The sequence below is a fragment of the Pseudochaenichthys georgianus genome, chromosome 14 (genome assembly GCF_902827115.2).
Source record: "Pseudochaenichthys georgianus chromosome 14, fPseGeo1.2, whole genome shotgun sequence".
Taxonomy (NCBI): domain Eukaryota; kingdom Metazoa; phylum Chordata; class Actinopteri; order Perciformes; family Channichthyidae; genus Pseudochaenichthys; species Pseudochaenichthys georgianus.
This window is the reverse complement of record NC_047516.1, coordinates 23,787,285-23,930,831: the sequence shown is the minus strand read 5'-3', so window position 1 is coordinate 23,930,831 and position 143,547 is coordinate 23,787,285. Positions and strand designations below refer to the sequence as shown.

The 143,547-nt window shown below is 41.0% G+C and overlaps 18 protein-coding genes, 1 long non-coding RNA gene and 1 pseudogene across 19 annotated transcripts in view; 16 read left to right on the top strand and 4 right to left on the bottom strand.

The window, feature by feature from the left end:
• ppm1e (protein phosphatase, Mg2+/Mn2+ dependent, 1E) overlaps positions 1-5,050 on the bottom strand; it is a 15,093-nt gene extending 10,043 nt beyond the window's left edge. The window contains 2 exon segments of the mRNA XM_034098278.2: positions 1,253-1,455; positions 4,900-5,050. Coding sequence (XP_033954169.1) covers positions 1,253-1,455; positions 4,900-5,050 — 354 coding nt within the window.
• A 28,010-nt stretch (positions 5,051-33,060) lies between these two features.
• LOC139435145 (uncharacterized) lies at positions 33,061-50,608 on the bottom strand. The gene is made up of 4 exons (XR_011644406.1): positions 49,968-50,608; positions 33,757-33,863; positions 33,307-33,367; positions 33,061-33,194 (listed from the first exon to the last, which is right to left on the bottom strand). It is a non-coding gene; the product is annotated as an uncharacterized lncRNA (long non-coding RNA).
• Positions 50,609-52,434: 1,826 nt separating this feature from the next.
• Positions 52,435-58,980, top strand: smg8 (SMG8 nonsense mediated mRNA decay factor). Its single transcript, XM_034098930.1, has 6 exons — positions 52,435-53,058; positions 53,941-54,844; positions 55,961-56,106; positions 56,279-56,443; positions 56,546-57,286; positions 57,542-58,980. The coding sequence occupies exons 1-6, from the start codon at positions 52,435-52,437 to the stop codon at positions 57,752-57,754; spliced, it is 2,793 nt and encodes a 930-aa protein (XP_033954821.1). The 3' UTR covers positions 57,755-58,980.
• Positions 58,981-61,497: 2,517 nt separating this feature from the next.
• kcnj15 (potassium inwardly rectifying channel subfamily J member 15) lies at positions 61,498-65,860 on the top strand. Its single transcript, XM_034098929.2, has 2 exons — positions 61,498-61,588; positions 63,538-65,860. Exon 2 carries the CDS (start codon positions 63,604-63,606, stop codon positions 64,624-64,626), a length of 1,023 nt encoding a protein of 340 aa, XP_033954820.1. The 5' UTR covers positions 61,498-61,588; positions 63,538-63,603; the 3' UTR covers positions 64,627-65,860.
• A 7,993-nt stretch (positions 65,861-73,853) lies between these two features.
• vps26c (VPS26 endosomal protein sorting factor C) lies at positions 73,854-84,289 on the top strand. Its single transcript, XM_034099966.2, has 8 exons — positions 73,854-74,098; positions 75,108-75,251; positions 76,118-76,267; positions 77,482-77,562; positions 80,242-80,316; positions 80,873-81,023; positions 82,327-82,479; positions 84,116-84,289. The coding sequence occupies exons 1-8, from the start codon at positions 74,042-74,044 to the stop codon at positions 84,196-84,198; spliced, it is 894 nt and encodes a 297-aa protein (XP_033955857.1). The 5' UTR covers positions 73,854-74,041; the 3' UTR covers positions 84,199-84,289.
• Positions 84,290-85,509: 1,220 nt separating this feature from the next.
• LOC117458945 (histone H4) lies at positions 85,510-86,466 on the top strand. The gene has a single exon (XM_034099694.2). It carries the CDS (start codon positions 85,529-85,531, stop codon positions 85,838-85,840), a length of 312 nt encoding a protein of 103 aa, XP_033955585.1. The 5' UTR covers positions 85,510-85,528; the 3' UTR covers positions 85,841-86,466.
• Positions 86,467-87,907: 1,441 nt separating this feature from the next.
• LOC117458739 (histone H1-like) lies at positions 87,908-89,685 on the top strand. The gene has a single exon (XM_034099375.2). The coding sequence runs from the start codon at positions 87,949-87,951 to the stop codon at positions 88,585-88,587; it is 639 nt and encodes a 212-aa protein (XP_033955266.1). The 5' UTR covers positions 87,908-87,948; the 3' UTR covers positions 88,588-89,685.
• Positions 89,686-90,046: 361 nt separating this feature from the next.
• Positions 90,047-90,478, top strand: LOC139435087 (histone H3). The gene has a single exon (XM_071205449.1). It carries the CDS (start codon positions 90,047-90,049, stop codon positions 90,455-90,457), a length of 411 nt encoding a protein of 136 aa, XP_071061550.1. The 3' UTR covers positions 90,458-90,478.
• Positions 90,479-93,586: 3,108 nt separating this feature from the next.
• On the bottom strand, positions 93,587-110,092 carry LOC117458732 (histone H2AX-like). The gene is made up of 3 exons (XM_034099369.2): positions 109,579-110,092; positions 107,740-107,756; positions 93,587-94,613 (listed from the first exon to the last, which is right to left on the bottom strand). The coding sequence occupies exons 1-3, from the start codon at positions 109,956-109,958 to the stop codon at positions 94,225-94,227; spliced, it is 786 nt and encodes a 261-aa protein (XP_033955260.2). The 5' UTR covers positions 109,959-110,092; the 3' UTR covers positions 93,587-94,224.
• LOC117458735 (histone H2B 1.2-like) lies at positions 98,137-99,007 on the top strand. The gene has a single exon (XM_034099371.2). The coding sequence runs from the start codon at positions 98,151-98,153 to the stop codon at positions 98,526-98,528; it is 378 nt and encodes a 125-aa protein (XP_033955262.1). The 5' UTR covers positions 98,137-98,150; the 3' UTR covers positions 98,529-99,007.
• LOC117458737 (histone H4-like) lies at positions 101,023-101,379 on the top strand (annotated as a pseudogene).
• Positions 105,150-106,723, top strand: LOC117458740 (histone H1-like). The gene has a single exon (XM_034099376.2). The coding sequence runs from the start codon at positions 105,191-105,193 to the stop codon at positions 105,806-105,808; it is 618 nt and encodes a 205-aa protein (XP_033955267.1). The 5' UTR covers positions 105,150-105,190; the 3' UTR covers positions 105,809-106,723.
• On the top strand, positions 107,005-107,875 carry LOC139435061 (histone H3). Its single transcript, XM_071205393.1, has one exon. The coding sequence runs from the start codon at positions 107,292-107,294 to the stop codon at positions 107,700-107,702; it is 411 nt and encodes a 136-aa protein (XP_071061494.1). The 5' UTR covers positions 107,005-107,291; the 3' UTR covers positions 107,703-107,875.
• A 3,397-nt stretch (positions 110,093-113,489) lies between the features above and the next one.
• On the top strand, positions 113,490-114,385 carry LOC117458738 (histone H2B 1/2). Its single transcript, XM_034099374.2, has one exon. The coding sequence runs from the start codon at positions 113,631-113,633 to the stop codon at positions 113,874-113,876; it is 246 nt and encodes an 81-aa protein (XP_033955265.1). The 5' UTR covers positions 113,490-113,630; the 3' UTR covers positions 113,877-114,385.
• A 1,985-nt stretch (positions 114,386-116,370) lies between these two features.
• On the top strand, positions 116,371-117,350 carry LOC139435075 (histone H4). Its single transcript, XM_071205429.1, has one exon. It carries the CDS (start codon positions 116,390-116,392, stop codon positions 116,699-116,701), a length of 312 nt encoding a protein of 103 aa, XP_071061530.1. The 5' UTR covers positions 116,371-116,389; the 3' UTR covers positions 116,702-117,350.
• A 3,153-nt stretch (positions 117,351-120,503) lies between these two features.
• Positions 120,504-122,077, top strand: LOC117458741 (histone H1-like). The gene has a single exon (XM_034099377.2). It carries the CDS (start codon positions 120,545-120,547, stop codon positions 121,160-121,162), a length of 618 nt encoding a protein of 205 aa, XP_033955268.1. The 5' UTR covers positions 120,504-120,544; the 3' UTR covers positions 121,163-122,077.
• A 281-nt stretch (positions 122,078-122,358) lies between these two features.
• Positions 122,359-123,686, top strand: LOC139435074 (histone H3). The gene has a single exon (XM_071205428.1). It carries the CDS (start codon positions 122,646-122,648, stop codon positions 123,054-123,056), a length of 411 nt encoding a protein of 136 aa, XP_071061529.1. The 5' UTR covers positions 122,359-122,645; the 3' UTR covers positions 123,057-123,686.
• A 533-nt stretch (positions 123,687-124,219) lies between these two features.
• LOC117458733 (histone H2A) lies at positions 124,220-125,403 on the bottom strand. The gene has a single exon (XM_034099370.2). The coding sequence runs from the start codon at positions 125,309-125,311 to the stop codon at positions 124,928-124,930; it is 384 nt and encodes a 127-aa protein (XP_033955261.1). The 5' UTR covers positions 125,312-125,403; the 3' UTR covers positions 124,220-124,927.
• Positions 125,404-129,406: 4,003 nt separating this feature from the next.
• LOC117458736 (histone H2B 1.2-like) lies at positions 129,407-130,379 on the top strand. Its single transcript, XM_034099372.1, has one exon. The coding sequence runs from the start codon at positions 129,420-129,422 to the stop codon at positions 129,795-129,797; it is 378 nt and encodes a 125-aa protein (XP_033955263.1). The 5' UTR covers positions 129,407-129,419; the 3' UTR covers positions 129,798-130,379.
• A 1,524-nt stretch (positions 130,380-131,903) lies between these two features.
• On the top strand, positions 131,904-138,268 carry LOC117458038 (uncharacterized). Its single transcript, XM_034098277.1, has 6 exons — positions 131,904-131,978; positions 133,975-134,059; positions 134,232-134,325; positions 134,456-134,550; positions 134,884-135,132; positions 138,111-138,268. The coding sequence occupies exons 1-6, from the start codon at positions 131,904-131,906 to the stop codon at positions 138,266-138,268; spliced, it is 756 nt and encodes a 251-aa protein (XP_033954168.1).
• The last annotated feature ends 5,279 nt before the right edge of the window (positions 138,269-143,547 follow it).

Sequence of the window (143,547 nt, the reverse complement as noted above, 5' to 3'; positions counted from 1 at the left end):
TGATACATAACGCATTGTTTAAATGGGTGTCTTGTGCAGGGCCACTGAATTGAATCAATATCCTATTGTGGTAGACTTTATGAGATAAAGAAATATCTTATTGTTCTCCAAATAATTGATATAATTTTGTTTTGTGATGAAACTTTCTTTTAATTTAATCCCATCTTATTTTTTTCTGAAGACATTTTACGTTGACTTCTTACATGTTGAACCCAAATACCTGTACTTTCTACTTCTTACACTTTGAACACAAATACCTGTACTTTCTACTTCTTACACTTCTTACACAAATACCTGTACTTTCTACTTCTTACACTTCTTACACAAATACCTGTACTTTCTACTTCTTACATGTTGAACCCAAATACCTTTACTTTCTACTTCTTACACTTCTTACACAAATACCTGTACTTTCTACTTCTTACATGTTGCACACAAATACCTGTACTTTCTACTTCTTACATGTTGAACCCAAATACCTGTACTTTCTACTTCTTACATGTTGAACTCAAATACCTGTACTTTCTACTTCTTACATGTTGAACACAAATACCTGTACTTTCTACTTCTTACATGTTGAACTCAAATACCTGTACTTTCTACTTCTCACATTTTGAACTCAAATACCTGTACTTTCTACTTCTCACATTTTGAACTCAAATACCTGTACTTTCTACTTATTACATGTTGAAACTCAAATACCTGTACTTTCTACTTCTTACATGTTGAACTCAAATACCTGTACTTTCTACTTCTTACATGTTGAACTCAAATACCTGTACTTTCTACTTCTTACATGTGAACTCAAATACCTGTACTTTCTACTTCTCTCATTTCCCAAACAGCTGGTTCCTTTAGTCTGAATGTGTGTTTGGTGCGTGATCATTATTCTTTAGAGTCACTGCGTGCCTATTGATTTGAACACGATCCGTGTATCCATCACTTCCTGGTCTTCTCTAAAGAAGAGGGACCAATGGAAACGTTGTCATGTTGCCGTTGTTCAGCATGGAAACATTCATTAGCTAACAATGACATTATTGTTCTATTAATATAAAGGGAGGTCAGGTACTCTTTAAAACAAGCTGCTAGTTATGGGTACTTTCTACTGAAGTACACTTCAAAGCCTCTTTACTTTGACTTGAATAAAGAAGTTTAGTGAGTACTTCTACTTTCACCAGAGTATTTTAAACACGAGTATCTGTACTTCTACTTGAGTAAAGGATGTGTGCACTGTTGCCATCTCGAGTCATACCTGAACATTGAAGAGCGAGTTGTGAAGTCGGGGATGATGACGTGTTTTGTCCTCCATCTTGCGCCTCATGTTCTTGATGGCGTGGATGGACGTCTCGTAGTACGGCTGCGGGCGGCGGCGGTACGGCAGGTCCTTCATCCAGAGGCAGCACACCTCGAAGAGCCGGTTGAACACCAACCAGGCCAACTTCACCGACTCCATCTCTAACACACACACACACACACACACACACACACACACACACACACCACACACACCACACACACACACACACCACACACACACACACACACCACACACACACACACACACACACACACACACACACACAACACACACACACACACACACACACAACACACACACCACACCACACCACACAAACACACACACACCAATCAGTCAAACAGCTGTCTTTGTTCAGGGACCGTAATTAGTAAAAGCAATGTGTAGCTAAAAAAAAAAAAACGAAACGAAAAACATCATAAAAACTTCCCCAACCTCTCTTCTTTGAATTTCTAAAAAATTTAAACTATTTCTCTTCGTGGTTTAGTGGTGTCGTACCATCAACTAACTCCTTATCTCTTGGCAATACCACAGCAATGTTTGGGGTATGCAACATATTAATTGTCAACATCTATTATAATCATTGATCAGTTACTTCTTTATTCCATTTGAGAAGTGTCGGATATATATTTTTTTCTGAGGGCTGCAAATAATGATTAGTTACGCTATTAAGTTAGTCTGACAATTACTTGTTTTAATAAATGTTAGTGGTTGGTGTGGGAAATGTTACAAGAAGGTGACGTGTTTGCCTGACCTACTTTAATTGATAATGTAGTGTCACATAACACCCTTATCTTTTATTCAACTTTAAATATGGCACGGTAAAAGTATATGATGTTATTAACTTGTAAAAAGCGTGACCCCTATGTTGTAGAAAATAAATAAAGAACACAATAAGATCCTTTTTGACAGATTGTAACGTTTAACTAAAAGCATTCAACTTGTTCTGCTGTCAAGAATCACATTTTGAAAAGTCCCCGTCCTCCGGGAGGGTCACGCCCCGCAGGGACCCGTTTTACTTTTTCTCAGAAGCTGTTATTGAGAAATTAGTGGAGCAGGACGAGGAACCAGGGCTCCATCGCCCTGGTAACAAAGACTGGGGCTGTGTGTGTGTTTGACCTACTAATGTTAGCTGCAGGTGGAAAAATAATCTCTCCTGTCATTTGCCAGCGTTCTCTCTCTCACGCTGCTCCACCCAAAAACTGGACCGGCCTACACTGTGTCCCATTTTCCTCCGTCCACCCCTCCAGCTTCTAAAACTACATGCAACTTACACAAAACAGCGCCTTCCTCATCTCCAGCTCCAAAATAAAGATGTCGCGTCTGGCAGCAGGATTTACCCATAACACCTTGCAAACAGCTACAGAGAGCAGGGAAGCGACTTCAAACAGGCAGGGATCATCTGTTATGCAACGCCAGAAGTATTACTTTGAAAATACACACACAGCGAGGTGAAGAACGACAACATTGAACACTTTTCATAACTTTTCTAACGTGTGACATTTGGGCTATAAATTCTGCATCTCTTTCACACTATTTATTATTAATAATGTTTAATTATAATCTCTTCATCTCTGTATTTGAGCTATTTAAACAGCAAGGACGTTTTGTTTATGTCAACAAATCCCATGAAAAGACCAAACATCTTTTCTCTCAATACTTTGTTACCCTAAGACAGTGTTTCTCAAACCTTTTCATACCAAGGACCACTAACCAATAAAAAAACACTCGCGGACCACCTAACTCCACAAATATCCAAAAACTCATAGTTTTTTACAAATCGCCTGAAATTGTACAAACAAGTGGCAACATGTGTGATGAAGGTGCTTATTCTGGGCTATATCATGCAATCGAAGTGAAACTTAAGCTCACTCCATTGCGGAGATATTCCCGCGAGAGTGCGGAAAACTTAAATAAATAAATGTATTTCAAATGTGAAATTTTACCGATATACTCACGGACCACTAGGGGGCGCTCACGGACCACCAGTAGTCCGCGGACCACACTTTGAGAAGCGCTGCTCTAAGATATAACAACTGAATAAATCACAAATATAGTTTCAGTTTTTAAAAAGGCTCCCAGTTTCTTTGGGAAAATGTTACTCGAAAAGGAGTCAGTAAATAAATAATACAATATATTCTAATAATATTCTTCGACACACCGGGGAAGATCATTGGTAAATATGTGGATGCTGTAAAATAATTCAACCCAACTAAACTTAATATTGAAATGTATAAAATAATTTTTCATTATAATCTCCTCCTCCTCCTCCTCCTCCTCCTCCTCCTCCTCCTCCTCCTCCTCCTCCTCCTCCTCCTCCTCGGTTCGTTGTAACTGTACGCTTTTTATTCTGTAATATCTATTTTCTATAGCACGTCTGTCCTAGGAGAGGTCCTTAGTTTCTTCTATTGAACCCATTAATAATGTTTTGTTGGGGGGAGTTTTTCCTTCTGAGCTGCTAGGGTCTGAGGAAAAAGGGTATGCTGTCTGTAAAGCCCCCTGAGACATGTGTACAAGCAGTGATCGATCAATCAATCAATCATGTTTATTTATATAGCCCAATATCACAAATGTTACACTTGTCTCAGTGGTCTTCACAGTGTGTACAGAATATCAGTATGACAATACGACCCCCTCTGTCCTTACACCCTCTGTCCTTAGACCCTCTGTCCTTAGACCCTCTGTCCTTAGACCCTCACATCGTACAAGGAAACACTTCCAGAGAAACCCCACAGTTTAAAGGGAACATGGGAGAAACCTCGGGGAGAGCAACAGAGGAGGGATCCCTCTCCCAGGACGGACAGACAGTAGATGCCGTGTGTAAATCGGCATTGATATTGGGCTTTATGAACAAAATGTGGTTTAGTGATTTGGACTGAGTGTTTTCTGGAGTTCTGGCCTCTGGTGGTGAAATACAGCGAGTCTGTGCAGCTTTGCAGGGGACAACTGGGAAAACACCCTGGAGGTTAGCGGAGGCTGCTGTGTACGTGAGTTGGAGACCTAAATTTGACGTTGTGGTTCAAGGCTTTAATTGTCATTCGTAGCTACAGTAGTTATGTTGATGAACATCTTAGCTCATAGGCTCCTGCAACAGTGCAACACATTAGCTAAAGTGTGTGTGTGTTAGGGCTGCTCAATTAATCATATTTTAATCGCAATTACGGTTATGGCTTGCAACGATTAGGAAAACAACGTAATCGGAATAAAACGATCATTTGTTATTATTATTTTTTTCAAATATTTTTTTTTTATTGGTTTTTCAGTTGAATTATATTTAAAGTTCAGGGTAATCGACTGTTAAAAACATACTGTTCACATTTTTTTCTCCAATAAATTGATGTTTTCAAAGTAAATGGATAATAGTTTTTAATAATCGTGATATCAATTATTGACCCAAATAATCGAGATCATGATTTTTGCCATAATCGAGGTGTGTGTGTGTGTGTGTGTGTGTGTGTGTGTGTGTGTGTGTGTGGACTCCCCTGCTGGATGTGATTAGGAAACCAAAGAGAGAAGAGGCGAGGGAAAACAGAGGCTGTCAATGATATCCATCTCCATGTAAACAGCTGGGTGTGTGTCACGTGTTACAGGGTCCTGTCCCTCCTCGGGGGTCTTGTTGAGGTGGTGTATGGAGAGGTCGCTCTGCAGCAGGCTGTCGGCCGTGGCTCGGGCGAGAGCTGCAGCCAGAGAGCCCTTGTTACTGAGGACAGAGAGATGGGTCATTCCAAACATGTTAAAGGTCACCTCTATTATGCAATCCACGTGTTTCTGTCTCTTCTACATCAACATGTGTCCCCTCTTCTTCCATGTCTCTTCTACATCAACACGTGTCCCCATCTTCTTCAGTGTCTCTTCTACATCAACACGTGTCCCCTCTTCTTCATGTCTCTTCTAGCATCAACATGTGTCCCATCTTCTTCCATGTCTCTTCTACATCAACATGTGTCCCCTCTTCTTCATGTTCTCTTCTGACATCAACATGTGTCCCCTCTTCTCCATGTCTCTTCTACATCAACATGTGTCCCCTCTTCTTCATGTCTCTTCTACATCAACATGTGTCCCCTCTTCTTCCATGTCTCTTCTACATCAACATGTGTCCCCTCTTCTTCATGTCTCTTCTACATCAACATGTGTCCCCTCTTCTTCATGTCTCTTCTACATCAACATGTGTCCCCCTCTTCTTCATGTCTCTTCTACATCAACATGTGTCCCCTCTTCTTCATGTCTCTTCTACATCAACCATGTGTCCCCTCTTCTTCATGTCTCTTTCTGCATCAAACATGTGTCCCCTCTTCTTCATGTCTCTTCTACATCAACATGTGTCCCCTCTTCTCATTCTCTTCTACATCAACATGTGTCCCCTCTTCTTCATGTCTCTTCTACATCAACATGTGTCCCTCTTCTTCATGTCTCTTCTACATCAACATGTGTCCCCTCTTCTCCATGTCTCTTCTACATCAACATGTGTCCCCTCTTCTTCATGTCTCTTCTACATCAACATGTGTCCCCTCTTCTCATGTCTCTTCTACATCAACATGTGTCCCCTCTTCTTCATGTCTCTTCTACATCAACATGTGTCCCCTCTTCTTCCATGTCTCTTCTACATCAACATGTGTCCCCTCTTCTTCCATGTCTCTTCTACATCAACATGTGTCCCCTCTTCTTCATGTCTCTTCTACATCAACATGTGTCCCCTCTTCTTCCATGTCTCTTCTACATCAACATGTGTCCCCTCTTCTTCATGTCTCTTCTACATCAACATGTGTCCCCTCTTCTTCATGTCTCTTCTACATCAACATGTGTCCCTCTTCTTCATGTCTCTTCTGCATCAACATGTGTCCCTTCTCATGTCTCTCATCAACATGTGTCCCTCTTCTTCATGTCTCTTCTACATCAACATGTGTCCCCTCGTCTCATATCTCTTCTACATCAACATGGTGTCCCCTCTTCTTCATGTCTCTTCTACATCAACATGTGTCCCCTCTTCTCCATGTCTCTTCTACATCAACATGTGTCCCCTCTTCTTTCAAAAAATGTCCTCTTCTACATCAAACATGTGTCCCCTCTTCTTCATGTCTCTTCTACATCAACATGTGTCCCCTCTTCTTCATGTCTCTTCTACATCAACATGTGTCCCCTCTTCTTCCATGTCTCTTCTACATCAGCATGTGTCCCCTCTTCTTCATGTCTCTTCTACATCAAGCATGTGTCCCCTCTTCTCCATGTCTCTTCTACATCAACATGTGTCCCCTCTTCTTCCATGTCTCTTCTACATCAACATGTGGTCCCCTCTTCTTCCATGTCTCTTCTACATCAACCATGTGTCCCCTCTTCTTCATGTCTCTTCTACATCAGCATGTGTCCCCTCTTCTTCATGTCTCTTCTACATCAGCATGTGTCCCTCTTCTTCATGTCTCTTCTACATCAGCATGTGTCCCCTCTTCTTCATGTCTCTTCTACATCAGCATGTGTCCCCTCCTTCTCCATGTCTCTTCTACATCAACATGTGTCCCCTCTTCTTCATGTCTCTTCTACATCAGCATGTGTCCCCTCTTCTTCATGTCCTCTTCTACATCAACATGTGTCCCCTCTTCTTCATGTCTCTTCTACATCAACATGTGTCCCCTCTTCTTCATGTCTCTTCTACATCAACATGTGTCCCCTCTTCTTCATGTCTCTTCTACATCAACATGTGTCCCCTCTTCTTCATGTCTCTTCTACATCAACATGTGTCCCTTTTCTTCATGTCTCTTCTACATCAACATGTGTCCCCTCTTCTTCATGTCTCTTCTACATCAACATGTGTCCCCTCTTCTCCATGTCTCTTCTACATCAGCATGTGTCCCCTCTTCTTCATGTCTCTTCTACATCAACATGTGTCCCCTCTTCTTCATGTCTCTTCTACATCAGCATGTGTCCCCTCTTCTTCATGTCTCTTCTACATCAACATGTGTCCCCTCTTCTTCATGTCTCTTCTACATCACCATGTGTCCCCTCTTCTTCATGTCTCTTCTACATCAACATGTGTCCCCTCTTCTTCATGTCTCTTCTACATCAACATGTGTCCCCTCTTCTTCATGTCTCTTCTACATCAACATGTGTCCCCTCTTCTTCATGTCTCTTCTACATCAGCATGTGTCCCCTCTTCTTCATGTCTCTTCTACATCAGCATGTGTCCCCTCTTCTTCATGTCTCTTCTACATCAGCATGTGTCCCCTCTTCTCCATGTCTCTTCTACATCAACATGTGTCCCCTCTTCTTCATGTCTCTTCTACATCAACATGTGTCCCCTCTTCTTCATGTCTCTTCTACATCAGCATGTGTCCCCTCTTCTTCATGTCTCTTCTACATCAACATGTGTCCCCTCTTCTTCATGTCTCTTCTACATCAACATGTGTCCCCTCTTCTTCATGTCTCTTCTACATCAACATGTGTCCCCTCTTCTTCATGTCTCTTCTACATCAACATGTGTCCCCTCTTCTTCATGTCTCTTCTACATCAACATGTGTCCCCTTTTCTTCATGTCTCTTCTACATCAACATGTGTCCCCTCTTCTTCATGTCTCTTCTACATCAACATGTGTCCCCTCTTCTCCATGTCTCTTCTACATCAGCATGTGTCCCCTCTTCTTCATGTCTCTTCTACATCAACATGTGTCCCCTCTTCTTCATGTTTCTTCTACATCAGCATGTGTCCCTCTTCTTCATGTCTCTTCTACATCAACATGTGTCCCCTCTTCTTCATGTCTCTTCTACATCACCATGTGTCCCCTCTTCTTCATGTCTCTTCTACATCAACATGTGTCCCCTCTGTGGAAAGAGACTCTGAGAGTTTCAGGAACAAATATTCTCTCTCTTTTTGATCCATTTCTATAAAAACCTGTCTGAAAATCAGCTGATCAGATTTTGGCCACTCTATGATGTCATAATGATGTGTAGCCATTAGCCAATCAGCAACCAAGGTAACCCCCCACCCCTTATCACCTGAATCTCCTCCTAGAGCACCATTGAGTTATTTTGAACCAAATCTCTCTCAGAGGGGCGTGGGGAGGGGCTCCTTATTTTCATCTAAAGTAACAGACAGAGAATCAGCACTTTGGAAACAGGGCTGAAACAGAGGGGATTATGGGTAATGCTGCAATGATCCGTTTGGTGTTTCAGCCAATCAGAGACAGGCTCTGTATATATCTGAGACCTGTGATATATTGATGAAACACAGTATAATAGGGGGACTTTAAGAGATCAACAACACGTAGTTTATTTGACTGCATAACGACGTGGTTTGCTGTCGTCAAAGCTATAACAGAAGAACATCTCTCTAACTAATATACTGAACACGGATAGGCAGATATCTTTGAAGTTGGGGATGATGACGCCTTCAGGCAATATGTTTTTTAATGCAATAATTGATGACGACTTTGAAACATCTGTCCTGGGACGACAGCCTCTTGGCTCACTTTGTCAAATTAACAGCATTTTGATTAATGTGTACTGCCCACGTTGAATGATAAACAATAAACGAATAAACTAATTAATTAATTAAATCAATTAGTTAACAGTTATAAGAAATTACAGAACAGAAATATTAATGATACATATGAAGTATTTTACAAACTGTCAGCGTTATGTAGTGTTTCATAATAAGGTATACGTTACTTTACAAGCATATAGCACTTATCATGAGGAAGAGGAGGAGGAGGAGGAGGAGGAGGAGGAGGAGGAGGAGGAGGAGGAGGAAGAAGAAGAAGAAGAAGAAGAGGAAGAGGAAGAGGAGGAAGAAAGATAGCGAGTCGTTTGAAGGACTCAAGGTTTGCTGTTAGATAACTAGGTCATCTCTAGATGTAGGTAACCATGGTAACCAACTTCAGGATGCTGCCCCTTTAAGTTAAATGAAGTTGAAAATAAACCTGAAGTGACGTCGACAGCTTTATGGTTAATGAGCGAGGGTCAAAGCTGTTCTTCAACGGTGTGTGATCATTCAAATAGAAATAGGTATTCATTGTTGCCCTGGACACAAATAATACAAATCTGATAAATCTGCTGCCAGTCAGACTGGGGGGGGGGGGTGCCTTTTTTTGGATCGTTTATGAAACAGTCGAATGAAAACAGGTCAGGTGAGCAGGTCGTAACCAATCAGGAGAGAGAACTGACCTCTTAATACATTAATCTGTGAGGTCTTGATTTCAGTGATTGTTCTAGATTCATTTTCCTGGGGGGGGGGGGCTGCGATGGGGACATTAATGTAATGAGAGGGACCCATTTAATGCAGGAAGGAAGAGATTTGAACATTTAGCGCATAAAATAACATTATTGGTGTTTGATGTAGAAACAGACTTTGTAATAAGATTATAAAGCGTCATATTCTTTCAGATTTCTGTACTTTGTTATCCCTGTATCATCTGTATACTGTCCTGTGTTTATTTACATGCCCATTCATTTGATTGTACACTGTATCTGCCACCTAGACTGACCGGGTTATGTATGTCTAATGTTCGTTATATTTGAAAACTTCAAAACAAATATTGTTAAAACATGTTTGAATCAGACTTTATGTCGATTACTTTAAGATTTGTATTTATTTTAGTTAGTTTGGCCGAAGATACAGAACATTAAAATACATTTTCGGGAAATAAATACCTTATTAATGCAACATAAACTTTGTTGTTATCTTATTTCTTAATATTTGTTTTAGTAACTTGGCCCCCCTCCCCCAGAACCGCCCATGCTTGATTGGTTAATTGGGACAACAGGTGGGAGATTCTGGGTGTTTCTCAATGTCGAGGACGCTTCCTTGGTAGGACATGTCCCTCCGAGTCAGGTCCTTCAGAAGCGAGGCAAGAATCCTTCCTAGCCTCGGAAAACGAAGAACGGTGGAACAGGCTAGCAGGTGTGCGTCATATGCGAGGCCCCGCCTTAAATGGAGCGCGATTTCCGCCAAAGATCTTGGAAATTGGTCCGTGCGCAAAGCATTGTGGGAATTTTAAGACCGCGGAGGATACACATGTGCAGCCTCGAAATGTCTCACAACGAAAGACGCCGGGCTCGGTAGAATTCCAAGGAGCCTGGACATTGGAACAGTCCTTCGGCGGGACTCGATGACGTAGCATCCTTGAAATAGTGGCTCTGGAGCATCCTTCCTTGACATTGAGAAACACCCAATGGGTCACATTTTCAGAAAGTACTTCCCGTTTCTAATAAACTGAACTAAGTGGGTTATAACCTTGAGTAAGTCCACAGCCAAGAGATTGCTTTTTATAAGGCTTAATGCTAAACGCTAAGGCTGTACTGGATGTATTAATACAAAAACTCCATTACAATATTAAATATTAAAGCATTGAATACAATCCTAAATTCAAAACAAAGAAAAATCACCTTACTGCATCTCGAGATGTACCCACACAACGCTACACTCGCTTCTTGGACTTCTTATTAAATACAATTTTAATTGATTTAACCGTAAATGTTTAATTTAGGTTTAATTAAAGGTGTGGCAGCTGAATCCTCACACATGTAATACTACGCTGGATGGCGTGATGTTGCACACGCAAATAGTCACTCCGGTGCTTTTAATTTACGCAAATGAATGAACTGGGGTCGGCTTAGTGTAACGCAGGGACTTATTCTTCAATTAAATGATGTGTATTTAGTGTTAAACGGCCTCTGTGTAATATTACATGGGTGTAATTAATGAAAACTGCTCCAACATTTAATGAATTCAGCTCTGCTCATTAGTGACTGAGACATATAAGGGCATATGTTTATCACAGGGTGTACGCAGGAATCCTGAATTCAGATGTAACACCTTTTTAACACCTTTTTAAGACCTTTTTTAAGACCCTTTCCATACATTTGAAGACCTCATCGCCACTTGGAGTTCTAACCGGTTACCTTGGCGACACACTTCACCTCACATTGACTATATACAGTATTGATTGTCCTTCCTCCTCATCTTCCAACCATTTGGACGCAGACTTGCATTTCCCCATAACGATGTTGCTTAGCAACCGGCGTAAACGGACCTTCGCGCTATCAAGCAGTGAGCGCGCGACGTCCTGTTCAGATGACGTCAAATCCAACGGGATGCCATCAATAAACTACACAGAATCACACTACACACCTACGCCATGATTACATTCAGGCAGACTGTAGAACACAACCTCTTTGGACCATTTATATACTTATTGAAAACAAGCTACAAAATGTAAGACCTTGGAAAATGCCGTTTGATACTTTTTAATAGCCTTCATTTTCGCTAAATTGATTTAACAACTTGTAATACTTTTTAAGACCCCGCGGACCCCCTGTATCAGTATTTTAGAGTTTATAACTGAATTCAGGTTATCAGACCTCTTATAGGTCATCTGTTAAACATGCAAATTGGTTGAAACTGTAGCAGGAAGAAAACACAAAGCGTGTCTTTCTTGCATAAATGCTCTCTGTGCTTCCTTTGAAAAGCCGCCATAGAAAACAGAGGAAGTAAAACAGCACACAGAGTAATGAGTAATAACACATGGTCCAAAAAGAGATCAAAAATCCTTCATTAAAACACATTGACTCCACTATTTAATTACTGAATTGGCTTTTATGGAGGCTGTGGCGCAGTGGGTTAGTGTGGTTCAAACCCCACTGCAGTCAGCATGTCGTTCACCCCAAATGGCTCCTGTGGGGATTGCCCACAGTGTTGAGTATGTAAGTAGCTTTGGAGAAAAGCGTCTAACAAGTGACATGTAATAATACAAATGTAATAATATAAGAATATAGGAGCTTTCTGAACATTAAAATATGGAGACATGTCGCAGTCGAGCCACTAAATACTAATATGAACCTGAAAGTGAGCATTATGTGTCCTCTCTGACGGTTAAAACTGACTGACAAAGGTCTCTACTTTTCTGTGAAGCACACTCTATGAAACATATAAACAGTCTTGCTTTGCATTTTCTTTTGTCCCTTTACTTTATTTCACTTTTCATATCTGCAGTTATCATCTCTTTTCCCCTTTGCTCGCTCAGTACAGTACGTTGTTGGAAAAAGTTCAAATATAAAGTCGAGCCACACTCGAGATGATTCCTCTCTCCATGGAAACCACAGACACTACAAATAACTCCACTGACTCATCTCCGTCCTGTCTCTGTGTCAGAATATAAACAGACCATATGTCACCTTTTTATATCCACAATAAAGTGTCAGGGACGTACAGTAAGACACAAACACATGCCGTGTAGTGTGATCTAGTGTTTGTCTACTTTGTACTTCTACTCCACTACAATTCAGAGGTACATGGTGTACTTTTCCAGAGTATTCCTACACTCTGGTACTTCTACTTTTACTCAAGTACAAGATCTGAGTCCTTCTCCCACCTCTGTGTGTTGCAATATATTGAGACTGTTCTTGTGAAAAGTGGCATTGTTAAATAAATGTGTGGCTGCAACTAAAATGTTTGGCTGTAAAGTTGTTGCTTTTGCAATAACTTAATATTAAATTACATTATATTTAGTAGTATTTTATTGAGTATAATTGTATTAAATGTCTTAAACTATTCAACATAAAAAAATGTTTTAAATAAATATTTACACAAATATAAATATATAAAAAACGTAAAATCTCAGTCCAGTGAATATGAGACAAAATACAGTCTATTATATTTTAAAGTGGAGGGCTGTGCAGATTTTAAAAAGAGATATATTGGGGTTTTGAATTCAGTCGCAAAATAAAGACTAACTGGTACCTACATTATACAAAATGCTATGGAAACGAAGAGAGATGTGTGTGTCTATATATATATATATATATGTCAGCAAAGGATAAAAGAATAAAGAAGGGTGAAGGGACGAGGTGTGAGTGAGGGTCTCAGGATTTTCGGTGTCCTTTTTTCTCCGTGTTTCCATTCATAGAAACAATTTTCCTCTCACTCCCCTCCCCCCACCACACCACTGGCTGCACTGCGGGGGTGTATGCTGCGCTGCGAGGCTCTGATTGGCTGCAGGTCACATGGGAGAACGCGGCGCACCAATGGCGGCGTCCTGTGGTCTGTGCATCACAGTGAGGTCATGTGGAGCGGAGGAGGATTAAAGTGGAGCTTATTCTCAGTTCACACCATCGCTCTGCGCACGGCCAGATAACTACTGGTACAACTGCTCTCTAACATCTTTAACTACCACTGATGTAAGGGAGATTAGGTTATTCAAGAATAGATGGAAGACTTTAAATAGGGTTACAATTACTGTCATTATTACATTACATGTTAGACGTTTTTATCCAAAGCGATTTACATACTCAATGCTGTGGGCAACCCCCATAGGAGCAATTTGGGGGGAAGTGTCTCAGGGACACAACGGCATGCAGTGGGGTTTGAACATGTGCTCCCCTGATCCGAACACCAACGCACTATACCACTGCGCCACTGCGCCACAGCGCCACAGCCGCCCACTACATTATCAAGTAGTCTGCCAATTACTTTCTAGAATAATTAAAACGGTAAATATATACACAAACATCCACAGACATCTGTACAAATCTGTATGAATAAGTGAGAGTACACCATAGTATACCAGACAACTGAAACTACTGATTACTGTCATTATCATATAATCTAAATAACTTCTTGATAAATAGACTTTCTTCCCGGTAAAAACAACCATGGAAAATCAATACCACATTATGATTATTACATAAAGTTGAATATAAGTCCACGGTGACGTTTGAGTAGAATTACTGACTCGCGTTTGTATGCCTCTGCCAAACAGTCAGTTTAAATCTAAAAGGTTTAACCATGTATTGTCATTATGCAACACAGCGTGGCACAACAAGACGCAGTTGTAGTCCATGAGGCTCCACATGAGAAACATGAACAAAGTCCTGAAGTGCTTTTCTGCATAATACATAATTGAATTCTGGTAAGATAATATCTATGTGCTGTATACTGGGGGAAGGGCTAATTGTACAGTGTTAACAAACAAATACACACATGTACTCACACACACATGTAATAATATGTACACATGACCAAATACGTCTATATGTTCATTTGAATTCATTTCTTATTTTATCATTTTTAATTGTTATCTTTGATTTTATCCTTACTTTTATTAATCTCTAATTTCATTCTTACCCTGTTGCTGTTAAAACTACTGCATTTCCATCTTACCTTATCTTAAAAAAAACATGGTAACATGAAGAAATAACATCCGTGTTCAAATGTCATCACATCTTAATTGCATCCTATCAGACGTGTGAAAATGCATATTGATATTTATATTCTTGAGTTATTGCAAAAGATGTGTTTGGTGAGGTCACAGCTCTTTACTAAATCAGTTCATCATTACCTCAGACTGGACATCTGTATCTTATGGCTGCGAGGGGATGTGGTCGTCTGTCAACCAGAAGGTTGTTGGTTCGATCCCAGCCGTGCACTCCACATGTCGATGTATCCTTGGGCAAGATATTTAACTCTGAGTAGCTCCGGATGGTGTGTGACGGCCCGTCCACACAGCGGCGTGCGTTGAAGCTTCCAACGCTTCTGCCCATTCACTTTGAATGGGGTGACGGCACTTTTAGCCGAACTGCATCGTGGGAAGCGACGTGGAGCGTTGCTGGCGTGGCTCGCTGCAAAAGTTGAGCAATGTTCAACTTTTGACGCCTCGGCAGAAGCGTCAGCCAATCGAATCATATGCCAGTACAAGCTCTAGCCAATCAAACCGCTGCTTGTGTGTCAGGGGCGGGAGAGTCATGATTGGTTGTTGGTCGAGTGTCAGACACGCCGCCGGCAAGCGTCAACGCACGCCGCTGTGTGACGGGCCGAAGTGTTAGCTTCCCTAGAGCAAGTGGGACTGCTCTGTATGAATGAATCGAAGGGACTGTTATTCTGTACATTTTGATTGTTGTGTTTTTATGTAAGTCTTAATGTGTGCGCATGGGGAGGCGTGTGGTGCAGTGGGTTGTGCGTTGGTGTTCAGATCAGGGGGTCACAGGTTCAAACCCCACTGCAGTCAGCATGTCGTTGTGTCCCTGAGACACTTCACCCCAAATGGCTCCTGTGGGGATTGTCCACAGTGTTGAGTATGTAAGTTGCTTTGGAGAAAAGCGTCTAACAAGTGACATGTCATGTGATGTCAAAATGTGTCTTTGACTGTATATAGGTATATACATATTGGAACTTATATTTTTACATACATTTGTTTTTATATTCTGGATTGTGGGAAACGGTATTTCGATCTCTGTCTGTACACAAACTGGAAGATTGACAATAAAGTTGACTTTTGAGGTGTGATGACTTGTAGTATGTAAAGCTTGTAAAGCTTGTAACTCTTTATTATCAGGGAGTACCAAGAAGTCAATCAAGTCGCTTCAGCTGATTCAAAATGCTGCGGCTCGTGTACTAACCAGAGTTAGGAAAAGGGACCACATTACTCCTGTTCTGGCTGCCTTACACTGGCTCCCTATAGAACACAGGATAGAATTTAAAATTCTTCTTCTCGCCTACAAAGCCCTTAATGGGCAGGCGCCATCTTACCTTAAAGAACTCATTATACCCTACTGTCCTACTAGGGCATTGCGTTCCAAGAATGCAGGGTTGTTGGTTGTTCCTAGAATCTTTAAAAGTACAATGGGAGCCAGAGCCTTTTCTTATCAAGCTCCACATTTGTGGAATCAGCTTCCAGTTTGTGTTCGGGCGGCAGACACCCTATCCGTTTTTAAGAGTGCGCTTAAGACCTTCCTTTTTGATAAAGCTTATAGTTAGGGCTGATTAGATTCAGCCCCTAGTTTTGCTGATATAGGCTTAGTTTGTCGGGGGACATCTTACTTCTTCCTTCTCTCTGTCTATACCCGTGTACACTCATGTTCCGATTAACCCAGCTTCCCCAAATGTCTTTCTTTTTGGTGTCTATATACGCTGGGATCCGGAGTCATGGATGATCCTGCGGTCCTGTGTCCTGGATCGCGAGCGCTGGATCTTGAGTCGTGGCTGTGGTCCTGGATCATAGGTCCTGGATGGATATCCTCGTGGATTCATCTTCCTATTATACACACATGCATTTCCAAACATTTGGACTACCTATGTTGCAAATGTATTATCTTTTCAATTTACACACGGCATCTATTGCACGTCTGTCCGTCCTGGGAGAGGGATCCCTCCTCTGTTGCTCTCCCTGAGGTTTCTCCCATTTTTCCCTTTAAACTGGGGGTTTTCTTTGGAAGTTTTTCCTTGTACGATGTGAGGGTCTAAGGACAGAGGGTGTCGTATTGTCATACTGATATTCTGTACACACTGTGAAGACCACTGAGACAAATGTAACATTTGTGATATTGGGCTATATAAATAAACATTGATTGATTGATTAATTGAAAGCGCTCTGAGGGGTCGTAAAGACTGATAAAGCGCGACATAAGTACAGTCCATTTACCAAATTGAATGCAATTCCCTTATTATTCCCAATTATTGCAATCACAGGAATAGGTTGGCTGTGAGATGAAATAAACTGGAGTCAAGCGGGAACATTTCCCATTGGAGACACTAGAGAATAATTGGTATATTTGCTTAAAAGAACGACTTGATTTTCTGAAAAGTTGCAGATTTCTCGTTATAATTTCCCGCTCACGATGTAACCGGGTGTAATTCACCCCGGCTGCAGCTTTGATGGAGGGGAGTCAGAGGTGGGTGTCCCCTCCTCTCGTGGTCTTCCCCCCCTGACAGTCTGGTGTTGCTTTTGTTCTCTCGTGCGAGGCGTTAAGCTACAATTATCGTGCCGGGGAAGCTTTGACAGGCTGTGATAAAGCTGCCGAGTGTATGTGTTAGCAGATGACTCATACATGCGGCCATGTTTTGTTGTTGTTGGGTTTCTTATTTCTTATTTATTTTTTCTTGCTTTTTCTGCACAAGCTTCTTCTTTTCTACAGAATTAGACTCGGAGTGGAGCCACAAGGTTGTTTCCATGGTAACGCAGAAGCCAGTGACTGACAGGCAACGGCGTTGACCGGTTTTCAAAATACAAGCCTCTACTTTATTTTCTTAAATATAAAACCTTTTTATGGAAATGGAGGTGATCAATTAAGATCCACTATTGTATTCGTTATATTAAAAGTGAAAGAAAGGGTATAGATTATATATGTTACAGCAGCAGCAGGTAATCAAGGCAGGAGTAAAACATATATATATATCAGTAAATATATACTCACATACATTACAGTTAAAATATGTATGTGTTAAATGGTGCAGGATTATTAAAAGTGTCAAAGGATCTGGTTAAAACAATTACAAATGTACCAGACATTTCTCATATTAAAGCGGAACAGAGAAAACCCTCCAATTTCACACATTTGTTGTTTTCCCACCAGTTATCCAAAGTGCGGTTTAAAGGAAAATGAGAATGTGTGGTGTTATGTGAGCACAGTGTTCTCAAGAGGGCATAACAGGATTACATAACACACAGAGAGACAGTAATCATAGCATTTACTGCCGCTGCTGTAGCTCCCCCAAGATGGCTCTCAATTGACTTTGACAAATGAATCTCTCTCTCTCTCTCTCTCTCTCTCTCTCTCTCTCTCTCTCTCTCTCTCTCTCTCTCTCTCTCTCTCTCTCTCTCTCTCTCTCTCTCTCTCTCTCTCTCTCTCTCTCTCGATTATGTAGTGTTCGGGGTGAGTCGATGTGACTTCCAGCTGCCTGGAGGAGAAAACCTGCCATCATTTTAAACACGCACGCGCGCGCACACACAAGCTTTGTCCACGCCCCCAGACTAGTTCTAGCACACCAAGTGCTTCACCCGCCCCCTATTAACAAACAAACACACACACACACACACACGCATACACCCACCCACGCACGCACGCACGCACACGCACACACACACACACACACACACACACACACACACACACACACACACACACACACACACACACACACACACACACACACACACACACACACACACACACACACACACACACACACACTTTCTGGGACTGACTGCTGCATGAATGTGTATGTTGCATGTGTTGCATGTTACTGCTATAGATGTTGAAGGATCTTTAAGTCCTTGTAGCTTTGTCCCCGTCCTGTGAGAACAACACATCTCTCAACTTTCTATGCGTTTCCAAGAAGAACAACCCACTTTTCGGCTTTGTGACGAATCCTTTTCAGGATCTTCCAAGGGGCTTTTCAGTTGTATTTTTAGCTTCAGAAATAGGGCAATTTTCTCCTAAAGGAACACTTCATCCTTCAGTTTATCACAAACACTCAAAATCAACACATATGGAGATACATGGTTTCTACCGGACCCATATTTGAGAGGCTCAACACAACATGTTATACAATTTTTGCATTAAAAAATACATGTGTGTGTGTGTGTGTGTGTGTGTGTGTGTGTGTGTGTGTGTGTGTGTGTGTGTGTGTGTGTGTGTGTGTGTGTGTGTGTGTGTGTGTGTGTGTTGATGCTGATGAAGCAACGTGTCCCCCGGTGCAACAGTGCGGCTCATTGATGAGTTTTGTGGACAACAGTGGAGCTCTGTAACTCGGAGGAATCATTGTTTGGCGACGCTTGTTAGCATCGATTCATTGCTGGTTCTTTTTAATGGATTTGTTGAGATTTAGAAAAACTCTTTTACACCAGACAATTTCTTTCTGACCCTGATAACAAAACGTCCCGAGACTCAATCAAAATGATTGTTTTCATGTCCGCTACAGAATAATACTCAAGCAAGTATGATGGTGATAAGAAACGTTTTTCTGTAGACCGGAAGTGGAGTTTAACAAAGTACAGTTATTTAAACCTGAGATATTTGTATTTAATTTGTATATGTTCTCCTCATGAGACTTCTCCTTATCGCATTTAACTGACAGCTTCACTTTCTTTAAGGCTTTTTCACAAACAATTTATGAAAATCAATTCAAGTTAAGCTGTTTAATTGATTGACAGGGTGAGGATTTGCAGCTTTTACTTTCTATAAGTTGTATTAATAAGTAAGAACGGTGAGGTTTAGACTGTTGTTGGACAAACCACACATTCTGAAGGGGTCATTTTGGGCTCTGGGTAATTCGTATGCCTTTTCTCACAATTTGTAAAACAAGTAAGCGATACGTTTGTAGAAAAATAATAAATGAATTGGGCTCTGGTTTCAGACAGAGGGTGAAAAGACAGGCAGTATGAGAGAAATAAAGACATTTCTGAACATTAAAGCATGTAGACATGTCGCAGTAGAGGAACGACATCCTAATACGAACCTGGAAATTAGCATAACATGAGTAAGAAATATCTCGTTGTCTGGTGGTTGTGAAAATATGTCATACAGGGTCCCCAGGTCTTAAATGAACGTGTTCTCTGAGCGTCTGACTGAGAGGCGGACCATCCCAAAGTCAAAGCAGGACATCGTGTCTGGGGGCCGCTGACGAAGTGAGGGGGGGGGATGCAGATGTCAGACGGAGAACATCCACCGCAGTGATAACAGACATAGATTTAGGATGTTAGAGAGGACATTGAAGAAGCACCCCCCCCATCACTGACCTGTAGTATACATTCCTACAGTCTACATGTCAGATCTAGTGTTTTAATACTTTCCTCTACTGTCCATAACTGAGCTATACCCGTTTTTACTGCATGTTCATATCTCACTATTTATTCATATACATTTGTAAATAGTTTGCACATTACCTCGTTATCTGCACTGTTTTCAGTACTTATACTCGTAGCAGTAGAAATCTAATCTAATCTAATATAATCCAGAATTTGTTTTAAGTAAAGGAAAATTCAGTTAGTATAACGACAATATATATGTATAACAAATCTGTATATATTCCTGTATTAGTCTTGAATTAAAAAAGTTACGAGTATCAAAATAATTGTGTTAAAACAGAATATTATTATTCTGAATATTTTAATCTTGAAGTTTGTCAATGTCATATCATATAATATCAGCATATTATGTTTTTTTTATATCCTATTCGTAGCTAAGTGTGAAGTAATTGAGTCTGAACTATACTGGAGTAGAATTAGTGAGTTTCATAACACGGTAAAGTAAAGTACAAGTATGGCAAAATATAAAAATAGTACACTTGACTAAATCTACTCTCCACCACTGCAGCTTTTTAAATACAGGACTTTTCTTGTAGCATATTCACAGTGTAGTATTACTTTGTCTGACTGATTATATAACAGAACCACCACATCTTCAGTACATAGTAGAATAAGTGTTTGTTAGCGAGCCAAGACCCGCAGATGTCATCAACAATAAGTGTGTTTTGCCCTCTCAGCAGTCATAACCTCAGCACCCCTCTGGATGTTCCCCCCGGCGCTCTGCTGATGTAACGCACTTCAAACTGCGAGGGAATGATGGAGCGACTGTGACTGCGGACGTCACAGAGTGCTGCTGCATGCACTTGCTCCATGTTCCACTTACCATGAAGTGCACGATGTCGGCTGCACAGAGGCGTGTCTAATCTGTCATACATTTAGACAACAAAAAAATCCCCACACAACCTGCAGTACATCCCTGAGAGTTGTGTAGGCAGCGGACGTTCAAAAAACACACATCTCAGCGACTGGAGACTTGACACGGTGCGGGAAAAATGAGGCGTGAAGCTCTGCGTGTGTCATGTTTTTCAAATGGTTTTGTGTGTCTGTTGTGGTGTAGTCAGTTTCCAGATGAGCCTGGAGCCTCTGCTCAGCCTCCGCAGACACATTGGGGAAGTTGCATGTAATTCCCTTCTGAGGTTAGTGAGAGGCCCATGCGGCTCTGCACAAAGCCTTAAGGCGGCGTTATGTAATCCACCAGCTGGATCATTGGTGAGAGCCGCATCCTGCCCTGACCCGGAGCATCTCTGCGAGCGCATCTTTAATTGAACCAATTTCACATAAATAATAGTGTTGTCTTTGACGTTAGTATTGCAACATCTTGAGCAGCACAAATGTGCACAAAACTGTTGGTTTCTGTCAGAGTGTAAATAAACCAACCCACTGTTATAATCACACTCTCGACCTTGTTCTGACTTATGGTATTGAAATTGAGCAACTATTAGTCGAACCGCATAATCCTGCTTTATCCGACCATTTCTTAGTAACTTTTGAAGTACTGTTACTAGACTAAAAAGCATTAGTCAAAAGCTCTTGCAGCAGAAACCTATCTGTTAGTGCTATAGCCACATTTAAGGAAGAGATTCAACCAATACTTAACTCGATAGCATGTCTGCATGTAGGGGAGGAAACTTATACAAAATGTACACCACCCCAAATTGATCATGTTGTTGATAGTGCTATAGATGCGCTGCGAATAAAATTAGATTCTGTTGCTCCTTTGAAAAAGAAGAAAATAAAACAACATAGATTAGCTCCATGGCATAATGCCGAAACCCGCAAAATAAAGCAAAAGTCTAGACAACTTGAAAGGATATGGCGTTCCACTAAACTTGAAGAATCTCGTTTAATTTGGCATATTACTCTTAATGAATATAAGAAAGCACTGCGTAAAGCGAGAGCAGCCTACTACTCTTCATTAATAGATGAGAATAAGAATAATGCAAGATTTCTTTTCAGCACTGTAGCCAGGCTGACAGAGAGCCACAGCTCGATTGAGCCTTCTATTCCCTTAGCACTCAGTAGTAATGATTTTATGTGCTTTTTTAACGATAAAATTGTTACTCTTAGAAACAAAATTAATGACCTCTTGCCTTCGACCAGTATAGTGTTATCAACAGCTCCCGGAATCGTAAGTTCTAATATTACACTAGATAGTAAACTAGAATGCTTTTCAGCCATTAACCTTGAACAATTACATTCAAATATTCTCTCTTCTAAACCATCAACGTGTATGTTAGACCCAATTCCAACTAAGCTGTTGAAGGAAGTTTTTCCATTAATTAGCACTTCTTTATTAAATATTATGAATATGTCTTTATTATCAGGCTATGTTCCACAATCATTCAAAGTAGCAGTGATAAAACCGCTTCTTAAAAAGCACAACCTCGATCCAGAGGTTTTAGCCAACTATAGACCTATTTCTAATCTTCCGTTCCTCTCAAAAATTCTTGAGAAAGCGGTCGCAAAACAGTTGTGTGATTACTTAAAAAACAATGATTTATTTGAAGATTTTCAGTCTGGCTTTAGAACACATCATAGCACAGAGACAGCTCTGGTTAAAGTCACAAATGATATTCTAATAGCCTCAGACAAGGGACTTGTCTCTATTCTTGTTTTGCTCGATCTTAGTGCTGCATTTGATATTATCGACCATGATATCCTATTGCAAAGACTAGAGCACTTAGTTGGCATACAGGGAACTGCTTTAGGCTGGTTTAGGTCCTATCTATCTGAACGCTCTCAGTTTGTACGTGTTAACGATGAATCTTCCACGCAAACCAAAGTTAGCCATGGAGTGCCACAGGGCTCAGTGCTCGGACCTATTTTGTTCACATTATATATGCTTCCGTTAGGCAATATTATAAGGAATCATTCTGTAAACTTTCATTGTTATGCGGATGATACTCAACTATATTTATCAATCAAGCCTGATGAAATTAATCATCTAAATAAAATTCAAGACTGCCTTAAGGACTTAAAAACGTGGATGACCTTAAACTTTTTGATGTTAAACACGACCAAAACTGAAGTTATTGTACTTGGCCCGAAGAATCTACGAAACAAATTATCTAAAGACATACTAACTATGGATGGCATTAATTTGGCCTCCAGTGAGACTGTAAGGAATCTTGGTGTTATATTTGATCAGGATTTATCCTTTAACGCCCACATAAAATCAATTTCAAGGACCGCCTACTTCCATCTACGTAACATTGCAAAAATCAGGCATATCTTGCCTCAAAACGATGCAGAGAAACTAGTCCATGCATTTGTTACTTCTAGGCTGGATTATTGTAACTCTTTATTATCAGGGAGTACCAAGAAGTCAATCAAGTCGCTTCAGCTGATTCAAAATGCTGCGGCTCGTGTACTAACCAGAGTTAGGAAAAGGGACCACATTACTCCTGTTCTGGCTGCCTTACACTGGCTCCCTATAGAACACAGGATAGAATTTAAAATTCTTCTTCTCGCCTACAAAGCCCTTAATGGGCAGGCGCCATCTTACCTTAAAGAACTCATTATACCCTACTGTCCTACTAGGGCATTGCGTTCCAAGAATGCAGGGTTGTTGGTTGTTCCTAGAATCTTTAAAAGTACAATGGGAGCCAGAGCCTTTTCTTATCAAGCTCCACATTTGTGGAATCAGCTTCCAGTTTGTGTTCGGGCGGCAGACACCCTATCCGTTTTTAAGAGTGCGCTTAAGACCTTCCTTTTTGATAAAGCTTATAGTTAGGGCTGATTAGATTCAGCCCCTAGTTTTGCTGATATAGGCTTAGTTTGTCAGGGGACATCTTACTTCTTCCTTCTCTCTGTCTATACCCGTGTACACTCATGTTCCGATTAACCCAGCTTCCCCAAATGTCTTTCTTTTTGGTGTCTATATACGCTGGGATCCGGAGTCATGGATGATCCTGCGGTCCTGTGTCCTGGATCGCGAGCGCTGGATCTTGAGTCGTGGCTGTGGTCCTGGATCATAGGTCCTGGATGGATATCCTCGTGGATTCATCTTCCTATTATACACACATGCATTTCCAAACATTTGGACTACCTATGTTGCAAATGTATTATCTTTTCAATTTACACACGGCATCTATTGCACGTCTGTCCGTCCTGGGAGAGGGATCCCTCCTCTGTTGCTCTCCCTGAGGTTTCTCCCATTTTTCCCTTTAAACTGGGTTTTCTTTGGAAGTTTTTCCTTGTACGATGTGAGGGTCTAAGGACAGAGGGTGTCGTATTGTCATACTGATATTCTGTACACACTGTGAAGACCACTGAGACAAATGTAACATTTGTGATATTGGGCTATATAAATAAACATTGATTGATTGATTGATTGAAATGTCTATTTTCCCATCTAAACGATCCAGTAACTGCAGACAAATTAACAGCTGTTTGTATTTTAATACTTAACTATAAAGAAAATTATGTTTCCTCACGACCTATTTCATTAGAGTGACTAGCCAATAGCAGATGTTTAATTCTAACAATTGTTCACACTTTAACGGAAAAAACGTATTTTTTTACCCCAAAACAGAAGGAAAATGGCTCAACATGCAGGCAAAGTCAGACTGAATAATGGAGCATACAAAGTATTTAAATCAATGCAGCAGAATCCCAGATATTGTCTTTTTATTCTACGAAACTTGATTGCAAAAAGTTTGGTTTGCGTATTCTGGTACCTTTTCTTTAAGATACGGTGAAGTACTCTAAAATCAAATGTGATATTTTCACTTCAAAGTTAGTTCCTTCCTGCGCTTTAAAGGTGGGGTAGGTAAGTTTGAGAAACCGACTCGAGATACACTTTTTGTGATATTCCATGGAATGCTCTTAACACCCCGATAGCAATGAATATCTGAAGTGCTTTGACAACAAATCCATAAAAAAACGTCATCTGTGGAAGCTGTAGTACTGTAAAAAGCACGACCAATCATCTGAGCCGGCTAAAGTAGCTGGATGGCCTACCTGCCTGTCAGCCTTCCATCGGGGCACAAACTTAACTCGTGTCCTCATTGGTCATGTGCGCGTTCGTGTGTGTTGGAGGAGGGGCTCTGTAAGGAAGTGGCAGATTTTCTCCGGTTGTGTATTTTCAAATTCTAGCGCACTCGAGCTGGTTTCTCCGAAATTACCTACCCCACGTTTAAAGAATAGTTTGACATTTTTTTTTAAATATCCTTGTTTAGTTTTTTTATATCTCAAGCAGGTGCCTGGAGCCTGGAGGTGATCAGCTTATCTTCGCCGGTGTTAGTGTAATTAAAGCAGTGGAAAACGGCTATCCTTCGTCCGGCTTTATAGGCCATTTGTAATCTTTCACCACCACTCGAGACTAAAATAAATCAAAGTCCAAATTAAGGACAACATGAAATCAATACTACCAATGTAATAATGATGATGTGGCCTTCGGTCTAAACGCTAACACATCTGAATGAGCTGTCGATGTTCGCGGTCCACAGTGAATCGATGCTCATTATTGACGACCTCCTCTGACATTTTCTTAAACATTAATTCTCCCCAGAGGAAGAACCCTTTTCTCTTATCCCGCCCTTAGGTCAGAATGTCGTATTTGTAAGTAATTGTTGCCTGCAAAGGGAATTCAATATAATATCCCGAGTAGTGCTGAAACAATTACACGATTAGCGGTCCCTCTTTTATGACCCCACTGTTCTCCTCGAGTGCCGCACACAGTGCAGCCTTTACATAATAGCTCAATTCAATCATGAGTGTGTTCTCAACTGAGTCACCAAATGCGATTTGAGTAAATAACTGAACCTGAAAGAGGCACTTAACTACGTTCTTTATGATATGCCTTGTTTTTCCTTATGTTGCCTTTATAAAGCATTACATTCCAGTTTATAATCCTAAAGTCTTTACCATTAAGGCTGATATAGATTTTTGACTTCTCTCCAGGTACTTAGATAAATTAATTATTCTACACATGGCTGCTCTAAGATCAACGCCCTGCTCTCCAGTCCTTCAGCAGTTTCAGAATCATTGTTCAAGGTCAGAGAGGAAGGGAACCTGGACTCTAACGTGGGCTGAGCTGCTTTGCATTCAGCTCCACGAACATATGACTCATCATTTGAATTATGGGCACCTTGTGTGAGAAAGACAGCCGGCGCTGTGCAGCAGAGAGGAAGAGCTTCTGCAAAGTGTCCATCCATAACGCAGTGAGAGGGAAAGGAGGACACTGCACACTTTTGAAGGTCATTGCACTTCCAAAAATGGGGTCTCTCCAGAGCTGCAGTTAATTAAGGCGCCTGTTTTAGAGGCAGCAATGAGAGCCACTGCTGGAAAGAGCGGGTGATTCTCCGTTTGTTAAAGTGCAGAGAAATAACCCGTAAAACCGGACTGCAGGTACATGTCTGTCCTGCTGCAGCAAACCTTTGCTCAACACCTTCTTAGAAAAGCCATTAATATAACTGGTGCAACATTTTAAACATCAATACTCTTATTGAGGCAAATTCTACGGAGTCCCTAAAGAGACATGAACAAAAAAAAGAGAAAAAAAAAGAAGGGATAACGGGTTAGTTCCTCGTGCGCACATTTTTGAGAAAGTTAACGGTGAGCCAAGGAGGAAGTGGAGCACACAGGAGACAACCATTTCATTACAGACTGTTATGTTTACGTGGGGACATGACAGTGCATACATTATTTGAGATATATTTCAAACTTGTTTAAGCACCGGTTTGGCAAAACAGGAGAGTCTGTAAACCAGTCTGCTTTGATCTATGAATTAATGTCCGTGACTCTCAGACAGGCCCGGTTCTACGGGGGTGCACAAGGGTGCATTGCATCCTCAGTTGAGTCGTTATGCACCCTCATTTGAGAAATGAAAAGGGAAAAAAAAACTTTCTCAACAACAAAAAGTCGGGTTAACGGGTTAGTTTCTCGTGAGCACGAGAAACTAACCCGTTATCCCGACTTTTTTTCCTCCCTCTCTCTCTTTTTTTTTTCATGTCCCTTTAGGGGCTCCGTAGAATTCAAATGATCAACTGATAGTTTTCTTTGTATCATCTACTAATTTACTTATTAAATTATAAACTAATTGCTGCAAAAAAAGATGAATTCAATTTAAATAAAAAGGAAAAGGTTTGTGAAAGCCTTTATCTGCCATGGGTTAATGTTTAGCTTGACAGAACAGGCAAATCCATGCATGAGTTATAGATACGAATGTGTTATAACAGTAGGAATACTTGGAATATGGAAAGTAGGATTGCCTTCATGCACAGAAGCAAGCGGAAAAGAGTCTGATATTCTGTTGTAGTCTCTAAGCCCAAGCTAATAATGACACCATAATGTTGGTTTATTCACTTCACAAACCTTCTCTCTAGCTACCTTATAACACTTAGAGCAAATGTTTTCTAGGACTGAATTTGATGTTAAATCATGTGAGGTCCCTGTCTTGGCAGTACGATGTGTTCAAGTGATCTCTCTGTGTGTCGTTGGGAGAGCATTCAGCTTGAAGCCCATATCACCAGCGCTGTAGCTTCCTGTCTGCGGGGAGTTTGCATGTTCCTCTCTGTATTTGCATGCTTTGCGTCCGGCTGCTCTGCCTTCCTCCCAACGCTCTGCTGAACAGGAGACTCTGAAACACTCATGCCCGTCCCATCCCCCCAAGTGCATTCTGGGACAGACGTAACTACCCCGGGTATAAGAGGGTACGATTGAACACCTTGTGTATTTCCACACAGCACAACTCAATCTGAATCACCAGTGTAACTGATCTGAGTCACTTTGAAAGCCCAGTAATGTTTACTATTCTTTTCACTATTATGATGTTGTTGTGTGTAATAACAACACTTACAGTTCTGTGAGGCTGGACCATACTCAAGACGCAGGTCACAGCCTGAGTTTAGCATCTGAGTTTAGCTTGTTAGCATGCTAAACATGTTAAATCTTCCTCTAAGGCTGATGAGAATGGCATTAGTTTAGCTGGTTTTTGAATATATATGAAACATTGAGCAGATTTTGGCTATATAATCAAGTTTAACGTAGGGCCAAAGGTATTACAATTCCTCCTGAGGGGAGCAAGAAGTTAAGTGCCAAGTTTTATGGCAATCCATCCGAAAATTGTTAAATAATTTCACAAAAGATTTACGAAAATGTCAAATTAAGAGTTAGGCTAACCACCCTTTGAGTCACTAGTGTGGCTAATACAACCTTTAGCTAGTGATAAACTCTGATATGTTTCAAGCTTTAATTAAAATAATTTCTATTGACTCGACAACATGGCTAACAAATGTTAGACAAAGGTCAGACTAAATTATGAAACATAAAAAATATTTAAAACACTTTAAATCAATGCAAATGAACCAAAGATATTTCAATTTTTTGTCCATATAGCTGTCGCATACATTACCCACAATGCATCTCAACTGCAGGCAGTTTGGTCAGAGATTTGGGGTTGTCTTTATGTGGATAAAGCAGCGTGTCACATTAGTACATATTGTTCTTCATCAGTGCACTAGCTGGAGGATGTAAATCACATACTGCAGGCTCAACAATTGCCAGTGGTGATGGAGGGCCGTAATTGAGGCTTCTGTGGTAATCCCAGACGCTCTGATTAAGGGATTACTGCGGAGCTCTGCCCGGAGAAGAGCTAGGAGGAAAGACAGGAGAGGACGTTCTTACGGATGATTGGACTGAGAAAGAATGCCAAAACGAAGAACAAGGTTTAGTTTCAAGACCAAAAAACATGCTAAAAATAAACACAGGTCACTCTCAAAATGCTTCCAGCAAACACGTTGTCCCATATGCATTACCAGGACGGTGTTCGTCTAATACAAGATGCCTCAAAGTCACAGAAACCCCCTTTGAAAGGAGGCCTGACATAGCCCAAAGCAGCCTCCATTTTCAGAGGTGCTCTAGAAAGCCACAGTTACTTCCCAGAAGCCTCGGAGGACGTATATCTCCAGACGGATCAACCCTCCTCGCATCACATTGCTCTGATTAAACAGTGAAAAGCCAGTGGACAGACAGATGGTAGCGTGAAGAACAAATAGGACTGAAAAACTCCATGCAAACTGTGCCGGGTGTTGACTTTAATTTAAAGCTTCGTCTGCTCAACGTAATGCCATCTTTTGAGGAGGAGAGGCAGCTTTTAGGGGATGCGTGTGTCTCGCCATTCTCTGTATATATTGAATGTGACGAGAGCTGTATCCGTTGGTCTTTGAAACTAGTTCAGCTCCAAAAGGAGGTCACTTCATTCAGAGATGGTACATGAGGGACCTCAGATGGCAACCCTGTCTCCTAAAAATTACGTTCCCACAGAACTAAACTGCATTCTCAATTACGTTTAGCTAGAAACGTATTTACTCCCACGTTACGTTTGTTATGAACGTATCTCAAATACGTTTATTTTCTACATATCTTTGCCATTTATTGTCTTGCTTATAATAATGATAATAGTCATTTATAAATATCATTTTAGAGCACACCTTTGAAATCGACAATCGGGCTCGATATATGGTTAAATTAAAATCAGTAGGCGAGGCTGTAATTTCGCCAGCTGTTACTCTCATGTGCGAGGCAGAACATAATAGTTTTAACATGCCAAAAAGCTGCTGTGTCGTTCATTGCACCTCAAACATTAAAACAAATCCAGAGTTACGTGTTTCTGTACTTCCTCTAAGAAGAAAGGACAGTAACAGAAGAGCTCTGTGGCTTCAGGCTTGATCGCCGTTCAAATGACAGCGTTGGTTTCCCCAAAAGTGGGCGGGGCTGTAAAGTGAAGTAGATTTTACTGTCATCTATTATTCAAAACCATTCTATTTATTCTAACGTATTACATGCCAGTGTTTTATCTTTTTATTTATTTGTTTTTATTTTAAATCGTATAATGTCGGACTTTTTTTGTCGTCTTTGAGGAAAAGAAATGGGGTTTAGAGATTCAAAATACTGAAATCTGTATTTTTTAAAATCTCTTCCTTCTAATTTGTTATTCTTTTCTAAATAACACACTGTTATTTACTCAACAATAGCACACAATTATCCTTGTTTTTATTTATTCGTTTAATTCTATAATCTTGGGCATTTTAGCATGCTTTTTAGCCGTAAATAAAGTCACCAGAAACAGACGGGACATTTCGAGATTTAGGATGGCCCAAGACACTACACTACCCATAATCCCCAGCTATCGTTTGGGACTACAGTCCCGTTGACAAACCCCGTGATGTTGCGCCAAGGTTACGCCGAGCGTCAAGCTCTTTGAAATGGAACGAAACCACGGCAGACTATTCAAAACTGGACTCGAACGCCCCACCAGAACTACACATGCTGGCTATTGTGTTTCGCAACATGTTCTCTATGGCACGTCTCTACTGGGAATTGTAGTTTTAAAAGACGTTTTTCCCAAATGTAGAAGTTGACACAACTTGACAGTATTAAACTGTGTACAGCCCTGGAGGTTTAGGCGATAGGAAACACATTGGTGTGTACACATTTAAAACATGTAATTACTAAATGGGTGAAAATCGCTTGTATCCATAATGGGCAGCATTAATATATACCCACACGACAGCTCATTGTTCCTTTGTTATTCTACTCCACTACAATTCAGAGGTTAACCTGGTATTTTTACTCCACTACATTTAGTTGAGTTACTTTGCAGATTCTGATTAATGATGTGGAATATAAACAACCCTTAAAGCAGACTTTAGTTACACCTGAATACAATTCAGGGAAGGTGATTGTCAAGTGCCAACAATCAGGAGAGATATTTGATAGTTGGTGCTTGAGAAGACTAAACATTTATCTGCAGATCTTTATAAAGTATATTCATTACTCGTTATTCTCTACTAATAGTTAATTAAAAACTGTATAATGGCTATTTTGCATATCCCTTTCAAGATTTCAAGGTTTTCTAAGGTGTATTGATCTTATACACAACTTGGGTCGCAGGTTCCTCAACAGACATCTATCAATATGTGTGTACTGTATACCTCCACCATTAAACTGTCATATTCTGCACATTTCTTATTCTATCTACATACATAAGAGTATAATTAATGTGTATAATATCATTTAAAATAAGTGTTTCAACATAGTTAACATTGCAGGAAAGCAATATTTTAGACGTTAAGTACTTTGTCAGGCTTAATATTCATCTGTAGATAGATACCCCCAGAGCTTTTTTCTTGTTTAAAAGAAGACCTTAACCTAAAGTATTTTTTAATGTGTTAATAAAGGTTAATTCGTTTTTCTGTTTTGCACATCCTCCTATTAATATCTTTGTACATCCAGCACTAAACTGTTTTATTGTAGAGATCACTTAGTATCTTCTTGACTTTTTATATTCTATATTTCTATCATTGACCTTCTACTTTCCCCCTATGAAAGTATGTACTCTTAATATTGTTTTGATCAAATAAGATTATTCAACAAAAATAATTCAATAACATGCTTTAACCACTAGGCGGTGCACACAAGGTACACACAGCACACTAATAATAACTTTGTATTATTAGTGTAGACACTTATGTATAACATCTGAAGATGTGTAGTTTTATTCATGTTTTTACATAATTTTACAGGATATTGCTGTACTATTTCTCTTGTTTTACTTCTACACATTAATATCTGATTTGTAAAACATCACAGACAGAAAGGCATAGGCTATCCGTCATTTAATAGTAAGCTATTGAAATTGTGATTCCATAGATGTGTCTCCCATCACCCAAATCCCCTGACTATTCTCTCAACTCAGTATTTAGATTCTTATATTCAAAGAAAATCAGTAATATCTTTAAAAACTACAAGTCCTTTTTTATCAGCTGTGCACCGTTATGGTGTAAATATAACCTATATACCAATTGGATCAAATATAAAAGTCAGCCGAATTACTATTGATACTGCAAGGAGACGTATTTTGTGAAAAGAAATTGAAGATGTTGTTTAATTGTTGATATATTTATGATCCACGTCAAGTATTCAGTTTTGGCAGCAGTTCTCCTGTTTGTCTCTCTCTATAAATAAAGAATTACGGCAGATGTGTAATATTTAATGCAGCCGAACCGTGTATTACAATGCCGTTATGTGATGACTTCCAAAGAGAAAAGCAAGCACACTCTGAATATTCTGGTATTATTTTATTTTTCGTTGTCGGATATCATATCTCCATATCATATCAACACCATATCCCAGCGTGCATTGCGGCTAAAACATCCAATCAAAAAGCTTCAAGCTGAGGATCTTGGGTAATCAGTTTAGTGGGTTTGTGGTGTGCAGAGCTATTTAATAGAAGAGTTACGACACCGGAAGTCCAAAAACGGTTATCTTCACGTGGTTCATGTAGACGAGGGATCGTTCCCCGGAAGTTCATGGCGGGCAATGTGAATGCATTGATAACAGGAGATAGAACTACGATTTTTGGTAATTATTAGTGAATAAAGGTTTTGATTTGCAATATTTATACAACAAATCGATATGTGTATGTATTTACATCAATATGTTTTCAAAAATAAAATCGAATTTGCTAATATTAAGTGATAATATTAGGATTAGTGTGAACAACTAGTTTACATGTTACTAACAGTGCCTTGGTTAAAGAGCCTGTTGCTGTTTATTTATAGCTTTGAATTCTTTCAAACCAATATTATCTTCTTAAACTTGTATGGTAGTCAGGAGGATCACTTTCTAATGTTTATTGATACATTTAGAGGGAGGGGATCTAAAGTAATGCTTTAAAATTCAGATTGGATTCATTTCTACCATTTTCTTAAATTCATGGTAGTTTCAGTAATCCCCATGGTAATTGAGGACACAAGTTATCTAAATGACTAATGTCGTCTTTATGGCTTTCAGAAAGGACAGGAGACCGACAGGATATGATGATGATGATGTTAAATGTGTTGTTTTAGGAACATCCATTGCAAATACATGGAATTCAATAAACATTGAATAGCATATCATGCAGTTTGTCGGTGCCTTTTCCTCCGTGTTGTCCTGGTTTGCTGTGCTGCCTCCTAGTCGCCACCATGGTTTGCTGTGCTGCCTGGGGATGCTCAAATCGCTCAGAGAAAGGAGTACGAATGTACGGCTTCCCCACTGACACAGAGCGGAGGAAAAAATGGCTGGCTCAAGTCAGCAGGAGCAATTTCACGACCAACAGCAACAAAATATGTGATTTATATACAAACACTGCATTTGCACTTTTTCACAAAACGAAAACCACACCATTGGGAAAGCTTAATGTTTTGTTTAATACAAAAAAACAGGGAAAGGCTTGAAAAACACTGAGAGTTGAGACTCAGGGTGCAGGGTGAGGGTCTCAGTGCAGGTATTCAGGCTCCATTGAACCCCCCTCTGGTTCTTGTGCTGAAAGAGGGAGTAACAGACAGGAGAAAGGGTTATACACACCTATATAGCACACCTATTGCCTTGGGGAGATAACGTGTTTACTTATATAAAACAGTAGTATTAAACGTACTTTGTGTTTTCACTCTCACTTAAGTCCCTCTCCCTTTGCCATCAATCCAGAATCAGCTGGGCTGCAACATTATACAGACAGGTAATAATCAACAGAATCACAAGGACACAATATGGCTCTGCTAAAAACACTCACTCTTACACGCACCAAAGTTATATTTATCTAATATTTAACTCCCTCCACCCCCGCATACAATCCCGTTTAGAAGCCCCTCTTCTCTAATTCAACATGTTGGACGAAATGACATAGAGAGAACGGAATTTACAATTAAAAGGCTGTTCAACGTGTGTTGCTAACTTGCTTCGGTATGCTAGCTTAATCTGTTATCTGTAAACGTTCCCTAAATCTACTAATTTAGGGATAATCCACTGACATCCTTTAATACACATGTTCATTTGAATCAGATGTACTGATAATATCCGCAATATACATCTTTAAACTTCTTCTTACCTTTAAAAGTCCGTCACGAACGGTCTATTATGCAGAAACTCCACAGCTCTGCCAGCCTTGGCGCTAACTTCCGGGGAACGATTGAGAGGCTCCACGATCCGCCATTGCTGTAAAAAAGTGGTCCATTGGAGTGAACGGAGATGTCGTAACTCTTCTATTAAATGGCTCTGGTGGTGTGTATCGCTCAAAATGTCCCGTCTGTTTCCGGTGACTTTATTTACGGCTAAAAAGCCCAAGATTATAGAATTAAATGAATAAATAAAAACAAGGATAATTGTGTGTTATTGTTGAGTAAATAACAGTGTGTTATTTAGAAAAGAATAATAAATTAGAAGGAAAAGATTTTAAAAAATACAGATTTCAGTATTTTGAGGCTCTGAGCCCCATTTCTTTTCCTCACAGACGGAAAAAAAGTCAGACATTATACGATTTAAAATAAAAACAAATAAATAAAAGATAAAACACTGGCATGTAATTTACGTTAGAATAAATAGAATGGTTTTGAATAATAGAGAGTAAATCTACTTCACTTTACAGCCCCGCCCACTTTTGGGGAAACCAGCGCTGTCATTTGAACGGCGATCAAGCCTGAAGTCACAGAGATCTTCTGTTACTGTCCTTTCTTCTTAGAGGAAGTACAGAAACACGTAACTCTGGATTTGTTTTAATGTTTGAGGTGCAATAAACGACACAGCAGCTTTTTGGCATGTTAAAACTATTATGTTCTGCCTCGCTCATGAGAGTAACAGCTGGCGAAATTACAGCCTCGCCTACTGATTTTAATTTAACCATATATCGAGCCCGATTGTCGATTTCAAAGGTGTGCTCTAAAATGATATTTATAAATAACTAATTATCATTATTATAAGCAAGACAATAAATGGCAAAGATATGTAGAAAATAAACGTATTTAAGTTACATTCATAACTAACGTAACGTGGAAGAAAATATGCTTCTAGAAGATATCTGGAAAATAAACGTATTTGAGATACGTTCATAACAAACGTAACGTGGGAGAAAATACGTTTCTAGAAGATATGTAGAAAATAAACGTATTTGAGATACGTTCATAACTAACGTAACGTGGGAGAAAATACGTTTCTAGCTAAACGTAATTGAGAATGCAGTTTAGTTCTGTGGGAACGTAATTTTTAGGAGACAGGGTTGCAGATGGTCTGATTTGTCTGCTGCGAAGTGACAAACCAGTCTCACATTTGCTCACTGCAGAGATGAATGCTGCGGTCAAACACACAGAACATCCCTCGGTGACAGTACTGCTGCAGCATCTGCTCACTGACCTTTGATGGGATCATTAAAGCAGGAAAAGGGAACATATTGTCACGTATACTCAAGAGATTTCTCCATGAACACAGTATTATCCTGACGTTTGAAGGAAAAGCTTAAGGCACCATTCTTTTAAATCAACACGTCCAACAACTGGGACGCCACTGGGTATGTCATTCCCTCGGTCTCTCCCTTTATTTCTAGCTGTTTCTACTGTCGAGTTTCAGAACAATTTCTCAATCCTACTTTTGTAGTGTCAGTATGTATGTCAGATACCCCAACCTTGAGTATCTACGCAAACATTTCCCAAATTGGCATCAATAAAGTATCTATCTATCCATCCATCCATCCATCCATCCATCCATCTATCTATCTATCTATCTATCTATCTATCTATCTATCTTCTATCTTCTATCTATCTATCTATCTATCTATCTATCTATCCATCTATCCATCCATCTATCTATCTATCCATCTATCTATCCGTCTATCCATCTATCCATCTATCCATCCATCTATCCATCCATCTATCCATCCATCTATCTATCCATCTATCTATCTATATATCTATCCATCTATCCATCCATCTATCCATCCATCTATCCATCCATCTATCTATCTATCTATCCATCTATCTATATATCTATCCATCTATCCATCTATCCATCCATCTATCCATCCATCTATCTATCCATCTATCTATCCATCCATCTATCTATCTATCCATCTATCTATATATCTATCCATCTATCCATCCATCTATCTATCCATCCATCTATCCATCCATCTATCTATCTATCCATCTATCTATATATCTATCCATCTATCCATCCATCTATCCATCCATCTATCCATCTATCTATCCATCTATCTATCCATCTATCCATCCATCTATCCATCCATCTATCTATATATCTATCCATCTATCCATCTATCCATCCATCTATCCATCCATCTATCTATCTATATATCCATCTATCTATCTATATATCCATCTATCCATCTATCTATATATCTATCCATCTATCCATCTATCCATCCATCTATCTATCCATCTATCCATCTATCTATCCATCTATCCATCCATCTATCTATCTATCTATCTATCTATCCATCCATCCATCCATCTATCTACCTATCTATCTATTTATCCATCTATCCATCTATCTATCTATCCATCTATCCATCTATCCATCTATCTATCCATCTTTCATAGGGCCCCTTTAAATAGGTTGAGAGCTTCCTTAGCTTCTGTACTGTGATAGTTTAGAAAGAAATTGGCTCCCTGAGACTCAGCTTTCTGTATCTGTCTCACTTAGATTTCATCAACGCCGCTGTGAACACACATTATGACCAATTATTTCGCCCCATAGTCACCAGAGTAAATACTGGACCCATCTTTTTTACAAGCCACATATCTTTCCAACACTCTCACACTACAAAGGAACATTTGGGCTAGGCAAATCCAGAGAAAATGTACTTTGTTCAAGACAAAATTCATTTCATTTGTCTTTCTCAGCGACACACATGAGTTTCACACTTTTCTGACCCAAGTTGAAATCATTTCTAATAACATTTTGTGTTTTTATCAGAATCAGAATCAGAAACAGATTTATTGCCATGAGGTTCGCACATACTAGGAATTTGACTTGATGTCATGGTGCATACATAACATATAAAAAACAAGAAATCTAATATAAAACAAGAAATATTTTACACCGTAATAAAATACAGTTAAATAGCAATACAATTAAATAAAGCAGTAATTTACATGGAAATCGAATGCTATGAATGAATTTTAGAATATAAACTATGAAATGTGAAATAAGAATATGTGCAGAAAGGAGTAGGAACATTGTGTGCATTAATGTAATGCATATAGTCTATGATGTGGAGGTAAAGTGACATTGGACATTGGTGCTCCTTTACTTCAACTCATTGTTCCTTGATAGCAAGTCATGATGGTGAAACGGTGTTTTGTCCATTAGGGTCTGTTCAGCTTGATCCTATTTAGGATTTGTGTAATCATTAAATAAAGTCTATTCATGCATTTAGGGTTTGGGAACACTGCTGTGGAAACGTTCTGAAAGTCACCCTCTCTTCCCCTTGAGCAGTCTTTATCAACAACTCTCTTTGGGACAAAAGGATTTTTGGATGACTTCAGTTCTACAGTTTCCTCCTACATTGGAAGATTTGTGTCACAGCAGAATAATAAATAATGACAAAGTGCTGCTCAAGTGGGACATGATTATTGTTCCAGGGGGATGTGAATGATACAAAAACGCAGTTCCTCTGTAACTAAGGCGTGTTGGAAAACTCTAAATGACGAGAGATGGTTCATTAGAGACAGCGGCCCCCAGATTCCTGCTCATGAAAACCTATGACTGGAAGTGTGTTTCACGAGGAAGCAAAGCATCTAAAACACACAGATTCTCCTAAAAGTACAATCTGCCAGCCTAGACGTGATGTTAAAGTAATTTAGGGCAACACAAACAACAAGAGTGCCATAATAAAACGATATATTTGATCCTGGGAATGTGGGTTAATAGAACACAAATCTAATATATGTGCGGATTAAATATACCACACAATATTAAGAAATAAACCCCTCTTTTTAATAAATATGCAGAGATGGGGTCGTTACTAAAAAAAAGTAATATATTATATATTACATATTGCTTTAAAAAAAAGTAATATATTACACTACTTCGTTACTCTCTACATAAAGTAACTCGTTACTTTACTCGCAGGGCCGGCCCGCCCCTCCCTACAGGCAGATCACGCAGACTGCGGCGCACCTACAGTGTAAGCACGCCTTCTTTTTATATGCTCTAAAATAGGCTACCAGCCTACCACAACAAGCTAACAGTCTGTGAAACGTCAACACACTAATTAATGAAACCAGTTCAAGACGCATTATTCTTATCATTCTTTATGAGCGCAGTAACGGTAAGGTATCTAATTACTTATTTATTTAGTATTCCATAACTTAGTAACAGAGATGGTCAAACTAAAGTGGTAGAGACATGGCAGAATTCCTACAATGAAGCGGGACATTGAACTGTTCACCCGTGAGAGGGCGATCAACAAAAGAGCCGAGCGGCCCGGTTGAGGGAGTTTACAGATGAAAAGACTCAGCCATGTTTATGCAGCACTGCACGTGGAGATGTGGTCTCGCAAATCGCGCAGATTACATAGGCCTACATGTATATAAACCATAGACTGTAAACCTGCGGCGGAAACCCCCCTTGTCTGTCAGTGAGTGTGATTATTTTCTAAAAGTAACGAAGTAACGCATGTCGGGGCAATGTTAGTAACTGTAGTGTGATTACTGAATTATAAAAGTAACGCGTTACACTACTCCGTTACCGACAAAAGTAATATTATTACAGTTACACCCAACTCTGTACATATGATACATGTCAGCATTGATGAGCATCAGCTTTGTACAGTTTGTTTCGTTATCAGACTAAATGCTTTTTAACTTCTCAAAGCGTATTTACCGCTCATTAATTAAACTGTGTGAGTAGTCATTTTGCATTAAAAATGTCCTGTTAGTGTATTATTAAAGGGCCCGTGCCATTTCTCTTTTTCCATTGTTTGCCTCCTGGGTTCTGTGACGTGTGAACACCCAGATCAACAACAAATGAGCGGATTGGCCCAAATAGACCAATCAGCGGAGCCCCTCACACACCAGGATCCCTTGGCTAACTAACAGGGAGTCCCCATTGGACGCTGGTAATAGACGAGTTGGGATGGCGGAGAAATGCTCTCCGCAGACCCATTCTCACAGCGTTACAAACCTTTTTCTTTCTCAATATCAAGCCACACTTATTGTTTTTACTTCGGCTGTGAGTGTTTGTGTGCTCAGGATGAGTTTTGCTTGTTCTCCTGTATCGCCTGTCTGCTCCGTTGCAGCAGCGACGAGCCTCTCAGCTTCCCGACCAATCAGAGCACACTGGGCTCACAGGGAGGGGGGGCAGGAGCTCCAACAAGCCGTTTAGGACAGAGAGTGAATACACAGACTATACAGAGATGCTGTGAGAAACCAATGTGAGTTTGGAACATTGAACAGTATAAATCTATTCTAGTCGACCTCAACAATGGAAATATGATCAGTGGAAATGGCCAAGACATGGGACCTTTAATGTTTCTGGAATAATCATACTGCATTATTGTTAATGTTGCATTGTTCTGCCAATCTTAACTCCTTTATAGGTAGTTTAATCTACAGCAATTCCTCATATTCTATCATTTGGGGTTTAAGGATGAAAATCTGTTATCCTTTTTTAGTCCCTTTTTTGTATTAATTATTATATATGTAATCGTTTCTCATCATCAGCGTTGTACAGGATGTTTTGTCATCAGATTAAATGCTTTTTTTGCTGCTCTAAATGTATTTATCGCTCATTAGTCAAACTGCTTTTATCCAGTACAAATTGCTCTCCAGATGAAATGGTCACTGTTTTTCAGAGACGCAGCGCCGTGTGAAAAACAGCCTCCTGAGTGTAGGAGTGATAAGAGTGTGTGGGCGGGAGCACATTAGCGGCGCTACACACTCCTGTCCTGGCAGTGTTTCCTCTTTGTGCCGAAGCCCACTCCTGCAGGACGGCCGGAGGGGAAGTCCTCGCTGATAAAACCCTGGAGAGGATTGCTTTTTAAAAAACAAAGTAGGCAATCAACCGTTAAGTAGAGTACGCGACAAACAATCCATTAACCATCACTTCATGTTGATCATCTTAATACAGGGTCTATGCAGCAATCCAGAAGTCAGATGTAAGACCTTTTTCAAGACCCTTTCCATACATTTTAAGACCTCATCGCCACTTGGAGTTCTAACCGGTTACCTTGGCGACACACTCTACCTCACATTGACTATATACAGTATTGATTGTCCTTCCTCCTTATCTTCCAACCATTTGGACGCAGACTTGCATTTCCCCATAACGATGTTGCTTAGCAACCGGCGTAAACGGACCTTCGCGCGCTATCAAGCAGTGAGCGCGCGATGTCCTGTTCAGATGACGTCACATCCAACGGGATGCCATCAATAAACTACACAGAATCACACTACACACCTACACCATGATTACATTCAGGCAGACTGTGGAACAAAACCTCTTTGGACAATTTAGATACTTATTGAAAACAAGATACACAATGTAACACCTTGGAAAATGCCGTTTGATACTTTTTAATAGCCTTAGTTTTCGCTAAATTGATTGATCAACTTTTAATACTTTTGAAGACCCCGCGGACACCCTGTAATACAACATGTTGCAACAGGCTAGTAACGGTGGGAGCTTGTGTATTGTAAAGAGACCGTATTCTTGTATTTAATGCGGCAAATGCAAACAAAATTATGACCGTAACATTGAGAAGAAGTATTAGTATTATTAGTAATAGGTCAGAAGAATTTCATTGCCATTTCTCCACTGTAGCTTTGTGCATATGACGATAAAACCTTAGTCCGAAAATCCCTCGTTTTGTCTCGCCATTAAAGAGCAAGATATTCAAGTTTACCGCCATACAGGATGGAAAAGCAGCAACACGTCCAATTTATTAACCTAAAGTCAAACAGTAAATTAAACAGTTGATAATCGATTATCAATTTAGTTGCCGGGCGAAAAACCTTTTCAGCTCTAAAGTCAACATGAAAAGTGTGTGAAGGTAGAAGTAGTTACACTTATAACTCCAGCTCTGTCATCTTCTTCCACTTTAATTCACAGTGATTACATCTGGAGGCAGAATGTGGTTTTTTATTTGCAAAAACCATCAATAAATCACTCGGATTAACGAGACGAACGCGCACTAATGATTGACTGTTATCTCTAGTCTCCCGCAAATAAATGCAAATAAAAAAAGGGGACAAGAGAAGACATGTCGCAGTTTACAGTCGCGGTTTATCCCTTTAATAAATCTGTCACCAGCAGCTCCCCCTTCACACCACCTACTCTGTGTGTGTGTGTGTGTGTGTGTGTGTGTGTGTGTGTGTGTGTGTGTGTGTGTGTGTGTCCATGTGTGTGTGAGTCCATGTGTGTGCATGCGTGTGTGTGTGTGTGTGTGTGTGTGTGTCCATGTCCATGTGTGTGTTGGAGGAGGAAGCAGGATCTACCCCCTAGTTCTTTACAGCTGCGGGAGACATTTCTGTTTAATGAGGTCTAGAAAGGCTCTCCCCTCAATTACTATCCATCAGCTCTCAGTGTGTGTGTGTGTGTGTGTGTGTGTGTGTGTGTGTGTGTGTGTGTGTGTGTGTGTGTGTGTGTGTGTGTGTGTGTGTGTGCGTGTGTTTGTTTGTGTGTGTGTCGAGGGTCAATTAACTCCCCCTCTTACTCCTCTTCAAGTCATCACCAATGTATCAGTGTACACCGTGTCCGTGACTTCAGACTACTGCACTTTTTTTTTTTTATTCTGGGCAAACAAAATCGTGCATCAGATTCACTTTATATTTAATGTTACCTTCAATGCTCTGATCTAACTAAAATCAACTTAAAGAGGTGCCCTGTTTACGTTCACTGTTCCTCATGAGAAACATAGACTGCTGGAGGTGAAACATGTGGAATTTCCCTTTTCATAAACCTTTTTGGAACATTTTAGACGTTCTTCACCGCCTTTCGTTCCAAGTTTGCTGGCGCCATACCGCCACCATTCATTGTAAAGTAAGACTAGTTTGATACCAGCGTCTGAAGGTCACTTTGTGGTCGACCTGTCAATGGTTGGTAAACTGAAACAATGATTCCAGCTACATCCGTTTACAAATGAAGGGCCTCAGCAGTGATGGTGGCTGCTTCACTATTTCTGCCTGAAGACACACACACACACACACACACACACACACACACACACACACACACACACACACACACACACACACACACACACACACACACACACACACACACACACACACACACACACACACACACACACACACACACACACACACACACACACACACACACACACACACACACACACACACACACACACACACACACACACACACACACACACACTCTCTCTCTCTCTCAAGATTATGTAGTGTTCGGGGTGAGTCGACTGCATCTTCTGTTGTTCAGATGTGACTCCCAGCTGCCTGGAGGAAAATGGATTAAAAACCTAACTGCCATAATTTTAAACACACACACACACACACACACACACACACACACACACACACACACACACACACACACACAGAAAAACATACACACACAAGCTTTGTCCACACCCCCAGACTAGTTCTAGCACACCAAGTGCTTCACCCACCCCCTATTAAAACACACACACACACACACACACACACACACACACACACACACACACACACACACACACACACACACACACACACACACACACACACACACACACACACACACACACACACACACACACACACACACACACACACACACACACACACACACACACACACACACACACACACACACACACACACACACACACACACACACACACACACACACAGAGGGGATCTCTCTTCTTGCAGAAGTCTATTATTAGCTGATCAACCCAGAGACAAACTAATGACACGTTGGGATGAATCACCAGAGCTGCTGCCTCCGACTATCATTACACCAACAGCACCGCTACAGTAGACAGCCATGTAGGATGCCCACACACCCACACCCACACACCCCCACACACACACACACCCCCACACACACACACACACACACACACACACACACACACACACACACACACACACACACACACACACACACACACACACACACACACACACACACACACACACACACACACACACACACACACTCACTCACTCACTCACTCACTCACTCACTCACTCACTCACTCACTCACTCACTCACTCACTCACTCACTCACTCACTCCGTCAGTCGGCCGCAAGACGCATCAAAAGTTCTCATCCATTAACCGCTGAGGCCCACATGTCTGCAGGGTTTCACTCTAACACGAATAAAAACTCTTTAAGTCCAATATTCATAATTGTATGATATATAGGGCTGGGAATTATATCGATATACAGTAATTACACACAATAACATAATGAAAGTCCCCCAACTTTTAAACTTTTCATTGATCAGATAACAAATGTTTTACCTCTGGAGAAAAGAACATTGGAAAAATATAATCGTGGACATATTTTTCAAGCTCTGTGGTTGCCTTTGTTTTCTTATTTGGAAAATGTATCTGAGATATGACCAGTGATGGAATGGTGCATTCTGTGGCTATTAGTCCTGACGGCCGGAAATACTAGTTGTGGTGTTGTCATTGTCTACATTGTCGCTGTATTGTATAATTATTTGTTTGTTTTACTTTGATGTTTTTTTTTTCATGGCTCTGTTATTTAAGTTATCTTGATAAGCATGTTTTGGTTTTGCCTGTGTGGGCATGTGCGGGTGGAGGGAGGGGGGGGAGTGTAGTGAGTGTACTGTGATATTATAATGTAAATGAATGGCATTGATTATTGTACACTACTATAAAATGAACAAAAAAATTGTAAAAGAAAAAATATAAATCATGATAGGAGACTTGATATCGTCTTACATATTGAATATCTCAATAAAGCCCAATGATTTTTCCTGGTTTTATTCACTGCATTACAGTACATCTGTCATCTTGTGAACTTTCCAGATATGAAGCTTCGGTTTGATTTGTCTATAGAGACTCCACTTCTCATTACTGACTCATTACTGATGATTATTTATAAGAAATCTAATTGTTTTAATATTTTTGTTTGAAAGCCTTGATCGTCAACCCTACAATATTTTATCGATATTGAGGTTTTCGATCAGAAAATATATATATTTGGATTTTTATATATATTGATATTGGATTTTTTTCGTATCGCCTAGCCCTATATATCGGACTGATATCTCTTTATTTTTTCTTTAGTGTTATAATAGTCTACTCAGTGGTATAAAGTAACTAACTCAAAATTGTACTTAAGTACTATTTTCACTTCAGTTCAGAGGTAAATGTTGTACTTCTACTCCACTACATGTATTTAATACCTTTAGTTACTTTACAGATGTGGATGAATGATGTGAAATATAATCAAGTGGTTAAATCAGACTTTAGTTCCACCTGGAGTAAATCCACCAGCTACCCTGCAGTCTACAAAGTCATTCAAACTAGCTGCACCTTCATCAGCTTTGAGAACACTTTAATGATCAATCATTATAAAACATATCATATATATTATTCTGGAATGGACCAATCTGCACAACGACTACTTTTACTGTCGCTACTTTCACTATATTTTGATGAGAATACTTTCCTACTTTCACTTGAGGAACATTTTGAATGCAGGACTTTTACTCAGAGTATTCCTACACTCTGGTATTTCTACTTTTGCTCAAGTACAAGATCTGAGTACTTCTTCCACCTCTGCTGGTTATAATACAACAAAGGAAATTCCTTGTATGTTCAATTGGCAATACACCTGATTCTGATGAAAATTGTTTATAGAAAAAGTCCAATATACTCGGACTAGATATATTTAAATAAGAAAAACAAACTTTTTAGCCGAATAATTTGACAGATTTTGAAAGTAACTTCAGATCAAAGCCCAGAGAACAGACAGAGGAATTAAAATCTCTATGTTCATATGTTCTTTCTACTGAGCATAAATAAGCATTAGAAGATCCAGATCACCCTGTGTTCTGGTATGAAGCACTGTTATCAAACTGTCACCTTGAAAGGAGAACGCCTGAGGGGAATCATGGCGTGCGGCTGCCTGCAGGATTCAGACTGAAGACAAAAACACTATTATTACTCGGAGCAAGGACGCCTGTGCTGTTCCCATGACAACTGACGTGTATGATGTAAAGGAGTGTCAAACGCACACACACGGAGAGACCAGATCTCGACAACATTTACATTTTTCTCTGTGGACTGTGAGCCCTGCAGCTTTACTGACAGCAGGCAGGCATGTTAATGGGAGACTAAGTGATACATGAGCTCGTGTTTCAGCTCTGATACAGGATCTGTGTTCTCCCGCAGCGGGTCTGTTAGAGTCTGACTGCGGCCAAAATACTGTAGCAGGCCATTTGTACTCGGGTGAAACCCTTTAAACCACGACAGCAGTGAAATCTGTGACATCAGCTGCCGAAGTGATGGAGTCAGAGCCGGCAGATTTCTACTTCATGTCAGCTCTGATAGAGGTTGATAGGCCAGTGTCAAGGGAATTCTAGGCAAACTTTAGAAAAGTTTCAAAAAGAAAAGATGTATGTTTCCACGTGGTTATTATGGTTAGCTGGTAGGCTCGGTTGTGATTGGTCAACCTCTTAGAGATGTCCCGCCCCTTAGCACGTACAATGTGTTGGAGCGCTAGCCAATAGAAGCGCGAGTGTTTCACAGTGATGTCCCTGTGTTACCAAAGTAAACAAAGGAGTCCAATGGAGGCGTTAACAGGCACACAAAAAAACACACTACAGGAAAAAGCAAAAAAGCATGACAGGGCCTCTTTAACTTGTTTGGGGCACAGTGAAGGATGCATGGCTGTAATGCGCTAGTAAACAGATCAGAAGAAGTAGAGGTTGCAAACTTAAAACGTATCAATTCCCGTGGCAATTTAACCCGTATACGAGAAAGAAATGGAGAAAGGTCTTCAGAAATGTGTTTAAATTGTTCTTTCATAGCTAGTATTGACGTGCTGTCAGGAGACGAAGCAAAAATATTTGCAATGATTATAAAAGCTTCATAAGCGATTTGCTATTTGTCGAAAGGAAGTCAAAGTTCAAATAATTTGAGCTTAAGGCACGCAGCAGAGGCGATACGACCATTTGGTTCGGCGCAAACTAATTTAGAGGTGAAGAGAGAAGCTTACATGAAGCCTACAGATCCAAGTTTACATTAATAGTATCACCTGGGCAGTATAGAAGTGCTAACAATAGTTATTTAATGGTTTTAGAAACCGTTATCCCTTTCCAACCTCTCCTGATAACAAATATCCCTTTCACGAATGCCCAAAACGCACAATATTTGACCATCATTGTGTTGAAAACAAGCCTAAAAAGAAAGAAAATATGAATCAATATCATGACCGTCTTTAAAGCAGAGCCATATTTTTGTCAAATTCTTTAATTTCAACACCGCTTTCTTAATGTGGTTCCTGAAAGTTTGAAAAAATTAGATCATGGTAAACTGCTTGCTCTAGTTTTTTTCTATACCCAACTTTTCCCCTTCGCTTTCTATTGAGTGTCATTTTCTCTGTTTTTACTTGATAAGTGAAAATAATTATGCATTTTTTTTAAATGGACCTTGAGTCTCTTCAATAAAGCTGATGATTATGTGGGATATTCAGAATGGGTTGATTCCTCATGATTTTGAAGCGATCATATAAAAACACTGAACAGTTTGACCTTGTGAGCAGCGGCCAGCTTCCTCCTGGTGGTGTCTCTTAAGATAAATTGCTCAATGGACGACGGCCAAATCACGATTCACAGACTGCAACCAGCCAGATGCACTTCACTGTAAACGATGCTACACTGGCCAGGGAACAGGGACAGGGGGACATTTTCTTTTGGCTGCAGATATTTCAGAAGCTAAGGACTGTTTTCTCAAAGACTCCATTTTAAATTATGGTGGAAAACTGGTGGGAGCAGGGGCAACACCGACAATAAAGAAATCACACACCACTCTAATTGTCCACTAAATAATTACATGTTTCAGCTTTGTTCAGCATCGAAAGGCTTGTTGTTGTCAGGGAGCCCAGTAGAGAGTTGTTAAAAGAGCTATTTATAAAAGCTACTTTTATTGTTTCACTGGTAAACGAAGTACTCAGATCCTTGATTAAGTATTAAATGTGAAATATACTCCATTACAAGAAAAAGCCCAATGGCTTAATGCTAAGCTAAGCTAACCATCGCCTGACTCTGGGTGTTTCTCAATGTCGAGGACGCTTCCTTGGTAGGACATGTCTTCCGAGTCAGGTCCTTCAGAAGCGAGGCAAGAATCCTTCCTAGCCTCGCAAAACGAAGAATGGAACAGGCTAACAGGTGTGCAGGTGTGCGTCATATGAGAGGCCCCGCCTTACATTTTCCGCCAAAGATTTGGAAATTGGTCCGTGCGCAAAGCATTGTGGGGATTTTAAGACCGCGGAGGATACACATGGGCAGCCTCGAAATTTCCCGCAACGAAGGACGCCGGCCTCGGTAGAATTCCAAGGATCCTGGACATTGGAACAGTCCTTCGGCTCTGGAGGACCCTTCCTCGACATTGAGAAACACCCCCCATCTCCTACTACATCTTACAAATCAGTTGTGCTTTCCTTCATAAATGGCAATCTGACACCAAATGGATTGTTGAAATAGTGTCGGTACAAAAAAGAAGAAGAATTAAATAACTCAATCTTTCATTTAGTCCATATCCACACAATGTGGGAAAAATACTCTTGGATATTTCTGTTTCCTAAGGGGTGAAATTTGGCTAAATATTTAGTTTGGGCTCTGGACAGTGTGTGGTTAAACTGAAGAGGTTTAGAAAGTAAGTTTGTTGTGTGTTCAGCTAATAGACTCACCTGGTTTCTCTAGAGAGAGTTGAAGAATAGAGAGGCGAAGTCCCGCCCATCTACTTCCGACCCATGGGACCTTATTTCGGAAAAATTATGTATTGAAGTCAATGGGGAGAGAAAGATTATCTCTCGATCCCGTTTGAATTGTGCCATGAATTACACATATGATGTTTGTTAATATTAAAAGTCACAGTTTGTCGTAAAACTGTTGAAATATAAGACTATGGAAAATACGCAGCTAGAAAGACTACAAATCCCAGAATCCCGGTCCCGCATGCTGGCTCTTACGAACCGACTAACTCCCCTTGTGTGTATGTACAGCTCACACATGCCCAGACTTGGAGTGATTTTCACCTCTTTTAATACTTTTCGCCTCATTCTGAAAGAAAGAAGTGAGATGTTCCAACGTGACGGCCGTCTTGGTGTGTGGTGGGAGACCGGAGTTGTAGTTCATTGAGCGGTTTCACAAAAAAAAAAATTTTACTTCACAGTTTTACGACACATTTTTATTTTTTTGACTTGACAATTATATTTTGAATTGACAAACATCATATGTGGAATTCGTGGCACAATTCAAACGGGATCGAAAAATAATCTTTCTCTATTGACTTCAATGCATAATTTTTCCAAAATAAGGTCCCATCGAGGAAAGGGAGGGACTTCGCCTCTCTAGTTTTTCTAGCATAACGTTGCCGGATAGTTCCAGTTTGTTAGAGGCATTATTGAGCTCTTGACACTAACCTGTTCTTATCTATTCTATGTTTATTGAATTGTTGCTTAGCTTTGTCTCCTTATGTTAAGGGAAATGCGACTTAAAAACTACGGCTGCTCGACTAATTGCGATTATTTTGACTAATATGACCAAATGCAACTCCAATATGATTGACGATTACAGGGAATGATCATTATTCACCATAACTCACCATACATTATCATGGTGTGATTTTTAAGAGGATCTGTAGAATACCGTTTAAGGTCCGGACTTCTCTTGTGCGCCACTAATACTTGATTTAATTTAGCCTTTTCAAAATATTGCACATACTCAGATTTGGATATTGCATTAGTCCATAAAACCATTTGTATTGTGCTGCCCTACTAAAAGCATGAAAGACTATTCAAACATAAAGCCAAGAGTATAGTCTCAACCATACGAATGTGCCTTTGTGGACACATACACAGAAACCTTTTAGTGAAACACACATTCTTCAATACAGAAAACAAAAAATCTGTCGTTTTTCCACCATTTGTCTCCAACATTGAATAGTCATGCGTGTGTTAGTGCAGAATATGGAGGGGGAGGGTAAAGTGTGAAAGATGTTGAATGCTCAATGACCTTATATCCACCAGCCAATCACATTGCAACATTATGAATGTGTGGTGAATCAACACTGATTATATTGCTGCTACAACAGGTCTGCTTTCTATCTTGGAAACACCTGACGGCTCTACTGATCCATCCTGCCTCCAATATGCTCCCCATCTCCTGACCTTAGGAGAATGAATCTGCTGTGTGCAACGTCAGCCGGTGAAAATCATTTTTTGTTCCTACATGAGCAGCAGCCCCCCTTGCCACTCAGTGCCCTAGATGAGTCCTTCCACCCTTTTCTTTCCAGCACAGTTTCTGCACCTATTTTTGATTCAAAACCAGGCCAGGCAGCCGAGCTCAGGGCAGAGCTTTTTCCACTGCCTCCGAGAAGTCATTCCCTTCTTTTCAACTCTAGATCGAATTAATTGAAATCATGCATATGATATATATAGCACTAGCAGTCCTTTAAATAATCTGTATGAATTAGGTTACAATGCATCAATGAGATTTAGACACTGACATTCTCATGATATATTTCCAGATATTCCGCATTTCACTACGCTACATTTTAGTCAATGTCTCGGATTTTAAGACGAACGATTGAGGCTAATAACGTAACCGGTTATTTTTAGCCTGCATGAAGATGCGCTCAGCAGTGATGGCGATGACTTTCTCCCCCTCCTACACCATCATGACGTCGGGCTGTTACGCAAAAGCAGGGGTTCACCTTTTTGTGGACCTCCGGTACCGTCACCACTGGCGTACATTGGGGGAATTATAATACAAATAAAGGAGGGAATATACGAGATATATAATACAGGCTAATACCCTAGTCGTGTGTAGATCTGTTCACTTCTGCTTTTTCTTTCATTCCCCATTATGTTTCAGTAAACGCACTTTGTTTAAACTTGGTGTTGTTGGACACACCCAGCATGAAGCAGGTGTCCCTCATCCGGAGGGGCTTATGTGGACCGGGACACAGCGCCCGGTCCGAAACACGAACATTAAAGCTGCGACAATCACTTTATTTTATACTTAAACGTTTACAATCGCTAGATAACAACATGCAATTAGAGTAAAAGTGGTTACTCAACTATTTGTAGAGGTGCTGGAGACACAGGTCGAGGCATTCCCCCTCCACTTCGTCCTCAGTCATCAAGTCCGACAAGGGGCGCAGCGGCGGAGGGTCGCTCTCCTGCAGAGGCATCCTCATCTCCCGCAGGAAGAGCTCCAGGAACCGTCGGAAGGTTTTCTCCTCTGCTATAGAGCCGGCCATCATCTCTCATTCCTGGACAGACAGCGACAACTCCTCCCGTCAGTGCACTAACTTCTCCGGGCTGAGAAGAAGGAGGAGGAGAAGAAAAAGAAGAGGAGTCGGTACACTGAGTCGTGCACGCGCAGACTACCTGAATGAGTGTGAACTACCGGGGGCGCGTGGAGTACCGGTGCGCGTGTGAGAGCAGCGGACCTGCCGGGATGAGTGCACTTTCTCCGGGTGTGCTACTGGACTGGACTGGACTGTCAGTATCTGGACTGAACCCCCCATTCAGAACCGAGCGGGAACGCGCATCGCGTTATCAGGGGTTTCGGATGATCACACGAATGTGACGTCAGAGAGTCGTGAACGCGCACACAGCGCTGCCTCTGACGTCTGGGAGCTTTTTATAGACATGGGGGTGTGTTTGGTCATATGTATAATGTCAAACTAAGACAGTATTATATTGTCAATCCCTTTTTCATCATCCTAGAAAAAATCTCATGAACAAAAGTAGAAAAGTAGATACATTTTATAACAGGAAAACTTAATGTAAGATGTATATCAATAGAATCCCACAATAAATAACAGACTGTAACTAAGGTGGCCTACATATACTAACGTAGCCTACTGTAGTACTTTTTTATAATATAAAAGATGTACTTGTTTTTTAGAAAGTATAAGTGGAATTTTAACAAACATTACATCCTGGATAATAACGTTAACAACAAACATGTATTCAAATGTTTTACTTTTTTTTTTGTATGTCAATACACATTTAGAAAAACAGTCCAACCCTGTCAGTGTTATACATTGACTAGTATTTTTTATTTACAGCCATATTGAGGAACATGTGGATCCATTATCGAATATCTAATTACGTTTTCCCATTCAAAATTGTTGATTTTATTCAAATAATGACTGGTCAAACTTCAAATTAAAGATAAATGTAGTTTTGATCAGTCATAATTTCAATATAGATAACTTAAATTTGGCATGTTAGATATTTATATATCTTAATTATAATTTGTTTATATCTAAAACCAATAGTCAGGATTCAGTGGGAAACTGGAGTCAATGTGGTTAGCCTCATGTTGTAATAAGCTAATTAGTATGCTTTGTTACAGCTGGTGAGATATAATTGCTTAGCAAGTGATCATGTGACCTGTCTCAAAGGCTTTAAGCTGCAGCATTGAAAGTGTTGAATAAGTGATGAAGAACACGATGGCTTTAAAGGTCTCATCATGTGAATGAGTGTTCGGTGGACCGCTGTGTTTCATTTTCCCCTTTGGGAAAATATTTGGATGTCTATTTCCTTCATTATACATGTTACTTGTTAGACGCTTTTATCCAAAGCGACTTACTCAATGTGGGCAATCCCCACAGGAGCAATTTGGGGTTAAGTGTCTTGCCCAGGGACACAACGACATGCTGACTGCAGTAGGGTTTGAACCTGTGCCCCCCCGATCCGAAGACCAACGCACTAACCCACGCCACACGCCTTCCCTCTAAGACATTTGTTTCAGTCATTTACACACTTAAAGTCGCTGTCCACTCAAAATGTTTTTGCCAATTAAACCAACACTGTGCAATATGTTTGTATAGTAGGGCTGAAAAAATGGTTGAGCCTCAAGTACCAGCTTCTTTAATGTGATGACGTTGCTGTTTTATTTCAGTGTAACTTGAGATCTATACGGTTGTTTTTTTGGAGAAGAAACAAGACATTTTAATATATAACTTTAGCTATAGCACAACTATTCATTGGGTTTCATTACCCATTCTTTGTATTCTATTTAATTAAATGTTTTACTTTCTTATGTATTACCAGAGATGTTCAATCATTTGGTTTTATTTTTATTATCAAGCATGTCATTCTTTACCTGTTTTTCTGAATCACAATATATATACTTTTCACCAGGGAAAATGTATTTGGTTACAGTCGCTCCATTTCAGAATAAAACATAAATACATGTACAAATATTATAATAAATAAAGAAGTTAAATATGTGCACATTGAACTACAATATATAACAAGAATAAATATGTAAAAATATGCATATGACGAAATATACATGGACTGGTCTAGTTATATACATAATCATAATAATGCTGAAAAACTGATTATTGTTTAAAATGTAGTGTAATACAATGTTGTGTCAATATGGACTTATCTTAAATCACTAGGGCTTAGAAACATAACGTTAATTGTTATTAAAAAAGGAACCTAAAATAGTGTCTGCTCGGACATTTTAGTTAAGGGAACCGGAAATAAGTGCGTCTTTGTTTTTCTTCCCCCGCTTTCCACCATGAAGGGAACAAACATGGCTCTCCCTCTGAGTATGGAGGCTCTGCTTCAGGCGGACCTCCAGGAGGACGTCGCTTACCGGGACGAAGGCTTGAGTGTTGTCGGTATTTTCGGCAAAAGCAACATGCAACCGGGCGCGCCTAAAGAATCTATCGTCAACAGTCTCGCGGACAAACACATCTTCTCGCTGTTCGGAGGACCGGAAGATGGCGGTACGGCGGACAGCAGCATCGAGGCTTTCTACCACCAGGAGAACCGGGTTCTGTACCTGTTGCTGTCCTCCGTGTCCGACAGCCGGCAGCTATTGCGGGCCTGCGAGTCTCTGAGCGCCAATACCGGACACTCCGACTCCCACGAGCTGTGGAAAGACCTGGACCGACAGCACTGCCTGCATTTACTCTACATCTTCTCCGTGTGTCACGTGCTCCTGCTGGTGCACCCGAACCAGACTTTTGATGTGACTTATGACCGTCTCTTCCGGGCCCTGGATGCTCTGAGACAGAAGGTGCTGCCTCTGATCCGGGCTGCCATCAAGGACTGCCCGGTGTCCAAAGAGTGGAAGCTGAACTGTCGGCCATGCCCTCCTCGCCTGCTCTTCGTCTTCCAGATGAACGGCTCCATGAAGGTCTGCTTCTTATCTTTTATCAAGTTTTAATTTACAAACAGGTGGTAGAGAAACCATTGCCACTTACCCAGGGGTCGTTGTACAATCTTAAAACAAAGAGTTGCTGTGTTCCAGAGGTGTTCAGATGTTGTTGTTTAGTAAAACAAGTATTAATATCACAGTCTTGTTCAAGAGAGTCTCAGAACAACACTCACGCTAGGGCTGCTCAATTAATCGTATTGTAATCTCAATTACGATTATGGCTTGCAACGATTACGAAAACAACGTAATCGAAATACAACGATTATTTTTTTATTATTATTATTATTTTTTTGTATTGGTTTTTCAGTTGAATTATACTTAAAGTTCATGCTAATCAACTGTTAAAAACATACTGTTCACGTTTTTTTTCTCCAATAAATTGATGTTATCAAAGTAATAATAATCGAGATTATAATTTTTGCCATAATCGAGCAGCCCTACCTCACGCAACACATTGAAAACAGAACAGTAAAAGACAATCATTTATAAAAAAAACAATCAAAAAGACAATAGACTAAATAACACGATGCACAAATAACATTCACCATATTTAGAGATAAGGAAACAAAACAAATGTAAATGTTGACAAAGACACTTATTCAAACCAGCCCTGGCCTTGGTTAAAGATATTATAATAATAATGATAATACAAGTCACTTGTATAGCGCTTTTCCGCGTGCTCAAAGTGCTTTACAAGCAAGTTAAGAAGAAAAATAACAACAAAAGTAAAAAAGTGCTAAACTAGGTGGAATAAGGGCGAGGGGTTAGCGGATTAGGAGTTGAAGGCAAGAGTGAAAAGGTGAGTTTTGAGGGATTGCATGTAACATTTATTTGACATCTCTTTTGTCTGTTGTTTCAAAGGTCTCTACAAACGGCTCAGAGTCCGGAGGAAACCCCGACAAACCCAAGAAGCACTCCCCCAGGAGGAGGCTGCAGCACGCGCTCGAGGACCAGATCTACCGTATCTTCCGTAAGAGCAGAGTCTTGACCAATCAGAGCAGCAACTGCCTGTTCACCGTTCCCGCCAACCAGGCCTTCGTGTACGTGATCCCGACCGTTGACGAGGACCCTGTGGGCGCGTTGCTCAGCCAGCTGCGCTCCACCTGCACCGTGAGTGAAACCGAGCCAGCCGTGGTGGTGACGGGCCCGCGGAGATATCAGCAGATGAGACGCTCAGCGCGACAGGCGAGTTACAGCGGAGATCCAGCGACTCTGTTGATGGGCGGCCAGCTGACAGACTGCAGCCTGAAGGAGTTCCTCTGGCAGCACGTGGAGCTGGTGCTCACCAAGAAAGGCTTCGACGACAGCGTTGGTCGCAACCCTCAGCCTTCACACTTTGAGCTGCCGACCTACTCCAAGTGGGTCCAGATCGCCTCGAAGCTCCACCAGGTCCTCATCAGCAACACAGAGGAGGAAATAGCAGAGCTGTGGTCAAAGGTTCAGGGCCAGCTGAAGGTTTTGGAGGGTTTTCTCGACGCTGATACAAAGTTTTCTGAGAACAGGTGTCAGAAAGCCCTGCCCCTGGCTCACAGTGCCTACCAGTCCAACCTCCCCCATAACTACACAACCACCGTGCACAAGAACCAGCTGGCCCAGGCTCTGCGGGTGTACAGCCAGCATGCACGAGGTGTGGCTTTCCAGCGCTACGCTCTGCAGCTTCATGAGGACTGCTACAAGTTCTGGAGCAACGGCCACCAGCTGTGCGAGGAGCGCAGCCTGACGGACCAGCACTGTGTGCACAAGTTCCACCTGCTGCCTCAGACAGGTGAGCAGCAACAGGGCTTCATATTCCTCTGCTGCAGATTCAAGGCTTTTATTGTCATTTGTTATGTTAGAAAAATCTCACTCGTCACCGGCTTGAGCTTCAAACTCAGGATCCTTGTATCTGTGATCCTCTCCAGAATGGAAGTATTCATCACATACAGAGCATCAATTAGTTCCTGAACAGTGTCCTTCACATGCTGATATCCAAGAGAGGGAGTCACACAGTCACAAGATGGAGGAATAGAAAGCAGTATTCAATGTTTACTTCAGATTAGCTCCACGTCAGAAATGAGCATGCTTGATGTCTCTCTCCATAGAGGCTGAATCATCATGTTCATCACATAGCTATCATCTGCCTCAAACAGTCCTGATGCTCTTCTAGGTCATCACACATCCTGTCATGTTCACAGCTACAGTTGGGATACCTTTGTTATCAAGTTACTCTCATGTTGGAAGAGGACATTCAGTATTTTCCCAACAGTACATAGCTACAGTGTGGTTATGTCAATGGAAATCTTAGGTCACAGGCTCCTCCACCAGTGCAACACAATAAAACAGATAAAATAGTGCAAGTAAATACAAATCAAATAGAATAGAAATAGTCTGCACTGCATCAAATCAATGCTGGTATCCACAGGGTTTAATATAAGATCTGCACGCGTGGGATACTGAGGGTGTTGAAAAATGATTCTACTTACAAAAGCAGAAAGCTCTGAATTTGTTAATTATGGTTTCAATAATTTTCTTCTTTTTATGATGAATATTCATAGATTTGAAGTCTACAAAATGTCAGGTCATAGTGAAAGATGTCTATCCCAGTTTCCTTAAAGTCCAAGATAATGTCTTTAAATGTCAGTCTTTCAATATTAAACCCAAATGTATTCACTTTGATATGATGTAAGACAGTCACTTTTGCTTGAACAATTATCAATAATTAATCTTTTATCAAAATGGTTAATGATTGTTCTTCTGTTAATCACCCAATCAATTAACCAACTATTAATTGCAGGTCCAGTGTTCATGTACATATGTCTATTTATGGATATACATTTATAGATAAATTCATAACTAGTCAGGATAATAATTACATTTATAAATTCTGACGTTGTTTCTGCAGGAGAGAAGACAGACATGGATCGAAACCCACCCATCCTGAACCACAACAGCAGGGGGCGCTCCACCAGCGCCTGCAACTGCGGCAGGAAGCAGGCGCCACGAGAAGATCCGTTCGACATCCAGGCGGCCAACTACGACTTCTACCAGGTCAGCAGCTACAAACATCTCATCCTATTGCTATTTAGTTTAGTGTATTTGTTTATAGTGTTGGGACAGTCCCCATTGGTCCACTGTCACAAAAACCAGTAAACACACATTCCCTCAAGTTCCTTCCTTTTCTTCCATTCCTGACCCATTCTTCTCTAATCTCCATGACTAGATGCTGGATGAGAAATGCTGCGGGAAGTTGGAGCGGATCGACTTCCCTGTGTTCCAGCCCAGCACCCTGGACCCGGCGCCCGCCACAAACCAGGCTCAGAGGACCCCCATCGAGGCCTCCGGGTCTACAGAGGTGGTGGTGGAGAAACTGAAGGAGCCGAGCACCGCCCAGAGCACCACCCCCATCCCCACCCAGAGCACCACCCCCACCCCCACCCAGAGCCACACCCCCATCCCTGCCCAAAGCCACACCCCCACCCCTGCCCAGAGCCACACACCCGCCCAGAGCCACACCCCTGCAGACACCAGCCTCAGCCTGGCCCTCAGCCTGGGTCAGTCCACAGACAGCTTGGGGCCCTATGCTGACGGAGATGGCACCGAAACACAAGTCCAGCCAAAGAGACCCAGTCTTATGGACCGGCAGCCCTCCACCGTGGAGTATCTCCCCGGGATGATGCACTCCGGCTGTGCTAAGGGTCTCCTCCCAAAGTTCTCCAGCTGGTCCCTCGTCAAACTGGGCCCCGCAAAGTCCTACAACTGCCACACGGGCCTGGAGCACCCGGGCTTCCTCCCCGGATCCTCCTTCCTGCTGCCCTGGGACCTGGTGATCCGCTCCCGGTCGGAGGAGGACCCAGACAGACTGACGGAGCCTTTGGATGGGGGCAACTCCTCGTGGCCGGCCCCCAATAAGACCCTGGTGGGGAAAAGGGGAAGCACCGGGGGCCTGGGGAGGAGTCGCAGGAGGGACGACATGGCTCGGATCTTCGTGGGGTTCGAGTACGAGGACAGCAGGGGGCGGCGCTTCATCAGCTGTGGGCCGGATAAGATAGTGAAGGTTCTGGGGCCGGGGGGGGCCAAAGACCCCGCCACCAGGGTGCTGAACACCGACATGCCGCTCTACATCCCGTCCCCGTCGCAGGGCCGCGGCATCAAGTCTCACTACGCTCAGCTGACTCGGCTGTTTGTCGTCGTGCCGGACTCCCCGCTGGAGGTCACCCTCAACCCACAGGTAGCTACACCCCCCCTCCGTGGGTCACTGAAAACTAGCCGCATGTATTCAAAAAGAAAATCCAGAAATCGATATTATATAAAACATACAAATTGATTTCTGGATTTGCTTTTTGATATTCTTACTCTCACTGTTTATATAAACCTACCGTTAAAATGATAGCCTGTTAATATATTTGTAAGTGGGCAAACTTACAAAATCTGCCTGCATGTATGAATGAATTTTAAGTGTTTTTGTTCCCTGCTGTGTCTCCAGGTGCAGCCCGGCCCCCCTCCCTGCCCGTTGTTCCACCCGGAGCAGACAGATTTGGTTCTTCCTCCCGATGGGTTCTGGGTTCTGCGGTTCCCTTATTCCTTCTGTACGGACCGCGGGCCCTGCTACCCCCCCAAAGAGAACCAGCCGCTCAACAACCACAAGGTGCTGCGAGGCATCCTGAAGGCCACGGCCGCTACCCCGGCCCCTCAGTGACCCTGAGGGACCTCTTATTTATTCACACTTCCTGATATAGGCCGAGATGTTTATGTTTGTGAGTCCGTATGATATATATATATATACGTTTTGGAGATTAGACCCCATCATACTGTGATGGATTAAGGGGGAGGAGGAGCCGACTAGGAAAAGAGAAACCCCCCGGGGTCTAAACACTGGTGGTGGTGAAAATCTGGAGTGATGAGGGTTCTTCTGGGCTAGCCTGCCTTGGGTCTGATGAGACTGGAGGTGGAGGAGGCTTGCATCAATTCTCCTGAACGATGCTGGCAGGGGAGAAAAAGAGCAGATTTAAACATTTGCCGGGTGTGCTGTGATTGGCTGTGGAGATGAGACGCGACCGATTGGTTTAGCTGGGGGTATGTTGCCTCTTGCTTATTGAAAGAAAGGGCGAGTGAATGAGAGCGTGGGAACCAGTCTTCCTGAAAGAACTTGCGCTGAGCTTCTTTTCAGACTGAAGGAGCCACAGGCTAATTATGGGGTACAGTAATACGGCTGGACTCATGTCCGCTTACTTTAAATCCCCTTATTTAACAGTTACTAGCAGTAAATATACATTTAATAAAAAGTCTATACAACACACCAATGGAGTTGTATGCAGATATAATTAGGGATGTAACTAAATATTATTTTTAATCAATTGCTTTTTTGTTGTAAATAATCAGGAAACACAAATCCTTAAGACCTGAAGACATTTCATTAAATGTTCCTTTTTGTGCCTTTTTTAAAAAACATTCTGTATTTGTGTGTACTCTATAATACTCATCGGAGCAGATGAAACCAGGAACTTTGTATAAAAGAAACGTTCTTTTTTTTTTAGAAGATTAATCCACTATCACAACAGTTGCTGATATGTTTTGTGCAAATTGAGACCAGCTTCGTGTAGTTTTCTCTCCCAGACTACGTGGCATGGAACGTAGTTGTTTTGGCACTTTTCATATCTGTGAATTTTCGAGGACTTCCAGTAAAGTGTGACCTGTATTCTGCATCATGTGTCGCACAATACACGTACCTACTACTAGAACACTGACTACTACTGGAAAAAAGAACAGACTGGGGACCGGAGTGGAACAATGTATGTTTTCTGTAAATAAAAACGAGTTCTTCATTCTGTCAGATGTTATTGTTTTAAATTATGTAATGTCAGCCTGAAAGACACATTTCTCATGTTGAAGCATTAAATATTGCATTTTACTTTTTGTCCACTAGTTGGGGTTGGACTCTTCATTTATTTATCGAGATAAATGACCCTTTTAATGTTTATACCAACATTATACATGGCCTTTAACCAGGGGTGGGGAACCTTGTTCCTCTCAAGGGCCATTTCAATGTTTACAACATCCTCCGAGGGCCGTACAAGTTATTGACCTCTGCTTAAAATAACTAAAATCACAGCACATTCATTTGGCCTTTCTTTCATGCTGTGCAAAGAAAAAGCAACCTCTCAATCCAGATATCTTACCATGACTCGCGTATGCATGCACGTGCACGGTTGTGGCATGACCACCAAAACAGAAAGATATGGACACAAGATGTGTGCAAATGTATTTCGTTTCCTATCCATGTGGACATGATTTAAGTGGGGGGGGGGGGACCTAACCTCCTTAACATATATAAACCTCTGGCCACAAGTGATTTTGGGTTAGTCTGACTGGCTGTAGAGCAGAGAGGTACCAGTTTATATTTATTCGACCTGTTTGTTGAATAAACAAAAAGGTTTGTTTTTCTTTCTATTTTGGACTGTACATCTTTGTTACACACGGAACAACACATTGTTCCGTGTGTGCCAGGTGTGATTCACATGGGGGGGATGGGCACATAAGGGGGGGGAACACATCTAGAGTATGTGTGTGTGTGTGTGTGTGTGTGTGTGTGTTTTATCTGATCCGGATGGTTACTAATTCCTTTTCTTTATGGCGGTCAAGATGACCGGGAACACTGTGGTGTTACAAAGTCGACTAAATCATCCAAAATGCAATGAATGTGGTGATCAGCCATTGTATATGTTGAAATGTCTCCTGTGAAGGATATCATGAAGCCTGAATGCAATCGAATGTAAAACAAAAAAAGTTATGATTGATGAAAGTAGTAAATCGGTCAGATTTGACCCGAAGACAACAGGAGGGTTAATTATAAAAATGTTAAATATTGTTCATTGTTTTCAGTTTTACAGATAAGTTCAATGCAAATAACATTGAAGTGTTTTCAAACTAAAATATTACAACAACAGTTAGGATCTAAATAAAGGATTTAAACAAACACACCGTTATTGATGTGGTGTGTCCAAATATAATGACTGAAAATAGAAATGAGTCATTTAAATGTCTTTTATTCTTTCACTGAACCTACCTTGAAGTACAGATGGGACATGGTGAGTGTTTTATTGGTGCAATGTTCTTACAATTAAAGGATCCTGAAAGATAAATGAACTGCTGTAAAGGACCATTTGTAGGAACAAGGAAATCTATTAGTGATCTCATACCTCTCTCTCTCTCTCTCTCTCTCTCTCAAAAGGAATGTGGGTAACATCAATGAGGTTAATAACAAAGCTAAGAAGTGCAATTCAAGGTCATAAAGTTTAACAACCAGCGGTCAAGATTTAAAGGGATATTCACTGTACATTTTATAGTTAGTGTCATTTTTAAACTTTCATCAAACACTCAAGCGTCTTTTAGTGTTGGCACTTCTCTTCATACTCCTTAGTTTAAACTTATTTTACACCGAGTAAAAGCCACATGTTATGTCCCCTTCAGCTCTAAACCCACTCCTACACTCAGTGTGAGACTTCCACTGCTTTCCCTGGTTACACACGTTAAGATTTAATATTTCTTTCTCACAACTTTGCTCATTGTAATTGTTTTGAATTATCTGTGTGTGTTTTGAATCTGTTAAATATGATAGAATTACTTCATATTGACATCTTTTAGTCTTTTCAGTTCAGCTGCCTCTTCCATTTCACACAGATCAAACTTATTTAAACTAAAACTTACATTAGTCCACATTACATTCCCCCCAAATCACCTTCTGTAAGAGCCTCAACTTTCACTCCCATCAGTGTTTGAGCATCAGCTAATTCTTTAATAATACATCTTCAGATTTTACAATTGTTCTCATAATTGACTCGCTAATTTTAACTCGACGTGTAAACTGATAGACTTATTTTAACTGAAGCCTATTGTTATTTAGGACTTCCCTTGAATTTGCTCTTGTTAAACTTCAACCCCTTTTAGTTTTTGAACTTTACCTGAATTCACAACTTCATTCGACTTGTGCTTTATTTAAAATATGAGGCATACATCTATTTCAGACACAGAAATACATTGAAAAAGCTCCAAATACTTCAGAAGTGTTTGCGGTATTCAGCTGCCGGTACACACATTTTCTCAGTGAAGTTTCTCTAGTTTTCCACAGAGTCACACCATTGTTATTATTTGTATTGACATCAAAGTGTCCCTTCTTAATGACCTTTAGAAAACGTTCTGTAAGCAGTAAATGTGGGTGTGTTTGTGTAAAGCAACAACAACCATAAAAGGATCAAAACAAACTTTAAGTTGCTGGTTACCTGGCGGACAGGTGATAAGGAGGCGGAGGTAAAACAGCCAACCCTCGCTCAGATCAGAGTTTACAGCTCGGCTTTTGTCTGCCGACCCTGAATACGTTTGTGCCAAAGTTCAGCGCTCACACAACTCGGACAATAGAAAGAAAGAAGACACTGAACTAGATGTTCTGCAGACGCTTCATCTTTCATCTTTGTCTGCGGCACACCTGAGAAAAGTGAAGCAAAGCACCTGAGAGTATTCAGCGAGGCAGCGGGATGTGAGTAACACAGATTTATCAAGAAATCAATGATTAAAGTAAATGTTCTCCGGCTCCTGTAATGGCTTACTTCTTAGGTTGACTTGTTGACATTGTTTTAACCCTGAGACGTTACACTGTAGGTTTAGACTTACATTTTATAGTTTTATTTGGTGTGTTGAATCATCTGCTGTACTTTTCTTGATCAACTTTAAAGGAACATTGTGCCATTTTAGAGACTTTAACAAAGACTCATTTAGTGACCATTTCAAACAGCAGGTACACATGCATTGACAGTTTCAGCCTTTAATTTATTTGTTCATTTATATTGATTATTTTATATTTTACATACAGTACTGGACTTGAATTCATTTTCGAAGTTCCAGTACTTTAATTTTAATTGTATTTTTAGTTTTGTTAGAATTTGTTCTATATGCAACATATTTTACTTTAGCTCCTATATCAATGGTGGCATGTTTGTACTCCAACCCAAATCAAAAATCTGAGGTATGGTTACCTCAGATTAAAGTCCTTTTAAAGAAAACACATATTTTATTCCTGGATTAATGCAATGAATTGTTCATCACATAAATGTTGTGGCTGGAAAAATATATGGAGCAGATTTGAATTACTTAATGATTTATTTTACACTGTAATGTATTATCTTCAAAGTACCTACAATTTTCTAATAAATGTAGTTGGATGTTTGGATCTAAAACTGAAAGTACATTTAGATTCAGATTCAACTACTAGTACTAGTACTAGTAACGAAACGACCAGAAGTGCAAAATAGCAGTGCAAGTGTCTACATGATATAAATAAATGAATATGAAATAATTATAAATAGGCTATAAACAGATGAAGTATATAGGCTACAGTATAAACAGTATTGCCAGTATAGTGATAGTATAGTATATAGACAGTATAAAGATATGAACAGATAGTCATTCTACAGAAAAGGTGGAATCTGGGTGATACAAATCTGCTGAAATATATTCCTTCTAAACACATCTAAAACCTGTTAAATAGCAATAACTAACTCTTAACTTGATGAATCCACAACAAGTAGAGCTTAAAGTATTTTTATTATTTTTATAATTTGTATACATTATACAAAGCTTATTTATATAGGAACGTCACTGGTGTTACGTGTTAGCAGGAAGAAGAGTAACACCGGTGACAATTTGGAGAAAACGCTACCATTTTAACAAAATGGCTGCCATGTGTCAGACCAAATATGGCTTCAGTCAATATCAAAATCGTTTAACTCTTCAATACAATACATTTTCCCATTGAAATGTTCACCCCTAGGGCTATGAAATTAGTAACACTAATGACAGACTTGAAAGACGCACGTACAATTTGAAGATAAAATGACACCATTAACAAACAAAGTAGAAGTATCTGACTTTCCTTATGTCTTTGTCCACTGCACTGCCTCAAAGGATCTCTTGTTACAGGAGGCACTTCAGAGACAGTACATTACTTCAAAATAAAAGCGTTTTGTGTAGCAGTAACACCAATGGTAATTTTGGGTGACTGACATTAATTGGATATTATTAATAATCATTAGCGGTTTTTTTTTTTTACCATTTCAGTGTTATATTTAATGTATGTAATGTTATGTAAATATGAATGAGATTTATTTATTGAAATTTTTTTTTTTTAAATTAAAACTATAGGCTCCACTTCCATGTATGATCAAAGTGACAAGGCAGTTCCTTGAACTTGGCATTTTAAATAAATTGCAATTTATGTATAAAACCAGTTTTCAATTTGTTTTTATTTAGTACCATTGCAAAGACAATCTCTATTTATTCAACATATATAATGAATGTGAGTATTCGGTCAATGTCATGTATTTTGGTGTCTGCAAAAGTAAGTGACAGTACTTCCACCTTTTCTGTAGAATGTACATATATGTAATTTACTTGATATTAATGTTTTGTTTCTTCTTTGTTTCGTGCCAGCTCATCCATAGGTGATGCCATACTGAGATCTCATCATTAGTCACCATCAGTTTGACTGACATCACCATGGCGACCAGGACGGCGGAGGTCCAGCGGAGGATCGTGTCCAAAGACGGCCACAACAACGTGCGCGTCGACAACGTGGAGGGCATGGTGAAGCTGTACCTGCACGACATCTGGACCACGGTGGTGGACATGAAGTGGCGCTACAAACTCACTCTGTTCGCCTCCACCTTCGTCATGACCTGGTTCATCTTCGGGGTCATTTTCTACTTCATCGGCATGGGCAACGGGGATTTGGATCCCGACTTGAGCGTCAACCGCACGGCCTGCGTGGTGAACGTGAAGACCCTCACCGGAGCTTTCCTGTTCTCCCTGGAGTCACAGACCACCATCGGGTACGGTTTACGGTACATCTCAGAAGAGTGTCCGCTGGCCATCTTCACGCTCGTGGCTCAGCTCGTCATCACCGGCCTGGCTGAGATCTTCGTCACCGGGGCCTTTCTCGCCAAACTGGCCCGCCCAAAGAAAAGAGCGGAGACCATCAAGTTCAGTAAGTCTGCGGTGATCTGCCGGCGCGCCGGGAAATTGTGTCTGATGGTGAGAGTGGCCAACATGAGGAAGAGTCTTCTGATCCAGTGCCAGCTGACGGGGAAATTCCTCCAGTCCAACGTCACGGAGGAAGGTGAGAAGACACAGATCCACCAGAGCTCTGTGGACTTCTTCATGGACTCCAGTGGAGAGTGCCCATTCCTGATCCTCCCGCTGACCTTCTACCACGTGCTGGACGAGCACAGTCCTCTCACAGGCCTCAACGCTGAGAACCTGCAGACCCGAGACTTCGAGCTGCTGGTGACCCTGAACGCCACCATGGAGTCCACCGCCGCCACGTGCCAGAGCCGCACCTCTTACGTCCCGCAGGAGATCTTCTGGGGGTACGAGTTCAAGCCGGTGTTGTTCAGCACCACGGGGGGCCGATACGTGGCAGATTTCAACTTCTTCGACAAGGTGCAAGTCACCAACGATGCGGTTGTCCTGAGTAACAACACGGAGAAGCTCAAACTGGAGGAGGACTACAAGAAAGAATAGAGGACGTGTTGTTTTTTTACACCGTTTCATGTAATGGTGAAAGTTAGTTTGGGCTTGATCAGTTGAACTTAGTTTTTATTTTTTCAACGTTTTAGACATTTACATAAACAGTAGAATACTCATTACCTTCCACCAACCCAAACCATCTTGGCATTACATTGAGAATAACAGATTGCTGCAGGAATGAGTCCTCACATCTTGGAACGAGTCAGCATTTTTCTACCTCTTGGTACCTTTTCTCAAAGTTGATGGTTTTTCTGAATTCGTTTTTTAGATACAGGAAATGTACCCTGTGGTTAACACGAGCTTCAGAGACTTTCCAACAATCAAAACAATCCTTAGCTCTACTTAGACAATATTACTCTACTGCAGAAACTTTTCCTAAAAACTGAAAAAGAGTTCCACCATCTCAATTACACACGGCATCTATTGCACGTCTGTCCGTCCTGGGAGAGGGATCCCTCCTCTGTTGCTCTCCCTGAGGTTTCTCCCATGTTCCCTTTAAACTGTGGGTTTTCTCTGGAAGTGTTTCCTTGTACGATGTGAGGGTCTAACGACAGAGGGTCTAAGGACATAGGGTCTAAGGACAGAGGGTGTCGTATTGTCATACTGATATTCTGTACAAACTGTGAAGTCCACTGAGACAAATGTAACATTTGTGATATTGGGCTATATCAATAAACATTGATTGATTGATTGATTGATTGAAGGCCGAGGTTTTTTACCTAAGATGTTCTCCCTGGCAACTTGCACACATTAGATTACATCCAACTTTATTGCGATTGCACAGAGTACAAGTACTAACCAGAGGTATACTACAGAGTTGTAGTATAATAGAAATATATATACATACATGTGACAGGTATAAACAGACTGAATGTATTTACACTATGAACATGATAAAGGAGGACATTATTGAACAGCAGTTTAGAAATTGGAAACACTATAAGTCAGGTATACAAATATACAGTTTAATACAGACACTATCCACAGAATAATAAAGATCGTTATCGACGTCGACACATCAGAATGAGGCTCACATAAACACACCAGGGTTCTTTATATGACTTTGGGAATAGCAAACAAGCGGTAAGAAATCCAACTGTTCAAGACATGATTCATGTGAAGATGTAAAGTTTGTTTGTTGTGTTTTAAAGATGAAGATAGCTGAACATGGAAGAGTGAAATGTGTGTAAAAGATGTAGATTTTTGTAAATAAATAAAAGTAAAAATATGTTTTTTTGTTCCAAAGTTGAGTAGTTTACTCAAAGAAGCCTAATTTAACTTTGTAGTAACACCACTTCTATTATATTTAACAGATCAAATTGTTATTTTCCCACTGCCCACTGCATGCTGGCATAGACACACGGTACTTTAGTAACAGATGGTTTCAGAGAATGACTGTTGGAGCAGTTTGAAGGACAGAACAGGTTCAGCCCCCGTCTCAGGTTGTGTTTAGTTGTTGTTGTGGAAACACAGCGTGTGCGTGGCAGCTGTATCTGGTCCAAACAAATCTTTAAATCCAAAACACAACTGATCTTTTACTGCCAGAGACGGAGGGGGTCTAACAGCTTGGCTAGAAAATGCTGTCTGATGTGAGGTCATCTAATATAAATTAATAAAACAAGGGTTTTCATTCTAATACTTCTACACCACTTCAGAATGAAATATTCTATGTATATTTATATGAATCTATGTATCTGGTCCAAACAAATCTTTAAATCCAAAACACAACTGATCTTTTACTGCCAGAGACGGAGGGGGTCTAACAGCTTGGCTAGAAAATGCTGTCTGATGTGAGGTCATCTAATATAAATTAATAAAACAAGGGTTTTCATTCTAATACTTCTACACCACTTCAGAATGAAATATTCTATGTATATTTATATGAATATATTTAGCCCGACTAAAGTAACTGGATGGCCTACCTGCCTGTCAGCCTTCCATCTGTGCACAAACTTATCTCGTGCCCTCATTGGTCATGTGCGCGTTCGTGTGTGTTGGAGGAGGGGCTCTGTGAGGAAGTCTGAAGGAAGGGGCAGGTTTTTTCCGGTTGTGTACTTTCAAATTCTAGCGCACTCTAGCTGGTTTCTCCAAAATTGCATACCCCACCTTTCGGTAGGTAAGTTTGAGAAACCGGCTCGAGATCGCTAGAATTTGAAAATACACAACCGGAAATGAGAGCCCCTCCTCCAACACACGAACGCGCACATGACCAATGAGGGCACGAGATAAATTTGTGCCCCGATGGAAGGCTGACAGGCAGGTAGGCCTTCCAATCTTTGGATGTTGTACTTTTTACAGTATTACGGCTTCTACAGATGACATTTTTTTACGGATTTTTTGTCAAAGCACTTCAGATATTCATTGCTATCGGGATGTTAAGAGCATTCCATGGAATATAACAAAAGGTGTATCTCGAGCCGGTTTCTGAAACGTACCTACCCCACCTTTAAGTGTGTAAAGTTACATTTAGTTTGACCTTTAAAAGCTGCAGCGTTAAAGTGATAAAGAGAGAGGCATTAACAATCATTATCCTGTAATATGATATGGGTTATGTGATTATATACGCCATTCTGCATGATGATTATTACCCTAACCCTAATTTAAAGCTTCTTCAATATCCGTACTTTTAAATGATTTGAATGGCGAGTCACCATCAGGCTATCTCTTCTTATTCTACATGACATTTTGCACATCATGTATAGGTTAGTCCATTTGGGAATTATTGTTCAATTTGTGTGGATTCCAGCCAGGGGTGGACTGGCCATCTGGCATACCGGGCATTTTCCCGGTGGGCCGACGTGCCTTTTGGGCCGACACGTCATTTTTTTTTTTTCTTCCTGAAGTCCCGGCCCATAAGACGGGTATATTGGCCCTCTGTTTAAATGTTTTTAGTAATTGACACTGGGCCGGCCCAATCAAATCTTTAATCACCTCCCCCTTTGGGCTGCCCGGTGTGCATCATTAAATCACGCCCCCAGGAGGTGAGCCGGCCGTTGAAGCCAAACTGCCTTTTTTTTCGAGAAAAAAAAAAGTTCGAGTTAGAAATGGCGAAGGCGAAGGCCAAGCGAAAAGGGAGAGCAGAACAATTGCGGGCAAGAAAAAAGCAGGCCCTTCGTGCTGATGCTGCCGCTTGTGTCAAAATAACCGACATGTTTAGTACAGGTGCAGGTCCATCTTCTTCTAACCCGTGGCCGATATTGGTGGTGAGGAAGATGATGAGAGGGAGAGAGATCAGCGCGAGTGGGGAGAGCGAGGAGAACTGGCGGTAAGCAGAAGCTAAGAAAATTAGGAAAAGATTATTATTAAGGTTATGATACTCTGTAGTTCTGGAACCCATTAATATCCCCTTGATGAAGCACTAATAAGACAAATATTATAAGAGAAACATTCGTTAGCCTCCAAGCTAGTAAACTGGCTTTTTTAGGTTTTCCCTGGCAAGTTAAAATATAGCTTAATGGGACTCTGATACGTTGTCTCATTGAAAGTTAACCAACATTCATGAACAATTACTGTCAGCTGGCAGCTTGTTTCGTTTAGTGTATTTACTTATTTGGTTATAAGGGCAACAGTGGTCTTTTGGGACCTGAAGAAAATGTTTATAGTCAGCTTGTTGTGGTAGTTTTGATTGACAATATATAGAATGAATAATATAGAAATAGATAAAAAATGGAGGCACACATGTAGTTTTGACCATTAACTGTGTGGTATTGTTATGTCAATGCCTATTTGTATGGACCTCTATCAGGGAAGCCATCATTCTGTATCATCGTGTTGAGCCAGGTAGCACCCCAGAGGAGGAGAGTGAGGAGAGCAAAGAGCAGGAGGACATAGATTACTTTCCCCGCCCCGAGCCATCTATGTTACAGATGTTTTTAGAACAGCACCCACAACAACATACCAGAAATCCAGTTGTGCAGACGGTCTTCACCTGTAAAGATGGCACCAGCAGAAAGTGGCGTCATATTGCAAGGGACGTCATATGTTGTTTTGTATGTCTGGCATTTGGGAAGAGGACTGACACTGGCACATTTATAACTGGAATGTCAGGTTGGAGGCACGCACACCAGCGTACAGAGGAGCACGGAAAGAGCATTACACATTCAACCTGTGCTGAAGCTTTTTTCTTACGGTGCTCTAAAGCAGACATCGAAAGCATGTTTGCTGGCAGTCAGATGTCTGCTCATAGGGAACAAGTCCGAAAGAGACGTCAGGTTTTGGAGCGTGTGGTGAAAGTGCAGGCAGGTGGAGAATGAGGGAGCATATAGGCTAGCTGACAACACCGTGGACCACGGTAACATTTTGGAGCTCATCCTTTTATTAGGAAAGTATGATATCTGCTTAAAAGAGCATCTGGATGATTGCGTAGAGAAGAGCAAGACATTTCACCAATCCAGTGGAACAAAAGGTAGAGGGTCTCTCATCACCCTACTCTCCAAAACTACTGTTAACTCCATCATAGAAACTGTTAGTAGTCTAATCAAAGAAAGTATCTCCAGTGATGTCCAGAAGGCCGGAATGTCTTCTGTTCAGCTGGACACAACACAAGACAGAACTTCTCAGGATCAGTGTTCAGTAATCTTAAAATATGTCAATGAGACTGTGCAAGAGAGGCTTGTGGCTTTAGTGAAGTGCCACGCATCCACCGGACAATACTTCATGCATCTGAAACTGGACAAGGGCATGTGTGTATAGGTAATGCAACGGATGGAGCATCCAATATGAAAGGCCGGTACAAAGGATTTTCTGCACTGATGACCTCCCAGTCACCCACTCATGTCCATGTGTGGTGCTATGCTCATGTTCTTAATCTTGTCCTGGCTGAAACTACCCAAAATGTCATCGAATGTGGAGCACTTTTCAACCTAATCAATGACATAGCAGTGTTTATCAGGGAGTCATATCAGAGGGTCGATCTGTGGGAGAAACGAGCCCAAGAAAAGATGCCGTCGACTCATCCTGTAGATTCATCTGGTCCTATCTCTATCGTGTTGTCATAGAAAGGGGAGGCAGGGCACTATAGGGCCCCCCCCTTAAATTAACTAGAAGTCATCATTTAAGGGGTTATTTTTTAAAACTTTTCTTACAGACATTACATTACATTGCATTTAGCTGAGGCTTTTATCCAAAGCGACTTACAATAAGTACATTCGACCAAGAAGACACAACCTTGAGGAAAACAGAATCATATAAGTACATCAGGTTTCATAGAGCCAAGCATGTCAAGTGCTACTCAACTGGCTTTAGATAAGCCAACCCTTTATTAGTATATAAGTGCTTTGTTAATAATTCTATCGCTCGAAGTGGAGTCGAAAGAGATGAGTTTTCAGTCTGGAAGATGTGTAAGCTTTCTGCTGTCCTGATTTCAATGGGGAGCTCATTCCACCATTTTCTTGTGCCCTCATTGGTCATGTTCGTGTGTGTTGGAGGAGTGGCTCTGTGAGGAAGTCTGAAGTTGGTGCATCATGGCATGTGGCTCATTAAAAAATAAGTACAGCTATTGTCTCCCTCTTGTAGAACTGGTCGGCCCACCTGCAGCAGGTAATGCAGGGTTGCCAACTCTCACGCATCTAGCGTATGACACACGCTTTCACTCTCAATCTCACGCTCTCACGCTGCCCAAACTATTCTCAAGCCAAAAACAAGATGAACCGGTGATCGTCTTTTGTTGGTTATTTACAATGTTGAGTTGATCCGCTCCCTCCCCGCCTCCACCACCATCAGACCCCCCTATTAGTGCTCGGTCACTGTTCGCTTTGTGAGAGGGTTTGAAGGTCTAATTTCTAATGATTGATAGTTACACATACTTGTTGTATGTATTAGTTTAGTTTGCCCCTGGTACGTAAAAAGGATAATAATAGCGTTTTTTTAAATTATACTGAGTTATTCTTCTTGTCAATAACCGCTACTATTTGTTTGTTTTATGGATTTGGGCCGGTCTGGGTCTAAATGCCAGGGCCGATTTGTTGTCCCAGTCCAGCCCTGATTCCAGCGCATGTGGGTTGTGAAGAAGACTCCATCGCAGTTGGCATATGGGGCATGGTAAAAGGCACTGAGGGAAACACATTAATAACTTTGCTGGACATTGGTAAAATAAAACCCAAGTCATTATTTGTTCAAGACAGCTTTATTTGAAGTCATACACAACAATGATGTGCCAAAGTAAACTGCTTACCCTCTCGTTCAAGGTTGTGAGGTCCAAACAGAGCAACGGAAAACTGCAGCGTTAAGTAGAGGCTCAATCAGTGGAAGTACCTGTGCTCAATTGGAGCATACCATGTAGTGCGTGGGCACGGGTGACCATTTTCTTCCAAGTGTTAAAGTGTTATTGGTTAAGGCTTCTGTGGTCAGAAATGTAGAATATGTTGACCTATTTGATTTATTGTGTTATAACTAGTTTGAACTACATTTTGAATATGTTTGTAGATGATAAGAATAACAGTAATTAAGTGTATAAAAAGTGATGTTGGGTTAGTCTGACTGTGGGAGAGCAGAGAGGTACCAGTTTATATTTCTTCGACCTGTATATATATTAAGGTTTGTTTTTCTTTCTATTTTGGACTGTACATCCTTGTTACTTTGTTTTTTCAGCATTTTGGCTGTTAATCTTATTTATTTCCTAGTTATTTCATAGACCATTTTGTAACAGAGGTAATTAGGTAGTGGATCAACTGGCAAAAAATGGATTGAAAGCAAACCAGATTGATTTAATAGTACCCATCAGTAGAGCAGAAGTCAAATCAGTTACGAAAGTTGTTATCAAGCAACAATGGCAAAAGTTATGGGACAGTAACACTAAAGGAAGACATTTATACCAGATACAAAGGGAAGTAGGAACAGAAAGCACTTGGGGGAGTAGTAGAAGAGAACAGAGCATTAACAGCAGGATCAAATTGGGTCACTCTTTATTAAACTCATCACTGCATCTGATTGGAAAACATCCAACTGGCATTTGTGATGGTTGCCAACAATCAGAGACAATACCTCATGTATTTTTTAGCTGCCGGGAATATAACAGACAAAGACTCATTCTGAAAACTGCATTGGAGCAACATAACATCAACATAACACGCAAGTAACTCAATAAATGAAGTAAACAAGGTGATCTTCAAGTTTCTCACTGGTCTGAGGACAAGGATTTAACATGAACATTAAATAAATCAACAATAGGTGGCGATGTATGCTCCAAGTGGAAGCGATTCGCCATTAAAGCAAATAAGAAGAAGAAGAAGAAGAAGAAGAAGAAGAAGAAGAAGAAGAAGAAGAAGAAGGGTATCTCTTCTTGTTTGAGTCTTTTATTTTGAAGGGGTCGGAACATCAAACCCAGAGCCATTTAATAGAAGAGTTACGACATCTCCGTTCACTCCAATGGACCACTTTTTTTACAGCAATGGCGGATCGTGGAGCCTCTCAATCGTTCCCCGGAAGTTAGCGCCAAGGCTGGCAGAGCTGTGGAGTTGCAGCATAATAGACCGTTCGTGACGGACTTTTAAAGGTAAGAAGAAGTTTAAAGATGTATATTGCGGATATTATCAGTACATCTGATTCAAATGAACATGTGTATTAAAGGATGTCAGTGGATTATCCCTAAATTAGTAGATTTAGGGAACGTTTACAGATAACAGATTAAGCTAGCATACCGAAGCAAGTTAGCAACACACGTTGAACAGCCTTTTAATTGTACATTCCGTTCTCTTAATGTCATTTGGTCCAACATGTTGAATTAGAGAAGAGGGGCTTCTAAACGGGATTGTATGCGGGGGTGGAGGGAGTTAAATATTAGATAAATATAACTTTGGTGCGTGTAAGAGTGAGTGTTTTTAGCAGAGCCATATTGTGTCCTTGTGATTATGTTGATTATTACCTGTCTGTATAATGTTGCAGCCCAGCTGATTCTGGATTGATGGCAAAGGGAGAGGGACTTAAGTGAGAGTGAAAACACAAGGTACGTTTAATACTACTGTTTTATATAAGTAAACACGTTATCTCCCCAAGGCAATAGGTGTGCTATATAGGTGTGTTTAACCCTTTCTCCTGTCTGTTGCTCCCTCTCTCAGCACAAGAACCAGAGGGGGGTTCAATGGAGCCCGAATACCTGCACTGAGACCCTCACCCTGCACCCTGAGTCTCAACTCTCAGTGTTTTTCAAGCCTTTCCCTGTTTTTTTGTATTAAACAAAACATTAAGCTTTCCCAATGGTGTGGTTTTCGTTTTGTGAAAAAGTGCAAATGCAGTGTTTGTATATAAATCACATATTTTGTTGCTGTTGGTCGTGAAATTGCTCCTGCTGACTTGAGCCAGCCATTTTTTTCCTCCGCTCTGTGTCAGTGGGGAAGCCGTACATTCGTACTCCTTTCTCTGAGCGATTTGAGCATCCCCAGGCAGCACAGCAAACCATGGTGGCGACTAGGAGGCAGCACAGCAAACCATGGTGGCGACTAGGAGGCAGCACAGCAAACCAGGACAACACGGAGGAAAAGGCACCAACAAACTGCATGATATGCTCTTCTATGTTTATTGAATTCCATGTATTTGCAATGGATGTTCCTAAAGCAACACATTTATCATCATCATCATCATCATCATCATCATCATCATCATCATCATCATCATATCCTGTCGGTCTCCTGTCCTTTCTGAAAGCCATAAAGACGACATTAGTCATTTAGATAACTTGTGTCCTCAATTACCAGGGGATTACTGAAACTACCATGAATTTAAGAAAATGGTAGAAATGAATCCAATCTGAATTTTAAAGCATTACTTTAGATCCCCTCCCTCTAAATGTATCAATAAACATTAGAAAGTGATCCTCCTGACTACCATACAAGTTTAAGAAGATAATTTTGGTTTGAAAGAATTCAAAGCTATAAATAAACAGCAACAGGCTCTTTAACCAAGGCACTGTTAGTAACATGTAAACTAGTTGTTCACACTAATCCTAATATTATCACTTAATATTAGCAAATTCGATTTTATTTTTGAAAACATATTGATGTAAATACATACACATATCGATTTGTTGTATAAATATTGCAAATCAAAACCTTTATTCACTAATAATTACCAAAAATCGTAGTTCTATCTCCTGTTATCAATGCATTCACATTGCCCGCCATGAACTTCCGGGGAACGATCCCTCGTCTACATGAACCACGTGACGATAACCGTTTTTGGACTTCCGGTGTCGTAACTCTTCTATTAAATAGCTCTGATCAAACCTTTCCGAGAACAGAGCGGAGCTGAGGTGCTGCTTTTATTCTGAAGGATACAGACCGGAAGTCGTGTTGTTGTTTCTGCCAAGCGTAACACAAATCGGGAGAGAAACAAGATCTGTATTTATATATAAAACGCGTTGTTTTCACTTATAAGCAGTTCTTTTAAATGTCTGTCTGATGTGTAGTGGTCAGAGATGAGTGTCACGTTGGATATAAGACTAAAAAGAGCGAACAAAGTTTATCATGAAGGGGTAAGTAGCAGTCACAGTTAGCTTAGCTAGCTAATACGCTTCTTCTACTTATGTGCTGTTTAGTTAACATTAACTATTTGTCATGTTAGTAAAATACAGTATTGTATTAATATATTCTGTAATACAACATTACAATATAACACTAGCTAGGAGGCAGCTTCCTGTGCGCACGTGACCAGCAGCTGATCAGATTGGTGTTACACTAAAATCTGTCATCCATCATATTCTAACCCTCTGAGATCAATAATAAAGAGTAACACCATTGCATATATTCCTAACAAATCAGTGGTTGAAAGTAACAAAGTACATTTAAAATTGTACAATTTTAAAATACTATTTGATGCCTCTCTAAATACACATTTCAGGGTACAAAAGTTATGATGTATTAGGTTAAGCTCCCTGGCAGTATATAAAGAAGCCTTATTAAGATGATTTTTGTACAGATTTTAACGCAATTGGAGGCAAATTTGAAATATTGGGCTTTATAAATAACTATTGGTTTATTGATTAGCTCCATTTGCAGCAGCTGCAACTATAAAGTTACTATAACTTGTTGCATCAATAATTAAAACCCATATAAACATTACTCTGCATATTTAATACTTTAGTACTTTAATTATATTGTGATGCTTCTGTTTCTGTACTTTTCTGAATGCTTTTAATGCGTTCTTATCATCATAGATGGATGGATAGATAGATGGATAGATAGATGGATGGATAGATAGAGGGATATATAGATAGATAGAGAGATGGATAAATAGATAGATGGATAGATAGATACTTTATTTATCCCAATTTGGGAAATGTTTGCGTTGCAGCAGCATAAAAAACAAGGCAATGTACATAAGAGAAACCAAGACACAAGAAATGTATGTGCAACAAAAAAACGTTTTTATTTTGTTTTTGTCTTTGCTTTTGTTTGCTTTGTACTGCCCTTTGAGGCATTTCTTGTGATTTGGGGCTATAACACATTTTGATTTGATTGACTTCTGACCCTGTGTGTGTTCAGGAGGTGGTGGCGGGCGTCATCCTGCTGGTGTGCAAAGAGCCGCTGCAGCACCACGGCGTCTCTCTGAACCTCGAGGGGCTCGTCAACCTGCAGCTGAGCTCCAAGAGCGTGGGGGTGTTCGAGGCTTTCTACAACTCTGTCAAGGTGAACTACACTCAGCATCATACAGGGGTGGTGGGACGTAACAACATACAATTACTAAAGTACTGTATTTAAGTACACATATCATGCCACTTTTCATGACTCAAATCTCAGAGTGAAGTAGTAGTTTACTCCACTACATTTATTTGTCAGCTTTGGTAAATGTACAAAGATTTTTTATATATAAAACATACCAAGACTGACATCTCCTAATGTCTTGATTGTTCCGAGTGACACCCAAAGATGTTCAATTCGCAAATATAAGGCAAAGAAAATAACCAAAGTCTTCCCATTGAGAAGCTGTTAGAAAAATCTCCCTCATCCCCGGCTTGAGCTTCAACCTCAGGATCCATGTGTCTGTGATCCTCTCCAGAATGGAAGTAGTCATCACATACAGAGCATCAAGTAGTTCCTGAACAGTGTCCTTCACATGCTGATATCCAAGAGAGGGAGTCACACAGTCACAAGATGGAGGAATAGAAAGCAGTCTTCAATGTTTACTTCAGATTAGCTCCACGTCAGAAATGAGTATGCTTGATGTCTATCTCCATAGAGGCTGAATCATCATGTTCATCACATAGCTATCATATGCCTCAAACAGTCCTGATGCTCTTCTAGGTCATCACACATCCTGTCATGTACACAGCTACAGTTGGGATACCTTTGTTTGTTATCATGTTGCTCTCATATTGGAAGAGGACATTCAGTATTTTCCCATTGAGAAGTTTTAACCAGATCATTGTGTTACAAGTTTTCTAGGATCAACACTGCAACATTCCCTGACATGATATTGATGCTAAATGTCTGCTCTTCAGTCTACAGACTGAAGAGCATTAACCTGTTGTTAATATGCTTCTCACTTCCTGCAGCCCATCCAGCTGATCAGCAGCAACATCGAGGTGGCCAAGGCAGGAAAGATCCCGGGAGGAAAGACTGAGATCCCGTTTGAGTTCCCCCTGAACACGAAGGGCAACAAAGTTCTGTACGAGACGTACCACGGCGTCTTCGTCAACATTCAGGTGAGAGAGGGACACAGGTGGCAAAAGTACACATATCCTTTACTGAAGTAGAAGGATACTTCTACTACCAGGAAATGATGGATACACAGATCATGTTCAAATCAAAAGGCACGCAATGACTCTAAATAATAATGATCACGCCACCAAACACACATTCAGACTAAAGGAACCAGCTGTTTGGAAAATGAGAGAAGTAGAAAGTACAGGTATTTGTGTTCAACATGTGAGAAGTAGAAAGTACAGGTATTTGTGTTCAACATGTAAGAAGTAGAAAGTACAGGTATTAGTGTTCAACATGTAAGAAGTAGAAAGTACAGGTATTTGAGTTCAACATGTAAGAAGTAGAAAGTACAGGTATTTGTGTTCAACATGTAAGAAGTAGAAAGTACAGGTATTTGTGTTCAACATGTAAGAAGTAGAAAGTACAGGTATTTGTGTTCAACATGTAAGAAGTAGAAAGTACAGGTATTTGTGTTCAACATGTGAGAAGTAGAAAGTACAGGTATTTGAGTTCAACATGTAAGAAGTAGAAAGTACAGGTATTTGAGTTCAACATGTGAGAAGTAGAAAGTACAGGTATTTGTGTTCAACATGTGAGAAGTAGAAAGTACAGGTATTTGTGTTCAACATGTAAGAAGTAGAAAGTACAGGTATTTGAGTTTCAACATGTAAGAAGTAGAAATTACAGGTATTGGGTTCAACATGTAAGAAGTAGAAAGTACAGGTATTTGTGTTCAACATGTAAGAAGTAGAAAGTACAGGTATTTGTGTTCAACATGTGAGAAGTAGAAAGTACAGGTATTTGTGTTCAACATGTAAGAAGTAGAAAGTACAGGTATTTGTGTTCAACATGTAAGAAGTAGAAAGTACAGGTATTTGAGTTCAACATGTAAGAAGTAGAAAGTACAGGTATTTGGGTTCAACATGTAAGAAGTAGAAAGTACAGATATTTGTGTTCAACATGTAAGAAGTCAAAGTAAAAAGTCGTCAGAAAAATAAGTAGTGTAGTAAAGTACTGATACCAGAAAAAATGTACTTAAGTACAGTAACGAAGTATTTGTACTCCACTACTTCCCACCTCTGGAGAGGGACACAGAGTTGTTATGTGATGCCTCAAGAGCTCAACTAGAATACCTTATAAGTGGTTTAGTCCAAAAAGATGTGGGTACATATCAAATGTCCTGTCAGTTAACCCTCTCTCTTCCTCTCCTCAGTACACGCTGCGCTGCGACATGAAGCGCTCGCTGCTGGCCAAAGACCTGAGCCGGAGCTGTGAGTTCATCGTTCACTCGCAGGTCAGTGGCTCACATCGAAGCAGATACAGACTCAGGGGATGGTAATGAGACAGATATTAGATTAAAATACCTCTGATAAAGGGTCAAGTATTTCTATCTCATGCTACTCGTCTACATCTCAGAGGCAAATATTATTCTCTTGACTGCACTACATTTGTTTGGTAGCTTAAATTAATATTTGTTTACATTAAAGGTCCCACGTCATGGCCATTTCTACTGATCTTTTTCCCTTTGTTGAGGTCTACTAGAATAGATTTATATCGTGCAATTTTCCAAACTCACATTGGTTTCTCACACAGCATCTCTGTGTAGTATGTGTATTCACTCTGTCCTACACGGCTTGTTGGAGCTCCTGCCCCCCCCCTCTCTGTGAGCCCAGTGGCCGTCTGTGAGACGGCGAAACCCAGCGCGGAACACACACACCCGCAGCCTGGCTTGGAGCTTGTGTGTGTGCCCAGGATGATTTCCGCTGTGTCTCGCTGTCTCGCCAACCCCTCACCAGTGAGCCAGCTCACAGTGTCCGCTCCTCGCAGCAACGCGCCTCGCAACGTCCCGCCGAGTGTGTGTGTGTGTGAGGAAATCCGCAGATTGGTCCAAACGTAACGGCTCCGCAGACGTTACGTTACGTCACTATACCTGAAATACGTCACTATGGAAAGAAGTGAGGGCTATTAATAAATGCAAAATATCTCTACCATGCACTGTTGACGGAACATCCGGAACAGACAACATTGTGGAGTTATGGCGACAGCATTATAGTACCTTATTCAACGGTGTCCAAAGTGAACTGTATAGGGTAGATGATATTGATGACAATGAGTGAATGGTGATAATGCCACATGAGGTGTGCCAAGCTGTCGGACAACAAAGCCAGTGGTGCAGATCATATTTCTGCTGAACATGTTAAATATGCCAGTGTGAAGATAGCTCCTCTTCTTCTATCTGCTTTACTGCCTTTACGAGTCATGGCTTGTTACCAGACTCAATGCTGTCTGTTCTGTTGGTGCCAGTTATTAAGGACAAAGCCGGTAAAGTGGGAAGCCTAGATAACTATAGGCCCGTAGCGTTAGCCAGCACATTGTCAAAAGTCCTAGAAAGAATTCTGCTGGACAGATTAGATGACTTTATTAACTCAACAGATAACCAGTTTGGCTTTAAGGCTAAACACGGCACTGACTTGTGGATATACGCCTTAAAGGAAATTGTCAACACATATAGAGGCAATAACTCCTCAGTTCTTATGTGTTTCATTGATGCTTCTAAAGCCTTTGATCGTGTTAATCATAGGAAGTTATTTGTTAAACTGAGTCAAAGAGGGGTGCCCAAACATTGTGAGAGTTCTGGTCTACTGGTATGGCCACCATACTGTGCAAGTCAAATGGGGCAATAGGGTCTCAGCCCCATTTGGGGTTAGCGATGGTGTCAGACAAGGTGGAATGATGTCCCCAGTTCTTTTGAACCTTTATATTGATGATCTGTCCGAGCGACTGACAGCCTGTAATACTGGATGCATGATAGTAGCTACTCTAGTGAACCATATTATGTATGCAGATGATCTTGTTGAGCCGAGTCCATCTCGCGCTGGTCTCCAGCAGCTTCTTGCTGTGTGCTCTGTGTGTGGTGTGGAGCATGACATCAAATACAACGCCAGTAAGAGTGCTGTCATGATCTTTAGCACCAAAGAGGATAAATGTCTTAAATGTCCTGATTTTAAATTGTCTATTAATCTTAGTGTCTGTAATAAGTTAAAATATCTTGGACACTTTATTACAGAACAAAACAGATGATGAAGATATGTATAGGCAATGCCGCATGATGTACGCACAAGCAAACATTCTCCTACGTAGGTGTGGTGCGTGTACAGACGGAGTGGAGATGTCTCTGCTCAGAGCATGTTGCACACCGCTCTAAACGGCACGTCTGTGGTCAAACTACAGAAAAGCAAGTTTACGGAAACTTCAAGTAGCTGATAATGATGCCATGAGAATATTGCTGAAGAGACCGCGATGGTCGAGTGCAAGTGAAATGTTTGTGGCTGCAGGAGTCAATACTCTACAAGCTGTCTTAAGAAATCTCATGTATAAATGTATTTGCCGGCTTAATGACTCTGACCTCTTGGCCTTATCGAACATAAGGTTTAGTACTACACGCTACCAATCGCAGCTGTGGAGACATTGGTATAGTTGTGTCTTTGTAGGACACTGATTTAAATTATTCTTAAACTATGAATTCTTGAATGCCTTGTCTTTTATCTGGACCCTGAGTCTGTAATAAAGTTTTCATTCATTCATTATACCCAAGAAGTAAACAATGGAAAAAGAGAAATCTCCAACGAGGCGTTCTGGGGCAGCATAGACAGGTATTTTCTGTGTTAAGAGTTTTACTCGCTCACTCACAGTGAGTGCACTTCGAGGGTTTGTGACTCTGCAGACCGTTTACATGCATAAAAACCTTCATAACACACTAGGGGACGGGTGATAACCGCAAAAGCATGACATGGGACCTTTAACACATATACAGTATGAAAGTACTATACCCTTATTCTACCCAGAAGTAACCCAAGTATCTAAAATAAGCTCCATGGTAATAAACTACAGTATTAGCTTGCAGAACGTGACTCAGTGAAACTCAGAGCAGATGTTAGCCGTGTTGATGAACCGTGTTTAATGTTTTCCTCAGCCTCAGAAAGCTAAAGTTGTCCCGACGCCGGTGAACTTCACCATCACTCCAGACACCCTGCAGAACTCCAGGGAGGTGAGCAACAGCTTACAATGTACTGATTGACTATAATGTGTACACCATGTTATGTCACTTGTATGCATTTTGTTTTGTGTGACATTATTTATTATATTTTGGGGATAAACTTAACTTTTTGAGGGGAATTTTTACAATTTCTCTCATGCTTTTTATTTGACTTTTTTTGTCATTCTAGATTATTTTTCAACGCTATTTTTATGATACTTTTATATACTGCATGCTATACATACTATCAAAAAGCGTAGTATAATATGTCTTCTTTTTTTACATTCTTTTCGACAAACCACACTTTTATTTATGGCATTCTTTACTTCACCTTTACCTCTGATATTTAACCCTTTTTTATGTTAATTTTCACCTTTTTTTATTACCATTCGTTGACATTTTACACACTTTTTCATTGCACAGTACACTCTTTTAATAGCATACTATCTAGAATAGTTACATTTCTTGGTTGTTTGACATAAGTCTGAACAAAGTAACTTCGATCTCTCTGTCTGTGAACACAAACTGAAAGATTGACAATAAAGTTGACTTTGCTTCCTGCCCTCAGAGGAGTGCCTTGCCAAAGTTCCTGGTCAGAGGGAAGCTAGACGCCACCAACTGCGTGATCAGCCAGCCGCTGACCGGAGAGCTGGTGGTGGAGAACTCTGACGTCCCCATAAAGAGCATCGAGCTCCAGCTGGTGAGAGTGGAGACCTGCGGTGAGTTCACAGTTCTGTTCTCTAACGGCACGGCTGATGGGTTTTTTCTACGGTTGCAATAAATAGTAAAAAAAGACGGGTCCTATGTCTCTTCTTAACCCCTTTTCCCTAACCTCAAGTTTCAAGGCTTTTATTGTCATTCGTACAGAGCTACAGTGTAGTTATGTTGATGACAATCTTAGGTCCCAGGCTCCCCCAACAGTGCAGCACAATAGAAGTAGTGCCATAAGAGTCTATATATACAAGTGATACATCATTTGTAAGTTACAAATAGGTGAATGTTATGGATGTGAAAGTTCAGGTGTTTAAAAGTCTAATGGCCTGTGGGATGAAACTGTCCCTGAGTCCCGGTGGTTTTAAAACAAATCTTGGGGTTAAAATGAAATAAGTGACGCAGAATTCATCAGGACTACGAAAAAGAGACCGCATTCACCGGGGGACGTAATACAATATTCTGTAGCTGGTCAACAAAAGCACATTTTGATAATTTGCCCCATTCGAGCTTATGATGCCGTTTCATGCTAGCTTTATGATCGTGGGTAACTCTGACAAATATATAACTTAATAAGCAGGGTTTGAATTTAAATTAAAAAAGCAAAGGGAACGGTTGCTCGCACTCACCCCTGTCTCCACTTGAATATGTTTTATGCGTAACCTGTAAGGCCAGATCATCTAGTCCGGTTCATATCACCATTACAACATGTTGAATTAAATAAAAAGACCCAAGAAACCCCCACAACTCAGTATTCACTGCGAAATATTGACGCTATGATCAGTGTACAGTAATGAGTGTAACGTTTATAGTTTGCCTTTTTGTTGTGTTGAAATAAGCAAATTAAGCCATAAGATAACTTTAAATGTGGCGGCAGCCTTTCCTCCTGCATTTCGTAAAGGATGTTTTAGTATACCCTTTGCTAAAGGAAACAATAAAGCACCTTTAGTAGACACATCTTGATCAACTTTAAAGGAAAATTGCGTCATTTTAGAGATTGGAACAGAAACTCAAAGACTTATTTCTTGGCAATTTCAAACTGCAGGTAGTACTTGAGTAAATGTACTTAGTTACTTCCCACATCTGCTCAAACCCAAATCAGAAATCTGAGGTATGTTTACTTTAAACTTAGTATTTCCAATACCTGCTACGTTCTGCTTCTACCTCACTACATTATGAAGCACTGAAGCGCCTTCTCTTCTAGAGCGTTCAAACTGCTTTTATCATGGCTGCCTCTCAGGTACTTCTGGGTCATTTTACCCAGGTCATAAAATAATATTCGACTGCTACTAAAATGTCCGGTGCGTTCAGGTTGTGCTGAAGGTTACGCCAGAGACGCCACGGAGATCCAGAACATCCAGATCGCTGAAGGTGACGTGTGCCACGGCCTCCCCATCCCGATCTACATGGTGTTCCCCCGCCTCTTCATCTGCCCCACGCTGGAGACCACCAACTTCAAAGTCGGTCAGTGAAGTCGAGCTGCTTTACGATACGATAACATAATACTTTATTGGTCAGATCAAGTCTGAAATGTGACTTGCATCACAGCAGCTCCATGTGTAACATCAACATGGACACATATCAGGACACAGTATATGAAAAACAAACATTTAAACGTAACGGCACTTCACTGAGAGAAAACCTGCGCAAAGAGCCTTCAGCGTGCATCTGATCTGGGATTCAGCTCTGTAGATCCAAACAGTGGTGGAAGTCAAATATTGTAAACGTAAATTCATCCATTAAACTGCTTCTTTGGCAAAGCTGCTTCTTTATGAGTTAAAAAAAATACCCCCTTTGATGAGTACTAAGTCCGGCAATGGCTCCGTCAGTAGGGGCTTGGACTGGGAGCCGTAGGGTCGCCGGTTCAAGTCCCCGAACAGACCTAAATATGGAGTGTGGACTGGTACTTGGAGAGCTCCCAGTTCACCTCCTACCCTGCCGTGGTGCCCTTGAGCAAGGCACCGGACACCCCCCCCCCCCCCCCCCCCCCCCCCCCCCCCCCCCCCACAATAGCTGCCCACTGCTCCTAGTACTAGACTCCTGGTACTAGGTTGGGTTAAAAGCAGAGGTCACTGTGTGACCATTAAAGATGGTTTCATCCCCTCCCATTCTACTAATAATATTTGGATAGCATTCTTTACTAAAATTCTAATTATTTCTGCCAAATGACTTTCTTATAATTTGTTTCTACTAACCTTTTTTTGACATACTGACATTTTTCCTATGACTGTATTCATTCTCTTTTTTACTCTACTAATATGGTATAATATGTGATCAATTATAAACTAGTATACATACTAGACTATTTTGGACTTACGATATACTATTCTATGAATTTCTTTACAACATACTCTGTGTGTTTTTAAGACATACTATAGTATCGTTTTTCCAATCAATCAAAGTTTATTTATATAGCCCAATATCACGTTACATTTGTCTCAGGGGACTTATTACAGGGGACAATTACTTTTACTTTTCCCTTTTTTTACTTCACACTATCCTTTTTTTTGCAACATACTACGTTGTGATTTTACGACAAATTATACTATGATACATTTCAAGCAAGCGGCAAACTCTGGGGAAGAGCCGGGACGCCAATGCGGAAGTGCCACACTGCAGAAAGGAGCAATTTCCATAGACCCCCATGTTAAAATGCCCAATTCTACAGGTTTCTACCCCTGGCTCCATACATTTGATTATGCATATAGTTAGATTCCACCTTCATGATTATGGATCTGTGAGGGAATTGTTTTCTAACACGACCCTTTTATTTATATTAGGTCTTAAATCTTTTGCATAAATTAGGGCGTGGTCACATTGAGAGACGGCTCTGTCACGTGACGGCTGCTGCTCGCTTCTTGTCTCTCTGCTAGCAGCTCCGTGAAGCTACAGGGACTCTGCCTGCTCAGCTCATCCAGGGAACACAACTTGATTTATATATACAGTCTATGATTTCAACATACAATACTGTGTTTTTTTGACAAACTATCATATGACTCTTTTTAAAACTTACTACCACATACTATATATATGTGATTTTTTTGACATACTATGAGGTGCCTAAACGTATTTTTAACTAAATAATGTTCTGTCTTTTCAGAGTTTGAGGTGAACGTGGTGATGGTGCTTCATGATGATCACCTGATCACAGAGAACTTTCCCCTGAAGCTCTGCAGAGTCTGAAGTCTGCACAGCTCCTCTAATGATGATCACTGTCATTAATATACATGAATGTGACCAAAAGTGTTAAATAAAGATGTTTTCTAATGTTGTATCTCAGTTTGATAGATGTCTAATTTTTCTGAAAGTAAATCATAGGAAGTTTGAGTTTTTACATCATGATGATCCGTACTTTGACTATTAATAGTTATGAAATAATTAGTTTTATATGATATCTTGCCCCTGCTAAATATTAACCGTCTGAACAATGATGTAAAGTAATTAAGTACATTTACTCAAGAACAATTTTTACTTGAGTATTTCCATTTCATGCTACTTTGTTCTTCTCCTCCACTACAATTCAGAGGTAAATGGTGTACTTTTACTCCACTACATGTATTTAATCCCTTTAGTTACTTTACAGATCTGGATGAATGATGTGAAATATAATCAAGTGTTAAATCAGACTTTAGTTCCACCTGGAGTAAATCCACCAGCTACCCTGCAGTCTACAAAGTACTTCAGACTAGCTGCACCTTTACCAGCTTTGAGAACACTTTCATGATCAATCATTATAAAACATATCATATATATTATTCTGAACGGACCAATCTGCACAAGGACTACTTTTACTGTCGCTACTTTAACTATATTTTGATGATAATACTTTTCTACTTATACTTGAGGAACATTTTGAATGCAGTACTTTTACTGTAACAGAGTATTCCTACACTCTGGTACTTCTACTTTTACTCAAGTACAAGATCTGAGTACTTCTCCCACCTCTGGAAATAATAGATACATGTATAATGTAAGACAAGTATATGATCTCAAAAGTATTTTTGTAATACTTTAAATCTAATGTTAATTACAGAGAGGGGTGCTGAATGGTCTCATTTGAATTATAAATGTAATCAAGCATATGAGGCTTTTATTACATATTAACGGACGTTTAATCATCAAATTCTTATATAAGAATTATATACGTTTTCCCCCTGAAGCAGCACAGCCTGGATGTTGGGCATATCTGAGCATACGAAATTCAGCTTCCTGAGCCATTATACCATTAACTGTATGAGCATTATATATTTTCTGTCTTCTTTTAATTATAAATGTTATTCAGGGGTTTTATTACATATTATCAAACCTTCAGTATAAAGCCTGCGCGAATTAGATAAACAATATTTAAAAGAAACAAAAGTTGGCAGATGATGTGGAGGCTGCAGCGTTGGCCCCGCCTAGCAGCTTTCCCGCTCTCCGTCTTCTCTTAGGTCCGCAGTGAATATTTAAATACTGCCGGTCAAACTGCATCTACCCATTCGTTCTAAACGACCCGACCCAACAAGAGTTGAAAATGAGTGGAAGAGGAAAAGGAGGAAAGGGACTCGGCAAAGGAGGCGCCAAGCGTCACCGTAAAGTTCTCCGTGATAACATCCAGGGAATCACCAAGCCCGCCATCCGCCGTCTGGCTCGCCGCGGCGGAGTGAAGCGTATCTCCGGTCTGATCTACGAGGAGACCCGCGGGGTGCTGAAGGTCTTCCTGGAGAATGTGATCCGTGATGCCGTCACCTACACCGAGCACGCCAAGAGGAAGACCGTGACCGCCATGGATGTGGTGTATGCCCTCAAGAGGCAGGGCCGCACTCTGTATGGTTTCGGAGGTTAAATACTCACCATCTGACAACAACAACAACAACACAAAGGTCCTTTTAAGGGCCACCCATATCCTCAAATTGGAGAGCTCTATTCCCTCATGATGCCGCGTTAGTGAGCACCAGAAGTTGATGCAGGCGAGAGTTTTTGTCTTTTCTGAAAAACATGTTCAGGTTAAAAATATAAATATAACTACTTAAATAACATCTCGACAAGGACATTAACTATGGAAACAACACTACGACTGCACTTTGTGGTCAAAACAACTGATATATTTGCAACAGCTATAATGTGTGTGTGTATATATATATTGACTTAAAAGTGTAGGGAACATTTCAACGGAATACTGGAATCTACTGACTTGCAGAGCTGATATGACCCACATTGTTGTAATCGGAAGTAGGCCTACTCGCAGTAAATACAGGTATATCTATATATAATACAGGTTTGCAACTCACATATATTCCTATTGCTGTATAGACTATTCTGCACAGTTTCTATCATTCTGTTTCGATTATTTTATTCACGTGTACTATTTTATCAGTCTTATTGTGTTGCTCTGTTGGAGGAGCCTGTGACCTAAGATTTTCATTCTCATAACTGCACTGTAGCTCACGTGACAATAAAAGCCTTGAAGCTTGAAATATCTCAATACATTGGAAAAGTGAGTCTCGTGGATTCATTTCACACAAAGTGAATTATTTCAAGTCTTGACGATTACGGCTTACAACTAATGAAACCCCAACATTCAGTATCTCAAAAAAATTGAATATCAATATTGTAGACTCAGTGTCAAACTATGATCAGCTAATTAACTCAAAACACCACCAAAGGTTTTCCGAGCCTTCAAATGGTCTTAATCTGATTCAGTAGGATACACAATCATGGGGAAGGCTGCTGAACTGACAGTTGTCCAGTCATTGACCCCCTCCAGCCAAAGGTCATTGATAAATAAACTGGCTGTTCACAGAGTGCTGTAGCCAAACATATTCATAGAAAGTTGAGTGGAAGGAGCAAAAGCAACAGAGATGGCCGAAGAATTGAGAGGATTAAAAGCAAAAGCCATTAAACAATGGGGAGGGGGAGCTTCACGAGGAGTGGACGGTCGCTTGGGTCAGTGCCTCAAGAGCCACCACGCACAGACTTACCAGGACATGGGCTACAAGTTTGCATTCCTCTTGTCAAGCCACTCCTGAACCAGAGACAACTTCAGAAGCATCTTACCTGGCCTAAGGAGAAAAGGAACTGGTTTCTTGTTCAGTGGAAATAAAGGTCTCAGAGTCTGGAGGGAGAGTGGAGAGGCACCTAATCAAAGATACTTGAAGTCCAGTGTGAACAGTCAGGGATGATTTGGGAATCAGTGCCTCTTGAAAGCCACTCTTGTCCTTTTTATATTTGAATTGAACCACTAAATCAGCATCAAGTTTCTGATGAGTGTCAGTGAAACAGTTTAACTAAGCTGTATTTGCCACGCTGTTTGATATAATGAATAGCCTAACTTAGTATAATGAAATGAGTCCTCCTCCTCACCTGGAGACATGTTCACAGCGAGCACCTTATGGGAAGCCTGGTTAAACCGCACCCTATGCCCCGGATCATCAGTGTGTTTGCTCCTACCAGAAAACTTCACTTTATTATAATATTAAAAACAAAATACAGCACTTTTTTACAGGGAGTCCCTGGACACACATGTGTGTCACTTGAAAACAGCTTTTTATCAAAGATTTGGTGCATTTGAAATGTTTTCAGTAGAAGAATTAGAGGGATAAGCAGCTGAACAGTGCTGTCCACAGCTGGGGAAATGTGACCATTGGAAGCTCCACAAACAAAATTCAGTGAGCATCAGAGCTATACATACTTTCAAAATGAAGCGAATCAAGTCCGCTATCAGTTCCATTAACAGTCAGCCTTCAGCACTTTTTCTACAGTGACTTTGGAGGCTTTTATCAGTGAAGAGAAAACACAAGTGGCAAAGTTTTCAGACTGCAGAGTGGCGCAATGGGCTGAGTTGAGTCTCCACGGTTCTCATGCTGTGCTTAAGGGCAGCCCCTGCTCGGCTCTCTCCAGCACTTCAGCCAGACTCGTGTCAGTGTGAGCAGGAACAGAACACTTGAGCAGAACATGGCAGAAGTCCTTCCAGCCGCTGCACCGGCTAAAGCCGCCAAGAAGAAGGTTTCCAAGCCGAAGGCAGCTGGCCCCAAAGTCAGCGATCTCATCGTTAAAGCTGTGGCCGCATCCAAGGAGCGAAGCGGCGTGTCTCTGTCCGCCGTCAAGAAGGCTCTGGCTGCCGGAGGCTACGATGTGGAGAAGAACAATTCCCGCGTTAAGACCGCCATCAAGAGCCTGGTCCTTAATGGGACTCTGGTCCAGATCAAGGGCATCGGAGCGTCCGGATCATTCAAGATGAGCAAGAAGGTTGCCGAGCCTAAGACCAAGAAGCCCGCAGACAAGAAAGTCGCTCCTAAAGCCAAGAAGCCCGCAGCGAAACCTGCACCGGCCAAAAAGCCCGCGGCAGGAAAGAAGTCTCCCAAGAAGGCGAAGAAACCCGCAGCAGCCTTGAAAGCAGCCCCCAAGAAGGCCACCAAGAGCCCGAAGAAGGTCGCTAAAAGCCCGAAGAAGGTCGCTAAAAGCCCGAAGAAGGTCGTTAAAAAGGCTGCAAAGAGCCACAAGAAGGTGGTGAAAAAGGCCCCTGCAGTCAAGAAATCCCCCGCAAAGGTTGCCAAATCCAAAGCGAAGAAGGCAGCACCCAAGAAGAAGTGAGCTGTCATCAGACTGATCTGACTAAGATCCACAAAAGGCTCTTTTAAGAGCCACCCATTTTGTCATAATGAGCATATTTCTTGTGTCAATAACTGCAGTCAGAATAAGATGAGAGGCGAGATGCAACACGTGTCTTATAATGAACACGTTTGATCTCAGACATCGAGACAGTGCAATTTGATAATAATGAATAACCTTAATATTCAAATAATGTCATGGTTATTATACTTAAGGGGCAATCCGATTAACAGAAACAGTACTGTTGAATATGTACAAAATCCAGAAGTGTAGTTAGCGCTATAACAGCCCACAGCACACACAGCCATCACACACTACAGCCACCATTCATCACAGATTAATGCCATTATCTTCCAAACTGTTTCTTTTGCTTTATTTCTGTTTCCATACTTGAATATTATTATACCAGTGTCCAATCTTCAATTATTTAATTTAAATGTTGTGGATTGCTTTGTTCTGAAAAGGTAATTTATTTTATATGTAGAACATTTTTATAATAATTAAACATAAATAAATACATTAACAGCTGTCAGTCTGCAAAAGCACCCTGCATATATCTCGCATCCTTCTTTACCCTCCTCCGACTATTCTTAAATAATCCATCCTCTTCCAATTACCGTTGTACAGTATTGGCCTTTCCTTCAATGTTTCCACCTCAATTCCTTTTATCCCTTCACATGTGTGTTTGAAAGTTATACAGAAATGTGCACCGCATATATTGGAAATGTCCTTTTTTCAGTTAAATATATATATATGTGTTTGTATCAAACAGTGCTGACGGTGTAATTGACAACAGATGGAAAGCTTTAGTTTCTGCACTTTTTTCTCAGTTAATTCAATATGATGTATTAATGTTATTGGTGTGTTTTAAGGTGACTACTTTTGAGTGTGTAAATGAATTTATAAACTCCTTTTTTTGTTTGTTAAACTAGATATTGTATTTTGGGAGATTTGCCTTTCAGGACAAGGTAGCATAGTCAGAGTTATGGTTAACTCTGACTATGCTTGTTGATGTATTTTGATAGAATAACTATTGTTAACCTTTCACTCATAAGTACAAATAAAACAGTGAGGCTTTAACAGGTATGTCTTAATATCCCCTCTAAAGGCTCATGGAACAAATACTAGTTTATTATTTACAGAGAGTAAAAACAATCTGCTATCTTTGTTTAGTCTCACTTTAAACTAAACAAAGGTATTCAATCAGAGGCCTTTAGGGCAGCTGCTTTTCTTCTTATTCACTAGTTTTTTTGGCGGTGCAGCTTCTGTTGAAAAGAGGCTTCGTTTTTCAAATTACTTTCGTCGAATAGTTGATAAGCTACAGCGCACGTGTCATCTTCCCTGGGCCAATCAGCGCTGACCTGACTCCGGCAGTTCCTTTATAAGGCCGCTGTTCTCGGTGAGGGTCATACTGTTGAACTGTGAACACAGAGAAACTGCCATGGCAAGAACCAAGCAGACCGCACGTAAGTCCACCGGAGGCAAAGCCCCCAGGAAGCAGCTGGCCACCAAGGCAGCTCGTAAGAGCGCCCCGGCCACCGGCGGAGTGAAGAAGCCTCACCGTTACAGGCCCGGTACCGTGGCTCTGAGAGAGATCCGCCGCTACCAGAAATCCACCGAGCTGCTGATCCGCAAGCTGCCCTTCCAGCGCCTGGTGAGAGAAATCGCTCAGGACTTCAAGACCGACCTGCGCTTCCAGAGCTCCGCTGTCATGGCTCTGCAGGAGTCCAGCGAGGCTTACCTGGTCGGCCTGTTCGAGGACACCAACCTGTGCGCCATCCACGCCAAGAGGGTCACCATCATGCCCAAAGACATCCAGCTGGCCCGCCGCATCCGCGGAGAGAGAGCTTAGACTGACCCGAAGCCAGCCCATTCAAACCCAAAGGCTCTTTTAAGAGCCGCCTCACTCTTCACTAAAGTGCTCATTCCTCTATATTTTGACATTTCTTACCAACAAACACTGGCCAAGATTAGAATCATTAGTTTAGTAATAACTAGAGCCGGGACTCGATTAAAAAAATTAATCTAATTAATTAGAGGCTTTGTAATTAATTAATCGCATTTTTTAAAATCGCATTTGTAAGCACAGGGCCATCTAAGCTAATTTACAGATGGCCCTGAGCCCAATAGAGATTGCCCTGAAAAATGCATGCGGACGAAATGGCACGAAGGGTTTGGGGGGCCTCCCCCTAGACATTTTTTCATTTTTGCAGGTCTTAGATGCTGTCTGGTGCATTCTCTAGACTGAATTATAAGATGAACCACTACAATATTATATTGTACAATTTCAATTGTATTCTTCATTTCACTTGTTTGTTCTTGTTTGTGTTTGCTCGCTTCCTGCATAGCTATAAGAAACACTTTGTTGTTGTTGGTCAAAACACTTTCTATCTGATGAAGGCAAATGCCTTCCCAGATGGAAAAAAAGTAGAAAACATTACATTCAGTTATAACTGCCAAAACGAACATTATTTACACTATTATGGCCCCTGTTAAAAATGTTTGTAATGTTAACTACTGTAAATTGGTCGAACGAATGCCTCCTCATCCGGAAGCTGACCGAGCAGACCCGAGCAGCAGTCGAGAGGAGCCGAGCGCATCCGCGAAGCACACGTCAGAGTTCCCGTTAGCCGGCAAATCTAAATATCTTCGTTCAAAATCATTTCCCTTTAGAGCAATACCGCTTCAGTTGTGCCACTTATGTGACAGACAAGAATAGTCAACTCTAATGTCTAACACTTAATGTGGAGAAAGAGATGTCCTGTATGGGTTGATTGTGCGTTGATCTGTTGGTAATGCCTCGGGGCTCCGGTGGGCATGTAAACAAATGCATAATGCTGTGCTATACTTTGTGGCCTCATCCAGTTGCATAGCGACACTTATTGTGTAGTTGTCTTTTAATAAGCAGGTAGTCTATCATTAGCTAGAACTAGCTGGATCTGATCGATATGGACATAAACGCGAGTGAAGTCTAATCTGACGGGAGAGAGAGATCAGCTGCAGCGGTGAGCGGAACAAAAGTAACACACACTTCAGGTTAGAATATCACACGTAGCTATTTTAATTACCTCTCAAACTACCTAAACTAGTTATACTGTAGATATGTTTAGTTTTACTGTCGGGTCACTCATTACTGGATCGGCGAGCTGCATGATACTGGCATAATAGGTTGCCCGATCGGGCAACCAGCAGGTGAGGCTTAATTGCCCGAGCTAAATACTAGATGGCCCCGGGCCATCGGGCAGTCCTTAATGTCGAGCCCTGTATTAGTGAGCTAGGGAGTTGGTTATTTTCTCAGACGTGGACTTACTCATCCTGGCCCTGAAACCAGTCATCTGGCTGAGTGTGGGTTGGGTCAGGGTGTGGTTCCTTGCACTCGGAGTCGGGCTAACGTCCACGCTAGCTGCTACATGCTTTGCATTTAGGTGATACTTTAGGCTTGATGTGCTGCGGTGATATGCACATTCTTTTTTGCATAACTTGCACTCAACCGTGCTCTTATCGACGCTTCCATCCGTCCGTTTTTTAAAACAAAATGTCCCATCCACGGGGCCGACCAAAGCGGTCTCATCAGCTTGTTCGTTCATGTTTGACTATTGTTCACCGTGGTTTGTTGTTGTTTGAAGTCCCATGCTGAAGTCATGAACGTTAGTTGGTGCTCCAGTATAATCGGTACGCCTGAAACTCATCCAGTGAGAAACGTTCCGCTGTGCAAAAATAAGTGCGATTAAAATGCGTTAATTTTTTCAACGCGTTAATTTTTGTGTAATTAATTAATCGTAATTAACGCGTTAAAGTCCCGGCCCTAGTAATAACAAAGTTACATGGTTTGGGATAATGACTCGTTCAGACATTGGTCAGATAGTCATTCTATGCACAATTTTTCATTTATTGTGGGAATTGTTTCCTTTACATCTAACACTTTGAATCGTGTCCGTTAATATCCAGCATTAAATCAACTTAAGCTCTACATAATTAAGTTTGCAATCATAAACACTAATACAATGTTCCCCTTGTCCACTGTTTGTCAGTCACGGTGTTACAGTATAACTGGAGTCATGACAACTTGCGGCATCCTGTTAAGTTCGTCACAGGGATCCGGGGCGTGTACATTGAGGACCCATTGTGGATTTACCAGGAAATAAACATGTCGATCGCCTCGTCTTGTCGTTTACATTCATCTTTTGCTATATCTGCCTTCCTAACATCACTTTGATGCACATTCTCTACTCCTATGTGAGGTTGTGGGTGAGAGCTTGATATCGTGACGCTTACAGGGAGGTATCGGAAATGACAAAGTAGGTGACTGTGGATGCCTGTTCAAAACATTGCAATCTTGAATAAATCATTTAAATGATATATGTGTGTCCGACTTTCATTTGATCTTAATATGTAGTATCTTTGATAGCTGTCCACACCTTCAGAAGGCCTCAAAGTAAAACACAAGTTGTTTATTCACAGCACGAAAGCAGCATCGAGGTGACTGGATCATCTGTGACAAATTGTGATCAGCTCCGATTCAATTGTGATATCAATTCTGTAGCTATTCTCCAGCGAGCAAGTTTTTTTATGAAATACCTGTATCCCTGTCATCACAACAAGACTCTACACTGTGCAGGAAAACAAATTACATACATGAAAATAACCTTGGAATGAAACAAACAAACAAACTATCTTCCATGGCTAATAATACTGATATGTCACAGTAACGTAAACCACAGAAAAGTAAGTCCAGAATATATTAACTAAATTAACTGAGCAGATCATAATAATATTTCTAATTGTGCATATGTCACTCCGGGTTTACTGTGAATGTTTAGTGTTAATGTCCCGATGTGACATCAGTGTCACAGCGATATTTATCTCATTTGTTTCATAATGATCAAGAAATGTTTCCACAACCGGTTAATGTAATCAGAATCAGAATACCTTTATTCGCCCCACATAGGTTGTGTTACAGCAGAAAAGAGCCAAAGACAGCTTCATGTTTAACAAAGGACAAGCATTTTTATTATTGTGTTTTACTTTGAGGCTGTCTGAAGGTATGGACAGCTATCAAAGCTACTATAAATCACATTAAGAACGATGTACAAAAGGCGGACACAAATATATAATTTAAATGATTTATTGATGTAATGTTTTGAACAGGCATCCACAGTCACCTACTTTGTAACTTCCGATACCTCCCTGTAAGCGTCACGATATCGACCTCACATTCGAGTAGTGAATGTTCATCAAAGTGATGTTAGGAAGGCAGATATAGCAAAAGATGAATGTAAACGACACACGAGGCGATCGACATGTTTATTTCCTGGTAAGTCCTCAATGGACACTCCCCGGATGCCTGTGACGAAAATAATAGAATGCCGCCAGTTGTCATGACTCCAGTTACACTGTAACACCGGTAGCTAGGAAAGAGCAGTTTGCAATCGTAAATACTAATACAATGTTCCCCTTGTCCACTACTGGCCAGTCACGGTGGTAACTAGGAAAGATGCACGAGCACGACTCTACAACATGCACATACAAGAGACTGACACATAGGTAGGAAGCACTCTTTAAGGAGGTTTGTGTGGCTCTTAAAAGAGCCGTTGGTTTGTTCTTAATGAGTCGGGTAGTTTACTTCTTGGCGGCCTTCTCGGTCTTCTTGGGCAGAAGCACAGCCTGGATGTTGGGCAGCACACCGCCCTGAGCGATGGTCACTCCTCCCAGCAGCTTGTTGAGCTCCTCGTCGTTGCGGACAGCCAGCTGCAGGTGACGGGGGATGATACGGGTCTTCTTATTATCGCGGGCAGCGTTTCCAGCCAGCTCCAGGATCTCAGCCGTTAAGTACTCCAACACAGCCGCCAGGTAGACGGGGGCTCCGGCTCCGACACGATGAGCATAGTTACCCTTCCTCAGATGTCTGTGGACACGGCCGACAGGGAACTGGAGCCCGGCACGGGAGGAGCGGGTCTTGGCCTTTGCTCTAGCCTTTCCGCCGGTTTTGCCTCGACCTGACATTGTGGATGGATTTTTGTATTATGTTGAAGACGAAATGTGTCGCTGCCTGCCAAGAAAAATTATATATACACCAAGCTGCTTGTTGATTGGCAGTCTTGAGCGTATCTCTCATCGTCCAATCGGTGGAAAGCTTAGGGTGCGTATCTCTCATCGTCCAATCGGTGGAAAGCTTAGGGTACGTTTCCTTATGTCACAGAGCCTCCTCTTTATACTTTTACTTCAAAAATAAAAGTATGTAATGTCTTGTTGCTTTGTTTGTCTGCCCGTGGACTTTGTTGTGTGTAGAATATAAGATATTCAATAAAGAAAAAAGAACAACATCAAAAGAAAAAGCAGCAATATGGAGATAAGACTTTATTCATCCCCAAGGAAATCGGGTGCCAGAGTTGCAACATATTAAATATAATAATCATAGTAATAATAACAATATTATAAAAAGTGCTGCTCTGCCTCCTGTCATCATTAATGAACGTCTCTTTAAAATGACCGCTCAGAGGAGAGGAGTTCTCATTTCTCTAACCGCCTGCTCCTGGGTTCTCTAGTGCTCGGAGTCTGTCTTTTTATTTTATTTCTCCCAACCCCCATCCCCTCGGGAAGCCTTTTGCCCCCTGTCGGTCATCATTGAAAATAATGATTTGTTCTTACAGTTTTTCTCGATTGCTAACACACTCAAATTCTACATAAAGCACACTTATTTTAACTGACACTCAAAGAGCAAAACATCGGCCCAAATCTCCAAAACTCTAAACACGTGTTCAGCTTTTCACACAATTTGCAAATCAACATGGCACTTTTTGCAAACCACTGCACACGTTTCTCCACGTAAGACACAGGAATCTGACATAAAGTCACGTGTTAGCTGGTTTAAAACACTGATATTCAAAAGGCCTCACACATGGACCAATGATCAAGAAACACGTTCCACCTGACCAAACACCTGATAGCATAATTGTTGGCTCATCAATCATGATGTTAGCACTATAAAAAGACCACAGGTGAGTACTTTTTTACAGCAACAATGGAAGCCAACATGCAAGAGGAAGAGCTGGGCTGAGAGTGAGAGGAAGAGGAAGAGCTGGGCTGAGAGTGAGAGGAGGAGGAGGAAGAGGTGGGTGAGAGTGAGAGGAGGAAGAATGAGAGGTCGAGGTAGAGCTGGAGGGAAAGGACGTGGACAAAGAAGAATACTCTCTAATGAAATGAAATGTTATCAACCATGGTTTGACGATGAGAGAGGCTGGACAGAGGGTTCAGCCTAATCTAAGCCGATGTACTGTTGCCTCTGTAATCCGGACACTTAGACTTGAAAACAGGTTAGTTACCAGTTTGTAGCTCTGCATAGTTCATGATATATCAGTGCTTATATCTGTTGTGTGAACCGTATTTACTTCATTACTGTAATTGAATTGTTAGCATGTTGCATAACTGTACAAACATCCTGCACAATGTACTGTGGTAAACTTACTTTTATGCAACACAGACACTGACCGACCACTATGTCTTTGTTGTTTATCTGAAGGACAAAGAGGTGGAAGGCTAAGGGTTTTCAATGAGGCACAGGAAGCAGCAGCTACTAACTGGGTTTTGGCAAACAATGCATCACACTTAGAGAGATCCGAAGCATAGTAACTATGTGCTGAGATGCATGTTGCACAATGTTATCTTTGAATACAATGTGATTTCTTTCAACAACTCATTTGTATTTCTTAATTTACTGTATGTCTGTAAACTCAAGCAATCTTTCTCTGCAGAACCCTCTCTGTAGAGAGCCTAGCCCATAACAGATAAAAGTGCTTTAGATGATGCTCAGCAGTGTAGTTGGGTGGTCAAACAATCTAGTATTATGAATGAAGTGTGTTATATCTGGTGCAAAAGTTTGCATTTGGTAAGTGTTTATGTAGTTTTGAGTGCAGTTCTTCATTTAGCAGGAGAAATTAGGTGTTTTGCACTTTGGGTGTGTGGTTTTGTGAATTGTGTTAGTGTTCTGAGAAACTGAGCAATTAAAAAAAGAATTTGTGTTAGCAATCGAGAAAAACTGTAATTGATTTTCCTGGCTAAATAAAGGTTATACTATACTACTACTTTAAAATAAGATCACTTACAAAAAAGTTGTCATTCATGTTCAAGCTGAACAATATTATAGACCTATCTATAACATAAATTACAATGAGACGTGCAGCGGATGTTAATGTCAGACGCCCAAAACAAAGCGAAAGATGCAACACAGCTCTACATGCAAAGGCTTTGAGAGCTTATACAGTAACAGGAATATGTATATGTGATTTGCGAACCTGTATTATATATAGATATACCTGTATTTGCTGTGTGAGTACTTCCTATTGCAACAGTTTGAGTCATTTTTAAAATGGTAAATTATTTCAAATATGTAGGTGTTATATAACATACAAAAACACCTTTGAAAGCCTCGTTTTTAGTCTTACGCATCCGACCTGGAAAACTTTGCAGCCAATCTTATTTGTTACAGTGTACCGTGCACCAGGTCCTTATTCAGAATTCTTATCAGAATTCTCTGAGTTTTGATCAACTTTGGTTCTTAAAACAGACAAAGTAATTATCGTAGGTGACTTTAATATTCATGTTGACGATCATACAAATAGCCTATTGCACGTCTGTCCGTCCTGGGAGAGGGATTCCTCCTCTGTTGCTCTCCCCAAGGTTTCTCCCATGTTCCCCTTTAAACTGTGGGGTTTCTCTGGAAGTGTTTCCTTGTACGATGTGAGGGTCTAAGGACAGAGGGTCTAAGGACAGAGGGTCTAAGGACAGAGGGTCTAAGGACAGAGGGTGTCGTATTGTCATACTGATATTCTGTATACACTGTGAAGAACACTGAGACAAATGTAACATTTGTGATATTGGGCTATATAAATAAACATTGATTGATTGATTGATTGAATTGCATCACATGTCTGAAGATCTGGAAAAAAATATGCAAAAGGATATTAAATCAGAGAACAATAAGTAGCTACACCATCGTGAAACCGGTTATTTCCAAACTAAGAAGAAGAAAAACCCTGGACACATCCCAGACTAAGCCATGGGGCATTTTTGAGTAATATAATATCTAACTGGAATACAAACGTGCTCTGTGTTTGTTATGTATATATTTATGCATTGTGTGCTTTGTGTATTATTAATGTAACTTTTGTATACTTTGTATTACATGATATTATAAAAACATTTAAATATCTGAATATAAAATGAAATAGTTCTTAGATATATATATATATATTTAATTAGATATATATATATTTAATTGATTATATATATATATACATCTGTAATTGAAGAGGTATTTTAATGTATCTATTTGAAATAATAATACTATTTTAGATTTCAATAAAAATAAATGTTTCTCTTCTATTCTCCAAATCTATGCTCAAAGGGTGATTTGTTCAGCGCATGCTCAGTACCCAACCAATCCCTTGCGAGCAACAGCACAGTATGATTTGCATCAGATGAATATAAATAGACCACGCTGTGACTCGGTGAAATCATTCTACTTTGTGAACCCCCAACCGTTGATCATGCCTGAAGCAGCCAGCGTGAAAGCCCCCAAGAAGGGCTCCAAGAAAGCGGTAACAAAGACCGCCACCAAGACCGGCAAGAAGAGGAGAAAGTCCAGGAAAGAGAGCTACGCCATCTACGTGTACAAAGTGATGAAGCAGGTACACCCCGACACCGGTATCTCCTCCAAGGCTATGGGCATCATGAACTGCTTCGTGAGCGACATCTTTGAGCGCATCGCCGGGGAGGCCTCCCGTCTGGCTCACTACAACAAGCGCTCCACCATCACCTCCAGGGAGATCCAGACCGCTGTCCGCCTGCTGCTCCCCGGAGAGCTGGCCAAGCACGCCGTGTCTGAGGGCACCAAGGCCGTGACCAAGTACACCAGCTCCAAGTAAACTCTGCTGCTGATTGACCAACAACTCAACGGCTCTTTTAAGAGCCACCAACTACTTCTATTGATGTATTCCTCGGTTTTGAATAAGTGTACAACTTGATGCATAATCCATGGATCCTAAACGTAAATCCCTTAAAGATCAAATGCATATATTTCTCACATGTTAATAGTTTACTGAGCCTCGTTACAGCTCAGTGGCTCGGTTAAAACAACGTATGCATACTTTTAAAAGTGTAAGTATACTTAAATATAAAAACAGGGTTTTACTATATCACATCATGAGGAAATATATATATTTTTTCACATTTTAGTATCACTAATTATAATACAAGACTTGTTTTCTTCTATGAAATAACGATCCTTAAATTCTTACTTAGTCAGCACTAAATAAAGTACTTTGACCATAGGTTTCCCTGCAAACTTAATTTCAGTGGATACCCATGAAGTGTTTTTGCTCGAAGCCATCAAAGAGAACTGTCTGCTCAGAATTTTAATAAAATGTAAGTGCATTATACTTGTCTTTTTTCAATTGTAAATGTTATTCGGGGTTTTTATTACATATTAAGCAATCTTTTATCATCAAACCTTTAAGTATAAGCCTATTTAATAAACAATATTTAAAAGAAACAATGTTGGAACATGCTAGAAGATGATGTGGAGGCGGCAGCGTTGGCCCCGCCTAGCAGCTTCCCGCTCTCCGTCTTCTCTTAGGTCCGCCGTGAATATATAAATACTGCTGTCAACTGCTTCTACCTATTCGTTCCAAACCACCTGACCCAACAAGACTAGAAAATGAGCCGCAGACGAAAAGTAAGAAAGGGACTCGGCAAAGGAGGTGCCAAGCGTCACCGTAAAAGGCTCAGTGTTAAGATACAGGGAATCACTAAGCCCGCGAGCCGCGGCGGCGGCGGCGTGAGCCTATCTACCAATGCTCCAAAATTAGTGGAAGAGGAAAAGTGACAGTCACTATATCGGATGCCTGCTCATTGTGCGATGCGACAGTCGCTATATCGGATACCTGCACATTGTGCGAGGCGACAGTCGTTATATCGGATGCCTGCACATTGTGCGATGCGACAGTCGTTATATCGGATGCCTGCACATTGTGCGATGCGACAGTCGCTATATCGGATGCCTGCACATTGTGCGATGCGACAGTCGCTATATCGGATGCCTGGTTATTGTGTGATGCGACAGTCGCTATATCGGATGCCTGCTCACCATGCGATGCGACAGTGTCACTTAACTGTCATGCTGAAAGTAATAACGGTCCTTCTAACACAGAATGTAAGTACCTCTTAATAAATAGTGACAAGGAGCTGTTAACGAACAGTGATGATGACGATAAGCTGTTAATGAACAGTGACGATGAGGAGCTGAACAGTGATGAGGAGGAGCTGTTAAAGAACAGTGATTATGTAAAGAAGCTGTTAATGAACAGTGACGATGAGCAGGAGCTGTAGGTTATACAAGTAATATACAAAATAAAAAAAAAAAATATATATTTTCTGTCTTGTCTTTTTTCAATTGTAAATGTTATTCGGGTTTTTTATTACATATCAACGAACCTTTAATCATCATACCTTTAGTATAAAGCCTGAGCGTATTATATAAAACAATATTTAAAAGAAACAACGTTTTGGAAGATGATGTGGAGGCTGCAGCGTTGGCCCCGCCTAGCAGCCTTCCCGCTCTCCGTCTTCTCTTAGGTCCGCCGTCTGGCTCGCGGTGGCGGAGGTGAAGCATATCTCCGGTCTGATCTGCGAGGAACCCGTGGTGTGCTTCATATATATATATTACTGATCAACAATAACTTTAAATGCTATGGGTCAACTTGTACAGTGGAGTAAAGTGTTAATGAGCAACAACAATTTATTTGTGTTTAGGTTTGTGTGTTCAAGTTAAACATACTCCTTCAAAAAGGTTGACCTTAATTAGTGAATGTTTGGAAATTCTAGAGAAATGACAAATCTTGATTTACATTTGAGTGAAAATAAGTTAAACTAAAATATACATCATTACACATTATAGTCGTGGATTAAATACATATAAAGTGTTTGATGAAGGAAAACTCTCTGGATAGAAGTGTGTGGCTCTTAAAAGAGCCTTTGTTGTTTGAAGCGGGTTCAGGGTGTTTCTCACTTCTTGGGCAGCAGCACAGCCTGGATGTTGGGCAGCACGCCCCTGAGCATACGAAATTCAGCTTCCTGAGCCATTATACCATTAACTGTATGGGCATTATATATTTTCTGTCTTATTTCAATTATAAATGTTATTCAGGGGTTTTATTACATATTATCAAACCTTCAGTATAAAGCCTGCGCGAATTAGATAAACAATATTTAAAAGAAACAAAATGTGTTGGCAGATGATGTGGAGGCTGCAGCGTTGGCCCCGCCTAGCAGCCTTCCCGCTCTCCGTCTTCTCTTAGGTCCGCAGTTATTATATAAATACTGCCGGTCAGACTTCTTCCTCTCATTCGTTTTGAACGACCCGACCCAACAAGAGTTGAAAATGAGTGGAAGAGGAAAAGGAGGAAAGGGACTCGGCAAAGGAGGCGCCAAGCGTCACCGTAAAGTTCTCCGTGATAACATCCAGGGAATCACCAAGCCCGCCATCCGCCGTCTGGCTCGCCGCGGCGGAGTGAAGCGTATCTCCGGTCTGATCTACGAGGAGACCGTGGGGTGCTGAAGGTCTTCCTGGAGAATGTGATCCGTGATGCCGTCACATACACCGAGCACGCCAAGAGGAAGACCGTGACCGCCATGGATGTGGTGTATGCCCTCAAGAGGCAGGGCCGCACTCTGTACGGTTTCGGAGGTTAAATACTCGCCATCTGACAACAAAAACACAAAGGTCCTTTTAAGGGCCACCATATCCTCAAATTAGAGAGCTCCATTCCTCCTGATCAGTGTTGCCAACTTGGCGATTTTCTCGTTAAATGTGGCGGCTTTCCAAACCTCCGGCTACTTATTTGTGTCAAAGGCGACTAACGACTAACCTATAACGATTTATAATGGTGTTATTTGGGACTTTTCTGGTGTTTGGAGACTCGAGCCACGGGTGCTGCCGTGAGCCCCGCCTCTCTCCCATAGTACTCACAGGTGCTCAGACTGAAAGTTGCCTGGCCGCAGCAGAGCTGCTGCTGCAGTCAGAGCAGAGAGGAGACAACCACACTCTTCCGCGTCGAGACTGCAAATGAATTGCGCATGCGCCAAATGCCAAACGGTCCTGGTTTTGAACGGGATTTAAATGTAAACTGTAAATGTTTCTTCACTCACTTTCACACTATAATACATAACTGCATTTGCTTCGCTTTGACTCACTCAATCACCTCGCCCACTGTGTGTGTGTGCCTCTGTGACAAGCTAAACATCATGGCACAGTCTAAATTCTATTCTCAGAAATACAGAAAGGAGTGGGAATCAAACCCTGAGTATAAAGGATGGTTGAAACCATTTATTGGAGATGACACCCCGTGTGTCATCTCCAATAAATGGTTTCAACCATCCTGCCTTTATTGTAAGGGGGGTTTCTATGCCAAACTGTCTGACATCAAGAAGCATGTTAAACCCCAAAAACATACTCAAAAGGCAAAGACATTTCTGATCTACTGTCGTCTGGATTTAACTCCGGTGGTTTCAAGTTTTGATCCTTGAAGGGTTGGGAACGTTTTTTGTACTCTCCTCTACCATGCTCTCTCTTACAGCCGCCATTACATGCTATGCATATTAAGCGATGACGTCATTTGGCGACTTCTGGTGACTTTCCTTACTATGGAGTTGGCAACACTGCTCATGATACCGCATTAGTGAGCACTAGAAGTTGGTGCGGGCGAGAGTTTTTTGTCTTCTCTGAAACACATCATGTTCAGGATCAAAATGTCAATAAAATACTTACAACATCCCTTGCAAATGAATTGCAGGACATTAACTGTATGGAAACACCGCGAGGACTGCGCTTTGTGCTCTAAACAATAACTGTCTGAATAATTCAACGGATTACTGGAATCTACTGATTTGTAGAGCTGGTTTGACTACATTGTTGCAATCGGACATACTCACAGTACATACAGGTATATCTATATATAATACAGGTTTGCAACTCACATATCATAAATATTCCTATTACTGTATAGACTATTCTGCACAGTTTCTATCATTCAGTTTCGATTATTTTATTCACTTGTCAGTCTTATTGTGTTGCTCTGTTGGAGGAGCCTGTGACCTAAGATTTCCATTCTCATAACTGCACTGTAGCTCACGTGACAATAAAAGCCTTGAATCTTGAAATATCTCAATACATCGGAAAAGTGAGTCTCGTGGATTCATTTCACACAAAGTGAATTATTTCAAGTGTTTGAAGTTTTGATGAATACGGCTTACAACTAATAAAACCCCAAAATTCAGTATCTCAGAGAAAATTTGAATATTGAAAAAGTTCAATATTGTAGACTCGGTGTCAAAATATGATCAGCTAATTAACTCAAAACACTTCCAAAGGTTTTCCGAGCCTTCAAATGGTCTTAATCTGATTCAGTAGGATACACATTCATGGGGAAAGCTGCTGAACTGACAGTTGTCCAGAAGAGAGTCATTGCCCCCCTCCATCAAAAGGTCATTGATAAATAAACTGGCTGTTCACAGAGTGCTGTAGCCAAACATATTCATAGAAAGTTGAGTGGAAGGAGCAAAAGCAACAGAGATGGCCGAAGAATTGAGAGGATTAAAAAGCAAAAGCCATTAAACAATGGGGAGGGGGAGCTTCACGAGGAGTGGACGGTCGCTTGGGTCAGTGCCTCAAGAGCCACCACGCACAGACTTACCAGGACATGGGCTACAAGTTTGCATTCCTCTTGTCAAGCCACTCCTGAACCAGAGACAACTTCAGAAGCATCTTACCTGGCCTAAGGAGAAAAGGAACTGGTTTCTTGTTCAGTGGAAATAAAGGTCTCAGAGTCTGGAGGGAGAGTGGAGAGGCACCTAATCAAAGATACTTGAAGTCCAGTGTGAACAGTCCACAGTCAGGGATGATTTGGGGAACCATGTCATCTGCTGGTGTTGGTCCACTGTGTTTTATTAAGTCAAAAGTCAACGCAGCCGTCAACCAGGACATTTTAGAGCACATGCTTCCTTTTTCTGAAAAGCTGAATGCTGATTTTATTTTCCAGCAGGACTTGGCACCTGCCCACACTGCCAACATTACTAAGCCCTGGTTGAATGACCATGGCCATACTGTGCTTCATTGGTCAGCAAACTCGCCTGACCTAAACGCCATAGAGAATGTATGGGGTATTGTCAAGAGGAAGATAAGAGACACAAGACCCAACGACGCTGACAAGCTGAAGGGCGCTATTGAAGCAACCGTGGCTTCCATCACACCTCAGCAGAGTCGAAGGCTGATCGCCTCCATGCCACGCAGTCATTTGTGCAAAAGGAGGCCCAACCAAGTACTGAGAGCAGAAACATGAACATACTTTTTTATGAGCCTGACATTTCTGTATTATTATGACTTATTAATTATGTAATATTATAATTCTCTGAGAAACTGAATGTTGGTTTTTCATTAGCTGTAAGCCGTTATCATCTTGTTAACACGTACCAGTAGATAGTAAACAAAACACATAAGAACAAGCTGAGACAGTTATTGTTCCACTTAAGAGTTCTTAAAGAAGTTGGTTATTTGATGCTGTTGCATTTCCTCATATAGAACTATATTTTGTGGATTTAATGTTATAATCATAAGAAACACCATGTTGAAGAGCTAAACAAAATTAAGTACATTGTTCTAAATTAACATAAAAAAATGTAATTGAAATAGGGAAATTAAAAAATTGATATTATTTCATACATAGTGTGTGTAGCATAAGGGAAACAATGTCAAGTTTACATTTACAGATCGGTGCCTCTTAAAAGCCACTCTTGTCCTTTTTATATTTTAATTAGACCACTAAATCAGCATCAAGTTTCTGATGAGTGTCAGTGAAACAGTTTAACTAAGCTGTATTTGCCACGCTGTTTGATATAATGAATAGCCTAACTTAGTATAATGAAATGAGTCCTCCTCCTCACCTGGAGACATGTTCACAGCGAGCAACTTTAATGGGAAGCCTGGTTAAACCGCACCCGATGCCCCGGATCATCAGTGTGTTTGCTCCTACCAGAAAACTTCACTTTATTATAATATCATAAACAAAATACAGCTGTTTTTTACAGGGAGTCCCTGGACACACACGTGGGTCACTTGAAAACAGCTTTTATCAAAGATTTGGTGCATTTGAAATGTTTTCAGTAGAAGAATTAGAGGGATAAGCAGCTGAACAGTGCTGTCCACAGCGGGGGAAATGTGACCATTGGAAGCTCCACAAACAAGATTCAGTGAGCATCAGAGCTATACATACTTTCAAAATGAAGCGAATCAAGTCTGCTATCAGTTCCATTAACAGTCAGCCTTCAGCACTTTTTCCACAATGACTTTGGAGGCTTTTATCAGTGAAGAGAAAACACAAGTGTCAACGTTTTCAGACTGCAGAGTGGCGCAATGGGCTGAGTTGAGTCTCCACGGTTCTCATGCTGTGCTTAAGGGCAGCCCCTGCTCGGCTCTCTCCAGCACTTCAGCCAGACTCGTGTCAGTGTGAGCAGGAACAGAAAACTTGAGCAGAACATGGCAGAAGTCCCTCCAGCCGCTGCACCGGCCAAAGCCGCCAAGAAGAAGGTTTCCAAGCCGAAGGCAGCTGGCCCCAAAGTCAGCGATCTCATCGTTAAAGCTGTGGCCGCATCCAAGGAGCGAAGCGGCGTGTCTCTGTCCGCCGTCAAGAAGGCTCTGGCTGCCGGAGGCTACGATGTGGAGAAGAACAATTCCCGCGTTAAGACCGCCATCAAGAGCCTGGTCGTTAATGGGACTCTGGTCCAGATCAAGGGCATCGGAGCGTCCGGATCATTCAAGATGAGCAAGAAGGTTGCCGAGCCTAAGACCAAGAAGCCCGCAGACAAGAAAGTCGCTCCTAAAGCCAAGAAGCCCGCAGCGAAACCTGCAGCGGCCAAAAAGCCCGCGGCAGGAAAGAAGTCTCCAAAGAAGGCGAAGAAACCCGCAGCAGCCTTGAAAGCAGCCCCCAAGAAGGCCACCAAGAGCCCGAAGAAGGTAGCTAAAAGCCCGAAGAAGGTCGCTAAAAAGGCTGCAAAGAGCCCCAAGAAGGTGGTGAAAAAGGCCCCTGCAGTCAAGAAATCCCCCGCAAAGGTCGCCAAACCCAAAGCGAAGAAGGCAGCACCCAAGAAGAAGTGAGCTGTCATCAGACTGATCTGACTAAGATCCACAAAAGGCTCTTTTAAGAGCCACCCATTTTGTCATAATGAGCATATTTCTTGTGTCAATAACTGCAGTCAGAATAAGATGAGAGGCGAGATGCAACACGTCTTATTATGAACACGTTTGCAAGTATGAACATGTTTGATCTCAGACATCGAGACAGTATGTGCAATTTGATAATAATGAATAACCTTAATATTCAAATAATGTCATGGTTATTATACTTAAGGGGCAATCCGATTAGCAGAAACAGTACTGTTGAATGTGTTCAAAGTCCAGAAGTGTAGTTAGCGCTATAACAGCCCACAGCACACACAGCCATCACACACTACAGCCACCATTCATCACAGATTAATGCCATTATCTTCCAACTGTTTCTTTCGCTTTATTTCTGTTTCCATACTTGAATATTATTATACCAGTGTCCAATCTTCAATTATTTAATTTAAATGTTGTGGATTGCTTTGTTCTGAAAAGGTAATTTATTTTATATGTAGAACATTTTTATAATAATTAAACATACAAATAAATACATTAACAGCTGTCAGTCTGCAAAAGCACCCTGCATATATCTCGCATCCTTCTTTACCCTCCTCCGACTATTCTTAAATAATCCATCCTCTTCCAATTACCGTTGTACAGTATTGGCCTTTCCTTCAATGTTTCCACCTCAATTCCTTTTATCCTTTTACATGTGTGTTTGAAAGTTATACAGAAATGTGCACGCATATATTGGAAATGTCCTTTTTTCAGTTAAATATAGAATCAGATGTGTTTGTATCAAACAGTGCTGACTGTGTAATTGACAACAGATGGAAAGCTTTAGTTTCTGCACTTTTTTCTCAGTTAATTCAATATAATTTCTTAATGTTATTGGTGTGTTTTAAGGTGACTACTTTTGAGTGTGTAAATGAATTTATAAACTCCTTTTTTTGTTTGTTAAACTAGATATTGTATTTTGGGAGATTTGCCTTTCAGGACAAGGTAGCATAGTCAGAGTTATGGTTAACTCTGACTATGCTTGTTGATGTATTTTGATAGAATAACTATTGTTAACCTTTCACTCATAAGTACAAATACAACAGTGAGGCTTTAACAGGTATGTCTTAATATCCCCTCTAAAGGCTCATGGAACAAAGACTAGTTTATTATTTACAGAGAGTAAAAACAATCTGCTATCTTTGTTTAGTCTCACTTTAAACTAAACAAAGGTATTCAATCAGAGGCCTTTAGGGAAGCTGCTTTTCTTCTTATTCACTAGTTTTTTTGGCGGTGCAGCTTCTGTTGAAAAGAGGCTTCGTTTTTCAAATTACTTTCGTCGAATAGTTGATAAGCTACAGCGCTCGTGTCATCTTCCCTAGGCCAATCAGCGCTGACCTGACTCCGGCAGTTCCTTTATAAGGCCGCTGTTCTCGGCGAGGGTCATACTGTTGAACTGTGAACACACTGAGAAACTGCAATGGCAAGAACCAAGCAGACCGCCCGTAAGTCCACCGGAGGCAAAGCCCCCAGGAAGCAGCTGGCCACCAAGGCAGCTCGTAAGAGCGCCCCGGCCACCGGCGGAGTGAAGAAGCCTCACCGTTACAGGCCCGGTACCGTGGCTCTGAGAGAGATCCGCCGCTACCAGAAATCCACCGAGCTGCTGATCCGCAAGCTGCCCTTCCAGCGCCTGGTGAGAGAAATCGCTCAGGACTTCAAGACCGACCTGCGCTTCCAGAGCTCCGCTGTCATGGCTCTGCAGGAGTCCAGCGAGGCTTACCTGGTCGGCCTGTTCGAGGACACCAACCTGTGCGCCATCCACGCCAAGAGGGTCACCATCATGCCCAAAGACATCCAGCTGGCCCGCCGCATCCGCGGAGAGAGAGCTTAGACTGACCCGAAGCCAGCCCATTCAAACCCAAAGGCTCTTTTAAGAGCCACCTCACTCTTCACTGAAGTGCTCATTCCTCTATATTTTGACATTTGTTACCAACAAACACTGGCCAAGATTAGAATCATTAGTTTAGTAATTACCAAGTTACATGGTTTGGGATAATTACTCGTTCAGACATTGGTTAGATAGTCATTCTATGCACAATTTTTCATTTATTGTGGGAATTGTTTCCTTTACATCTAACACTTTGAATCGTGTCCGTTAATATCCAGCATTAAATCAACTTGAGCTCTACATAATTAAGTTTGCAATCATAAACACTAATACAATGTTCCCCTTGTCCACTGTTTGTCAGTCACGGTGTTACAGTATAACTGGAGTCATGACAACTTGCGGCATCCTGTTATTTTCGTCAGAGGGATCCGGGGCGTGTCCATTGAGGACCCATTGTGGATTTACCAGGACATAAACATGTCGATCGCCTCGTTTGTCGTTTACATTAATCTTTTGCTATATCTGCCTTCCTAACATCACTTTGATGCACATTCACTTCTCCTATGTGAGGTTGTGGGTGAGAGCTTGATATCGTGACGCTTACAGGGAGGTATCGGAAATGACAAAGTAGGTGACTGTGTGGATGCCTGTTCAAAACATTGCAATCCTGAATAAATCATTTAAATTATATATGTGTCCGACTTTCATTTGATCTTAATGTGATGTGTAGTATCTTTGATAGCTGTCCACACATTCAGACAGCCTCAAAGTAAAACACAAGTTGTTTATTCACAGCACGAAAGCAGCATCGAGGTGACTGGATCATCTGTGACAAGCTGTGATCAGCTCCGATTCAATTGTGATATCAATTCTGTAGCTATTCTCCAGCGAGCAAGTTATTTTATGAAATACCTGTATCCCTCTCATCACATGGCTAATAATACTGATATGTCACAGTAACGTAAACCACAGAAAAGTAAGTCCAGAATATATTAACTAAATTAACTGAGCAGATCATAATAGTATTTCTAATTGTGCATATGTCACTCCGGGTTTACTGTGAATGTTTAGTGTTAATGTCCCGATGTGACATCAGTGTCACAGCGATATTTATCTCATTTGTTTCATAACAATTTGATCAAGAAATGTTTCCACAACAGGTTAATGTAATCAGAATCAGAATACCTTTATTCGGCCCACATAGGTTGTGTTACAGCAGAAAAGAGCCAAAGACAGCTTCATGTTTAACAAAGGACAAGCATTTTTATTATTGTGTTTTACTTTGAGGCTGTCTGAAGGTATGGACAGCTATCAAAGCTACTATAAATCACATTAAGAACGATGTACAAAAGGCGGACACAAATATATCATTTCAATGATTTATTGATGTAATGTTTTGAACAGGCATCCACAGTCACCTACTTTGTAACTTCCGATACCTCCCTGTAAGCGTCACGATATCGACCTCACATTCGAGTAGTGAATGTTCATCAAAGTGATGTTAGGAAGGCAGATATAGCAAAAGATGAATGTAAACGACACACGAGGCGATCGACATGTTTATTTCCTGGTAAGTCCTCAATGGACACTCCCCGGATGCCTGTGACGAAAATAATAGAATGCCGCCAGTTGTCATGACTCCAGTTACACTGTAACACCGGTAGCTAGGAAAGAGCAGTTTGCAATCGTAAATACTAATACAATGTTCCCCTTGTCCACTACTGGCCAGTCACGGTGGTAACTAGGAAAGATGCACGAGCACGACTCTACAACATGCACATACAAGAGACTGACACATAGGTAGGAAGCACTCTTTAAGGAGGTTTGTGTGGCTCTTAAAAGAGCCGTTGGTTTGTTCTTAATGAGTCGGGTAGTTTACTTCTTGGCGGCCTTCTCGGTCTTCTTGGGCAGAAGCACAGCCTGGATGTTGGGCAGCACACCGCCCTGAGCGATGGTCACTCCTCCCAGCAGCTTGTTGAGCTCCTCGTCGTTGCGGACAGCCAGCTGCAGGTGACGGGGGATGATACGGGTCTTCTTATTATCGCGGGCAGCGTTTCCAGCCAGCTCCAGGATCTCAGCCGTTAAGTACTCCAACACAGCCGCCAGGTAGACGGGGGCTCCGGCTCCGACACGATGAGCATAGTTACCCTTCCTCAGATGTCTGTGGACACGGCCGACAGGGAACTGGAGCCCGGCACGGGAGGAGCGGGTCTTGGCCTTTGCTCTAGCCTTTCCGCCGGTTTTGCCTCGACCTGACATTGTGGATGGATTTTTGTATTATGTTGAAGACGAAATGTGTCGCTGCCTGCCAAGAAAAATTATATATACACCAAGCTGCTTGTTGATTGGCAGTCTTGAGCGTATCTCTCATCGTCCAATCGGTGGAAAGCTTAGGGTGCGTATCTCTCATCGTCCAATCGGTGGAAAGCTTAGGGTACGTTTCCTTATGTCACAGAGCCTCCTCTTTATACTTTTACTTCAAAAATAAAAGTATGTAATGTCTTGTTGCTTTGTGTGTCTGCGCCTGGACTTTGTTGTGTGTAGAATATAAGATATTCAATAAGAAAAAAGAACAACATCAAAAGAAAAAGCAGCAATATGGAGATAAGACTTTATTCATCCCCAAGGAAATCGGGTGCCAGAGTTGCAACATATTAAATATAATAATCATAGTAATAATAACAATATTATAAAAAGTGCTGCTCTGCCTCCTGTCATCATTAATGAACGTCTCTTTAAAATGACCGCTCAGAGGAGAGGAGTTCTCATTTCTCTAACCGCCTGCTCCTGGGTTCTCTAGTGCTCGGAGTCTGTCTTTTTATTTTATTTCTCCCAACCCCCATCCCCTCGGGAAGCCTTTTGCCCCCTGTCGGTCATCATTGAAAATAATGATTTGTTCTTACAGTTTTTCTCGATTGCTAACACACTCAAATTCTACATAAAGCACACTTATTTTAACTGACACTCAAAGAGCAAAACATCGGCCCAAATCTCCAAAACTCTAAACACGTGTTCAGCTTTTCACACAATTTGCAAATCAACATGGCACTTTTTGCAAACCACTGCACACGTTTCTCCACGTAAGACACAGGAATCTGACATAAAGTCACGTGTTAGCTGGTTTAAAAACACTGATATTCAAAAGGCCTCACACATGGACCAATGATCAAGAAACACGTTCCACCTGACCAAACACCTGATAGCATAATTGTTGGCTCATCAATCATGATGTTAGCACTATAAAAAGACCACAGGTGAGTACTTTTTTACAGCAACAATGGAAGCCAACATGCAAGAGGAAGAGCTGGGCTGAGAGTGAGAGGAAGAGGAAGAGCTGGGCTGAGAGTGAGAGGAGGAGGAGGAAGAGGTGGGTGAGAGTGAGAGGAGGAAGAATGAGAGGTCGAGGTAGAGCTGGAGGGAAAGGACGTGGACAAAGAAGAATACTCTCTAATGAAATGAAATGTTATCAACCATGGTTTGACGATGAGAGAGGCTGGACAGAGGGTTCAGCCTAATCTAAGCCGATGTACTGTTGCCTCTGTAATCCGGACACTTAGACTTGAAAACAGGTTAGTTACCAGTTTGTAGCTCTGCATAGTTCATGATATATCAGTGCTTATATCTGTTGTGTGAACCGTATTTACTTCATTACTGTAATTGAATTGTTAGCATGTTGCATAACTGTACAAACATCCTGCACAATGTACTGTGGTAAACTTACTTTTATGCAACACAGACACTGACCGACCACTATGTCTTTGTTGTTTATCTGAAGGACAAAGAGGTGGAAGGCTAAGGGTTTTCAATGAGGCACAGGAAGCAGCAGCTACTAACTGGGTTTTGGCAAACAATGCATCACACTTAGAGAGATCCGAAGCATAGTAACTATGTGCTGAGATGCATGTTGCACAATGTTATCTTTGAATACAATGTGATTTCTTTCAACAACTCATTTGTATTTCTTAATTTACTGTATGTCTGTAAACTCAAGCAATCTTTCTCTGCAGAACCCTCTCTGTAGAGAGCCTAGCCCATAACAGATAAAAGTGCTTTAGATGATGCTCAGCAGTGTAGTTGGGTGGTCAAACAATCTAGTATTATGAATGAAGTGTGTTATATCTGGTGCAAAAGTTTGCATTTGGTAAGTGTTTATGTAGTTTTGAGTGCAGTTCTTCATTTAGCAGGAGAAATTAGGTGTTTTGCACTTTGGGTGTGTGGTTTTGTGAATTGTGTTAGTGTTCTGAGAAACTGAGCAATTAAAAAAAGAATTTGTGTTAGCAATCGAGAAAAACTGTAATTGATTTTCCTGGCTAAATAAAGGTTATACTATACTACTACTTTAAAATAAGATCACTTACAAAAAAGTTGTCATTCATGTTCAAGCTGAACAATATTATAGACCTATCTATAACATAAATTACAATGAGACGTGCAGCGGATGTTAATGTCAGGACGCCCAAAACAAAGCGAAAGATGCAACACAGCTCTACATGCAAAGGCTTTGAGAGCTTATACAGTAACAGGAATATGTATATGTGATTTGCGAACCTGTATTATATATAGATATACCTGTATTTGCTGTGTGAGTACTTCCTATTGCAACAGTTTGAGTCATTTTTAAAATGGTAAATTATTTCAAATATGTAGGTGTTATATAACATACAAAAACACCTTTGAAAGCCTCGTTTTTAGTCTTACGCATCCGACCTGGAAAACTTTGCAAGCCAATCTTATTTGTTACAGTGTACCGTGCACCAGGTCCTTATTCAGAATTCTTATCAGAATTCTCTGAGTTTTGATCAACTTTGGTTCTTAAAACAGACAAAGTAATTATCGTAGGTGACTTAATATTCATGTTGACGATCATACAAATAGCCTATTGCACGTCTGTCCGTCCTGGGAGAGGGATTCCTCCTCTGTTGCTCTCCCCAAGGTTTCTCCCATGTTCCCCTTTAAACTGTGGGGTTTCTCTGGAAGTGTTTCCTTGTACGATGTGAGGGTCTAAGGACAGAGGGTCTAAGGACAGAGGGTCTAAGGACAGAGGGTCTAAGGACAGAGGGTGTCGTATTGTCATACTGATATTCTGTATACACTGTGAAGAACACTGAGACAATGTAACATTTGTGATATTGGGCTATATAAATAAACATTGATTGATTGATTGATTGAATTGCATCACATGTCTGAAGATCTGGAAAAAAATATGCAAAAGGATATTAAATCAGAGAACAATAAGTAGCTACACCATCGTGAAACCGGTTATTTCCAAACTAAGAAGAAGAAAAACCCTGGACACATCCCAGACTAAGCCATGGGGCATTTTGAGTAATATAATATCTAACTGGAATACAAACGTGCTCTGTGTTTGTTATGTATATATTTATGCATTGTGTGCTTTGTGTATTATTAATGTAACTTTTGTATACTTTGTATTACATGATATTATAAAAACATTTAAATATCTGAATATAAAATGAAATAGTTCTTAGATATATATATATATATTTAATTAGATATATATATATTTAATTGATTATATATATATATACATCTGTAATTGAAGAGGTATTTTAATGTATCTATTTGAAATAATAATACTATTTTAGATTTCAATAAAAATAAATGTTTCTCTTCTATTCTCCAAATCTATGCTCAAAGGGTGATTTGTTCAGCGCATGCTCAGTACCCAACCAATCCCTTGCGAGCAACAGCACAGTATGATTTGCATCAGATGAATATAAATAGACCACGCTGTGACTCGGTGAAATCATTCTACTTTGTGAACCCCCAACCGTTGATCATGCCTGAAGCAGCCAGCGTGAAAGCCCCAAGAAGGGCTCCAAGAAAGCGGTAACAAAGACCGCCACCAAGACCGGCAAGAAGAGGAGAAAGTCCAGGAAAGAGAGCTACGCCATCTACGTGTACAAAGTGATGAAGCAGGTACACCCCGACACCGGTATCTCCTCCAAGGCTATGGGCATCATGAACTGCTTCGTGAGCGACATCTTTGAGCGCATCGCCGGGGAGGCCTCCCGTCTGGCTCACTACAACAAGCGCTCCACCATCACCTCCAGGGAGATCCAGACCGCTGTCCGCCTGCTGCTCCCCGGAGAGCTGGCCAAGCACGCCGTGTCTGAGGGCACCAAGGCCGTGACCAAGTACACCAGCTCCAAGTAACTCTGCTGCTGATTGACCAACAACTCAACGGCTCTTTTAAGAGCCACCAACTACTTCTATTGATGTATTCCTCGGTTTTGAATAAGTGTACAACTTGATGCATAATCCATGGATCCTAAACGTAAATCCCTTAAAGATCAAATGCATATATTTCTCACATGTTAATAGTTTACTGAGCCTCGTTACAGCTCAGTGGCTCGGTTAAAACAACGTATGCATACTTTTAAAAGTGTAAGTATACTTAAATATAAAAACAGGGTTTTACTATATCACATCATGAGGAAATATATATATTTTTTCACATTTTAGTATCACTAATTATAATACAAGACTTGTTTTCTTCTATGAAATAACGATCCTTAAATTCTTACTTAGTCAGCACTAAATAAAGTACTTTGACCATAGGTTTCCCTGCAAACTTAATTTCAGTGGATACCCATGAAGTGTTTTTGCTCGAAGCCATCAAAGAGAACTGTCTGCTCAGAATTTTTAATAAAATGTAAGTGCATTATACTTGTCTTTTTTCAATTGTAAATGTTATTCGGGGTTTTTATTACATATTAAGCAATCTTTATCATCAAACCTTTAAGTATAAGCCTATTTAATAAACAATATTTAAAAGAAACAATGTTGGAACATGCTAGAAGATGATGTGGAGGCGGCAGCGTTGGCCCCGCCTAGCAGCTTTCCCGCTCTCCGTCTTCTCTTAGGTCCGCCGTGAATATATAAATACTGCTGTCAACTGCTTCTACCTATTCGTTCCAAACCACCTGACCCAACAAGACTAGAAAATGAGCCGCAGACGAAAAGTAAGAAAGGGACTCGGCAAAGGAGGTGCCAAGCGTCACCGTAAAAGGCTCAGTGTTAAGATACAGGGAATCACTAAGCCCGCGAGCCGCGGCGGCGGCGGCGTGAAGCCTATCTACCAATGCTCCAAAATTAGTGGAAGAGGAAAAGTGACAGTCACTATATCGGATGCCTGCTCATTGTGCGATGCGACAGTCGCTATATCGGATACCTGCACATTGTGCGAGGCGACAGTCGTTATATCGGATGCCTGCACATTGTGCGATGCGACAGTCGTTATATCGGATGCCTGCACATTGTGCGATGCGACAGTCGCTATAATCGGATGCCTGCACATTGTGCGATGCGACAGTCGCTATATCGGATGCCTGGTTATTGTGTGATGCGACAGTCGCTATATCGGATGCCTGCTCACCATGCGATGCGACAGTGTCACTTAACTGTCATGCTGAAAGTAATAACGGTCCTTCTAACACAGAATGTAAGTACCTCTTAATAAATAGTGACAAGGAGCTGTTAACGAACAGTGATGATGACGATAAGCTGTTAATGAACAGTGACGATGAGGAGCTGAACAGTGATGAGGAGGAGCTGTTAAAGAACAGTGATTATGTAAAGAAGCTGTTAATGAACAGTGACGATGAGCAGGAGCTGTAGGTTATACAAGTAATATACAAAATAAAAAAAAAAAATATATATTTTCTGTCTTGTCTTTTTTCAATTGTAAATGTTATTCGGGTTTTTTATTACATATCAACGAACCTTTAATCATCATACCTTTAGTATAAAGCCTGAGCGTATTATATAAACAATATTTAAAAGAAACAACGTTTTGGAAGATGATGTGGAGGCTGCAGCGTTGGCCCCGCCTAGCAGCCTTCCCGCTCTCCGTCTTCTCTTAGGTCCGCCGTCTGGCTCGCGGTGGCGGAGTGAAGCATATCTCCGGTCTGATCTGCGAGGAACCCGTGGTGTGCTTCATATATATATATACTGATCAAACAATAACTTTAAATGCTATGGGTCAACTTGTACAGTGGAGTAAAGTGTTAATGAGCAACAACAATTTATTTGTGTTTAGGTTTGTGTGTTCAAGTTAAACATACTCCTTCAAAAAGGTTGACCTTAATTAGTGAATGTTTGGAAATTCTAGAGAAATGACAAATCTTGATTTACATTTGAGTGAAAAATAAGTTAAACTAAAATATACATCATTACACATTATAGTCGTGGATTAAATACATATAAAGTGTTTGATGAAGGAAAACTCTCTGGATAGAAGTGTGTGGCTCTTAAAAGAGCCTTTGTTGTTTGAAGCGGGTTCAGGGTGTTTCTCACTTCTTGGGCAGCAGCACAGCCTGGATGTTGGGCAGCACGCCCCTGAGCATACGAAATTCAGCTTCCTGAGCCATTATACCATTACTGTATGGGCATTATATATTTTCTGTCTTATTTCAATTATAAATGTTATTCAGGGGTTTTATTACATATTATCAAACCTTCAGTATAAAGCCTGCGCGAATTAGATAAACAATATTTAAAAGAAACAAAATGTGTTGGCAGATGATGTGGAGGCTGCAGCGTTGGCCCCGCCTAGCAGCCTTCCCGCTCTCCGTCTTCTCTTAGGTCCGCAGTTATTATATAAATACTGCCGGTCAGACTTCTTCCTCTCATTCGTTTTGAACGACCCGACCCAACAAGAGTTGAAAATGAGTGGAAGAGGAAAAGGAGGAAAGGGACTCGGCAAAGGAGGCGCCAAGCGTCACCGTAAAGTTCTCCGTGATAACATCCAGGGAATCACCAAGCCCGCCATCCGCCGTCTGGCTCGCCGCGGCGGAGTGAAGCGTATCTCCGGTCTGATCTACGAGGAGACCCGTGGGGTGCTGAAGGTCTTCCTGGAGAATGTGATCCGTGATGCCGTCACATACACCGAGCACGCCAAGAGGAAGACCGTGACCGCCATGGATGTGGTGTATGCCCTCAAGAGGCAGGGCCGCACTCTGTACGGTTTCGGAGGTTAAATACTCGCCATCTGACAACAAAAACACAAAGGTCCTTTTAAGGGCCACCCATATCCTCAAATTAGAGAGCTCCATTCCCTCCTGATCAGTGTTGCCAACTTGGCGATTTTCTCGTTAAATGTGGCGGCTTTCCAAACCTCCGGCTACTTATTTGTGTCAAAGGCGACTAACGACTAACCTATAACGATTTATAATGGTGTTATTTGGGACTTTTCTGGTGTTTGGAGACTCGAGCCACGGGTGCTGCCGTGAGCCCCGCCTCTCTCCCATAGTACTCACAGGTGCTCAGACTGAAAGTTGCCTGGCCGCAGCAGAGCTGCTGCTGCAGTCAGAGCAGAGAGGAGACAACCACACTCTTCCGCGTCGAGACTGCAAATGAATTGCGCATGCGCCAAATGCCAAACGGTCCTGGTTTTGAACGGGATTTAAATGTAAACTGTAAATGTTTCTTCACTCACTTTCACACTATAATACATAACTGCATTTGCTTCGCTTTGACTCACTCAATCACCTCGCCCACTGTGTGTGTGTGCCTCTGTGACAAGCTAAACATCATGGCACAGTCTAAATTCTATTCTCAGAAATACAGAAAGGAGTGGGAATCAAACCCTGAGTATAAAGGATGGTTGAAACCATTTATTGGAGATGACACCCCCGTGTGTCATCTCCAATAAATGGTTTCAACCATCCTGCCTTTATTGTAAGGGGGGTTTCTATGCCAAACTGTCTGACATCAAGAAGCATGTTAAACCCCAAAAACATACTCAAAAGGCAAAGACATTTCTGATCTACTGTCGTCTGGATTTAACTCCGGTGGTTTCAAGTTTTGATCCTTGAAGGGTTGGGAACGTTTTTTGTACTCTCCTCTACCATGCTCTCTCTTACAGCCGCCATTACATGCTATGCATATTAAGCGATGACGTCATTTGGCGACTTCTGGTGACTTTCCTTACTATGGAGTTGGCAACACTGCTCATGATACCGCATTAGTGAGCACTAGAAGTTGGTGCGGGCGAGAGTTTTTTGTCTTCTCTGAAACACATCATGTTCAGGATCAAAATGTCAATAAAATACTTACAACATCCCTTGCAAATGAATTGCAGGACATTAACTGTATGGAAACACCGCGAGGACTGCGCTTTGTGCTCTAAACAATAACTGTCTGAATAATTTCAACGGATTACTGGAATCTACTGATTTGTAGAGCTGGTTTGACTACATTGTTGCAATCGGACATACTCACAGTACATACAGGTATATCTATATATAATACAGGTTTGCAACTCACATATCATAAATATTCCTATTACTGTATAGACTATTCTGCACAGTTTCTATCATTCAGTTTCGATTATTTTATTCACTTGTCAGTCTTATTGTGTTGCTCTGTTGGAGGAGCCTGTGACCTAAGATTTCCATTCTCATAACTGCACTGTAGCTCACGTGACAATAAAAGCCTTGAATCTTGAAATATCTCAATACATCGGAAAAGTGAGTCTCGTGGATTCATTTCACACAAAGTGAATTATTTCAAGTGTTTGAAGTTTTGATGAATACGGCTTACAACTAATAAAACCCCAAAATTCAGTATCTCAGAGAAAATTTGAATATTGAAAAAAGTTCAATATTGTAGACTCGGTGTCAAAATATGATCAGCTAATTAACTCAAAACACTTCCAAAGGTTTTCCGAGCCTTCAAATGGTCTTAATCTGATTCAGTAGGATACACATTCATGGGGAAAGCTGCTGAACTGACAGTTGTCCAGAAGAGAGTCATTGCCCCCCTCCATCAAAAGGTCATTGATAAATAAACTGGCTGTTCACAGAGTGCTGTAGCCAAACATATTCATAGAAAGTTGAGTGGAAGGAGCAAAAGCAACAGAGATGGCCGAAGAATTGAGAGGATTAAAAGCAAAAGCCATTAAACAATGGGGAGGGGGAGCTTCACGAGGAGTGGACGGTCGCTTGGGTCAGTGCCTCAAGAGCCACCACGCACAGACTTACCAGGACATGGGCTACAAGTTTGCATTCCTCTTGTCAAGCCACTCCTGAACCAGAGACAACTTCAGAAGCATCTTACCTGGCCTAAGGAGAAAAGGAACTGGTTTCTTGTTCAGTGGAAATAAAGGTCTCAGAGTCTGGAGGGAGAGTGGAGAGGCACCTAATCAAAGATACTTGAAGTCCAGTGTGAACAGTCCACAGTCAGGGATGATTTGGGGAACCATGTCATCTGCTGGTGTTGGTCCACTGTGTTTTATTAAGTCAAAAGTCAACGCAGCCGTCAACCAGGACATTTTAGAGCACTTCATGCTTGCTTTTTCTGAAAAGCTGAATGATGATTTTATTTTCCAGCAGGACTTGGCACCTGCCCACACTGCCAACATTACTAAGCCCTGGTTGAATGACCATGGCCATACTGTGCTTCATTGGTCAGCAAACTCGCCTGACCTAAACGCCATAGAGAATGTATGGGGTATTGTCAAGAGGAAGATAAGAGACACAAGACCCAACGACGTTGACAAGCTGAAGGGCGCTATTGAAGCAACCGTGGCTTCCATCACACCTCAGCAGAGTCGAAGGCTGATCGCCTCCATGCCACGCAGTCATTTGTGCAAAAGGAGGCCCAACCAAGTACTGAGAGCAGAAACATGAACATACTTTTTTATGAGCCTGACATTTCTGTATTATTATGACTTATTAATTATGTAATATTATAATTCTCTGAGAAACTGAATGTTGGTTTTTCATTAGCTGTAAGCCGTTATCATCTTGTTAACACGTACCAGTAGATAGTAAACAAAACACATAAGAACAAGCTGAGACAGTTATTGTTCCACTTAAGAGTTCTTAAAGAAGTTGGTTATTTGATGCTGTTGCATTTCCTCATATAGAACTATATTTTGTGGATTTAATGTTATAATCATAAGAAACACCATGTTGAAGAGCTAAACAAAATTAAGTACATTGTTCTAAATTAACATAAAAAAATGTAATTGAAATAGGGAAATTAAAAATTGATATTATTTCATACATAGTGTGTGTAGCATAAGGGAAACAATGTCAAGTTTACATTTACAGATCGGTGCCTCTTAAAAGCCACTCTTGTCCTTTTTATATTTTAATTAGACCACTAAATCAGCATCAAGTTTCTGATGAGTGTCAGTGAAACAGTTTAACTAAGCTGTATTTGCCACGCTGTTTGATATAATGAATAGCCTAACTTAGTATAATGAAATGAGTCCTCCTCCTCACCTGGAGACATGTTCACAGCGAGCAACTTTAATGGGAAGCCTGGTTAAACCGCACCCGATGCCCCGGATCATCAGTGTGTTTGCTCCTACCAGAAAACTTCACTTTATTATAATATCATAAACAAAATACAGCTGTTTTTTACAGGGAGTCCCTGGACACACACGTGGGTCACTTGAAAACAGCTTTTATCAAAGATTTGGTGCATTGAAATGTTTTCAGTAGAAGAATTAGAGGGATAAGCAGCTGAACAGTGCTGTCCACAGCGGGGGAAATGTGACCATTGGAAGCTCCACAAACAAGATTCAGTGAGCATCAGAGCTATACATACTTTCAAAATGAAGCGAATCAAGTCTGCTATCAGTTCCATTAACAGTCAGCCTTCAGCACTTTTTCCACAATGACTTTGGAGGCTTTTATCAGTGAAGAGAAAACACAAGTGTCAACGTTTTCAGACTGCAGAGTGGCGCAATGGGCTGAGTTGAGTCTCCACGGTTCTCATGCTGTGCTTAAGGGCAGCCCCTGCTCGGCTCTCTCCAGCACTTCAGCCAGACTCGTGTCAGTGTGAGCAGGAACAGAAAACTTGAGCAGAACATGGCAGAAGTCCCTCCAGCCGCTGCACCGGCCAAAGCCGCCAAGAAGAAGGTTTCCAAGCCGAAGGCAGCTGGCCCCAAAGTCAGCGATCTCATCGTTAAAGCTGTGGCCGCATCCAAGGAGCGAAGCGGCGTGTCTCTGTCCGCCGTCAAGAAGGCTCTGGCTGCCGGAGGCTACGATGTGGAGAAGAACAATTCCCGCGTTAAGACCGCCATCAAGAGCCTGGTCGTTAATGGGACTCTGGTCCAGATCAAGGGCATCGGAGCGTCCGGATCATTCAAGATGAGCAAGAAGGTTGCCGAGCCTAAGACCAAGAAGCCCGCAGACAAGAAAGTCGCTCCTAAAGCCAAGAAGCCCGCAGCGAAACCTGCAGCGGCCAAAAAGCCCGCGGCAGGAAAGAAGTCTCCAAAGAAGGCGAAGAAACCCGCAGCAGCCTTGAAAGCAGCCCCCAAGAAGGCCACCAAGAGCCCGAAGAAGGTAGCTAAAAGCCCGAAGAAGGTCGCTAAAAAGGCTGCAAAGAGCCCCAAGAAGGTGGTGAAAAAGGCCCCTGCAGTCAAGAAATCCCCCGCAAAGGTCGCCAAACCCAAAGCGAAGAAGGCAGCACCCAAGAAGAAGTGAGCTGTCATCAGACTGATCTGACTAAGATCCACAAAAGGCTCTTTTAAGAGCCACCCATTTTGTCATAATGAGCATATTTCTTGTGTCAATAACTGCAGTCAGAATAAGATGAGAGGCGAGATGCAACACGTCTTATTATGAACACGTTTGCAAGTATGAACATGTTTGATCTCAGACATCGAGACAGTATGTGCAATTTGATAATAATGAATAACCTTAATATTCAAATAATGTCATGGTTATTATACTTAAGGGGCAATCCGATTAGCAGAAACAGTACTGTTGAATGTGTTCAAAGTCCAGAAGTGTAGTTAGCGCTATAACAGCCCACAGCACACACAGCCATCACACACTACAGCCACCATTCATCACAGATTAATGCCATTATCTTCCAACTGTTTCTTTCGCTTTATTTCTGTTTCCATACTTGAATATTATTATACCAGTGTCCAATCTTCAATTATTTAATTTAAATGTTGTGGATTGCTTTGTTCTGAAAAGGTAATTTATTTTATATGTAGAACATTTTTATAATAATTAAACATACAAATAAATACATTAACAGCTGTCAGTCTGCAAAAGCACCCTGCATATATCTCGCATCCTTCTTTACCCTCCTCCGACTATTCTTAAATAATCCATCCTCTTCCAATTACCGTTGTACAGTATTGGCCTTTCCTTCAATGTTTCCACCTCAATTCCTTTTATCCTTTTACATGTGTGTTTGAAAGTTATACAGAAATGTGCACGCATATATTGGAAATGTCCTTTTTTCAGTTAAATATAGAATCAGATGTGTTTGTATCAAACAGTGCTGACTGTGTAATTGACAACAGATGGAAAGCTTTAGTTTCTGCACTTTTTTCTCAGTTAATTCAATATAATTTCTTAATGTTATTGGTGTGTTTTAAGGTGACTACTTTTGAGTGTGTAAATGAATTTATAAACTCCTTTTTTTGTTTGTTAAACTAGATATTGTATTTTGGGAGATTTGCCTTTCAGGACAAGGTAGCATAGTCAGAGTTATGGTTAACTCTGACTATGCTTGTTGATGTATTTTGATAGAATAACTATTGTTAACCTTTCACTCATAAGTACAAATACAACAGTGAGGCTTTAACAGGTATGTCTTAATATCCCCTCTAAAGGCTCATGGAACAAAGACTAGTTTATTATTTACAGAGAGTAAAAACAATCTGCTATCTTTGTTTAGTCTCACTTTAAACTAAACAAAGGTATTCAATCAGAGGCCTTTAGGGAAGCTGCTTTTCTTCTTATTCACTAGTTTTTTTGGCGGTGCAGCTTCTGTTGAAAAGAGGCTTCGTTTTTCAAATTACTTTCGTCGAATAGTTGATAAGCTACAGCGCTCGTGTCATCTTCCCTAGGCCAATCAGCGCTGACCTGACTCCGGCAGTTCCTTTATAAGGCCGCTGTTCTCGGCGAGGGTCATACTGTTGAACTGTGAACACACTGAGAAACTGCAATGGCAAGAACCAAGCAGACCGCCCGTAAGTCCACCGGAGGCAAAGCCCCCAGGAAGCAGCTGGCCACCAAGGCAGCTCGTAAGAGCGCCCCGGCCACCGGCGGAGTGAAGAAGCCTCACCGTTACAGGCCCGGTACCGTGGCTCTGAGAGAGATCCGCCGCTACCAGAAATCCACCGAGCTGCTGATCCGCAAGCTGCCCTTCCAGCGCCTGGTGAGAGAAATCGCTCAGGACTTCAAGACCGACCTGCGCTTCCAGAGCTCCGCTGTCATGGCTCTGCAGGAGTCCAGCGAGGCTTACCTGGTCGGCCTGTTCGAGGACACCAACCTGTGCGCCATCCACGCCAAGAGGGTCACCATCATGCCCAAAGACATCCAGCTGGCCCGCCGCATCCGCGGAGAGAGAGCTTAGACTGACCCGAAGCCAGCCCATTCAAACCCAAAGGCTCTTTTAAGAGCCACCTCACTCTTCACTGAAGTGCTCATTCCTCTATATTTTGACATTTGTTACCAACAAACACTGGCCAAGATTAGAATCATTAGTTTAGTAATTACCAAGTTACATGGTTTGGGATAATTACTCGTTCAGACATTGGTTAGATAGTCATTATATGCAACATTTTTCATTTATTGTGGGAATTGTTTCCTTTACATCTAACACTTTGAATCGTGTCCGTTAATATCCAGCATTAAATCAACTTGAAGCTCTACATAATTAAGTTTGCAATCATAAACACTAATACAATGTTCCCCTTGTCCACTGTTTGTCAGTCACGGTGTTACAGTATAACGAGTCATGACAACTTGCGGCATCCTGTTATTTTCGTCAGAGGGATCCGGGGCGTGTCCATTGAGGACCCATTGTGGATTTACCAGGACATAAACATGTCGATCGCCTCGTTTGTCGTTTACATTAATCTTTTGCTATATCTGCCTTCCTAACATCACTTTGATGCACATTCACTTCTCCTATGTGAGGTTGTGGGTGAGAGCTTGATATCGTGACGCTTACAGGGAGGTATCGGAAATGACAAAGTAGGTGACTGTGTGGATGCCTGTTCAAAACATTGCAATCCTGAATAAATCATTTAAATTATATATGTGTCCGACTTTCATTTGATCTTAATGTGATGTGTAGTATCTTTGATAGCTGTCCACACATTCAGACAGCCTCAAAGTAAAACACAAGTTGTTTATTCACAGCACGAAAGCAGCATCGAGGTGACTGGATCATCTGTGACAAGCTGTGATCAGCTCCGATTCAATTGTGATATCAATTCTGTAGCTATTCTCCAGCGAGCAAGTTATTTTATGAAATACCTGTATCCCTCTCATCACATGGCTAATAATACTGATATGTCACAGTAACGTAAACCACAGAAAAGTAAGTCCAGAATATATTAACTAAATTAACTGAGCAGATCATAATAGTATTTCTAATTGTGCATATGTCACTCCGGGTTTACTGTGAATGTTTAGTGTTAATGTCCCGATGTGACATCAGTGTCACAGCGATATTTATCTCATTTGTTTCATAACAATTTGATCAAGAAATGTTTCCACAACAGGTTAATGTAATCAGAATCAGAATACCTTTATTCGGCCCACATAGGTTGTGTTACAGCAGAAAAGAGCCAAAGACAGCTTCATGTTTAACAAAGGACAAGCATTTTTATTATTGTGTTTTACTTTGAGGCTGTCTGAAGGTATGGACAGCTATCAAAGCTACTATAAATCACATTAAGAACGATGTACAAAAGGCGGACACAAATATATCATTTCAATGATTTATTGATGTAATGTTTTGAACAGGCATCCACAGTCACCTACTTTGTAACTTCCGATACCTCCCTGTAAGCGTCACGATATCGACCTCACATTCGAGTAGTGAATGTTCATCAAAGTGATGTTAGGAAGGCAGATATAGCAAAAGATGAATGTAAACGACACACGAGGCGATCGACATGTTTATTTCCTGGTAAGTCCTCAATGGACACTCCCCGGATCCCTGTGACGAAAATAATAGAATGCCGCCAGTTGTCATGACTCCAGTTACACTGTAACACCGGTAGCTAGGAAAGAGCAGTTTGCAATCGTAAATACTAATACAATGTTCCCCTTGTCCACTACTGGCCAGTCACTGCGGTAACTAGGAAAGATGCACGAGCACGACTCTACAACATGCACATACAAGAGACTAACACATAGGTAGGAAGCACTCTTTAAGGAGGTTTGTGTAGCTCTTAAAAGAGCCGTTGGTTTGTTCTTAATGAGTTTGGTAGTTTACTTCTTGGCGGCCTTCTCGGTCTTCTTGGGCAGAAGCACAGCCTGGATGTTGGGCAGCACACCGCCCTGAGCGATGGTCACTCCTCCCAGCAGCTTGTTGAGCTCCTCGTCGTTGCGGACAGCCAGCTGCAGGTGACGGGGGATGATACGGGTCTTCTTATTATCGCGGGCAGCGTTTCCAGCCAGCTCCAGGATCTCAGCCGTTAAGTACTCCAACACAGCCGCCAGGTAGACGGGGGCTCCGGCTCCGACACGATGAGCATAGTTACCCTTCCTCAGATGTCTGTGGACACGGCCGACAGGGAACTGGAGCCCGGCACGGGAGGAGCGGGTCTTGGCCTTTGCTCTAGCCTTTCCGCCGGTTTTGCCTCGACCTGACATTGTGGATGGATTTTTTTTATTAAGTTGAAGACGAAATGTGTCGCTGCTTGCCAAGAAAAAATATATATACACCAAGCTGCTTGTTGATTGGCCGTCTTGAGCGTATCTCTCATCGTCCAATCGGTGGAAAGCTTAGGGTACGTTTCCTTATGTCACAGAGCCTCCTCTTTATACTTTTACTTCAAAATAAAAGTATGTAATGTCTTGTTGCTTTGTTTGTCTGCCCGTAGACTTTGTTGTGTGTAGAATATATGATATTCAATAAAGAAAAAAGAACAAAAGAAAAAGCAGCATAAGACATAAGACTTTATTCATCCCCAAGGAAATCGGGTGCCAGAGTTGCAAAAGATTAAAAATAATAATCATAGTAATAATAACAATATTAAAAAAAGTGCTTCTCTGCCTCCTGTCATCATTAATGGACGTCTCTTTAAAATGACTGCTCAGAAGAGAGGAGTTCTAATTTCTCTAACCGCCTGCTGCTTCCACTCCTCTCTCCTCGGTTCCCTTCCTCGACTCCTCCGCTCGCATCTCCTGCATGCGGTACGAAGACACGAGAATAGGAGTCGAGAAGGGGAATTAGAGAAATGTTGTTCGCTGCTTGTGATGATTGAACATGGATTGCATTTCCATTTACACTTGTTGTCTCCTGGGTTCTAGTGCTCGGAGTCTGTCTTTTTATTTTCTTTCTCCCAACCCCCAACCCCTCGGGAAGCCTTTTGCCCCCTGTCGGTCATCATTGAAAATAATGATTTGTTCTTACAGTTTTTCTCGATTGCTAACACACTCAAATTCTACATACATTCTGGACAGAGGGTTCAGCCTAATCTAAGCTGATTTACTGTTGCCTCTGTAATCCGGACACTTAGACTTGGTTAGTTACCAGTTTGTAGCTCTGCATAACTCATGATATATCAGTGCTTATATCTGTTGTGTGAAACGTATTTAGTTCATTACTGTAATTGAATTGTTGGCATGTTGCATAACTGTACAACAATCCTGCACAATGTACTGTGGTAGACTTACTTTTATGCAACACAGACACTGACCGACCACTATGTCTTTGTTGTTTATCTGAAGGACTGAGAAACAAAGAGGTGGAAGGCTAAGGATGTTCAATGAGGCAGGAAGCAGCAGCTACTAACTGGGTTTTGGCAAACAATGCATCACACTTAGAGAGATCCGAAGCATAGTAACTATGTGCTGAGATGCATGTTGCACGATGTTATCTTTGAATAAAATGTGATTTCTTTCAACAACCCATTTGTATTTCTTAATTTACTGTATGTCTGTAAACTCAAGCAACTTTCTCTGCAGAACCCTCTCTGTAGAGAGCCTAGCCCATAACAGATAAAAGTGCTTTAGATGATGCTCAGCAGTGTAGTTGGGTGGTCAAACAATCTAGTATTATGAATGAAGTGTGTTATATCTGGTGCAAAAGTTTGCATTTGGTAAGTGTTTATGTAGTTTTGAGTGCAGTTCTTCATTTAGCAGGAGAAATGAGGTGTTTTGCACTTTGGGTGTGTGGTTTTGTGGATTGTGTTTAGCGTTCTGAGAAACTGAGCAATTAAAAAAAGAATTTGTGTTAGCAATCGACAAAAACTGTAATTGATTTTCCTGGCTAAATAAAGGTTATACTATACTACTACTTTAAAATAAGATCACTTACAAAAAAGTAGTCATTCATGTGCAAGCTGAACAATATTATAGACCTATCTATAACATAAATTACAATGAGACGTGCAGCGGATGTTAATGTCAGACGCCCAAAACAAAGCGAAAGATGCAACACAGCTCTACATGCAAAGGCTTTGAGAGCTATACGGTAACAGGAATATGTATATGATATGTGAGTTGCGAACCTGTATTATATAAAGATATACCTGTATTTACTGTGTGAGTACTTCCTATTGCAACAGTTTGCCAGTCATTTTTAAAATGGTAAATTATTTCAAATATGGAGGTGTTATAACATACAAAAACACCTGATGAAGGTAACGAAGTCTTGAAATGAGTGAAAAGTAAACAGTTATCGGAGAGCATGAGAGACGTGAGGTGCGTGAGCTGCTATGTGAGAACTAGAACATGTCCCATGGTTAACTGTGAGGAGGACGAGACTAGCACTTACACATCACTGTACCCTGTATGCCAAGGCAGGTCTGCCAACACTTACTGTTCGGAGACTCAGTCACTGGTACATGTTCATCTACAAAGCCATGTTGGGTAAACTACCTTCTTATATCTGCTCTCTGATCTCTCGACAAATTGAAAGTACTTATTGCCTGAGATCTCATGATGTGGTTTTATTAAATGTGCCAAGTGCCAGGACTGTCTTAGGGAAGAAAGCTTTTAATTGTGCAGCTCCAGTAACTTGGAACAGTCTGCAAACATGTTTAAAACTGAGCACTTTGGTTCCCCTGCATCATTTTAAAACTCGGCTGGGTGACATGCTGTTTGATACTCATGGTACCTGTCACTGTAAATAGAGTTTGTAAACTGTACCCTGTAAATTATGTTGTATGTCGTCCTTATTGTTGTTCTGTTGTTTTTATTTTACATGTGTAACTAATGTGCTGCAGGTCACCCTTGACAAATAGATCTTTTGATCTCAAGGGGCTTCACCTGGTTAAATAAAGGCTACAAACAAACAAAACTTTACAGCACCTCCTTATGGACTGCTACAGAGCCGAGGAGGTATGGTCACTCCTACGAGGCATCGGTTTAGAGTTCAATGTCAAATATAAGTCAATCATGTATTCTGGATGAAAAGATGGACATAAAACACAGGGAACTTTTTCAGCTTGTAAATGATTTAATATCAGATTATAATATTGATATATGCTGTCTCACTGAAACTTGGTTGAGACATGAAGAATATGTCAGCATAAATGAAATGAGGCCACACCACCCAGCCATATCAATACTCATATTGCTCGAGGCACGGGCCGAGGAGGTGGAGTTGCAGCAATCTTTGACTCAAGTTTACTTATCAATACTAAACCAAAATTAAATTATACCTCCTTTGAAAGCCTCGTTTTTAGTCTTACGCATCCGACCTGGAAAACTTTGCAGCCAATCTTATTTTTTACAGTGTACCGTGCACCAGGTCCTTATTCAGAATTCTTATCAGAATTCTCTGAGTTTTTATCAACTTTGGTTCTTAAAACAGACAAAGTAATTATCGTAGGTGACTTTAATATTCATGTTGACGATCATAAAAATAGCCTATTTCACGTCTGTCCGTCCTGGGAGAGGGATTCCTCCTCTGTTGCTCTCCCCGAGGTTTCTCCCATGTTCCCCTTTAAACTGTGGGTTTTCTCTGGAAGTGTTTCCTTGTACGATGTGAGGGCCTAAGGACAGAGGGTCTAAGGACAGAGGGTGTCGTATTGTCATACTGATATTCTGTATACACTGTGAAGAACACTGAGACAAATGTAACATTTGTGATATTGGGCTATATAAATAAACATTGATTGATTGATTGATTGAATTGCATCACATGTCTGAAGATCTGGAAAAAAATATGCAAAAGGTTATTAAATCAGAGAACAATAAGTAGCTACACCATCGTGAAACCGGTTATTACCAAACTAAGAAGAAGAAAAACCCTGGACACATCCCAGACTAAGTGCCATGGGGCATTTTGAGTAATATAATATCTCACTGGAATACAAACGTGCTCTGTGTTTGTTATGTATATATTTATGCATTGTGTGCTTTGTGTATTATTAATGTACATTTTGTATATTTTGTATTACATTATATTATAAAAACATTTAAATATCTGAATATAAAATGAAATAGTTCTTAGATATATATATATATATATATTTAATTGATTATATATATATATATAAATCTGTAATTGAAGAGATATTTTAATGTATCTATTTGAAATAATAATACTATTTTAGATTTCAATAAAAATAAATGTTTCTCTTCTATTCTCCAAAACTATGCTCAAAGGGTGATTTGTTCAGCGCATGCTCAGTACCCAACCAATCCCTTGCGAGCAACAGCACAGTATGATTTGCATCAGATGAATATAAATAGACCACGCTGTGACTCGGTGAATTCATTCTACTTTGTGATCCCCCAACCGTTGATCATGCCTGAAGCAGCCAGCGTGAAAGCCCCCAAGAAGGGCTCCAAGAAAGCGGTAACAAAGACCGCCACCAAGACCGGCAAGAAGAGGAGAAAGTCCAGGAAGGAGAGCTACGCCATCTACGTGTACAAAGTGATGAAGCAGGTACACCCCGACACCGGCATCTCCTCCAAGGCTATGGGCATCATGAACTGCTTCGTGAGCGACATCTTTGAGCGCATCGCCGGGGAAGCCTCCCGTCTGGCTCACTACAACAAGCGCTCCACCATCACCTCCAGGGAGATCCAGACCGCTGTCCGCCTGCTGCTCCCCGGAGAGCTGGCCAAGCACGCCGTGTCTGAGGGCACCAAGGCCGTGACCAAGTACACCAGCTCCAAGTAAACTCTGCTGCTGATTGACCAACAACGCAACGGCTCTTTTAAGAGCCACCCACTACTTCTATTGATGTATTCCTCGGTTTTGAATAAGTGTACAACTTGATGCATAATCCATGGATCCTAAACGTAAATCCCTTAAAGATCAAATGCAAAGTTATTTTTTATAATTGCCAGTAAAATCGAAATCACATAGCTACAACACTATCTAAGATATTGCAGTATTAAAATCAGAGATAATATGCGTCTGGCAATGCGCAATATTTATTTTGTTCAACCCCCAACACCAAGTGACGATTTATTTTCTCAGCCGCTCCTCCACAAAATGGCGTCGCGTGACGTCAGAGTTGCCAAACAAACCCTGGTTTATCGCTCACAGCGGCTCCCGCCGATAGTACAACTTAGTTTCGTCTATCATTTCTGAGTCGGAGGCCACCCAATATCTGGAGTATGTTGTCGACATCCAGCCATATTTATACGAGCCTCTGATGTCGAAGAGGAAATACAAGGAAACGTCACCTGATATCACCGATGAAAGTGCTGATGGCGATTATCTATATGTGAATAATAATAATAAGTGAATGTGTAACACGAAATTCAGTAAAAATAAATTACATGAATTACTTTAAGGTACTTGTGTATGGTTGTCTTATTGTATAATAGTTGTGCATAAAATGAAGAAAAACATTATGTGCAGTATGGTCAAAAGTATAAAAACAAACAAAATAATGTACATAGTGTTTAATTAATTAATTATTATTATAAGAACAAAATAGTGCCACGGGCTCTGTAGCTTACCACCATATGAACTCTGAAAGAAACAGACATTCTTAACACACCCCAGAGTTATTGTCCAGTGACCAGCTGCTCAACGGAAGAGTATTTTTGAATCATCTGGATTTAAATGCATAACTCATATCAGACCTCAAACCTAACATGACCACAGCAGTCTTCTCAAAAATAAACTAGATATGCACAATTGTATCCCCCTGGTAACCCTCATAAGTATAACCAAGATCAACATGAAATGAATTGATTTTGAGCACCAGTACAAAAAAGAAAGATGTGTAGTGCCGAGAGATAGGGAGTCGTAGGCGGTGCAATGGAGGTACAAAAGTTGACTTTATTTGTTACATGTTGTCCGGTTGCAGTCCGGGAAGAAAGAGAGCGAAGACAGGAGGGCACACAATATATATAGAGATCCACATACATGTCCATGTGGAAACAAAACCCCCCACTGTAGTTCCATGTGTGGATTATGTAACCCAGTGTATGTGTGTGTGTGGTCACCACAGATGTCACCATTTATTTATTAAAGCGACTCCTGCTCCTCTGTACTCCAACAAGTACAAGCTTGTTAGGTTTTACAAATGCTGACGCAATTGGGGGTGGGACTTGTCTGTTTGACCTCAGAGCTTCGGCCTTCTTGTAGGTAGGGTAAGTATTCCGCAGCTCAACAACCTCTCCCATCAGTTCTTGCACATAAACTGAAAAGACAAACAAGGGGGAAAATATTATTCCAAAAACAACACATTCGGGCCCTGTTGAAAGCTTAGCGATAGGCACATTGAGCAGACACTCACCGAAAGTTGGTGTAACTTTGACTGCTTTGATGACTGGCTCCCCCCTCCTGGCCTTCGGAAATAGCTTGAGCCCGTGCAGAATTTTCATTGAAGTGTAGTCCGGCTAATTGTACTCTGCATCAAAAAATAGTAATATAAATTGTGTAGGACAATTCCCCAAAATAAATCCTGTGACGACCCCTCCACACCACGTGGGGTGCCGTGTGTGTGTGGTTTGTTCAGGTTGTCGCAGGTGCTGATGAGCCACACCTGTGGGCGGATGGCTATCTGATGAGCTGCACCTGGTAAAGCGGGATAAAGGAGGAGCCCAGGCGGTTGCGTCAGTCTCACTCCTCTGGGCACTTTCTCGGTGCCAGCCTCGGGGACCTGTGGCTGGTTTTTGTCATTATATTGTAAATAAGAGAATAAACACTTGTTATTCTCTTACCCTTCGTCTCGCCTCCCTGCTTTTTGTTGCAGCCCAGGAGCCGGGTACGAAGGGTAAGAGAATAACAGAAATAACAAGTGTTTATTCTCTTATTTACAATATAATGACAAAAACCAGCCACAGGTCCCCGAGGCTGGTGCCCAGATCTGTCTTCATCGAGATCTATGGGAGGAGGCTGGTACGATGTCCCGATCGTTGTGGTGAGGAGTGCAGTCTGTTGTCCGAAGTCCGAACCAGATTTGAGGCCCAAAGTACAGGTTCCCCTTGATGCTTTTTTCTGAGATGGAAAATCTCTCTCGTACATTTGAGTGGCACGGTTTTGCAGCTGTAATAAAATTGGAAAATAACAAATTGAACATTTACAAGATGAACAATCTTGATTGTGTATTACAACAGCAGTACAATTAGAGGGCATGTGTCCATTCAAAAAGGCTGATATTGGTACTAGTATATATATGTGAACAACAACTACATCATGATGATTTGTTCTTTATTCTTTTGTTTACCTCTACTTCGGTTTGCATGGCTCCAGAAGAGTGTGGCTCCTCTGTCCCAATCTCCTCGACTTCAGTATCTCCCTCAATGTCAGGATCCTCAGTGTCTGTGCTGGTGTCCTGCATCAAACTTTTCACCACCTGTTTGAAGGAATATTTTAACCTATTAAGCCCTGAGCCTGTTTGTCAGGTTTCAGGCTCGAAAATGCCACTAACACAACAAAGACTATATCTTCACTTGTAAAAGGGGCAAATTAATTAATTGTTCACACTTCTCCGTTATGAGTGGAGGAGCGATTAATGAGCTGCAGATAAACTTCAATGCTAACAGTGAATTAGCCCAGAGCGAAAAATTCTAACCTATTACTGCACCGAAATCACTCCTAGTTCCCTTATTACTTATCCTAGCTCCACATCCAACACATTATTTATGATCGTAAAGACACAGAATCTAACGGTGCCCACCTCTATAAGCAATACAACTTAATAAAACTGCAATTCCGTTATCTGCGTTACCTGCTGTGCTCCGTGCGCTTTGAAATCTAATCAAAAGTTGTTTACCTCAATTCTTTGGCGTTTCGCCATCGCCCGGCTCTTTCGTTCTTTCAGTGGTTTCTTGTGCTGAAATATGGAGGGGACGGCTCCGGGTTTCAGCCTCCGATGCACTATTAATGCTTCTGCACCAACAGCCTTGATGATAGCAGGATCAACGTCGTATGCATCACACGCAAAGTGGTCAGAACACAACTTGCTCCATTTTGTCGGTTTGCCAGCCAACACGATTCACTAAAATAGTCCATTTTTGGCGGATGATTTGGTCTTTGGGAGATGCATGGAAAACTCTCCCAGATCCCGCACCGTTCGTACAACAAAAACCACAACAATAACCCATGTTAATTCCGTTTTCTTTTCGAAAAACATGTGACCGAGACTGCCGAGACGGGATATTTGGTCCAGAGACTGTTTGGCAACAATGACGTCACACGCGCGGAGGCTGCTGGGAATGTCATGTCAGAAATTCAGACGGCTTTGGGTCGAGTTTTGTATCAATAAAAAGCTTTTTTTCGGGTGTATTATCTCGATTTAAATAAAATAAAAAATACAGGCAGTCTTAAAAACAACATTTCTATAAAAATGTAGCATATTTGGAAGCTTTGCATTTGATCTTTAAATATAAAATGCATATATCTCTCACATGTTAATAGTTTACTGAGCCTCGTTACAGCTCAGTGGCTCGGTTAAAACAACGTATGCATACTTTTAAAAGTGTAAGTATACTTAAATATAAAAACAGGGTTTTACTATATCACATCATGAGGAAATATATTTTTTTCACATTTTAGTATCACTAATTATAATACAAGACTTGTTTTCTTCTATGAAATAACGATCTTTAAATTCTTACGTAGTCAGCACTAAAGTACTTTGAGCATAGGTTTCCCTGCAAACTTAATTTCAGTGGATACCCATCAAGTGTTTTTGCTCGAAGCAAAGAGAACTGTCTGCTCAGAATTTTAATAAAATGCAAGTGCATTATACTTGTCTTTTTTCAATTGTAAATGTTATTCGGGGTTTTTATTACATATTAAGGAACCTTTTATCATCAAACCTTTAAGTATAGACCCTTTTACAGCCGACGTCATCAAAAAGTTGCGCGCGCATGTGGGCAACTTTTTGCAGGCGATTTTGCAGGCGATTAAACGTGTGGACTGGAATGAGGACATAATCAAAAATGCTCGCGTCTGCAGCGCCCACTTTATATCAGGTAATGAGGTTATCTAGCCTACTCTTTGATTTTACGGGAAAGCCTTGTTTACATTAGTGATTGTCTGTATGATGTAGAATAATAATCAAATGCAGCTAAAGTTTGATAAGCTGTTAGATTTGCCTAGTAGCTTGCTAGGCTAAACAAACGTGTTTGTGTTTTATTTTTGCAGGCGAGGCATCATTGGACTCTAGTAGTCCTGATGTTGTGCCATCTGTGTTCATGTACACAAAACAAAGCCAGAACCCAAATGCAAAGATGGACAGGTAAGATTAGAGTTGCCCTCCTCTCAGTCGTTTTATGTTTTGTTTTCCTCTCTTGCATAAGCTTTGGTGCCTACAGCTGCTGTTTTGAGATATGGATGAGTCTAACTATACATTTCTGCTGTTACTGTAGGTACCATAGGAAAAGGAGGCGAGCTGACACTGCACCAAATCAACGTGTTAATTCTGAAACTCCAGAACAAGAATGCAGCATGGATCATTGTCCTGGTATGAATATATTTATTAATATTTCATCTTACAATTAACTGATTGATTGTCAGGGTTCCCACCCTCACTGAAAGAGTTGCTCCTAGTGTGTGTGTGCTCCTGCCAGGCCCACTGCTCCAATGGCTATGTATGTCTGTGTGTGACGTGTACACTGGCCCCTGGATGGGTCAAATGCAGAGGAAAATTCTCCCCCTGGGATCAATAATGTATCTTCTCTTCTGTCATGGAAAAGTTTTGAAAATTCATTGGTAAAAATGTGTGAGAACCCCTGAATTGTGAACTTGTTTGCATTGGTTGCAGCACATGCTAATTTTTCACTCTTCTATATTAAAGCTGAAGAGGATATCCCAGTTCCAAAGAGAGAGTACGATGATCTGAACATGAGATACAGTCAACTTCAGGAGGAATATGTCAACCTGCGACAGGAGTTTGACACACTACGAGCAGAAAATGTAAAGCTGAAAGAGGAGCTGCACAAATCTACATTCTCCTACACCACTGTTAAGTGCAACATTGGACAATTGCTTTTTCTCACAGGACTGACCTCTGTGGTTTTTGAGTGGCTGATTACAAAAATGATGGGTAGCGTAGAAATAATTCACAACAAACTTAAAGTAGAGGACCACCTATTGATTGTGTTGATGAAATTAAGGTTGGGCCTATGTAATACTGACTTGGCTTATAGATTTCAGGTATCAAATATTTTGCGGAGCTGGGTCCCTGCTATGGCCTTGGTCCTCAAGCCACTCATTAAATGGCCAAGTAAGGGTGCAGTACTTAAACATATGCCAAAAATATTCAAGCGCAATTTTAGAAGATGCCGGTGCATAATAGATTGCACAGAAATGTTCATAGCTAGACCCAGTAATCTGACTTCCAGGGCCCAGACATGGTCAAACTATAAACACAACAACACCATTAAATATTTGATCGGCATCACTCCAGCTGGTGCAATTTCATTTCTGTCTCCTGGGTGGGGTGGACGGGTTTCAGACAAGCAGATCACTAAGGAGTCAGGTTTCCTCGAACTTTTGGAGCCTAGGGATGAGGTTTTAGCAGACAGAGGATTTCTCATCAGAGACGAGCTTGCAGCCTATGGGGCAACCCTTCGTATCCCTCATTTCACAAAAGGAAAGAAGCAGCTTTCTGCACAGGAAGTGGACACATCTAGACAACTTTCTCGTGTGAGGATCCATAGCGAGTTATTGGTCGGTGGAAAAACTTTAAGATTTTACAAACAGTTATTCCTTTGTCGCAGGTTGACATACTAGATGATGTTGTTATTGTATGTGGTGCCCTCACAAACCTCTGTAAGAGTGTTGTTCCCAAATGAGTTACACATAACCATGTATGTACATTTGTAAAACATGTATATAGGCCTACTGTACTTAAAACATTTTAATAAACCTCCCCACATTGGCTACCACTGGTGTGTCTAATGGTCCTTTCCCCCCCAGATTATCTCAACAATTCAGAGTGCAGTATCACATTTATTTGTAATGTTGTTACTAACAGAGTTTCATTCCTTTAAAGTGCCACTAAACATTAACAACATGGAAAGTAGGAGTGTGTACAATATATTAGAATCAAACTGGTTCTGTATGTTGTAAACAGTAAATAATAATTTTAGGTCGCAAATTATCTCTATGGATACATATATAGCATTACAGAATAAAACTTAACATATCTTCTTGCACTGAAGTGCATCTAGACACAGCTGTCAATAACAACATCAAATGTAAAGAAAAGGCTGATGATGAATTAATTTGTAAACAACACCACTTCCGTTGCCCACATGCGCGCGCAACTTTTTGATGACGTCGGCTGTAAAAGGGTCTATAGAATTGACATCTTAACAACACATTATGTAATATCACCGCAATAAAGGTATCTAATGGAATTTGGAAAACACATCTTATGGATGCTATATGTTACACTTTCCCTGGCATTTTTAAATGAGATAAGAATAAGATAAGAACTTTAACAACCAGGGAAACACAATCCATAAGCGACATCTAACACCATATCTGGTCTCCTATCACAATACAATACATTATATTGTCCACTCCTACATGAAGGCATTCAAGCCTCAACTCTCACACATTTCCTGCATAATCATGTTGCTGGCTTCCTTTTTATGTGTGCACAACTGTAGTGAATGTGGTTGTTGCATTTGACACAGATTATCATTTTACCAAAATCTGGTCTTTCACAGTATTCGCAGGCTCTCTGTGACACCAAGAGAGGATCATGTCTTCTTGTCAGTAATTCAGGCAACACACTCGAGCTAAAGAAGTCATGTGCTTTTGGCAAAGCCTCCTGCAGAAACTCTTCATTTCTTAGGATACGTTGCACAATGAACTTCTCCTTAGTCCACAACACAAAGTCACAGTAGCTAACACCACACACAAACATGTGAAGTTGAGTTTGGTAGTAGTATGTGTGTGAATGTTTCAACGAGAATGACTTGTCCAGACAAAACTGCTTGTCTTCTGTACATCCTTGAAGGCTATTCCTGTATTTGTAGGGACATTTTATCTCTACCACCCCTTTGTCACAGCAGGTACATCTTGCTATCCCATCTGGCGATGATCCAAGGTGTGGCTCAGAAGGTTGCACTACTAAGCCACATGAGCTGATGCTGAAATCTGTATGGCTTTGGGACATAAATGCAGTGTAGGCTTGTCTTGCCGTTTCCTCCATGTTTTGACCCCAGAGCACAGATGGGACATTTAACTCTGTTTTGTTGTACTGCATTATGTCATTTAGGTATGTTTTGCTGATCTTGTCAGTTGTGGCTGCATGGTGAAATTTGGTGCTTGTGATCCGACCAGCCCTATAGGTGTGCCACTCATTTGACCTTGACTGTTTCCGTGTCACAAATTCCAGTTTCTCACATTGTTGAGGTTGTAGTGTAGTTTTTAGTTTGTGAAATGTATCCTCACATTTCATATTCATTTCCTGTGGTGAGAGTTCCCGGAGTGTTGCATCAAATAAAGCAGTCAAGGGCTCAGGTAAGTCTGGATGCTCCTCTGAATCAGTGGCAGACGATGCAGTGTCCGTGTCACTGTTTTCCAGGCTCGTCAGCACTGCAGCACCTGGGTCCACATCCCGCAGTTCCCGGATGTCATCATCTGTCAACACTGATAATAGAGCAACAAAAAGACACAATTTGTGTGCTGCATAATGTTCACATTTTAAGAATAATGACTGAATTATTCTAAAACCAGACCAGTTAAGCTGTAGATAACAAACAATCGAATTTCTAGAATCGGTAATCTGAAGACAAAAGGACAGACATATTCAAACTAACATAACAAATGATACTGAAACTATTCAAACTGAGCGTGTATGTTTACAAAAAGTCATGATGCCATGTTGGTCTGTAGGCCTTTTCATCTCTGCATCAACAAGTAACACCTTTCTCAGTCTACATTATGGTGTCAAAACACTGAGGTGAAATCCTGAGAATTAATTAAATGCACTATGGCAAAAGGAAACTTATCTAGGCTCTGTCAACTATTACATGCCTCTGGGTGTGATACTATTCTTCCTAGCAGATGTTGAAGCTACTGGAAGTTGCCTGCCAAGCCTCTTTGGTTTGTGGAAGCTGATTTCCCTCAATGGAGCTGGTCTGACTTCTTTCCTGCTGATGTCTTTCCACATGCACACTCCAGAAGTAACCGCTGCTTTCTCTGTCCTTCCCATCCTAACATAGAGCTCAACTTTGAATAATATTGCAGCTGCATGGCTGCAGCATGATCCAAGCCTGAAATTTCACAAAATCATAATAAACATACTGGGCTTGAAAGTAACATTTGCTCTCAGACAAATCTCGGCTCTGGCTATGAAGTAGTTAAACATCTAACTTACTAGACATGTGAGTAAGTATCCTAAGCTTAATCAGGTTTTGAATGTAACTGAATGATATTGGCTGCTGACATTTTGAACCCTGTTGTCACTGTGTTGTTGTTCATGAAAATGTTAGTTTCGAACCCTGGTTATGATGAGAAAGTTACAGGGCAAAGCATACGATTTTTGATATGGAAAGGAGAGTAATAGCCAGCTGAAAGGATAGTAACACACCCCTGAACTGTTACCTACAAGCCCACAACACCAAATAATAGGCTACTTACCCCGCCATACAGGTGCAATTCGCTGTGAGGACGTAGTTCTCTCGTTGGTTGATTATAACCCAAGCCTCATACATCGTTGTCTTGTGTCCTTGTCTTTGACTAGGGAGAATTTCTGATCTCAAAATACAAAATTCTGAGTCTATGTCATGGTATTTGACGTTCTGTACATGACCACAGACAACGTACTCGTAAGCATCCAGTGATTTATAGGCTCGTAATTTCTCTCTGGTGTACACGCTCGGTTTCTCAATTAAATAGGTATATATATCTGGCCACTGTATATTCGGCCACTTGCTAACGTCTTCAACCCACTCATCAATAGAACACGGATCTGGAAGTCGGACACCATTTGTCAAAGTCAACTTGTTAAGGTAATATTCACGATCTTTAGTTGATAATCCCCTTGCGTAGCTTGACAAGCTGTTTATCTCCGCCATCCTTCTGTTGCCACTATGCGCGCGCATACGTGCTACGTCATCATTGTGTACAAACACAAAAAGGGTCTATAAGCCTGCTCGAACTAGATAAACAATATTTAAAAGAAACGTTGGAAAATGTTGGAAGATGATGTGGAGGCGGCAGCGTTGGCCCTGCCTAGCAGCTTTCCCGCTCTCCGTCTTCTCTTAGGTCCGCAGTGAATATATAAATACTGCTGTCAAACTGCTTCTACCCATTCGTTCCAAACCACCCGACCCAACAAGACTAGAAAATGAGCTGCAGACGAAAAGTAGGAAAGGGACTCGGCAAAGGAGGTGCCAAGCGTCACCATAAAAGTCTCAGTGTTAATATACAGGGAATCACTAAGCCCATGAGCCGCAGAGGCGGCGTGAAGCCTATCTACCAATGCTCCAAAATTAGTGGAAGAGGAAAAGTGACAGTCACTATATCGGATGCCTGCTCATTGTACGATGCGACAGTCGCTATATCGGATGCCTGCTCATTGTGCGATGCGACAGTCGCTATATCGGATGCCTGCTCACCTTGCGATGCGACAGTCGCTATATCGGATGCCTGGTCATTGTGCGATGCGATAGTCGCTATATCGGATGCCTGCTCACTATGCGATGCGACAGTCGCAATATCGGATGCCTGCTCATTGTGCGATGCGACAGTCGCTATATCGGATGCCTGCTCACCATGCGATGCGACAGTCGCTATATCGGATGCCTGGTCATTGTGCGATGCGACAGTCGCTATATCGGATGCCTGCTCACCATGCGATGCGACAGTCGCTATATCGGATGCCTGGTCACCATGCGATGCGACAGTGACACTTAACTGTCATGCTGAAAGTAATAACGGTCCTTCTTCTAACACAGAATGTAAGGAACTCTTAATAAATAGTGACAAGGAGCTGTTAACGAACAGTGATGATGATAAGCTGTTAATGAACAGTGATGACAAGGAGCTGTTAAAGAACAGTGATTATGTAAAGAAGCTGTTAATGAACAGTGACGATGAGCAGGAGCTGTGGGTTATACAAGTATATTATGTTGGGATTTAAAAAATAAATAATATATTTTCTGTCTTGTCTTTTTTCAATTGTAAATGTTATTCGGGGTTTTTATTACATATTAACGAACCTTTAACCATCAAACCTTTAGTATAAAGCCTGAGCGAATTATATAAACAATATTTAAAAGAAACAACGTTTTGGAAGATGATGTGGAGGCTGCAGCGTTGGCCCCGCCTAGCAGCCTTCCCGCTCTCCGTCTTCTCTTAGGTCCGCAGTCTGGCTCGCCGTGGCGGAGTGAAGCATATCTCCGGTCTGATCTGCGAGGAACCCGTGGCGTGCTTCATATATATATACTGATCAAACAATAACTTTAAATTCTATGTTGACAAACTGGGTCAACTTGTACAGTGGAGTAAAGTGTTAATGAGCAACAACAATTGATTTGTGTTTAGTCTTAGTGTGTTCAAGTTAAACATACTCCTTCAAAAAGGTTGACCTTAATTAGTGAATGTTTCGAAATTCTAGAGAAATGGCAGCTCTAGATTTACATTTGAGTGAACAATAAGTTAAACTAAAATATACATCATTACACATTATAGTCGTGGATTAAATACATATAAAAGTGTTTGATGAAGGAAAGCTCTCTGGATAGAAGTGTGTGGCTCTTAAAAGAGCCTTTGTTGTTTGATGAAGCGGGTTCAGGGTGTTTCTCACTTCTTGGGCAGCAGCACAGCCTGGATGTTGGGCATATCTGAGCATACGAAATTCAGCTTCCTGAGCCATTATACCATTAACTGTATGGGCATTATATATCAATCAATCAATCAATGTTTATTTATATAGCCCAATATCACAAATGTTACATTTGTCTCAGTGGTCTTCACAGTGTGTACAGAATATCAGTATGACAATACGACACCCTCTGTCCTTAGACCCTCACATCGTACAAGGAAAAACTTCCAAAGAAAACCCAGTTTTAAAGGGAAAAATGGGAGAAACCTCAGGGAGAGCAACAGAGGAGGGATCCCTCTCCCAGGACGGACAGACGTGCAATAGATGCCGTGTGTAAATTGAAAAGATAATACATTTGCAACATAGGTAGTCCAAATGTTTGGAAATGCATGTGTGTATAATAGGAAGATGAATCCACGAGGATATCCATCCAGGACCTATGATCCAGGACCACAGCCACGACTCAAGATCCAGCGCTCGCGATCCAGGACACAGGACCGCAGGATCATCCATGACTCCGGATCCCAGCGTATATAGACACCAAAAAGAAAGACATTTGGGGAAGCTGGGTTAATCGGAACATGAGTGTACACGGGTATAGACAGAGAGAAGGAAGAAGTAAGATGTCCCCCGACAAACTAAGCCTATATCAGCAAAACTAGGGGCTGAATCTAATCAGCCCTAACTATAAGCTTTATCAAAAAGGAAGGTCTTAAGCGCACTCTTAAAAACGGATAGGGTGTCTGCCGCCCGAACACAAACTGGAAGCTGATTCCACAAATGTGGAGCTTGATAAGAAAAGGCTCTGGCTCCCATTGTACTTTTAAAGATTCTAGGAACAACCAACAACCCTGCATTCTTGGAACGCAATGCCCTAGTAGGACAGTAGGGTATAATGAGTTCTTTAAGGTAAGATGGCGCCTGCCCATTAAGGGCTTTGTAGGCGAGAAGAAGAATTTTAAATTCTATCCTGTGTTCTATAGGGAGCCAGTGTAAGGCAGCCAGAACAGGAGTAATGTGGTCCCTTTTCCTAACTCTGGTTAGTACACGAGCCGCAGCATTTTGAATCAGCTGAAGCGACTTGATTGACTTCTTGGTACTCCCTGATAATAAAGAGTTACAATAATCCAGCCTAGAAGTAACAAATGCATGGACTAGTTTCTCTGCATCGTTTTGAGGCAAGATATGCCTGATTTTTGCAATGTTACGTAGATGGAAGTAGGCGGTCCTTGAAATTGATTTTATGTGGGCGTTAAAGGATAAATCCTGATCAAATATAACACCAAGATTCCTTACAGTCTCACTGGAGGCCAAATTAATGCCATCCATAGTTAGTATGTCTTTAGATAATTTGTTTCGTAGATTCTTCGGGCCAAGTACAATAACTTCAGTTTTGGTCGTGTTTAACATCAAAAAGTTTAAGGTCATCCACGTTTTTAAGTCCTTAAGGCAGTCTTGAATTTTATTTAGATGATTAATTTCATCAGGCTTGATTGATAAATATAGTTGAGTATCATCCGCATAACAATGAAAGTTTACAGAATGATTCCTTATAATATTGCCTAACGGAAGCATATATAATGTGAACAAAATAGGTCCGAGCACTGAGCCCTGTGGCACTCCATGGCTAACTTTGGTTTGCGTGGAAGATTCATCGTTAACACGTACAAACTGAGAGCGTTCAGATAGATAGGACCTAAACCAGCCTAAAGCAGTTCCCTGTATGCCAACTAAGTGCTCTAGTCTTTGCAATAGGATATCATGGTTGATAGTATCAAATGCAGCACTAAGATCGAGCAAAACAAGAATAGAGACAAGTCCCTTGTCTGAGGCTATTAGAATATCATTTGTGACTTTAACCAGAGCTGTCTCTGTGCTATGATGTGTTCTAAAGCCAGACTGAAAATCTTCAAATAAATCATTGTTTTTTAAGTAATCACACAACTGTTTTGCGACCGCTTTCTCAAGAATTTTTGAGAGGAACGGAAGATTAGAAATAGGTCTATAGTTGGCTAAAACCTCTGGATCGAGGTTGTGCTTTTTAAGAAGCGGTTTTATCACTGCTACTTTGAATGATTGTGGAACATAGCCTGATAATAAAGACATATTCATAATATTTAATAAAGAAGTGCTAATTAATGGAAAAACTTCCTTCAACAGCTTAGTTGGAATTGGGTCTAACATACACGTTGATGGTTTAGAAGAGAGAATCATTGAATGTAATTGTTCAAGGTTAATGGCTGAAAAGCATTCTAGTTTACTATCTAGTGTAATATTAGAACTTACGATTCCGGGAGCTGTTGATAACACTATACTGGTCGAAGGCAAGAGGTCATTAATTTTGTTTCTAAGAGTAACAATTTTATCGTTAAAAAAGCACATAAAATCATTACTACTGAGTGCTAAGGGAATAGAAGGCTCAATCGAGCTGTGACTCTCTGTCAGCCTGGCTACAGTGCTGAAAAGAAATCTTGCATTATTCTTATTCTCATCTATTAATGAAGAGTAGTAGGCTGCTCTCGCTTTACGCAGTGCTTTCTTATATTCATTGAGAGTAATATGCCAAATTAAACGAGATTCTTCAAGTTTAGTGGAACGCCATATCCTTTCAAGTTGTCTAGACTTTTGCTTTATTTTGCGGGTTTCGGCATTATGCCATGGAGCTAATCTATG

Coding starts and splice junctions, on each gene's coding strand:
- smg8 (XM_034098930.1), top strand. CDS start 52,435: ATGAAGGGAACAAACATGGCTCTCCCTCTGAGTATGGAGGCTCTGCTT. Junction 53,059..53,940: donor AGATGAACGGCTCCATGAAG/GTCTGCTTCTTA, acceptor GTTGTTTCAAAG/GTCTCTACAAACGGCTCAGA. Junction 57,287..57,541: donor AGGTCACCCTCAACCCACAG/GTAGCTACACCC, acceptor CTGTGTCTCCAG/GTGCAGCCCGGCCCCCCTCC.
- kcnj15 (XM_034098929.2), top strand. CDS start 63,604: ATGGCGACCAGGACGGCGGAGGTCCAGCGGAGGATCGTGTCCAAAGAC.
- vps26c (XM_034099966.2), top strand. CDS start 74,042: ATGAGTGTCACGTTGGATATAAGACTAAAAAGAGCGAACAAAGTTTAT. Junction 75,252..76,117: donor CTTTCTACAACTCTGTCAAG/GTGAACTACACT, acceptor CACTTCCTGCAG/CCCATCCAGCTGATCAGCAG. Junction 81,024..82,326: donor GGTGAGAGTGGAGACCTGCG/GTGAGTTCACAG, acceptor CGGTGCGTTCAG/GTTGTGCTGAAGGTTACGCC.
- LOC117458945 (XM_034099694.2), top strand. CDS start 85,529: ATGAGTGGAAGAGGAAAAGGAGGAAAGGGACTCGGCAAAGGAGGCGCC.
- LOC117458739 (XM_034099375.2), top strand. CDS start 87,949: ATGGCAGAAGTCCTTCCAGCCGCTGCACCGGCTAAAGCCGCCAAGAAG.
- LOC139435087 (XM_071205449.1), top strand. CDS start 90,047: ATGGCAAGAACCAAGCAGACCGCACGTAAGTCCACCGGAGGCAAAGCC.
- LOC117458735 (XM_034099371.2), top strand. CDS start 98,151: ATGCCTGAAGCAGCCAGCGTGAAAGCCCCCAAGAAGGGCTCCAAGAAA.
- LOC117458740 (XM_034099376.2), top strand. CDS start 105,191: ATGGCAGAAGTCCCTCCAGCCGCTGCACCGGCCAAAGCCGCCAAGAAG.
- LOC139435061 (XM_071205393.1), top strand. CDS start 107,292: ATGGCAAGAACCAAGCAGACCGCCCGTAAGTCCACCGGAGGCAAAGCC.
- LOC117458732 (XM_034099369.2), bottom strand. CDS start 109,958: ATGTCAGGTCGAGGCAAAACCGGCGGAAAGGCTAGAGCAAAGGCCAAG.
- LOC117458738 (XM_034099374.2), top strand. CDS start 113,631: ATGAAGCAGGTACACCCCGACACCGGTATCTCCTCCAAGGCTATGGGC.
- LOC139435075 (XM_071205429.1), top strand. CDS start 116,390: ATGAGTGGAAGAGGAAAAGGAGGAAAGGGACTCGGCAAAGGAGGCGCC.
- LOC117458741 (XM_034099377.2), top strand. CDS start 120,545: ATGGCAGAAGTCCCTCCAGCCGCTGCACCGGCCAAAGCCGCCAAGAAG.
- LOC139435074 (XM_071205428.1), top strand. CDS start 122,646: ATGGCAAGAACCAAGCAGACCGCCCGTAAGTCCACCGGAGGCAAAGCC.
- LOC117458733 (XM_034099370.2), bottom strand. CDS start 125,311: ATGTCAGGTCGAGGCAAAACCGGCGGAAAGGCTAGAGCAAAGGCCAAG.
- LOC117458736 (XM_034099372.1), top strand. CDS start 129,420: ATGCCTGAAGCAGCCAGCGTGAAAGCCCCCAAGAAGGGCTCCAAGAAA.
- LOC117458038 (XM_034098277.1), top strand. CDS start 131,904: ATGACAAAAACCAGCCACAGGTCCCCGAGGCTGGTGCCCAGATCTGTC. Junction 134,060..134,231: donor CAGCGCCCACTTTATATCAG/GTAATGAGGTTA, acceptor TTATTTTTGCAG/GCGAGGCATCATTGGACTCT. Junction 134,326..134,455: donor CCAAATGCAAAGATGGACAG/GTAAGATTAGAG, acceptor CTGTTACTGTAG/GTACCATAGGAAAAGGAGGC.